This window comes from Pocillopora verrucosa, chromosome 13 (genome assembly GCF_036669915.1).
Source record: "Pocillopora verrucosa isolate sample1 chromosome 13, ASM3666991v2, whole genome shotgun sequence".
Lineage (NCBI taxonomy): Eukaryota > Metazoa > Cnidaria > Anthozoa > Scleractinia > Pocilloporidae > Pocillopora > Pocillopora verrucosa.
In genome coordinates, this window is record NC_089324.1 from 9,658,154 (window position 1) to 9,776,996 (window position 118,843).

The window sequence follows — 118,843 nt, forward strand, 5'->3', positions numbered from 1 at the left end:
TGGTATCCACCTGTAGAAATCAAGATCCATATAGGACACGTTGCTTTCTCAGTGAAAGGCGACTGAATAGTTTTTGGATAAATATGCGTTCCACTTTCGTCAGTGAAGTACCCAATGCCATATGTAGTTTTACATTCCTGCACTCAAGAGTTTTCTTTTCTTTTTTTTTAATTACAAACACAATACTTACAATACAATATGAAACACCACTTACACTAATTGCAATGCTTATTTACATTACTCTACTTACAGTCACTAATAATTACACTACTTACAGTATCCAGCTCTATTAACAACACAATCGACTAATTATACTATTACCTACAAAAGGTACTATTTTCTTTTAACATTGCACAGTGACACATACCGGCGATGGCGACGCCCAGTTAATTCTCTAACAAAAATAAACTACAATAAACTAATAAACAAGGAAGAATGTGAGATCTAAGTTTATGCATTGGTCTTCCATTCTTTTCCTTAAAAAAAGGCAAACACAAAATTATATGAGAAACTCCCATCTAATTTGAAAATCGCGAAGCTTTTTGTTTCTTATAGCAATTATTTCTTTCAACTTGTTTTTTAACTTCAACCTTGTGCAAAAACAATCTAAATATTGGAGAGGTGTTATTTTTTCTACATTCCCAAATAGTTATTTTAGCTAAAATTATCAAATAATTTAACAAATCGTTCCTCTGAAGTAAGCCAACCATAATATCTTTTAAAGACAAAGTTAAATATTCGCCACTAAGATCAAACCACCAGACTGTAAATACGTTCCAAAAAGCTTGCACAAAGGAGCAGTTAAAGAAGAGGTGGTACAGATCTTCCGTATAGGTTCCACAAAAAGAACACTTGTCCAAATCACTTAAACTTATTTTGAACAATTTATCGTTCTTAAAAAAAATGAAATTCAATACTCTGTATTGAAACGACCAAACATACGTTTCGCTCGCAACAAGATGAGGAATAGAGAAAACTTCCTGCGCATTTGAAAGCTCAAAATCCGCTGTCCCCTTTTTAAAGCCATTCGGGATTCTCACTTTACTTGATATCATCGTAGAATAAAACTGTTTACACTTTGCCGTATATGCATTAAAAGATTTAGACTTATAATCAAGATTCATAGGATCTAGATTACCCGCTGTGGGGATGGAGCAGGACCTTTTTGATTTCATATTAATAATAGAAGATCTCAAGGCTGTCCAAGTCAGAAAATTAGTGTTAAGTCCTTTTTGCTTAAAGGATTCATAAGAACGCACATTGTCAACATTGAACTGCAAATCATTCAAATAAGTTATGCCCTTGTCAAAGTATGTTTTATAAAAAACAGGTTTATTATATATTCGTATATCCTTATTATTCCGCCCACCATCTAAGCAGCTGTAAGTAAAACTTACTAAGACTTACGTCAAGATCATTTACATCATAGTTACATCTAAAAAGAAAACATCCTCCGTATTTTTTTAAGTTGTATTTGAGATAAGAAATCCAGGGCCCTTCCTTCTCATCTAAGAGACGCGGAATCGAGGACAATCCTAATGCTAATAATATGTAGCTCAAGGTCTGTGAGATTCAGTCCACCATTCTCTAAAGAATTTATCCTAATCCTAATAATATGTAGCTCAAGGTCTATGAGATTCAGTCCACCATTCTCTAAAGAATTTATCACAGAAAGCCTTGTGACTTTATCAGGGCCTTTCCATAAAAATTTGTAGATCATTTTCTCCATCTGTTTAATAATTTCGGGTGGGGTTTCTATTATTGAAGAAACATATAATAATTTTGGGATTAGGAAAGATTTAATTATTGTTACGTTGCCAAATAGGGAGAGACCTCTGAGTTTCCATAAGTTAATCATTTTTTGAACTTCATTTAATCTATCCTGGAAATTTTGTTTCATAACTTGTTCTTGATCACAGGAGAAGTGAATAACTAGGGTCTTAACACCTGTACACCACTCAAGGCCCAGAGGTGTTTCTAAAGAATTTTTGTTTTTTCCAACCCACATAGCTTTGGTTTTAGAAAGGTTCATTTTTAAGCCAGAACATTTTTCGAAGTAATTAAGGATTTGTATTACTTTTTCGATTGATGAAATATTTGCTAGAGTAGCTGTCATCTCGTCGGCATACAACAAAGACCTAGTTTCATCTTCCCCGATTTTTATGCCTTCAATACTCTCATTTGTTCTTATAGATATCGCCATAATTTCAATGGCAATTAGAAATAAATAAGGCGACAGAGGGTCTCCTGCCTAACACCCCTTTCTAGTTGAAAAGGAGAAGAGAAAAAACCATTATTAAGAACACAACTTGAGAGGTTATTGTAAAACGTTTGAATCCACTTTATGAAGGAGGGTCCGAAATTAAAACACCCTAATGCTTTATAAAGAAATTCATGTTCTATGGAGTCAAAAGCTTTTTCAAAATCAATAAACAGTAAAACACCTGGTAACTGTGGTGATTCAGTATGAGCAATAATGTCTAAGATTGACGAGCTGTTTCTCCAATAAACCTACCCTTCATAAAACCCGGATTGATTTGCATGGATTACAGAGGGAAGAACATTTTTATTCTATTTGCGATGACTAAAGTTGCGATTTTTGAGTCGACATTAATCAACGAGATTGGTCTCCAATTTTCCAAAAACATCCTGTCCCTTCCTTTTTTGTCGATCAAGGTGATGATCGCCTGCTTTTGAGAATTTAACCTTTGCCCTAGCTCAAAATAATGATTAAAAACTTCAGTCATTAATTCACCAACAGAATTCCAGAAAATTTTATAAAATTCAGCAGGAATTCCATCATTTCTCAAGAGTTATCTAACTCGTAGGAAAGGGCCCGTTGAACCATGAACAATTGCTTTCGTAGGGCTGTTGCGCATTTGAAGGTACTCTTCACATTTCGAACAAGAGTCCACTGGTGGAGTGATGAACTTGTTGAAATGACAGCCGTTATCTCAGGGAAGAGACCATAAAATGTCTCCTAGAGCGATGGAGGAGGATGAAAGCAAAGGTTATAGGCAGAGCTAAATCCTAGTTTTTTTACACTGATAAGTCTTCCAAGTTCTATCCAGTCTGAGCAAGGTTCCAACAAGTCATGCGCAAGCTTGGAATCACACAGTAGAACACACAGTATAGGTCATCACTAAAGAACTTGATGACATCTTGCCCTTGAACACGACACCGTCCTGTGTGGAGATTTCTTCTATGAAAGGAAAGTATTTCTGCACCTTAACACCTTAAAAATCCTTCGGGTATGCAGGCCTGCTAACAATTCTGCCACTTCAAGTGGACACAGGCATGGGAAAATCTGGTGGAGCGGGCGGAGGATCTGGCTGCAGGAACTTTGAAGATTTGACAACTCCATGATTTCTAGTTGAGTCAAGAACGGGAACACTTGGCAAGACTGGCCAGGAACCAAGCTGCGAAGCAGCTGGCATCTGAAATTTTGAGGTTTTAGCTCGTAATAAATTAGACAACAACATATACCTGCAAACGAACGTGCAAGGTTTACAAAAATTCAGCACATAAGAGAAAACTAGTTGTAATCTAAATAGAACTTAAAAGACAGCTGTTAACAAAAGTGCGCTTAAAACTTTCCGTACGAATACGAGGTAAAATGTAGTTATGGCCGCGAGAATTAGGGTATCCCCTCAGTGGGTCTCCAGGCGGGTGGTCGAATCTGAGTATCTGCCTTTGACTGCACTTTGTCTTCGTCTAGCATCCCTTGGAAGCTCTCGGAAACTCTGTAAAGATGTGAACGATCTCGGCGGTAGAGTCTACCATCTTCTGTGCATACTATTCAGGAGCATACCGCTCCCTGACTACTACTAGCTTGCGCTTTAAAGCACTTTGAGTGACATGGTAAAGGTCGAACCCACACCACATCTCTGACTTTGAGTCTTTGGCTCCTCTGTCGCAGTAGATGGGTTGTTTATGTCTCCTTTGTTGTAATGTGAGCTTCACATTAGAGATGACTTTCGGATGAAGCAGGTGATTAACCATTAGCAGGAAGTGCTGGTTCTGCCTGTGAAGAGACGCTGGGCAGGAGTGTCGTCCATCCCTTTTGATGGGGTGTTCCTAAAGTCCAGTAGAGACAAGTGATGGTCATGGCCAGCATCAGCAGCTCTCTTCAAGATGTTCTTTGCTGTTTTAACACTGTTCTCCACCTTGCCATTGAATTGCAAGTATCGTGGTGAAGTTTTAATGTGTTCAAACTGATACTCTGCTGCAAACTTCTGAAACTTGTTACAGGCAAACTGTGGTCTATTGTCTGTGGTGATACGGTCTGGAACCCCATATCTTGCAAGGTGCAGCTTTAGTTTTTTCAATAACCCTCTGGCGGTCTTAGATGGCAGCATATCTAACTCGAAGAAATTAGAGTAAAAGTTAGTGGTAATCAAGTATTCGGTGCTGTCAAGCTCAAACAGGTCTTCTGAGATACTCTGCCATGGTCTTGTCGGTATTTCGTAAGATACTAGAGGTTCTTTCCGCTGTTCTGGTTTGTAGCTGTTGCAAATGCTGCACCTTGAGGTGAACTCTGTGGTTTGCTTGTAAATGCCTCGCCAGTAGAAGATTTCTTTAGCTCTCCTGAGACACCCCTGAACACTCAGGTGACTGGCATGTACTTTGTGAAAGAAGAGATAGGAAATTCTATTTGCGACATTAATTGCCTTAGGGTAAATGGTACTAAAATTCTCTTGCCCTTGAATACTACACCGTCCTGTGTGGAGATTTCTTCTCTGAAAGGAAAGTATTTCTAAAACTTGAGTGTTATGTCTGCCTTGCTCTTTGGCCAGTCTTGTTTGATCATAGTGACTAATGCCTTAAGCTCTGCATCAACCTCCGTGGCACTCTAGTTTTCTAAGAGAGTTAGTTGTCGAATGGGATCAGGCGCAATCATATCTACATGCTCAGTCTCAATTTCTGTTGGTGATCTCATGTCAGTGACGCTCCATACTGCTTCTATTTCACCAATTTCCCGTTTAGCCAAGGGAATGTAGGCTAGCCTAAGGGGATCCGCCATGTGCATCTCACTGCCCTTTCTGTATGAGACTTCTAAGTCAAATTTCTGTTGACGCAGCAGCATTCTCGCAACCGCTTTGGTGCACTCAACAGACTCTTCTTCACAATGGATTCCAGGAGTTTGTGGTCAGTATCGATAAAAATCTTTCTACCATATTCATCTTCATTTCTTTCTACAATGGACATCGCCGCTCAACCCCAAAGACAACTGACAATAACTCTTTCTCGATCTGGGCATAGTTAATTTCCGTAGGAGTGGGGGTCCTAGAAGCATAAGCAACAAGGTGCCCTTCTTGTAGGAGACAGGCCCCTAGACCACTCATGGATACATCGCATTGAAGTATTAAAGAACTTGAGCACTGGTGCATGGGTTAGAACTCGCTTTACTCGCTCTAAGCACTTGCCATGAATTTCTTCTTTCTGTACAAATTCATTTTCCTTCTTTTCAATTTCTCCAAGTGATTTTGTCAAATCTGCTGGATTGGGTGTAAACTTCTGTACGTAATTTACCATGCCTAGTACACTCTGGAAGCTTGCCTTATCAGAAGGGGGCGCCATTTCGTCGATGGCTTTCAACTTCTTTGGATCAGCGCCGAAACCCTCTGAAGATATAATGTGGCCCATGTAGCAGACTTGTTTCTGCCCTAACTGCATCTCCTCTTAATTCAACTTGATACCTCTCCGTCGACAGCGGTTGAACACCTCTCTCAGGTTGTGGACGTGATCTTCAAGGGCTTCCTAATCCGTGTCTCCGGCTTCAAAGACCAGAATGTCGTCTGCTGTAGCTTTTTACCCTGGTAACCCTTTAAGTGCAATATTAATTATTCTCTAAAATTCTTCTGGAGCTGGTGATACTCCGAATGGCAGACGCAGCTAGCGATACCGGCACCATGGTGTTCTGAAAGTAGTTGCATAACTGCAACTGTATGTGTTAGAACCCATTTTTCGCAACAAGTACTGTGAACACACAGGCCTTTGATAGGAGAGGCGGTACATCATCTGTTGTGGGTAAAGGGTAATGATTTCTTCGTAGTGGTTAGTTTAAGGGTTTTGGGTCAGTGCACAGGCTGACGTTCCCATTCGTCTTTGCTGTGACCACCACTGCTGAAACCCACTCAGTTGGTGTAGCGACCTTTCGAATCACTCCAATATTTGACAATCTGTCCAATTCTTGTTTTAGCAGTTCTCTGAGGGCAATTGGCACTCTCCGTGTAGGTAGCTGGACCGGCTGGATATTCTTGTCGATCTCTAGGGGGAGTTGTCCATCCAGTCTGCCCTCTCCTGTGAACACATCCTTGTACTGCGACATGTAGTCTTCCACCTTAGGACTTTCACTCTGCATGCCTTCCAAGTCCACTGTATGAATATTCTGTTTTTTTTCAGTTAGCAATTGAAGATGTTCACTGGCTCTCAAACCCGGAATGGATTCCATGCAGTATTAACAATAAGAAACTCAGTGCTGTACCTTTTATTGTTCTTTGGGTTAACGACCTTGAGTCTTTCCTTGCCCAAAGGTTTAACTTCTGACTAGTTGTACATAACCAGTCATAAGTCATCATTCTATTTCTGTGGTCTTCTCTAACTTGTTAGAGCTGTTCTGCCTACAGAACGTTGTCACCTTCTCATCAGTCATAATGTTTACATTTGATCCACTGTCCGCTTAAAACTTCTCCTTTCCATTGACAAGTAGGTTGGCAAAGACTTTGTTAAGATGTCCACTTATGGCCAGAGATTTAACATGCTCTTGACTTTGATCTCAGCCACGTATTCATATCCCTTGTCGTCAGATTCACAATCCACAGACAGCACTTTTTTCTTAGATTTCTGGCAACAAGCTGCAAAATGGTTTAGCTTACTACAATTCTTGCAAGAGGCTCCCCATGTTGGACAGTTCTTTTTCGCAAAAGGGTGTTGTCTTGCACAGGACTTGCACATGCGCTCTTGCGTCTTGTTTGAAGGCTTCTCTGGTACCCTTTTCTTCTTTCTGCCAAGTTGTTTTCCTATCTCTTCTTTCACAAAACGAACATCCTCCTCGGTCATCACCTTTAACTGTTGCGCTGATGTCTCGATGGATCTACAAATTTCTATACATTGACCTAAGGTGAGCTGCTTGTCTGCAGGAGCTTCTTGCAAGCTGAATTGTCATTAATGCTAACCACTATTCTATAAAGAGTAACTGAGTCTGTCAATGCCCCATAATTGCGGGTCCTCACTAATCTTCCTAGTGTGGTCACATACGCATCCACGGATTCATTCATCTCTTGGTCTCTGCGATTGAAAACATACTTCTCATAGGTCTCAATGTACTCCCCAAAGCAGTATTTTCCCATCTTTTTGAGAATCACTGCTGGGCCCTTTCTTTCATCTTCGATTTGAAATTCCATAGCATTAATAACATCTAACGCATCCGAGCCGATACTCGTAAGTAAGGTGGCGGTCCTTCGTTCCTTGTTCCAGTTCGGATTGTCAGGGGCCTTGAGCTGGGCCATGATTTCGTAATTTGACGACGCTCGTCTGAACCGTTGCCACTTGACAGGGAGGTTTCCACGTGTGTACAGAAAATTTCCAACAAAACTCCTCAAGTTTGCTTCTAAGGTCACGAGCGGCAGTTCTATATGTAGTTCACTATTGACACCATGTAATCTAGTCTGATAATACAACGATTTTAATGTAATTGTAAGTTGACCCTTTCAAAAAAAATGCATGACATTACACGTGTGCATGCATCTCACTGTACTGTGCAAGCCGGTAGGTAATTCTAGATTTTTTGGTCCTTATGTTATTGAGAAGAAGTTAGATTACTTTAAATATATTATAGTCACTCCAGATGGGCGTAAGCAGACAGTTATATCATGAAAACATGTTAAAGCCTTATGTGGAGCGAAGTAGTAATTTAGTCAAAGAGTTTGCAAATGTTAATGAAGTTGTTTTTGCCCAAAGAACTGAGTGGCGAACTTAGTAGTATTCATCTTAGTACCACTGACACATCAAAACTCACAAACTCCAATGTGCTGCGGAACTTAGACTCTAAGCTGTCACACCTGGAAGAGAGTCAACGCCGGGACCTGAAAAAGCTAATGCAAGAGTATGAAGACCTGTTTCCTGATGTACCTTCCAGGACAGGTCAGATTTACCATGTTATGGATGTTGGTGATGCTGCGCTCCTGTAAAATAGCACCCGTAGAGGCTAAATCCAGGTAAGCAATAAAGCGCAAGGGTAAAATAAAGTATATGCTAGAGAACGACAATATTGACCCAAGCTGCAGTAGTTGGAGTTCTCCATGTATACTTGTTCCCAAGCCAGACGGAAGTTACCGTATTTGCATAGATTACAGAAAAGTGAACAACGTGACCAAGACAGACACTTTTCCTATCCCAAGAAGGGATGGCTGAATCGACAAAGTTGGAAGAGCAGTGATAAATATCAAGGACAAGGATAGTTAATACTTCAAGTAGTGTATATTAAGAGCAGTTAATCCCATTAAGTCAAGCTCTGACTTTGAATCATCTAGAGAACCGATTGGCATATGCGAGCCAAGCGGTGACGAGTTTCACAAATAAATATAAAAAGCATAAACCATGTGGGTTCTGCTATCACGTTGTCTGCTTCGATGATAAGCTTTATTCTCAAGAGCCAGTCATCTACAGAGCCAAGAGTGAGGATGAGGATGTTGCTCAGATCTTTGTTGAAGTGCTGGAGGAAACATCTAATGCATTACCAATAATGAGGAGAAGTACATCAGCTTCAGTAAATATGTCGTCATTGGCCCTTTCATCGGCAAAGAAGGTAAAGAAGTTGACATTAAGAACGAGCTTCGCTTTATCGACAACTTCAATTTCATGGCTTCTTCCCTCGATAGTTTAGTCGCAAACTTGAGTCTTGAGAAGCTGAAGGAAACTGAGAAGGTACTCGAAGACAAAATCCATTAGTCACCCGGAAAGGTGTGTATCCATACGGCTACATGAGCAGCATTGAAAAGTTTCATGAAGGAGAACTACCTCCCAAAGAAGAGTTCTATTCAAAGCTGAATGACTGTGATATATCTGATGAAGACTATGAGCATGCTGAGAAGGTCTACAAAGAGTTTGACATGAAGACGATGCGTGATTACCATAACCATTTTCTCAAAACGGATGTTATCTGTTTGCATACGTGTTTGAAGAATTCAGAAACGTTTGTTACGAGAATTATAAGCTCGAACCTGCCTGGTATTACTCTGCTCCTGGATTGGCTTGGATTGGTGCATTGAAGGTGACAGAAGTTGAGCTTAAACTCTTCAGTGGTGTTGACAAGCTGCTGATGTATATGAAAAAGGAATTCGGGGAGGTTTTTCAATGATATCAAATTGCCATGGAAGGGCAAACAACAAGTAAATGAGTAAAGCTTATGATGAAACAAAGCTAACGAAATATATAACCTATCTCGATGCAACCAATCTTTACGGTTGGGCGATATGTCAGTCTCTTCCTGTAAGAGGTTTCAAATGGATGACCGACCTCCACACTTGGCCAGAAATTTCTTGTGATTTTGAGGTGAATCTTGAGTATCTGAAAGAGCTACACGATCTTCACAACGATTATCCGCTTGTGCCTGAGAGGCTTAATGAGCAATAAATTAAAAAAAGTGATTCTCTATCTGTATGATGAGGAGAGATACGTGGTTCATCACGCACTCAAACAATATCTCGATCTAGGTTTGAGGATAAAAAAGATTCATAGGGGAATAAGCCTCAAAGAAGAGCCTTGGCTTGAGAGCTACATCGAGCTCAACATGAAGCTGCGTGCAAATGCAAAGGATGACTTCGAAAAAATTTCTTCAAGTTGATGAATAACTGTCTTTGGAAAAACTATGGAAAATATCAGGAGTCGTGTGGACGTGAGATTAGTCAATGTTAGAAAGAATGCATTGAAACTTGCAGCAAATCCAAACTTCAAGCATTACACGATATTCAATGAAGATGTTGTAGCGATTGATATGAAGAAGACAAAACTTAGGTTTGATAAGCTGGTCTATTGTGGAATGGGCATCCTCGATATCAGCAGTACACTGATGTATGACTTCCACTATAACTACCATCAAGAAGAAATATGGCTAAAAAGCAGAACTTTTATTCACGGGCACTGACAGCTTGATGTGGGAGATTGAAACTGAAGACTTTTACGAGGGTATACGCAGTGATATTGAAGAAAACTTTGACACAGGCAATTACCCCAAGGATCACGTGTCAGGGTGAGGTCGTGGGAATGATGAAGGATGAAGCTGACAGAAAGATCATTGAAGTGTTCTCTCAGCTACATGGTGTTTGAGGGAAGCGAAAAAAAATTCAGTGGGAATACTCAAATGAGGAATATGAATGTAATCAGAACACATGGGCATGAGGTCTTCCTTGAGACGATAAAATAAATAGCTTTGAGTGCAAATGATGATAAGAAAATAACGATTGAAGATAAGACAGCACCTTTTGCTTGTGGTTACTACCACTCCTCGGTCCGGCTCGAAGGGCTTAGACTGTGGAGCCCTTTGGGTCATGGGCCACTTCACAGCCCAAGCAGCCCCTGGCGCAAAGTGCTAATCAATTAGATCAATAAAAAAAATATAAATTTTGATAACATTCCATTCAATGCGTTAATGGTCGGTCCAGTGAACTCTGGAAAGACAAGATACCTGGTCAATCTCTTGAGCACCACTTTCTGAGGAGAGTTTGATTACATCTTTCTCCTCTGTCCAACATTCATCCACAACAATGCATATGATGGCTTCGCAGAAAATGATAAGGACCTACTTATCCTAACCCCACTCCAACGTCAGATCGATGATTGGCTTAGGATTATCAGTTTTGTGTTTAAGAGAACAAATACACTGATCATTCTCGATGATTGTGCTGCTTCAAGAGATGTGAAGCAGAGGACGAATGAACTCGTGAATTTAGCGTTCAGCGCAGGACATAAGGGAATCAGCGTTTGGGTCTTCACAAAACAGATGACAAGCATCGCAAAACCATTCACAGAGAACACAGTTGTAATTTGTTTCTTCTACACACCATCTGCCAAGGATATGAAGATGATTTTCGAGGATTACGCGGGCGAGCTGATGAAAGATGAGCAGAAGGAATTTGTAGCAAACCTAGAGAGAGTGAAGTATTCGCATCTCAATTTTCTAATTTCGCCACCCCTTCAGCCCTTCAGTATTGATCTAACATTTAACAACATCTTATATAATGGATATGAATGAAAAAGACGTTGCTAATGATGTTTGGAACATTCTTGAAGCTGAATCAGCTGGTGATTCTGAACATAGTGAGCAGCTCGCTGTTCTCATCGCAAGTGGAAGGAAATGGTTGGTGTATCTCTCACCCAGGATCAAGTCAAGAAGCTTACTGCACAAGATGTCGAGAAGTACTTCAAGAGATACGAAACTTCCTTATCTTCAAAGACTTGCTTCATTTTCTCCCTGTTGATCAAGGAAAACTTCTGAACGACTTGAATGATAACTTCATGGTTAAGAGAGAACTCAGAGTGATTGGCGGTGGATCGAGTCTAAATTGTGGAAGGTACATGGCAATCGCAAGTGCTGCACTTCTTACTGCCAAAAAAGTTAGAGTACCTGATCAATAGTTAGAAAAGGATAGTATTTGTGAAGAAACTGAAAAAGTTCTTATCAAGTATTTTAATAAGAGCTTGGATAAGAACTTGTGTAGGTACCTGATACGAACTTGATAAGAACTGGAATAAGAACTTAAAAGTAAGTAACAACATCTAAGATGGATGAGCCTAAGACTGAAGAAGCACTAGCTCAAGCTCTTTGAGCCGGGCCGTATAGTGCTAGCCCTGAGGGGCGGGGCCTCGTAGAGGCTCAACGGGTGACTTAAACTGATAGAAACAAGACGAAACCAGACAAAGACCCAGGGCGTGTTGCAGCTGGCAAAACGCTTGCTGAATACAACAAAAGAGTGAGACAGGAAAATAAGAAAAAGGGAGGTTTAAAGCAATCCGAAGATGCAAAAGATCCAGGCCTTGAAAGGGGCAAACCAGGGAGCAGCAGGATTACAACCAGAAGCCTTTCGCCAGGCCCTTAAGGGGCAACCAAAACTAGAAGCATTATCATCATTCTTACTCACTCAAATTCTTTCAGTAACAAGTGTAGTTCTCTCACTGGCTGGACTGTACCATAAAAGAAAAGAGTTGATGGCCCTCTGGGGTCTCGGCCGAAGGCTTGGCTCTTGTTAATAAACCAAAACTAAAACCACAGGCTAGACCAACACAGCCACAGAATAAAGCCAATGGATCAATTTTTTTTTCTGTTTATCCAAAAAAATGTCTGATTGTAAGCTTGTGAAAACATCGAATGATTCAGCTACTTTGACTGGATTGATCGCCAGAATCGGATGGGTTGCAAAAAAAGTCATTAAGGAACCAATGATATCTGATCCAAGTTCAAATCTAATGAAATATGTGAAGTTCACTGTCGTGATCGCTGCGTCAATCGCGGCAAAACAGTATCTTGAAGATTAAAAGATTTTGCAATCTTAAAAACGTTCAGCCGATTTACAATTAATGCGATTAAGTCAGTAGCAGTCTGCTCAATCATTGAGACTGCCTTCATATCCTATATCAACGGGAAAGAAGAAGATCCGAAGGATTCAGACCTTGGAAGAGGCAGAACCTGGTCAAAAGTTTCATGATGAATACCTGTCGTCGATTCTCGAAAATAATGTTGAAGATAAATAAAATGGCAAGCACAGTAATAACGATACACCTTCAGAAGTCTCTTCATTGAGACCGTTCATAAGGGAAAAAGCAACGTGCTGGTGTCACACAGGTCACAACTGAAACAGTGAAGTACCTCATCAAAATATACTGTCACTGCTTTCGATCAATCAGGATTGAACAACCGTGCTACACAAACAGAAAAATTTCACTCAGACCAAAAATATAAACTTCAATAAACAATGGTAGACACTTTTTCTTTTTCCATGAAAATGGGCAATCCGATCTTCCTTTCAACAATAATCGTAAAATCTTAAATGTCTTCAGCGTCATCAAGATAAATAAAAGAACTTTAAATGGAACAACAATATATAGGAAACTGTTTGATTGGAAATGGATGTATTCAGGACTTTTTTCTTTCTCTTAAGAAAGATCGAGAAGTTGACATTGGTAGCACAATACCAAAATCAGGACCAGATGTACTATTTACTATTGTCTGTTTGTCTATTTGCTGCAATGGGGTGTGTAAATCTAGTATTTCTTCCACCGAAAATCTGAAGTCTAACGAGGCACTTTTTCTCGCTACACAAGGGGATTTAATGTGGCTTTTACTCTATGAATTCTTTCGGTTTCTAATGTGCAATTTACAGTAGAAAAGTTGTCGTTAAATTCAAAGCTTTGCTCAGCGTTAGACAAGGAACATAGTTTATCTTGAAGTATGTTTTCCTTTTCGAGACAATAAAATTCGCTTTCGTTTTGTTAGCTTTCGTGGTCTGAATCCATTACTGTGAGTCACTTGTTACATGTTTACATCTTTTAGTTTCTCTCGTGAAAAGATTGAAATGTGCAAATAACAAAACTCGGTGCGGTCCGTACCCGGGGTCTGGACGGCAAAATTTGGATCGCTGAAGCGCGCGGAATTAGCCAATCAAATTGGAGGATTTACGATTCTGGACCACTGAAATGCTTGAGAAAAAAAAGAGTTCCAAGTTTCTATGTGTTTACAGGCAAATATGTGACGGATATATGACCAGTAAGGGCGCGCGTTGTGTCTTTTTTACATTAAAAATAATTCCCTTTAGTGGCGAATATAAAGGCAACGTGGTTCCGAGGCATAATTCCCCTTTCCCATCTATTGTCATCGTTATTATAGCCTGCTATTGAAGGAAATGGACAGAAATAATCAATGGAGCTTTCAAAATTCAATTTTAATATCTTCATATGAACCAATTTCTTTGTTTTTAAGACTATTTCTGAGAAGTGATAATTTTCCATATGCTAATCTTCTGTCACTTCGTCTTCTTCCAGTATGGTTGGAGGGATATTTTCTCTAACCGAGTGAAGAAGGTCTCGGACTGGAGAAGGCGGAGGTTTTAAATGCTGCAAATGATTCCATGGAATAAGATCAAAGTATGAAAACGTAAAGGCCTTGGTTAATCGTTGGGACAATGAAAGGTAATGACTTTCTTTGAGGATTCCTGCGATAAACAAATGTCTTTGTAGCTGCTTCTGCCGTAGTAAAGCCAGAGCGTCTTCTCGTTGTTTTCTCTCTTCCTCTCGAAGCTTCCTTTCGCGCTCCTCCTTCCTTCTCTGCTCTTCCAGTCGCCTTCTCAGTTCCTCCTCTTCTTGACGCATTTTCTCCAGGAATGCTATCCTATCTGACTCCTCCATAGCTTTAATTCTCTCTTCTTCTTCCTTAGCCGCGCAGCCTCAAGTTCGGCCTCTATTTTCTCTTGTTCTTTACGCAATTCCTCTTCGAGTTTTCTCTGTGCTAGTACCTGTTGTTGTCGTTTTTTCCAGTCTTCCTTCGCGCGACGTTCTCTTTCAATTTTAATGCTCGCTAGCCGCTCTTGCTCCATCTCCTCTTCCTGTTTCCGCCGTTTTTCTTCTTCTTTTTCCTCTCGTTTTCGCCTTCAAAAAGACGAACAATACATTATCACCCTGAACAAAACCAAAACTAACTTTCTGCCAAAATCAAGCATAATCTTCTCAAGTTGTGAACATAATACGGCAGATCTTCACTGAAAATTTGGAAAAGATCAGCCGTGAACAAAACAAGCAAAAGTTCACTGGCAATAACGCATTGGGCTCTCTGATTTCTTCGAGGGAACCAACGAATCAAGCAGCATAGCCACAACACTAGAAATGCACGTAAACCAAAATGATAAGTGAGCACGTTATTCTGGGAAAAGAGCAAGGAAATGGAAGGGTTCTAGAACAGGGAAATGAAAGGGATTTAGGTTTGTCGATATTTACGCTCGAATTGTTGAAAATAATTATTCCTGAAAAAGTAGCGTCATACATGAACACGAAATGCACCAAAACATTAGTTTAGACTTGCAAGTTGATAATCGTACAAGCGCATCGATCAAGTTGGTACAAACACAAAATTGTACTTGTTCACACTCTATCACAAGAAACAACAAATGCATAAGCGTAAGCGGAAAGCATTAGTAGAAAACGTACATAAGTACATGAATAAAAATTGACTTAAGCAGTTTTGCTAACAAAAGTATAAACAGGAGAATATTATGTAACTTTAAGCACAGGCTTGTGTTAAGTTGGTGTATGCTTCAAGCTGTCGATATCAAAGTATGGAAGCACTTGGGAAGCTTGGAGAGTACTAAAGAAGCTTAACGCATTGCCAGCACGATAAACTTTTTGTTTCTTTCTTGCAATTTTTCTGCCAAGAACATTCGCGAATAGCGCTTCAACAAACTTGTTCATATGATAGTGTAGAATAAGTTATCATTAAAGACTGAATCCACTGAAAAGTAGAGAGTTTTTAATACTTACATTACAAAAACTGATTGCACTAAATCACATCTGAAAATTCTTTCCAAATTTATAGTTTCAATATATTTTTCTTATCCCTTAGTCATCGCTGTGAGACTTGCTTTATTTCGCAGCGGCGATCTCGTGCAGAGTTAAATAGTGCTGCCGTTATACGTAAATAGTGACATTATTTGGAAGAGCCAAAAAGCAGGATACAACACAAACAAAATAAAAGGGGAAAGGAGAGAGAGGAAAAGAATAACAAAGGAACCCCTGGAAAATGATCAAAATTCAGACTACAGACGAAACAGAGGCAGAGTTCAAAATGAGTGAAATAGCAGAAGAATACCGAATGTGGAGCTGAAGACGGAATCAGATAGTTAAGGTGAACTAGAATTGAAGATAAAAGTGTGATGGACATTGTGTCATTTGAAATCACTAATACAAACAAAGAATCCTAGCTGAGTAGAGAACGTTCTTCACAAATTGAGAGTTTTAGTTGCAAAACTTTCAGAAGTGGAAATCAGTCTTTTCTGGCATTGGTTGGGGATACTGTTCGCAAGATAAAACTACTACTTCGACAAAAGGGTGACGCTTTTGATTCTTCAGTTAAGTCATTTCTAAACACCGAAAGTTTGTCGGCAATACCGATTTTGAGGCCCGATTGGAATAAATTTTAGCTCAAGCGCCAATTCTTCACACCTTTCAGCAATCTGACCAGAGGACCTGTTCCAGGCATCGATGTTCTTCGGGTTTAGGGTGGAGGAGAGGGTCACAAAGATGTCGTGCATTTTAGCAGAGTTATCCTGCCATGCTAAAGGATAATCACGCAAAACTGATCGCAGATTCAGCAAGGCACTTTAAAGAACAATTTTTAAACGTGCGTTTTTTGCTACCTTTTTTCCAGTTTTTCTTTTCTGTGGCTACTACCTCCTATAGAAGGCGAAGCCAAACATATCGTCGAGATGAGTGAGTGGGTGAGCGGGTATGTGAGTGTAACAGTAGAATTCCGATCTTGTCCCCACTCCTGGTGCTAATTACTGTTTGTTTCCAGTCTGCTTTGTTTCGGAGTATCTTATTAGTTCGACACTCGCAATCGATACACAGTTGAGTTCTATCCTTTTGTAATTTCTGACCTATAGCCACTAGCACATTATGTTCTGAGTTCTGTCGTGACTGTAAGGAAGACAGAAAAAGACGATAAACATCTCGCAATTGTTTCAGGTTTGCGCGCAATTAAAAACAAAAGTTTTCTTTGCAGAAATATCTTCTAAATAGGTGTGATTAGCGCATCATGAAATTTAGAGGAAATTTTTTTCTTTGAAGAGGATGCATTTTTTCGTTTTGATCAGCAAATTATGTAGATCCGAAGATGTAATCTTTCCAGTTCTTGCCGTGACACTACAAAAGACGATAAACATCTAAAAATAATTTCACAGGAGCATCTATCGACGCGTAGTTTACATCAAAACTTTTCTTTGCAGAAATATCTCAATAGATGTGATCTGAACATCATGGAAGCTTTGAGGAAATTTTGTTTTTCTTTGAAAAGAGAGTTAAATTAAAGTCTCAAAAAATGTAATTCCAACAAAATAAGAAAATCATTTTTAAATAAATTAATTGTAGAGAAATACGAGTCGCTCGTGATCGCAAGTTTGTCTTTTTCTACATAGGCGTGGTCGTTAATTCAATCGAATTACCTGAGCGAAGCGTACTAATTGACATTCATTGTTTAGATTTTGATGTGCAATTAACGCTGAATCAGTGTCAGTGACGTTATGTACCGATTAATTCGAAGTTTCAACATCCTCTCCGGGCAACCCACGGGCATTTGACTGTTGTCCGTTCGTCCGTGCCGCGGAGGGGGAGGGGGGGGGGAGTTTGAACCTTACCTGAGGGGGATGGGGAATTTGAACCAGATGTGTCAAGTCTTTCCAGTGGAATATACGTGGTTTATCATTCAATATGAAGGCGCTTAACGCGGATGACTCAGAAGAAAAGGTCCACAAGATCTAGGTTTTGGAGCTTGTACGATGAAATTAATAGCTGATCAATAAGTAGAGAGTCTTAGGTATAGTCCTACTACAGTCATATCTCTGCTTTTCAGTGAAATGACCCTTTCTAGGTAACATATTGTATATCAGCATATGAAAAAGTTGTTAAAAGTGCTAATTACGTAGCCGAAAAATCGCAAGAAGGGAACAAGAAAATTTCTTACAAGAAGTTTAGCCTTGCGTGACAATCACTTAGGTGTGTTACATTACTATCAGATTGCCTTCCGTCTTCAACAGATAACTGTTGATCTACCGGTATAAATGATTGAATTATCCTATATCAAGTCCGCAATAAGGCTCAATTTTATCCTAGAACTTTCTAAAAACTTAAGTGTGTTCGAATATGCGAAGAAAAACAGACACCTGCCGCTAGCTTATGGAATGTGTTATAGTAAACAATTTCGCCATGGGAAATGGATGAGAATTTGAAACGAAAGCAAGGTTAAAAATTAATCTGTCGTCGTCAGCTTTGCAATTTTAGCTTACTGTATTGGTTTCCTGATCGAACACGGTGCTAACTGCTAAAATTTGGTTGGAATCCGGATTTAATAACAGGGTGCATAATTAAATTGTGTCGGAAATGAAACTATATTTATATCCTAGAAAACAACATTATTTCCACTTATTTTGAGCTTGACCTGAACCGAGTTACACCACATGGGAAAAATGTTACTTGAAAATTTGCCACGAAATGCGATATTTAGATTTTGAAATATAGGTGATTTTCAGAAGCGTGCCGTGAGCTCCAAATTAAATGAAATGGTCCTGTTTTATATTTAAACCAGACCTCACGCGGTCTTGAAAAAAAAAAGTCGCTCTTACGTTGCTCTTGGTTACTCTCGCTGTGCTCTCCAAACGTCCCACCGCATGTAATTTAGGCACTTTCATACCTTGATACTCGCTCACTGAGCATGAATTAATTCTTAATAAACAGCATTCACATGTACAAAAACATATTTATGAGTACGAGAATGACCACCTACATACATGTAAGTATAAGCACAAGCACAAGCACGATAGGATAGCTCATGTTGAATCAAAAGCATAATCATCAATGTATGTACATGAACAAAGCAGGATGTACGAAACACAAGTACAAACGTAAGCATAAGCACAAGCATAACTGCGAGCACAAATATAATTGTAAGCACATGCTCGAACACAAGCACAAGCAAGAGAATAAATGTGCGCTGAAAGGAACATTTCTTATAACATGGTGGGTGAGAGAGAGCGGTCGATGGTGATGAGAAACAAGAAATTTCAGATTTTACAATCATGTTTAACCATCATTGTGCTTTCAGCTTCAGATAGAAACTATACATGCAGACATGCATTGATCACTGTTCACAGTCTTACCTAAGTTCTTCTTCCCTTTTCTTCATTTCTTCTTCAGCCTCTAGCCTAAGTTGCTGTAATCGAGTCTCCTCCTCAGCTGCTCTTTTCTTGGCCTCTTCCCTCTCCCTTCTCTTACGTTCGACCTCTTGGCGTCTTCTTTCTGCGGCAGCCGCTCGTTCCGCTGCCCTTCTAGCTGCTCTAGACTCCTGAGAGGGTTTTTGCTCCTCAGGTTCAGGCGTTCTCTCTACTTCTGGTTCCGGTTCTGGCTGAATAATTTGAGGCTCAGTAGGTTTAGGTGCCAGAAAAGGAACCTCAACAACTGGTGTATCGTGTCTTTCTGACGGCGAATCTGCAGTTTTCTTTTCGCTTAACCCATCAGAAGCTTTAGAGGAAACTCTAGATGAGGTAACTCCAGAAAGAGCCGACGAGACAACAGTCCTTTGTGATGTTGCCGGTTCATGTTCACCTGTTTCCGAGTCAACTCTTAAAGGGTCAGTCTTCTCTCCTTCCGCCGCTTTTACGTCAGAAAGATTTTCTTGTTTTTCCTGATGATTTTTTTTCTGTGTCTCTCCTTTCCCTTTCCCTGTTTTCGAAGTTTTATTTGAGGCTTTGGATGGTTCTTTTGTTGATTTCTTGCCTGCCCTTTTTTTCACAACAGGTTTTTTCTTAGCGGGCACTGACTTGGCTTTCCCTTTGACTTGTCCTTGTGTTTGTTTGTTTTGGAGACCAGCTGGCGGCTTAGATTCTGCCGGACGGGGAAACTGAAATGGCTTCTGCTCTTTCTTTGGGGACGAAGTTTCCACTCTTGACCTTGCTTCGATCAAAGTGTAGTCCTGTTTCACCTCTGTTACAACAGCATCCAAAGCTGTTTTGAATTCTTCATCCTCGTCATCTGATTCTTCGTCATCGATCTCATCAAACTGAACTCTATGAAAGCTAGGCTCTTCGTCTTTAGTTGCATAACTAAAAACGTCAACTTGCACGTCAGCATTTGAAACCCGTTCCCAGGGTATCGATTGAGCTGCATTAGACGAACCAGATCGTTTGGTTGATGCGGAGCCATCTTTGAGTGGACAAGAGAGAAATTGAGTTTATACACAGCAATGAAGCACAGGGAAATCATTTTAAATATAATCTAAAATCTCCCAGTACGGGAAAGATAGGTCGGAATGGCTACATTTTAAAACTCAACTTCTTGGGTTCACAAAACAGAAGCCGAAAAGGAAACCAAAACGAGGCTCACTATTTTTTCCAATTAAGCCTTTTTTTTTTCGCTTGTAATCTGTTGGCCAACTAACAAAATCCTTCACTGGCCAATGAATATAAGACTCCTTCTCCAACAATTTTGGGAAAGAACAAGAGAGCCAATTGCCTAGTTATCTACTAATCATAGAAACAATTATTAAACCTGCCCTGACACAACATTCTTAGTCAATAAGATCTATTTCTGTCCAGTCAAGTTGCTCTCATTTTTTTTGGAACACATGATGGAGTGGAGCAATCACGCTATCATGTAACTACGGATAATAAACTCACGTTTCTCGTAGAATTTATGGACACTGGTATCTAGGCCAGGAGGCTGCGACTGGCTGGTCTTGCTCAATCGTTTGGGGAGTGGTGGCAAGGTTTTTAGGACCTCTATTTCCATCACTTCACCTGTCAAACAAAAGCGCACTAATTTGTGGCTTATCAAACAAACATGTGGATGAACTGAAAGTGACATGCTTAACAGCACAAAATGGTCAAAAAAAGGTGTCAGGAAAATGGTCAGCTATTGCTTGTAGTAGTTATAACTAGTTATGATCGTTTGGACAGTTATCCTTGTTTGATTATTTAAACGTTACCGAAAGTTGTAACTTATTCGTTAACCAAGTCGCACTGAAGCACGTCACCAAGTCAGTATTCGTTGAACAAGATTGGTAATTATAACTGCTTTATTAACTTCTTAACCACTAAGAATGACAAGCATCTCATTTCTCCTACAAAATCACCCCTGAATCACACACTAAGGCTAGAAAAATAAACTCTAAATGATCATCGGCTCTTGATTGTTAAGCAAGTTCTCCTTGCCCGCACCTGAGAAAATGAGTAGAGAATAGAATACGAAGAATATGGATCCTGATGTCAGGGAGTAAAGGGTTGACAGATTTACTTATATGTTTACAGAGTGTTTGTAGCAATATTTGTGACGAACACATACATGAGCTTACACTTTCAAACTTATTCCAACTTCGCTGGATGATATGAATCACTAGTAATGACTGACATCTTAACGAGTTACGCAAGTTCGGGGGGAAGGGGTGGAGTGTCCTGATATCACAAGACAATCATTTCAACTTCTATCTACGGCGTACTCAAAGCTCTAGCATTTTATTGCACTGATTGTAAACGTACTATCTGCTACAAGCTGTCAATTTGCTTACCTCCAGAAATCCTGAGCGCTTCCCGTAGAGCTGCAGGTGATGGACCTGCCGACCTGCTCATCTTGCGATGCCTTGCATGGCGAAGTAACCCTTCCTTTGCTGCCAGGTGTGTTGAATGTTGTCTTTGATGGTTAGCAGAGCTGACACGTTCCGCTGAAAGCAAACAAAATTAACTTGAACAACATAAAACAGAAGTAAGTGTTAGATAAACAGAAGTGACGATAGTATTTCTGGTTAACTTATGCGTTGCAGTAAAAGGACGAGGAAAATAAGAGAGATCAAAAGGGAAAAAAAACCCAGAACAAAGGACAAACTCAAGCCTCGTGCCTGCTGATTTACATTGGCGGTATATCAGAGCCCATGCAATATGAATTGCAAAGACTGGTGTAAAGCTATAAATCTGATGATCAAGATAGATATGGCATCAACACCGCGAAAGAGTTTCCATTTCACACGATCCACAATGTATTTGTAACATACGAAACGTAAATTTTAATCGACAGAGAATATATTCTTACCACATATATTTACATACTTGTATTTCGTGCGGGTATCTCACTCTTCAACTCTATTTCGGTAATTTTGCTTGAAGGGCCTAAGCAATTTATGTGGAGGTCTTTCTCAATATAGCATAAAGGGTGTTTACATTCGTAAAACGAATTAAAATATTAAGTTTAATTGAATTCAACTTTGAAGTGCACTGGTAAAGATTGCTGGCTTCAAAGATAAAACTGGATTGCACTCGTCTAATTTCATTATTTTTTTGCTATCAACACCAAAAGGAATGAAAAAAAATCCCGTTGATCTCAAATATTTCCCCTTGGCTCACGCTAGAGGTAAATCTGTAAAATCCTTCTTTACATAGCATTGACAAATTGACATTGTGTTATATACCTTGTCGAGGGGGTCCTAAAAGGTTTGTTAGGCGATCAGCCCACATTGCAATGGCAGCTTTTATGTCCTCCATGAACACCATTCCTGATTGTGGACGACTAAGAACTTTACTGGCCACAGTTCGAGCCTCCCCCTGAAGTTCCTCCAAGCTTATTGGGGGAGGAGGTTCAGCTGGTGGCAATGAGGTGTTCTCCTGACTGGTCTGGATGCCTAGAACACAATATATCACCACATCACGCAACATTGCTATCAATGTAACATATGCCAACATTTAATGTAACGTTCATGTGAATTCACTCCAGTTGAAAAGTGACAAGGTATCCTTGTCAATTCATGCAGTAAACATGAATATATTATAATAAAAATCATAAAAACATTGAGAAGATCTGCAATATCTTGTAAATTTACTTTCCGATCAAAGGTAATTTAATAATGAGATCGGATATCATACACTGTATTTCCTTAAATAAAAATTAAGATTACCTTCCTCAGTAATTGCCAAATTGTCATCAGCAACTCCCATTTTTTCACTCATATCAACCACACCTTCATCAATTCCAATTCCTTCATCCTCATCATCAGCTTTTGTATGTGTATGATCTAATTCTGCCATATCTATCTTCTGCACCTGTGGCTGACTGTCATCTTCAGAACGTTCTTCCATTTGGTCCACATTTTCTAATGTCTGCTTATGTTTGATCTCCTCTCCTTGAGTACTTTGCCTTTTATCATCATAGGTAGTGTCCTCACTCAGCACAATGTCATCAAGTGCAATCATGTCATCACTTTTTATCATCACTTGATCTTCCACTGAATTTTCACAGCCAGAATTCTCTTTCCATTTGTTTGGTCTTCTTTGAATCCCAGGACGATCTGATTCTGGGACAGAAGACAAAATTTAAATGTAATTCTCTTTTCTAGTTGTCGCATTCAAGCTGTCATTGAATTGCTTTCTTGGATTTGGTGTCATATCAAGGCACTCTCCCTCTAACTGATAAGTTTAATTATTCACATTGCTACTGTAAGTAATGTACTTACATTGCAAGGGGCAGTTAAAAATCAATCTCTTCTGATAGGTTGAAGTTGTGACAAAAAATCCCCAGTTTTAATGCAATTTCTTCCTCTCTCTCTCTAAGTTATGAAGACATCCGATAAAATTTGGTAGGACAATCTAGCAGTTTATCAAAGTAGAATACAATACTTGTTCATGTAATTCTCCACAAAGCAGTATACTTCATATTCCATGTCAAATCTGGAAACTCATGATGCTATACTGCAAAAGTTTACATTATTCAGTTTAAAATACTCTTAAAAGTACAGATGACAGATGATGAATTTATAATTATGCAGTCTTGCATCATTGGTTGTTTTTTTTGGTCATTTTTTGTACTATATTTAAAAATTTTTTGCTCTGTATTTGTACATGTAGTTCTTCCTAAAAACCCTGAAAATAAAGGGAGGAATATTAAATGTACGAGGTACCTTCACTGCTTTTCCCCATGATCACTGATTGGCTGGCATTCTCACTTTGGTCTTCTTGTTTCATGTCATCCTCAATATCAGCTGTAGTTTCTTTAGAATAACTAACTGTATCTCCATCACCTACAAGACAGGAGAGGAGGAGTCTGGAAAATGCATTGAACTTAATGGTTATCCAAAACAGCAAATGTATTTGTCCATGAAACATTCCCTGAGATACCAGTGTTTTGAAAACAATTCAAGAATGCAAAATTAGTATCAGAATCAGGAACTGCCCCTCGCTGAATACCAGACACAATAGCTTACATTAAAGATTATGCCTAATTAGTGAGACATAACATTTGACTTGAGAAATGTAAATGACAAAATTCTAGAAAAAAAACAGGATTGGTGAGCACCTATAGGGAGAAATTCCTCAAGCTAATAACCATCTAAGCAATTGGGGCTTTAGTCTTGAATGGATGTCAAAAAAAAAAATCTGCAACTCATAATACTGGAACAGATAACATAATACTGGAACAGATAACACAATATGTATATATTATTACATGTATGTATCATTATGATAATGAACACAAATCAATGACACAGTAGGTGCAAAATAAAAACTACAGAAGAACCCCCTGACTTGAACTGGGTTAATTCAAACCCCTGGTAACTCAAACAAGATTGGATTTCTTTTGACCCAATTTTACAGCCAATCACTATCAGCTAACTTGAACCTTGCTAACTTAAGCCATTTTTTGTTTCTCCTTGGAGTATGAGTTGGCAGGGTCTATTGTATATTGGATCACATGGTATTCATTACACATACATGTAAGTAAGTTTAGGTACATTTCTAACATTTCAGAAATCAAGATTGTTTACTAAAATTGAATTGGGATTTTTATCAATATAAAGCAAACAATAAGTTAGCTTACAAGAAGATTATAGCCCATGGAAAACTAACCTAATTACATGTTACTAACCTTGCGATCTTCCCTGAAGATCTCCCTGATCAACAAAAGGAATATTTTCATCCACCAAGATTGAACTTAAATGTAGATGGACAGAACTAGGATCAAGAATGTTATCAGTTTCATCTTTTTCAGTGGTGATATCTGGTTGTTGGTGAATAGTTTGTTCCATTGATATCTGCAGCAACGGTGACTCTTCTTTCAATTCAACAGGTGTTGAAGGCCGAGCACCTGCAGACTGTATGGGTGGCAAACGTGGTATTGAGGACAAAGAGCCTGATTTCAGGCTTCCTCTGTGTTTTGCTTTACTTTTTGATATTGTTACCACAGAGACAGGATCCTTTTCCATTCCTCCTCCAGATTCGGGATAATTGGTTACCCATCCTTGGAGGTCTGACAAATCAGAATTCATTGACTCTAAAGTTCTTTGTAGCAAAAGTTGTGATAAAAGATTCTCTTTTTGAGTGGAATTTAACTGACTATATGGGTCTTTTCTTTGGGGTAGAAACTCAACCTCTGACAGACGATCATTCAGTGATTCTGCTGGACTCAAAGCCCTTGAAGATGGTGCATATTCTTCAGTTTCACTGTTTAAAGAGATCATTGATGCAGCACCGGTTGACATTCCATTCTTATAAAAATGAAAAGAGCTTTCAAGCATTGAACTTGAAGGAGAAATAGGAGGTAGTGACATTGTACTATATGGCTGTGGTTTCCCTGAAAAAAGACTACAAACAGCTTCACCATGTTCGGGAGTCCTTTGTGGGATATAGGTCAACAAGGAGGGGTCCTTAAATGATCCTGTAGCTGCTAAACGATTCCAAGTGTCCTCTTCCAGTGAATTTCCAAGAGTAGCAATGTAACGTTTTGGTGAAAAGCCTGGTCTTACTGACTGGTCTTTGTGGCCACTCATCCGCTTCTCAAGAAGTGCAAGAAAAAGGGGATCACCCTAGATGACAGAAAAGCAAAAATCAGAGCTTGGGAAACTTTCAACAGTCACCAATAAAATTAGCCTATTACAGCTCCCCCCCTGCACAGTGGAGGGGGACAGGGGATGGGAGAGGATGGGAAGCGGGATCTATCTGAGGGCATGATATGGGTGCAAAACTTAAAAAGGCACTTATTAGTTGTTTATTACTGCTTATCATCCGGTCAAAAACTAGTACCCTGCAAAGTTCTTTTTACTTCCATTAAACATCCACCCATGCGTAAGATTGAATTTGGTAAGCAGTATCATAACAGCATACCAGTGAAATTGGATACCTTTTGGACTCTGTTACATGATAGGTCATGAATGAATTGAAAGTTTTGTTGAGCTGAAACAGTTGAAATTCTCAAGTGAACAAAGTGACTCAGGTCAAAGGGCGAATCTTTTTCTGAGTGATTTCTGGCCTATGTTTAAGAACTTGAGAGACACTAAACAAGCAAGAAAACTTGCTTTGGATCTTTCTCATTTGGCTTATTCTTATGTTTCCTCATACCATCCCACAATAGATTACAACCAGGGTATCCTCAAAATCATCAATGACACTTCCAATTTTTGGCCCATTAAGGGTGATCCCACCCTATTGAGAGAAGGTCAACTGTAATGACTCCTCTGAATATTGAAGAAAAATGGTCATCTTGACAACGTTGTGTATGAAAACATCTACACCAAAGGCTCCCAGCCAGCAAGAATCTACGACCTTCCCAAAATGCATGTAAGGATCATAGACCTAACTCCATGCTGTTATTTTGCCCCATCATATCTTCTATTAGAATATACAATAATTATTACAACCTGGCCAAGTACCTATGTAGTCTCTTAATGCCTCACATTCCAGCTGATTACTGACTGCCACTGACACTTTTACTTTTGTGCAGGACATCCAATCTTTATCTATGTCTCATAAATGGTTTCTTTTGATGTTGAAAGTCTCTTTACTAACATACCCCTTGATGAGTGTATTGACTTAGCACTCAATTACATTTCCGAGGGCAATCCTGACATTCAATTAAGTAAACCTGAACTTAGAAGCCTCTTCACTACAGCTGCTGCCCAGACTCATTTCCAATTTAATGGTTCTTTCTATGATCAAATAGATGGCATAGCCATGGGGTTTCCCCTTGCTCCCGTCTTAGCTAATCTTTTTATGGAACATCTTGAAAAACTTTGGCTGAAAAATTTTAATTGATATTCTTAAAAAGAATCTTTTCCCAGCCCATTGAATCGAAAAGGTTATAAACCGTTAAATAAAGGGGTAAGTTTTTAAAGAAACTGTGGTGCTGCGTTGGTGGGAGAGTATAGCAGGTAATTTAGTGTTAACAACTGGGTTGAAAACATAAATTAGCCACTGTAAAGGGTAAAACGCTGAAGTTTCGAGCGTTAGCCCTTCACCATTGCTCTGACAAAGGGCTAACGCTCGAAACATCAGCTTTTTTACCCTTTATGATGGCTAATTTACGTTTTCAACCCAGTTGTTAACACTAAATTACCTGTTATAAACCGTTACATCACTGGGACCCAAAGCAAGCATCATCCCCAGGGTTCCTTTCCCACCAATTCACCTATGTTTTACTTTAAGCTACCCTACATAGGCTATTTTTCTCCTATCACTCAGAAAAAGATTCACCACTTTATTAAGCACTATGGCAAAGACTTGGATATCAAGCTAGTTTTCTCTTCTTTCAAGATTGGCAACTTGTTTGGTGCGAAAGACCTTATACCTGACCAGCTCCATTCACGCGTGGTTTGTAAGTTTGTATGTACCGGCTGTAATGCCTGTTCTGCCAGCGAAACGTGCCGGCATTTTTCCACACATGTTAGAGAGCTCTTAGTCAGTGACAAGGTCAGTGACAAGGCCAGTGATATTTCCAAACATTTGCAAGATTCTGAACATTGTCGCACTTTGTGTTCAGCAGATTAGCTTCCAATTTTTTGGATCATGCCTCTACTGATTTTCAACTCAAGATAAAAGAAGCTACATGATATTCAAAGAGAACAGCCCTCTTTGAACCGACAGTTACACCATGTAAATCTAAAACTATCCTTTTAATTCTCACACTTTCATGCTTTGCCTCTTTCTTGTTGTCACCATTTATCATAATTAGCATTTTTCTACTTATTATAAATTCAACTTCCAATGCTTTGTACATTAATTAACTGAAGATTACATAAGTTTCTGTCAAAACTTGTCTAACAAACTTAAAAGTTTTGTCTTTTACTTAAAATTCTTCACTTGCCTGCTACTATCAAGACCCTTTGGAAATTATCTATGCAGCATTAATTCAAAATTCTATTTGATTGATGGCTAATATAGCCACTTATTTCTGAGCATTAATGATCAATTTGTCCATGATCTATCATCATATGGCCAATTAGTATGAAAGTTTAATCTAACCAGGAACCCTCTAATTGGTGCTTGCCATCACATTAAAAAAAAAAAAAAAGAAAAAAGTGGCATACCCCATTCCTGTAGTCCAATATGTAATTTCTTAAATCACCAATTGTTTTAAGCTTCATGGTTTGTTGCTTTTTATACTTCCGTCTGCGCTTTCTTGGTTTTGGAGATCCTGGTAGAAAGAAATCCTCAGCATAGAGAAGCAATGCCCCTTTTCTAGTGGTGTATGTTTTTGGAACATTTCTTATACTATGCTTCGTGTCTTCTACTTTTGGCAGTTTAAAAGGCTTGTTTTCATATCTTGGTCCTGAGTCATATTCACCAGTATCTTTTTGTGCCAGGGCCTGGTAGTTAGATCTGATTGGTGGTAAATGAAGATCCTCCAGGGAGAAGTATTCCTTAAAGAGACAAACTCTGGATAAATTCCCACTCATTATACTGCTATTTATTAGTTAGTAGAGAACTTCTTGCAATCAAAAGTGCAAAATCATCAATCAACGCAAGTTTCCTTGTAACACTTTGAAATAGTTGCAAATTTTTCAAAGCAAACTTTATTAAACAATTAGCTAACCACCATTGCATGCATCATTAACCATGTGTACAGTCAAAAATTTCTCCAAATTCATTGGCAGGCTTAGAAACTAACAATCAATTCCAAAGAGTGCAGCTCATGGACAATAAAATTATTTTTTCATACCAACCAGCAATAATATAGTTAGCAGTGATAAACTTCACATATACTGTAAACTGCACTCATCCTGTTAGCTTGTTCAATTAATTTCAGTATCTTCAAATTTGCTCATGCTTTTTATTCCACAATTCCATGATTTTAATTGTTGCTTACATAAATAAACAATTATTATGGCATGTCTGATAAATATCCCTTAGAATGGGCAGAGCACAATCCTTTAATGTTTGTTTGTTACTAGGAGTGCTCATTAGATCTTTGTTATATCATGTTCTCATTGGCTGTTGAGATTACTTTTAATTACTTTTAAGACAATAGTTGAAACTGTTTTTCAACTTGTGCTCCAAAGAAAAATTTATGAAAATTCAACCCTTCTTGATTTCCTTTGGATGACCAGTTATTGACAGAAAACATTGAATGCAACTAAAAACAGAGAAATACAGTAGTCTTATCAATAGCCCACATTTAATATGCTCAGCTTTACTTCTGTGAAGATACAGTATATAGTGAAGTTAGAATTTATATAAAAGACCTTTTTGATTGGTCATCTACATTCTGTAAGAGTCTTTTGACACAACTGAAAACCATTCAGGTGGGAACTTATGAAAAGAAAGTCATATAGAATAAACAAATAAACCACAAAAGAAAACATTGTGTGGTTCATTTTTAGCCTGAAAGTCTTCCGTATAGTTTCTTGACTTTGACTTGATTGGATCCAAACAGAGAGAACTTGCCTTAATAGAATAATTACAGTCAAGAAAAACTGCAGATTTGTCAACAGCTTTGATAGTTTACTTATTTTGCTTTGTAACATTTATCTAAACTCCATGTTAATCCAAAGATCTTTTACTGTAAATAAAATCACAGTACAATTTGATGTCCAACAAGTAGGATAAGTAACCATTTATAATAGTGTGCGAGAGAAAGTGACATGATGAATTGAATCAAAGTTATGATTTTATTATTTCCTCTATTTATTTGATTAAGTGTCCAACCTCAAATAAGTGCTCACTTCAAATAATCCACCACCCTGTAGATACGAAATAGAAAATTGAACATGGCGTGTGTAGGTATGGAATTTATCATCAAGTGTTTAACTGGATATTTCATGAGTGAGTGCAGCAAGGAGGTGAGATATAGGGAATAATACATGGTGTCCTTAGATATGGAATTTCTCTTCAAGTGTTCTACTCTATAACTCAGGAGTGAGCACAGCAAACAAGTGAGATATCTAGTTGAACACAAGAAGAGAAATTCCATATCTACAAGTGATCACTACTACAGGAATGCCATTACCACTGAGCCACTGAGTACGAAGCTTTTGGTTTTTCTTTGTGTATTTTGGTTTTCCTTCCCTTCATGGAAATTTTAAACATCACTGTCAATAAGCGATACCAATTTTTCAGTGTTTTAGTTGACAATATCCATGAAAATTGGATAGAGAATTGTAAGGCTTGATTTGCCATTCATTCATCCACACGACTGAGTGGTGTGAAAACGTGAAAAATAATTATATTTTTTCATGTGTTGTTATGGCTTTTCTCAGGGCTTGAAATCATTAATCCCAAGTTTGATTACAGCCACGAATAGGATGATACAAGGTCCTGTTACCAATTAATCAAAACTATGACAAAATTTGAGAAATAAAACTAGACATCAGTTGAATGTTTTCATAAGCAAAACAACAGCTAACTCTGCAAAATGTGCCACAACAGGGCATGCAAATGATGTGCACTTTCCAATTACACAAACATGATGTAATACCTTTCTTATTACATTATCCAGTCACAAGCATGACCTGTGTACTGTCTTGTTAGTCCTCAAAAGAGGCTGGTGATAACCAATAAGGTTCGAGAATTTTGCTATAGTTTTGATTAGATTTGAAATCACAAGATCAATTACCACTTTATTACATCTATTTTTAAATCACTCAAAATACAGTTTTTTAAGGTCTGTACAAACATTTTATTGATCCAGTATTGAGCTGCTCTGTATTTGATTAGATTTGAAATTACAAGTAAGATTTTAGACCAAAATTGCATGATGCAAAGTTCAGTTACCACTTTATTACATTTATTTTGAAATTCCTCACAATAAAGTTTTTTTCTTAAGTCTGTACAAATATTTTATCAATCCAGTATTGATCAGGCATGAGCTGGTTTGTAAAAAGTTGGAAACGCAGTACTTTGGATCACTCTCTTTAAACAAGCCTTGAAATTTGACTGGTTGTTGTGTTTAAGTAAAGCTGTCTTATAGGCAGGGAAAAAGATACAAATTGTGAAAAGAATTGCATCAATAAGTACCAATCAGATTGCAAAGATCACCAGTAATTTAAAATGAATGTAATAGATTTAACAATCACCCAGGGTGTAATGTAAATGTAAAATGAATGCATGCTTAGTGGTGAAAGGGATAAATGTCAGTATAGTATCTAAGCACATAATTTTCAAAATGGTAGGAATTATACTAAATTGATTGAATTGATTTCGTAAATTATATCACTGTAATTGACAAACAAATGCATTTAATATTGGTGCACAAAGCACCAACATTAAATGCTTTTGTCGAAGACACATTTGCTTCTGACCAAAATGTTCACGCTAGCAAGAAATTTCATCGCCCCTGTCTCAATCATCTTTCTTGCGCACTCTGACTCAGTATATGAGCCTACCATGTTACTCTTCTGCAGAACACATATTTTCGGCGCCTGTACATTTAACCCCGCAGAATCCCAAGCACGAGTGGAATCAGACATCGAGTGATTTGTTGTGGGTAAGGTGTCAACAAAAACAACAGCTTTGGGTGTCAGTGAGATTTCTTCTATTCTGTAGTTCAGACAACTTTCTTCGGGGTGAATCAGAAAAAAATAAAACAAGCTTGCCAATAGTGACTCCAAGAGCCAGAAATGTTAACATCGTGATTAAGTTTTAGCTGAATATCACACTCAGCCTAACTTTGTTCGATCAATATTAATTGAGCGACACTAGCTGGAGGGATTAGTGTGCTGATCAAAATGCGGAAAAAGATGGCCTAGCTTTGACGCTTGAGAGCTGGATTATAACTATGACTTTTTAGGCCAAACAATTAAAAAGTTACTGATGTGTTATCAACTATAAAATAAAAACATAAAACACATTTGAGGCCCCGTATTAAAACGATGCGGCAGCCCGCGCGATGGAACAACACAAACTGCAAATGATCAGTGACTGAAAGGTTTACCTTGTGTTCCCGGGTTTCTTGAGTGTCTTTTTTAGCTTTACCATCATATGTGCCATATCCTCGACTAAGCAGAGAAAACATCCTGCCACCGAGCAATTCATACCATATTGCCGTTAGAAATCTAATTTAGCGAGAAATCTACACTGTTTCTTTCTGGAACGATTGTTGGGCAAGCGGTTGCCATAGTCTTGACCGTGGTGTTTCAAATTATTAACTTATTAATATATTCTCACCTTAGACAGCCATTGTTCTTTTTAACCTGCTCCACCAATTAACAGCTTTGAAAAAATGCATAAATCAACATCCGTATTTCCTCGAATAATCGCTCGGCGCAGTGCAAAAATTAAAAGAACAATTGCGTACGTAAAGGAACTCTGCAAGCACACGGAGGAAGAAATAACAGGAAGTAGGCTTCTGAGGGAAGTTACTCAACGGAAAGGAAACTATTGCAAGTTATACCGTAGATGATATTGGCGGAGATGCACGTAAAGTGATCAGTGATCTTGGTGGATCTCTTGGGTCCCGAAATTTTCTTTACATTATGAATGAAAGAACAAGTTTTGCATCGTTTGAAATGAACTTCTGACCAAAATGTTGCCTATGTTTTTGTCACGTTTGAATGAAATTAGTGGAGATTGCTTCTCCTGATTGTTAGCAAGTCTTAGAAGGCTGCATATTTAGTCGTTTGTTTGAGCACGTTAATGATTAAGTCACTCCTTTACAACACTGGTTCTTAAGGAATCGCTCAGTTGTCACTCAGTTATTATCTGTACTACATACTATCGGACAAAACCTTGACAAAAACACCCAGACGGGCGTGGTTTATTTGGATTTTGCCAAGGCATTTGACGCCGTCGACCACCGCGTTTTCCTTTCCAAGTTAAGGTCATATAAGGTGTCAGGACAGTTGCTATCCTAGTTTGCCGACTCCTTTACTGGGCGGGTCCAACAAGTTGTTATTGATGGCGCAACTACGCAATGGGTCCCTGTCACCTCTTTATCGATGACCTCCCAAATGTAGCGATAGGCGATGTTTTGACTTCCCTATATGCTGACGACACCAAACTATAACGCAAAATCAAGACCCTCGTAGAGTGCATGTCTATGCAGAACACCTCAACCTGCATATATGAGTGGACTTGGCATAAAAACATCCGCTTTGCCTTAAAGTGTAAGGTGTTAACCATTACCCGCAAAAAAGAGCCCGCCGATCTTCCGTTATAAGCTTCACAATGAAAAGCTTGAGTGTGTGTCCACTGAGAAAGACGTTGGGGTTAAAGTCACCAGCTCCCTCACCTGGACCACACATTCAAGCAATTATCGCTAAAGCCAACAAGCTCCTTGGGCTATTGAAGCGCACATGCTTACTGCTAGCTGATGTCTCAGTTAGGCGATCATTCTATATGACACTTATGAAATCTCAGTTGTCCTACGCCACCCAAGTTTCGTCCCCAGACCAGATATATCTCAAAACTCAATTGAAATAGTGTAAAGGAGGGCCAGAAAGTGAATCTTTAAACAACATATATAATAGTGAGACGTCATACGGGGAACCTATGACCGTGAACTCAAAGACCTCGTTGTCTTTTTCAACTGTCTGAATGGATCTACCGATCTCAATTTTCATGATTTTGTTCGCTTTGTTTCTCATAGCCGAACCAGACTAAGTACTTTTCATAACCATGAGGTAATTGGACAATAGTGCGATCCTGCCCTTCTCACCCGTAGTTTCTATTGTTTCCTCTTAAATATTTAACAGTGTTCTTTTTTTATCCCACGGGCGGTGCATCGTACGGGTCCTTATGTCCTGTTCGCACAAGGCCTATTGGGTCCACGACCTTTTCTTCTGCGTTGCTCTCTCAGTAATTATTCTTGCTGTATCTTGCGTTTTCGATTTCTATCGTATATTGTAATAGTATTGTTATATGAGTCATGCCCAATAAAGCTGTTAAAAAAAAACGTTTCGCACGGCTATGCTGTCGATAACGGTAAAGCTTGTCATTTCCGAGTTTAATAATTATATTCTCTTACTTTTCTTAGCGCGTTGTTCAGTAGATCTTCCTGAATTTATCAATGCGTCCCTGAAATAATGCCGCCGAGACTCTTCGGACGGCGTTTTCTCCCTGAATGCAAAGATTCAACATAACAACAGTTTTGTTTTGTTTTTAATTGACATATAAATACTACTTATGGCCACTCAACTTACACAACCCAAAATCCAACTTCTCACTAAAATAACGCCTGCTTGAATTTCACAAATAGTGTCATTAACAAATATCCACTCAAAATGGCCCGAAAATTTCCTGAGTTACACTGTTAATGATATTTATATCCCGGTCAAGCAAGTGGAAATTTCACACCATAAAAGAACTTAACCTTTCCCGGACTGGCTCCTGTTAACTCAACAGCAAAATAGCCGAAGAAAACCAACGGTTGGCCTCTCCCTGACGCTTTTTGATTGTCACAAACAGCCTGTGCCGCTTGCGTGCTGCGTGCAGAAAGAAACGCACAAATATAAACAAAAATATCTGAAGTATTTGAAAAGCGATAGTAAACATCCTTTCTTCAAACATTCTGGTTCTTTTATTTTTCAAACTCGATGAAACACCTTAATTCATTTAATATAATTAACAAAGCAGAGACCATACATTATTTTTAAAAATTCTTAGAAATGTTAGAACTATTTACATTATACTCTTTTAATTCAAATAGATAAATATAGTACACCAACACTGATGCTCACACAACTGGAACATAATTTAATAAATATCTGGAAGATAAATTATCCTCGTTTGGTCTCTTGAGCTGAGCAGATAATGATCAACCATGTCACTGTCCTGTTCTGTTTCCAAGACTTAACGAGATGATGTGGCAACTGCAATAAACCACACGCAATCAACAGTCCTTTCAATTCTAGTTGCAAACCAACCTGAACCATTAAGTAGTCGATTAAGAAATCGACTCAACTGTTCCCTCCCACAGAACATCAAATCACCACACGAAACCGTCCGACTCGGGTTCATGCTGTCCCTTACATGAGTCAGTACTCGTCAACAGTAGACTTCAGGGTATCCCTTGAAAAGCTTATTGACAAATCTCCACATCTTACCTTTCCTCAGGAACAGTATGCACAGTAATATGGGACGAAATAAAGGATACGAGCATTCAGCCGGAATCAGAAATGGTGATCAGCTGGCTGGTGATGCAGCTGAAAACTAAGCAGAGCCAAGCGCTGAAGGCTTGCAACGGCCTTGCAATGGCGAGAGTTGTAAGTTTTTTATTTCAAACCGACGAAATTGATACCTGCCAAATAACTTTTCCAACCAAGAAATGAACTTTCCTTGATCAATACAACCAAGGGTGTTAACTGCAGAGCGCAATTATGAGTTAAAAGCAAAACCGAACAACCGGGTCTTCCGGAATCAAACAAATAAAACGAGCACACAAGTACTTGATACCTTATTATCACTTACCTTTTAGTCGTTATCCTTGTGCAGCTCAACACTTGTTATTGTGAATATCGACGACTCTGTGGGGAGCGAAAAACAAAGACTTTTCCCAAACTTCATTTTCACAAAGGGGTACTTCATCTCCTCTTCTTTTTTTTTATTAGAAACGTCACAGAACCTTAAACTCAGTCTTAGCTGAGCAGCAAGTTTCGCTTTGAACTTGTTAACAGAACTAACTTACCTAGGGCCAAAAACAGATGAAGTTTCATCCCCTTAGAGACCAGACTATTCAATATTCCATGGATTGTTTATCCGTACGTAGGAAGTGACACAGGGCATTTAAACATTTGTTGGAATTTTCCATATTAAGAAAAGGAGAAAACTAGGACGCCCTGCGTAGCAGTCTTTTCCTACGAGTCAGACGGGAGATGAGCGAGCTGTGCGGTAGTCTTTCGAAGGCTTACGCCGTTGCGCGGCTTCTACTCCACTCACACTGCTCTTTCTTGAAAGGATCAGAAAAGGACTGCCACGCAGGCTAGGCCGAAGACGATTTTAATCACGAACATTAGAGAGCAATCACCTTTCAATTACAAGACACCTTAGACATGATTGAAGAAAGCAAAGCGAGATATTGTGTTATGGCAGAGATAACAAACAATCGCTCTTGACCTTCAACTTTTCGTTGCAATAACAAACACACACGTTGAGACATATCTATTGTCTTGAATGTAGAAAGCAATTCATTACAAACATACAACCATTACCGTCGAGTAGAGAGTGGATTTCCTTTGGTAAATCACTGAAGTATACATGTTTCATGGCGTCACTGGCAGATATCCTGTTTCTTGGGTCACACTAATATCAAAACATGGCTTCTGATCACTGTCTCATCCAAATATTACCCTAAATGGTTAATATATGCAGTCTTGACCACACTGTTATTATTTGACGAGTGGTGTTGAATCACGTTGCGAAAAAAGTTTTGATACCTCAATTAATTCAAAGCTTCAATATTCCCCCCTGGTAACCACTCCAGGCACTCGAACTCTTGAAAATTGACGTGTCCAACCCCCCCCCCCCTCCCACCCATCTGGAATTGTGTTCAAATGACCCACTTAAGCACAATTTTGTTTTGAACGATTCTTGTGTGGAATTTAGCCAAGTAACGTATTTTTTTCATCAGTGCCGCGGCTTGGCCTTTTGCTTGCAAGAATCATTCTACGATGTGAAATTTTTTTCTGCGTTCTTTGTTCACGAAAGCGGTCTATTCACCTGAAAACTACTTAACATCTAAAATTAAAACACGTACATTCCGCTGATTCAAATTCCCCACCTCACCCAGGCAAGGTTCAAATTCCCCACCCCCTGGCGCACAGAAGACAGTCAAATGCCCGTGAGTTGCCCAGGGGGAAGATGAAGCTTCGAACTGATCGGCGCATATCGAGTATTCTACCGATAAAGCCTCCTGGTGGAAAATTGGAGACGCACTTTGAGACTTGATTCCTGTAACAGAGCAACTACTCTTTTCCTTTAAGCAAAATGAAAACCACTTTGTTCGCTCACATCTTTTGCAACCTCATTGCATAAATTTCAGTTGAAACTTTGATGGCAATACTTGTAAGAAAATAAGGCACATAGTTGATATACACCATGTCATCACCCTCTATCCTTCATTCCACCGACAAAGACATACACAAATCTCATTACAAAGAAGTCGTTTAACGAGGATAAACGGCTAACTTAACGAGGAGCTTTCGAAACGAATTACTAAAATGAAATAAGAAGTCAGAACTTTCTGAAATCAATTCAGCCTGCCTGTTGGTTCTATAACCATCTCCCTCTCATTTCCGAAGAGAACAGAACAAATTCGTTGTTATAATGTCGTGTTGTTATGGAAGTGGAAGGACAGCTACACAAGTATCACTGTGTTTGACCGTGATAGCGTCATGTTGCTAATGAATTTAAAAAGGGCAGCTACAAATGTATCACTGTCTTTAACCGTGTGTGCAGCCATTGTTCTGTTTAATGCTAGTATTACCTGAACCATTTCTGTGGCCAGAGATTCAGCGCCACTTAACAGCAACAACCTTCGGCGAGAAAAAAAGAATCAAAGGAATAAAATCAACCAATCAATTAATAAATAAACTTAATTATATTAATCCTGGCTGACTGGAACTCGTTTAACTTGAATTTACATTAAGTTACCGTAAAGCTTCAAGCCACTCCCCTTGTGGAAAATTATTTCATTCATTTACCGTCAGCTAACTCGATTCAACCGCTACCTCGAACTTTTTTTCGTTGCTCTTAGCGTTTCGAGATGACGAAGCTCTCCTCCACATAGCTCAAGATCTGAGGAATACGACACAGTCTGTGAATCTGACTGACTGGCAGCTTCTCTGCATTCTTCCCTGAATGTTAGTAATATAATTATGATTCTACAACTCACTTTGGGGCTACAAGTCCAAGTCGCTGAGGTTGAAAATCAACAAACAAATCTAAGTGGGAGGGAAAAAAAAAGATTATTTCAAGCCATACATTTAAATAGCACAAATCAATATACTTTAAAGAAGTACAATCTTAAGTGAACACCCTAGATATGAAAAAGGAAAGAAGTTTGTGTTTACAAAAATAGAATTGACCGACGAATTTACAGAAATATTGAAACGCATAAGAGCTGCACGATAGGGAGATATATCTATTACTGGGGCAACGTAAATAAATCTCAGTAGCGAGTTTAGAAAAGCTAATATTTCGAGCGCTAAAACTTTCTTAAGGCAAAAAGGAGGATTGTGGGTAACATAACTCCACACCCGAGTGCTGAGTAGGAGTGCTGACGCAACATAAACGTTTCTTTAGAAACTATTTACTTGGCTTAAAGATATTCCTATTAAAGGATGTACTGTGTAAATCTTTCAAAGTTGTCGTAACTGATCCACACATAGGACATAAGAATAAAGAAAAAAAAAAGATGGAGACACCATGTTGTTAATTTTAGAGATCTTTGCTGAGTTGCGCGATAAATGTTCGAAACTGTAACAACCGAAAAAATTGTTCTGTTATAACATTAATCATGACCATTACAATTTCTTCAAATGTGATTGGTACAGTAGCTGTTTTATTTTTCTGTAGAATAGTAATCGGACAGTGTAATCGGACAGTTGGCCGTAATCGGACACCTGTAATCGGACAGTTGAAGCAGCCAATCATACTAAGTCCTTTCAGTCAAATCCACCAATCACAGACAGGCCTGAATCACAGAATTGATCACAATAACCATAGCGACAACCACTTATCCTAAAAAAGTTGTGGAACTTCCAAAGTTGAGGAATTTTTTACTTAGACATTGTCTCTACTGCACATATTTGTCCTCGTATTTGTAGAGTTTTAATCGGACAGTGTAATCGGACAACTGTACTTGGACAGTTGAAGCAGCCAATCGTACTTGATCCACTCAGCTAAATCCAAAAATAACAGAACTGATCACAATAACCATAGCAACAACCACTTATCCTCCCCAAAAGAACTGAGGAATCTCTAAAGTGGAGGAATATTTAATTTTGACATTGTCTCTACTAGAGATATTTGTTGTGGATATATTTTTTTTTTTCGAAAATTGTAATGGTTATTATTAACTCGTGATTAGCAAATCGCACTCCTGCTTTGCAGTCGTCCGATTTTGTTAATCACTCGTATGATTACAGACCGAATTGGACTCCACTCAGTCCTATTACCATTATTAATAAAAGCCGCCATTGTGTTGCTGTGCGCGTGCTACTCGCGCAGGAAAAATTATACGAAATAAGGATGGGCAATGCAATAATAAGAAATTAGTGTTAAAAAATAATCCATATTAAATAAGCGTATGGAAGTGACAATGCTACCGGAAAAGGCTTTTCAGCCAAGATTGCTATTTCTAATCCTCTTTCTGAAAGGCCTATTACCAAAAAGCAGCAATTTAACCGACTTAAAAGAGAGTATTGTCAGATCTAGAAGCTTTTGCACACCAACTCAAAACCTATGATTCAATCGACAAACACATTGCATGGACGAGTCCATGGACGTTAAACAGCTTCCTCGTTCTAATTATAAGGTTATGGGATATCGAATTTACTTTATTGTTTCAACATACATAACTTAAATATGACTTGGCATTAGATGTATTTTCCTATTTGAATCGTATATTTTTGTATTTTTATAAGTTAGATATTAGAAAAAAAACTATAGGTATAATCCAGAGACAAACCTGCATCATATTCAGGTAATCGGGTAACTCCAGGCCAAGTTTCCTCAGTGGCTGTTCCAGATATCTAAAGGGATACGATACATAAAAGAAACACAATCAGATCTGCATGCTGATCACAAACTTTTTAACTACTGAGTTCTTATTAGACCATTTTCTGGGGAAATATACATCTCTGAGGCGACAAACGGTTTAAGGTGGGGGATAAAATTTTCTTGAACTCTGACCTGCATCATGGCCACCAATAATCTGTAATTAATTTCATTGAAGTTAATTGCTGAAAAATATTGTATGACTGTTTCACATCAAAATTTGTCCATCAACTAAACGTGATCAGCTTATCCGTACACGGGCAACACAACAAGTTTAAAGTTATTAAATATTTTAAATTCGAAATTTTTAACGAAATAATCAAGATAATCATAGTGACAATTTCAACTTATCAAATTCAGTGTTTTTTATCTCACAATTTTAAAAGGAGTTTACAGAAATTCTTAACAATACCTGCCAGATTTTATTGAGTTGATCAATAGAATCTCTCATTCCAGGAAACAGCGCAATTCCTGTCATCATCTCTATAAAAATACAACCAGCACCCCTTGGAAAAACAAAATGCAAATATCAGAAAAACAAACTTCTGCAGGAATAAACCCTGCTATGAGATTCTGACGTCTATTTCTCATACTATATTAATAGTCATTAGTCTCACCAGATATCTAACGAGGTAGTATAATCTTTTGATCCAAGTAAAACATCAGGAGGTCGATACCTGCAAATTAGTTAATCAAATGTAAGTAATGTTTGATAGCTTGTAATTTGCCTCTGGTTGATTTTTCCACCTTTCTTGCCAAATGTCAATTAATTTTTGTAGTAGCTCTAACAGTAAAACTGTTTGTAGCCTTGGTAATCATGATAAAGATGGCATTGATAATAGTAATAATAACAATAACGATTATAATAGTACCTATTCATTCACATTTGTAAAAAGTACAACTCTTTCATTACATTTTGTGGAGTAAAGAATGTTTATATTGATAAACCTAGCATAGGTAAACAGAGAATGTAGTAAAATAGAAGTCCAAATATCAAAAATGGTACAAAAACATGTGAAACATGTATAGTAGAGTGTTAATTTCATCAAACTTTAGATCCCTTGTATAAGGGTTCTTACAGTAGCTTGGATTAAGTTTGAACAAGTGAAATATTTAGTCCTGAAATTATTTAAAAAATCAAACAATCAAAAAGGGAAGCCTCTTTTCTTTTTTTTTTTTTTTTTTTTTTTTGGGGGGGGGGGGGTAGAACATAACAAAGTTGTAATCCAATGTCTTAGGTTACTTTCTGACTGTTTTTGTTTAGAGTTTTTTTCATTCATGCCATCTCTTTTTGTCTAGAACTCAAATGAAGTGGGCATGGTAAAGGATCTTCAAACAACTATTTACTCAAGAGGTGGTGGCTAGTGGTGGATATTTACTGAACCAGGCAGGAAAATATCCTCTGCTACACCAATGCTACACTGAATAGTTGTTTTAGTATGTACTAAAACATTGGGATAAGATTAAGCAAAAAATGATTTTAACTTGTTTATTCCTGGAATGATTACAACATTTTCAGGTGCAAATAGTGTGCAAGTTGCTCAGAGGTGAATGGCATAGGATACTTGCAGTTTGAGTAGCCAATGAGTACCTCCCTACATCACTGTCTACTGTTTTAATGTATACTAAATGACAATAGCATTATTTCTAACCAAAAATGATGCAAAAATGATGAAAACCATCCTTATGCTCAAGCACAATAATTTGAAATGCAAAGTAGTATTACTGGTATCTTATGAAGTTTGATTTTGATGATTTGTTTAATTACCATAGTGTGACCACTTCATGTGAATATGTGTGGCTGGGAACAGACTTGGCTCGTGCTAAACCTATGCAAACAGAATTGTTAAAAATAAGTCCCCTCCTTTCCTTAAAAACAAGCTCTAATATAAAAACAAACGGCAAATTGGTACATTATGCAATAATCTGCATAACTTAGTTAAAATATATATTAAAAAAAAACAAACTGGGGGAGCTTTAACCCTGGTTCACATGAACACAGCCAGGCTTTATCTAATGTTTACAAACTCAGTTCTTTTTCACTTAAACTGTTTAAAAATTAGACATCAAGAAAATGGAATCATATTTCCCAGGTTATATCATAAAATATACACGACTCAGTTGTTCCTCACTGAAAAAACCCTTCCCTATTATTTCTTTCCCACAAACTTCATCAATAATACTTTATTTCCTTCAGTTTGCTTTGAAAACCAGGATTGACAAAAGAGATGATTCAAATATACATGTACATACAAACAATATTATCTAACTCACCAAAGTCAGCCAGCTTTAACTCTCCACTCTCATTTATCAACAGGTTCTGAGGTTTCAAGTCCCTATAAAACATCAACAGAATGTACCCTTCATTAAAGAAATAACAAAATCCTATGTCAAATGATTCCATTCAAATTACGAGGAAATAAGAAATAGACATAAGAAATAACCTTTCATCTGGATAAGTTAAGAAGCCACATCAGATTCTCTCCAGTATCACTACATTCAGCATTCTTCTAACTTTCCCAATCATTTTCCAATCAAACTTTGGGAAATGAAAAGCTATCATCTTGATGCCAAACCATGGTAGTCAAAATGTAAGGGCATTCTATTTTCCTTTTTGTTTTCACCTCAAATATTGAGACTTTTCAGTAATCAAGAGAAAAAAAATTGGGTTCCTCCTGCAACCACCCTGGCTGGCAGCAGTTTTCTTTGTTTTCTCTACTCTCTACCACTTTGGATGTAACTGTAAATACAACCCAACTCCTCATCTGCACCTCCTATGCTTGCTAATGAGGGTTCAGTATCACGGCGGAGCACATTTCACAAATTACCCCTTAATTAACATGGATTATGCACCGCACCCTTATCAGGATTCCTTAAGAGATAAACAATTTATGTTGTTATATACCTAGACTTTCACTCATCAAAATGAGCACTGTGATTGGTTGATTCTTGGTCACATGTACTTGATCAAATTCAAATGTATCCAGACTGGGATACAATTGTGCAGTTGTTACCCATGTGCCAAATACAACAGCATGTGATCAGTGCATGACTAAATTAAAAATGGCATGATCTTCAGCACATGCTCACAATTCTTTATTCATGATTGTGAATAAAGAAGTTGTGCCGTCTTTGTTTGTTTGTTTTTGCCTTATGATTTTTTAAGGGAAGGTCTAAACATATAACAAAACACTTAAAGTATGGTCTCTTGGGAGACTAGATAGTTTTGTTTTCCTTCAAGTCCTGATGTATCCTAAGACAAGGGAAACATTAGGACTCTTGGGAAAACAAAATTTACTGTTTCCCTCAGGACCGTATGTTACATCCTAATCATGATCAGGTACACATGCAATGATCTTGTAAAATTATGATCATTACTGCTCCTTGTAACTTTCCATCACCTGTGAAGAATTTTTCTTTTGTGAATATAAGCTAATCCTCGTAATAGTTGGAACAGAAACAGCTGCAAGCAAGAACAGAAAGATGATTGGCCTATTTTGTCTTCTTTCAAAACTAATAACTTAATCTTTAGAAACCATGCTATACAACAGAAGTGAAGAAAACAAATATTAGCCATGATATGCACTGTTAGCTCATAAACAGACTTGGGGCTTCCAATATTCACAGGTTACAACAACAACACCTGTAAAATGAAATTTGTGACTATCTGTGAAAAAAAAATGTTTTGCAGTAAAACAAAGCAAAAATTGTTTAAGCCTAAAAGAACATCATGGGAAATCAGTGAATTTCCAACTCATTAAAATAAAAAAGAAAACTATCTAAGATGGACTATGATACAGTTCTGGGTGGAAAAGTAATCTCAATAAACTTGGTGAGTTACATATCACGTAAAACAAAATGATTTATGTACACAAGGACTGTTAAGCAATTTTCCAGTACAGCGAAACAAAATGGAAGCCCACAAGTGAGAAACCAAGAAAAACTGAATATTGTTTTCCTCAACACCATCTCATCATCATCACTTAAAATTTAGAGATGGTTCTTACACCTTAGGCATCACATTATGGATAAAAGATGATTTGTACTAAAGAACAAAATGATTGTCAAGAGTTGTCTAGTTTGTGACAGTCACTGGAAAAATTCTTACATGAATATTAGTCTCTACCAATATGAATCTAGACATTGATAACTGAGATGTCTAAACAGGGTACAGGCAGTTTACATATTGTTTCCTAGATTGAGGAATTTGTTGAGCATGCAAGTCATTAGTGTTACTTTGTCATTTATTCCTGATTACTATTAGGACCATTTTTTTAGTGTATCCACTGAATACCTTTGATGCAAACAACTGCTTCACTTTATTTTTTAACTCATTATAACTATGTTACTTAGTTTCTTCTCCTTCCTGAATGTCAGAAATCATTTTTCTCTAGAACATGTCCTATGTCAACCATAACACTGTTAATGAGTGAAACAATAATCATAAATGGAATAGGACAACAAAGGTATTAATCACAATACAATATTCAAATAATTATGTTTTTCACAAACCTTGACATTCTGTGGAGGGATGCCTCTTGGATACTTTTCAAGGTAAGTATTAAGATCTGTGTCCTAAAGCAAAGAACATTTTCGAAACAGTTAAAAAAATTGAAAATTTGTCACTATAAATCACTTTATTAGAAAATAGTTCTTACTGTGTAAGCATGTTTTTATTTTGCTGAGGAAGGTGGGGGTGGCCACAAGACAAAGTCAAATGTAACGGAAACAACAACAGCAACATTCCATGTTAATACATAATGTTAAGTAGTTATTAGTGCACATTTTTTATAATAAACCAAGTACTTTATATTTTGTGACTGGTCCTTTCCTTGCATAATTTCTGTTCAATACTCACACCTGTCCTGTGATTGCAAAATTGAGTAAGCCTGAGTTTTTTTGAAATCACAAGACAATATGATTTGTTTAAAAAATTGAACAACAAGAAGTTCAGTGCTTTCAGAATGAATGTGTCTAAGTCCAAAATGGTACAAATTTTTTAAAATGCATTCAATGCATTGAGCAAGTGATTACCTGTTAGTGCCAACCAATTAAAGCATGCAAAATTTCACTGCAATTACATCTGTGACAACTCTCATTTTAAATAGTTACAAAATTAATACTTTTTTTTTTTTTCCAAAACTCAATATGTCCACAAATGAAAACAAGAAAGCACAGTTTAAAAGTGTGAGGGTAGACAAAAGCGATTAAACAACGTCAGCCGTAAACATCTTGCCTACCATCCATGAAAAAGAGGGCCATGAAACTCTTTTGAAGGGGATACCTGTGATAGGGGATGTGGTGGATTTCAAAAACAAAAAAAATTAATACACTGTAAGAAACACTGATGAGATGCTTGTTTCTAACAAATATTAAAACTTACCAAAAACTCAAAGACAAACATAAGGGTGTCTTTGGTGTGTATAATGTCATGAAGTGTTACAATGTTGGCATGCTTCAGCTGCTTTAACAAAGAAGCTAAAAAATAACAATCAATCAAACAAATACAAACAATGACCATCGCTAATGGTAAATATCATTTAGTTCTCAAGATCATGATCATATTTCACCAGTAACAAAAAGGGAAAAATCCACTTTCACTGGCAACAGTTATTTTCTTTGAAAAAAAAAAAGGTTTGTTATCATAATCCTTTTCACAAAGCCAGTGGCCACATCATTAAAATTCCAAAGTTTTTAATGTCTACTGTCATTGCCAAGATGCTATTGCCAAGAAAGTACACACCTAGTTACAAAATAATAATTTCTTGTCATTCAAGATTGGCCAAACATACCGATACTTTGGAAACACTTATCTCTTACATGCACAATGGCTTCAGCAAGTCTATATATTCATGTCTCTTTATCTTATTTATGTTATTCACCAGCCAGGAGGTCAGAGTTGGAAAAAACTGTCCCTGAAGTCTTGAAGTATGGCCACCCTTGGCCATAGGCCAGGGGTGGTGCTCAAGCCAAAGGGCACAGTTTTTCCTAATACAGACTGACCTAAGCTGGTAAATAACATTTTTATATTTTTTTCTAAAACTTAGCAAAATTCTTTCCAAAAGAACCCTAATGATTTAGGGCTCTGATTAGAGCAAGATCCTCCATAAAAAGAATATTTTTGAGCAAGATGATGGTAGAGAAAACAGAGGTAATGCAAATTAAAAAGAGAGGCTTTACCAAAACAGTTTATTTGTGTAATAAGAAGGGTGATTTAAATGGCTTCCAGGCAAACTTCGAAACATATTTGTTTCTAAGTATCTGTCACAATCTGACACCCGTCAATTAGAAAGCACATAAGAAAAAAAAGAAGTCTGCACACACAAGACTGGTTTTGCAGGCAAACTCAAGTTAAATGACTATCACAATGACTTCCTCTTCTTCTCTAATATTACCAAACATATTTTTCTCTTCCAACAATGATTAATTTACAAAGAATGTTAAGGAAATTTAAATTGTAAGAAAATTCAAATGTATGTTTTGAAGTTGTGAGAGTGTAAACCTTGTCCCATTTCCACCAAAAAACAGAAGTCAAATGAGATGCTTTCTCTTGCATAACATATGGGGATTGATTGCAACTTTTAGTCAGCGAATTACTTCCCAAAATACAAGGTTGAAATGTCGAAATTCATGGAACTATTAAAGAACTAGGAAAAGTATTGCTCAACATTTCACAACCTACAAATTTTTTAGGAGCATTTTATCAGATATTAACTTTCATGATTAATATAGTTGTTAACTACAAATACCTCTCTCAGTTAACTTTCTGAGTTTCTTTTTGAGAAGGATTATTAAATTACAAAAGTTTTTAGGCTGCTTGTCAATCTATATAATTATAAAACACATTTGGTACCACAAATTCATTTAGAAATCAATTCTTGCAGAAAAACTTTGAGTGAGTGATTTGAGAGTGAGAGAAGAGAGAATTAATAGGTTATTTGTTAGCTAGAAGTTGTGGCCAAAGTCATTGCTTAAAAATGTTGTCCAGCTGTCATATTTATGACAACTTAGCAACAAAGCTAGTACTACACAGGCAACACAACACACAGTGGATAGGATACCACCCTTCCTTAAAAACTATACATAATAAAGCTGTTACCTTCCCTGATTGCTGTAAAAGGTGCTCCCTCCTCTTCTTGCAATCTGATCTCTTTGAGGGCCACAATTTTATTATTTGCACTAGGATTAAAGATTTCTGTTGATCAGAGTTGGTTGTCAATGTCCTAGTCAGCAATAAAAATTTTTAATAATCACAGAAAGTATTCACTGCACAATCATATCATAGCATGTACAATAAATCAAAGCCTGTTTGAAGTATGATTTGTAAGAGTTGATTGCTACCCTTCTGAACTTTTGCTGACACAAGGAATGATAAATAAATATCAAAATATATCACTGTATCATTGTGCCACTTTTGAAGGCCATGATTGGATAAAAACTAAAAAACTATAATTTAAAGAGCCCTCAAACCTCAACCTTATTATGAAAATTTTTTTTATTAAATTGTTTTGCTTCCAGTTTAGCTTATTTCAACATTAAATGCTGCAATCTTTTTAAACCACCCACCACTAACTTTCCATTTGTGATATTGTTGCCCTGGATACATTTGGCAAAAAGAAAGAATTTGAACTATGATCAGGCACTCAATAATGAATTGCTTTCTGAGTGTCACAAAACACCAACACTCCTGAGTTCACCATAATTGCCACACAAAATATTTTTGAAAGCCTTTTCATCTGATCTATGCTTTTCTTAAAAAACAAATTTATACTTAATTGCCTATTCATAAATAATCTGTCATAAAACAACTTAAAAGAATGAAATACTGCAAACTCAGTAATAAAAAAAGTTCTGTAGATAATGTGATCAGCACAAACCAATAGTAAAATAATGTAGAATTTTTTTCCACCGCAAGAACTGCACTGATTTTAAAAATAACCTTTAGATAGACAAAATCATTTGGGAATAATTTTATATTTACCTACAGATCCCCTTGAACACGGTTGCATATGAGCCCTCTCCAAGTTGTTCCAGTTTTTGATAAGCATCAAGGCAACCAAATGGAGGAGATAGGGGCTTCAAAACAAAGTAATCAACCAAAATGTTACCTTAAATTTAAAAATACAGTTTTGCTTAGAATTCTTTAACATAGGTATGCATAGCATGTAAGAATTATTTTTTTGCTGAATGGGTTGAGATAGGACAGTTTGTGTACTTAATGTTTTCATTTTTGTCACCAAAAAGAACTTAACTTTCACAAAACAAAAATATGGCACAAAGACAGAAAAAACCTATCTGTAATTAATCTGAACTCACACAGATATATGTGATCTACTGTCTCTATTGTCTAAATATGTCTTAGTTAAAATGAAATGCATCGGTGCCACGCTTATTGTTGTCTACTTCGCAGCTGTTGTTGGTCTTGTCACACAACACTCTCTTCTTCCCATTTGAGGGAGAGCGCATTGCACAACAAGATCAGAATACCTCAAATTACAGTTAGTTACCTCAAAAATATAATTCCGTATAATTTACTACGAAAAGCAAACTGAAATGCTGCTGTACCTCTAATAGACCATAACCAAAGATATATTGTGATCTTGAATAAGTGAAGATACATTAAAAAGAGAAAAGGATAACATTTCAAAGAGGGCTCCTTGATTGGTTGTTGCCTATCTGGACTTTGCCCCCTTTGTGTGAATGGAGGTTGTTTTACAAGGAATTAACATGCAATTGGGTTGAGTCCAAGGTAGCTTAAAGTGACTTTAATTCATGGAAAAAGTCAAATGTGGGAGAATTGCTTGGAAAAACTCAATAGCAGTAGCATTTAGTTCCATGTAAAGTTTTTTTGGTGGGGTTGGACAATGCAGTTAAAATACATGATAAAATGCAGGTTGTTTACAAGGAAATGACACATGATAGAGTGAAGTCCAATGTGGCAAAATGGAATTTGATTGGTGGCTGATACAATTCAAGCACATAAAAAATTACTTTAATGTTCATGTAGTGCAATGATTGCATATGTTCTGATTGGACTTTGGAGGTTTTTTTCATGGTACATGACGGACTGTAAGTTGTTTGGCATATGCATTGTGCATAAAGGAGCAGGAAAAACATGTTCTAACTTAAAAGTTTAAATGCATAACTTTCCTATCCCGATAAATCTCAAACTTAATTGATGAAGCTCTCACAAAGGCAGTAAACCATTACACTTATCAAATGAGCCCAATATTTCTAGTTAATACCATTCTTTGTGCATAGCTCCTAGATCCATGACATCATTTACAAGAAAACAATACCCAAACACTGTGATTGGTGCAAGATATTCAAAATTTACTATGGTATGATTGGTACTAGATGCATACCCTAATGCTGTAATCTGATTGGTGCGAGATAATACCCTAATGCGGCAATCTGATTGGTGTAAGAAACATACCACTCTATATGCTAACATAAAGTTATCTCTTTTTACAAAAAAAAATAACTAAAAAATGCTTAAGTATGAACTTCAAGTATGCAAATACCAAGGACTCCTTTGATGTTTTTTTTAATGTGATACATTCAGGTTCTTCATTCATTTAATGTAAAAATCCTTTGATTTCTTTTGCTCTTGGTTTCCAAATACGCTGACATGCTGAAGGGAACTGAGTTTTCACAGGAAAATATTACAATAGAGGCAAGGCCTTGGTTGTTCAAAACTCATTGATAGTGATCATCATTACTATCAAACCATAATCACCATTATTATCAATGTACCTCTGGTAGGCCTTTTAATTCCCCAGGTGCTAATTCATCAGAATGCCTTCTACCATAACCAATCTCAAAGCTGATCTTTCTCAGTCGAGTGCCTATTGAGTCTGATGAAGTCCTTCTCACCACTGGTCTAACAACAGGATTGTTTGATCTTGCACAAGGGCTGGACTCCATGAAAACATCATCAGTCTGTTTGAAAGAGAGAAAGATCATAAATGAATACCACTTATCAGTGGATTCATGGAAGAACTGATTTTTTACTTCCTGTCACTGGTCTTAAATCACTAAATTGACAAACTTATTTGATTTCTTCCTGATAGTAGGGCTGAAAGGACACAGCCATAATAAGGCTTTAAAGGCAGAAATGTTAAAATTTTCTTCAAGATACAAAAATAATTGTCCCAATTCAAATTCCAGCCACGTTCATTTTCTCCCAATTTTGAGGCTCCACTTCACATCTCTAAAAATCAGACAAACGAAGCAAAAAAAATACTCCCATGTGTGAATGTGCTTATGTCTACATTAGTGTTACAGTTAAGCCAAAAAGCTTATCATATTGTACCCTAGTATAGTTCATGAAGATATTACTGGGATACTACTATACTTAGTCAACAATAAATACAGGTTTTAACAAAGACTAAATGCTGAGAAGATCATACCTCTGCATGTCTGTTATTTTGTACAGCGACACCTGGTCCACCGCTCTCATCTTTTATGAATGCTAAAAGGTGAATTGAAATTACATATACCAAATGATGTCTGTACCCGCAAAAAACAAATTGGAAACCTAAATTGAGTAAGTGAAAAGCCATTACAAGTAAGCCCATCTAGTAATCAGGCCTTTCTAGACAACCATAAGAGTATCCTGCAAAACTTTGAAAATGACCAGAAAAGTCTTCAAAAAAGACAACAAAACTAAGTTGTTATTTTGACATTGTGTCTGGAGGACCCTTATTCAGTGTCTGCTTCCATTGTGAAGAAGTGACCATTATCAGGAGTGCCTCTAATAGCATGGAACCCTAACCCTTCATCACAAATTCATACAAAATTTTGTTAAAAATGATTGAAACAAATCTTTACAAGAATGTTTAACATGTGGTAGTTAAGGCATTGTGTTGTGCTTTCTAATGAGAAACTTGACTCTCACAGTTCTATTCCATATTCTGGAGTGCAAAATTCATTTACTCAATATATGGCTATTAGCAACCTGACAAATTTCTAAGGGGTTACCCACCACAGAGAAAAGCAGAGCAGATAAATTTCAGTTATTCAGAGTAGCTCATTCAGCTAAGAAGCTGGTTTCCAGAGGGTCCTGGAGGGACCCTTGCTACGCCTAGAAGCATCCATTCCAGGTGTAACAATACTTCTAGTGATGTGAGAAAAGCTTAGCACCCATAAGACTTAACCTTTCCCCCTAAAGTTTAAAAAGGGAACCTCCCCCACTCTACCACCACAAGCTCCATTTCTCACTTACTAAAGCACTAGTTTAACATGATTATCACAATGACTCTGGAGCACCATCTTTTTCGGTGTGCGGGAGAGAACCATACGATGTCTGCAAGGAGCCAGTGTTACCTACTGTGCACAGTTTTGATTGATATTTGGTCTTTGAGCTGATCATCTGATCATCAAACATCGATGTAAAAGCCCAAGCTGGAGTATTACGATCACGTATTCTTACAACATAACCCTAATTGGTTCTAAGCAGTCTGTTTAAATTCAGATCAACGATAATGGGCAAGATCAAATGACGTTTAAGTGATAATTGTATTACTCACAAAGTCTTAGTCCTTGCGAAATTTTTCTTCGCAGTTTCTTGATCTTCGAGTCAGAAGACGACTTTTTTAACCCTACAATGAGAGAAGGAAACCAATTGCACATCTTAATGAACAGTCTTAGACAATTGCTCACAGACGTGGGGTAGAAGAAAGTTGGTGTCACCTCTTTCGACGTATCACTATCACGAACACTTCAATATCACGGGTAAGAACCAACCTTCTTTCAAAGTTGCAGGACTGCCATCTTCATCGACCGTGTTTTCCTCTTCTTCACACACCTCGTCATCTTCTGCAGCAGAAGCCATATTTCTTAACTTCTCTCAGGAAAAGGCAAACAAATCCAAGTTGACTAAAAGCTCAGCATCAAATATCGATCTCTGCATATTTTTTACATCATTTGGTTGATCTCCCAGCAAACGCACGAAGATCATTCGTTTTTTCGTTTTTACCTCAAGCTCATAAGGCAATTAACCATCGTAGCTCTCTGAGAGGCCTTGTTACAAAAGAATAACTTAGTAAGGTAGCTTTTAAAACTAATAACTTGCTTTTGTTTTCAAACGCAATCTACTGGCAGCCAACATCAGCCATAACAACACAGGCTACCCACAGTGCATTACACGTGTCGACAGTCTGGCTAACAGCAAAAGAAATTAGTTGTGGGTAGTGGGGGGTGGGAGGGTGATGGTTGGCATTTGGCCTGAGATACCGTTGGACGGTCTAGGAATCGGGCCATTCTGAAGTTGCTTCAGGCCATTCTTATCACTCAGTCATCACTTTCTGTTCCAAAGTGATGAATGAGATTAAGGTCAACTCGCCATTACACGCCGCCACCACTCAAATCGCCACCGGTGGTAAATTGACTCGTTGACGAATATAGTTAATCCTTTAACTCCCAAGATTTCATCAGTAATTCTCCTTACTGTCTATCGAACAATTTATATGATGTTAGTTTGAAGAATTTGGAATTGGATCAACCAGCAATCCCTAATTGATATTTTTCTTTATTCTCATTACTTATCTGCTCGATATCATACAAATAGTAGAAGGAGAAATTCTGTCTCGGTCACTAGTGGGATTTAAAGGGTTAAAGGCTTCCTCTCTGAGATTCACCATGTTTCTACGCAATTTTAGCTTTGCATCATTAAAACCAAACGAAATGAAATACAAGATGCAAGCTTTCATGTGATGTAAGCTTCATTAAATTTGGTTTCGAATCACGTTCATAGAGCGAAACTCGCGTTAAAGGTCACTTCAGCGTCCGTTGTGCGTAATACAAAGAAAGGACGCCAAGCCCCTCTCTACAAACTATCGCCGTATATGCTCGCACCGTGTTGTGCAGTGTGCGCAGTGCAGTGCACCCAATTTCGCAACTTACTTCTAGATCTTAGTTTGTAAGTTTCATAAGATTTTATCAATATCGGCAAACTTCACTATGGTTTCGCGCACGCAAACTGGTCATAATCTTCAGGATATCAACATGTTTTATCTAATTTCATGTAACATTGATACTTACCATTCTTCTTGCTTTTTACGGTTAACGTTCCATAATCGAGACACTACACATGACGTCAAAGTCAATTTGAATGAAATATGGCGGTCAGACAATAAGTTCGTCTAACTGGATACTGAGACGTGCCATTTCATTTAGGCCTCATGTCAGTCATAACAAAAGCAGCCAGAGCAACAGATCACACTTTCTCGCTTATTGGCCGAAAACTGGGTTATTCAATCTACCAGGAACAAGCAGTTGCTTGGTCGACATTTCGGATCACCTCCCAATGTTTTTTCAGTGGGGTTAGTGCGAACCCCATTAAATATAACGTAAAGTTCTTCAAGGTTGTACCGTTTGTAACCAAAATGCTCCCCGTCTGGCACGATGTCAAATCCAAATCCCGCTTTTCATAATCACCTTAACGGACAAAACACCGACATTCAGTTTACCAGGGAGATCGAAGAAGACGGCAAGCTTCCTTTTCTCGACTGTTTGGTAGGCCGAAACAAAAAGAACTACGAACAACAATATACAGAAAACCGACGCATACCGACAGACTGCTTGACGAATCATCCTACAACCCGACTTCCCACAAAGCTACGACTATCAAGACATTGACAAGACGAGCGCAACTTGTTTGCAACACACCGGACAGTTTATCTGACGAAAACAAGTACCTTGACCGTGTTTTTGACTAAAACAACTACAACACTGACTTCATTAGACGAAACACTCACAGGGCGACCGACACTACAGAAACTAACAGGGACTCCACATCTGTCACGACTACAGCTGCTATACCCTACATCAAAGGCACTTCTGAGGCTATCGCGGATCCTACAACCTTACAACATTCGCATAGCTCACAGGCCTATTACTACTTTACGACATTTGCTGACCAACGTTAAAGACAAAGACGAACCCAACAGCAGACAGGGAGCGATTTATACGATCGAATGCTCCGACTGCCAGGCCTCCTACATTGGTGAGACTGGGAGAAACCTTAACACGCGACTAACTGAACACAAACAAGCAACTAGAAATGGCGATGTAAACAATCACATTTCTGAACATCACCGACAAACTAATCACAGAATCGACTGGGACTCTGCTTAATGCTTAACCTACAGTACAAACTATTTTCAACGACTGACTCTGGAAAGCTGGTTTACTAACTTAGAACAGACGCCTCTCAACAGATGCCAACAACTACCGGCACCTTACAAACGACTCATTAACGACGTGAACAAACCGACAAACAGACAAACAAACAACAGACGGATCGAAACCGACCAATGACTGTTAACAAACTCTACACGAGTCTTCCAGCCAATCACATCACGGCTAAACAGACCAATCACGTTCAACAGACCAGACTTCATAACATCATTGACTGACAACTACTCTTCACTTGACTCTGAAGATGACTACCGCACAGGTAGTCGAAACGTCAGTCAACAGTTCTTTTCAGAACTACACTCACCCGGACGATCACACTACACGAACTCCTGTAAATAATGAGGATGTTGATGAAAGCACGCATGAAAGAGTTTACAACCAACGTAAACTCACGAATCGTACTGCCCCCTTATGAAAGGCTTTGAGACAAAAGAAAAAAAGAACCAAAGGAAGCTTGAGTCTCATAACCTACTTCAGTATCTACTGAGCATTAAGAAAAGAAATTTGAAACTCACTCCTGGAGTAAAGACCTTCGCAAACAACGAGCAATCAAAACGTTTACTAATGAGCTAATTAAGTTATAAATGTTGGGGCAAAAACTCACCATCGTGAAACAGTTCGATTTGAATCGATAGAGATACTATTCTCACCTTCATTTGTCTGGTGACTAATTTTCCCTACAGCTTTCTACGAGCCCTAAATGGTCGTCTTGAATGTCTATCTTCCATTGTTTTTTTTTCTTTTCCGGCTTCTTTTTATATGTACGTTTTACATATGTATAATCTCCTAATCTCCAATTACAATTTGTAGAGTTTAAATTCATATTATAGATAATATACCAGAACCAGTCGTTCATCTTAAGAAATCTTTAAGATTGAAAGGTGCAGTTTTTGTTCGTGGAGGTCCCTTCTAAAAAAAGGAAGAATATAATATAATAATAATATAATAATTTAATATACCAGAGAACCAGTCGTTCATCTTAAGAAATCTTTAAGATTGAAAGGTGCAGTTTTTGTTCGTGGAGGTCCCTTCTAATGTGACCGCTCTGGTTTTTCTGCCACAGGGACCGGTTAACTTCGCATTTTATTGAATAGTCACGACTTTTGCGAACCTCTGAGTGGTTGTATTAAACGAATCACGTAATAGGTAATTGAATTATTCTTGTCTATGACGTCACCTACCCGATTTTCCTCCGGCGAGCTCCGACCAATCCGATCGCCTACGTACAATTTCCGAAATCCAATTATACCGTTGCACGTAGAAGGGCGACATCTTTTGTGTTGAAATTGCTTTCACATCAACTTTGTCTTCGATTCCTTGCGAAGAAGGAGAAAAAATAACTAAAATCAAGATATGGATAGCTTGTTTGGAAGAAAACCGATTTCAATCGGCGCTTTGAAGGATTTTTCGAGGCTGTAAGTACAAATAGGTTGAGATAAATCGTCTGATTGGGACTTTGTCGAAGATCTGCTGTTTGACTTGCATTATTGGGTGTTGAAGTATGAAAAAAAATTCTGTCATGAAGAACCTAAGTTCTCCTTCAGAAAACACAATATTGATTGCGGAGTTTTTTCAGTGTATGGATATGAGGGGTTGAACAGGTGGCGTAAGCCTAAGTAAAACTAGTTAATAATATTCATTGCAGTCCTGAATTGTAACTCAAACTGAAAGTCTTCCGTGATCTAGGGAAGCCGTGGTTAAATCATTATAATAATCGCAAGAGCGGAATATCACAAAAACGAGGCTTCGGCTTTTCCTGCACACCTAAAACCTGATTTGTACCACAATATAAACCCTTTAAAATTTGCACTCTCATCTAGGCTAGCCTAGCCTCTGATTCAAACAATCATCACACTTAATCATTTTAAGTCTTCTTAAATTCTTAAGCCATTTTAATATCTTCATGGCTTGCACTGTGGAATCATGAGAACCGATAGATACATTTGTCAGCAAAAAATAAAAAATAGGAAATTATCTAATTTTGTGTAGGGAAACAGAGGAATTTTTTCTTGTTTTAATCACCTGCTTTATTCTGTGAGTGTCATCCAATGCCAGTCAAAGTACCAGGCTGATTATACAGTGGTAAAAAATGTGACTAAATATGGCATGAAGGGGCAGAGACACATGCAGTATCACAATGAACACTATCCTGTTATGTATCAGCAACTGTTTTGAAAATGGTTGGACTTTTTATATTCTTTGCAGTGACCAGCCTACACGTCAGCACTTGAAGAAGGTGTATGGTTGCTTGTCTCTATCCATGCTTATTGCAGCTGTTGGAAGTGGAGTGCATCTGTTTACAGATGTATTGAAGGTACTCCACGTCAATGTCTTGAAGTAAAGAACTAAGAAGGAAAGAAAGCCATGCCAGCATTCTACAAGCCCTATAAAATCTGTAACTTGCTAAGCGTATCCCAGTTTCTGTAGCATGGAATGGTGAGGCGTATTACTTATCCTCTTAGATGGGTTGGTTGTTCTTTACAAATAATTACTAATTTTGTAATATGACCCACATGGCCCTGCGCACTCAATCCCATAGAAAACCACAGTGAATGCTGATGTGTGAAAGGCCTGATATGTGGACATAAACTGGTCTTAAAAAAACAGTGTGGAATGAACAAACAGTGAAGAAGTGGAATGAACAGCTGCATTTTCAATGGATTTTAAGTTTCTGGTTCTGACTGGAAGAAACAAAGGAAAATTTTCATTATTAGAACATTTTTTGTTTGTGGTTGTCCCGCATCTTATTTAGGTTGAAACATAATTTCAGAAGTGGTCATATGAAGAAATGCTTAAGACCGAATCTGGTTAGGCTGGCCAGAAAAAATGTTTGGCTCCTGGTCATGAAGCACAGACCTCACTGTGCTTGGTCTGTACGTTATGACCTCAAACATAATATTTTCCCATCCTTCCCTCCCACTCTGTCAGTACATAGTTATGAACAGTTGTTTACTCTGTTACCTGTTTATCAGGGTGGATTTCTGTCAGCCATTGCTTCCATTGGCCTTCTGATTGCATTGGGCTTGACCCCATATGATGGAAAGAATCAGAATAAAAGAATGGGTGAGAAAAAGTCATTTGCAAACTTTAATTATTGTTGTGCAGTAAAGCAAAGCAGCACACTTGTCAGAACATTTGATATGTACAGTACGGCTTGCATTTACTGTAGCACCCCCAGGTGCATGTAATGTGTGGGAATTATGTAAACTTTCAGTGCATCTAATTACATGCAGGCAGTAGAAAAATTATAGGCAAGTCAACAGATGCTTGTATTTTAGTTTGTTCTTTGTCAATTTCAATACATACAAATGTATGCACTCTTTCACATTGATGCGTTTGCTGTGGGAATTTGTATTTCACTCAAACTAATGATTCTGAAGTGTATTCTTACTATGCAAAAATGCAAAGGTAATCATTCAAACAATATTCACTTCAAGAACTGTTTTTTGGTTAATTAATACAGGTGGATTTGTTTAATGCAACATGTTAGAAAACTTAATAGTCAAAATGCACAAAGGTAGGGAAATAGTTTCACAAACAGATCTAAGTTGTAGCAGACATTCTGTTACTGTTAACATTTGTTTGTATTTGCAACATGAAGATGTAAAGAATGAATATATAGATGGCAGAGTGCAAAATTCTTGAGGTCACAACAAGTTTAAATTCATCTTCGACTAGAGAATTATAAAAGACAATGATAAATCCATAAATTATTGGTTTCAACATGTTTTTCAACAGTAATCTAACCTTGCTTAATGACTGGAGGCTTTTCCTTCACAGGCAGTAACTTTGGGGATGACCTTTTAAAGATGGTCCATGTAATGTAAAACAGGCCACTATTGCATGTTCTGCATATGACATTTAGTAAACAAAAAATCGGGCAGAATTTGGTCATCTGCCAGGCAATGAATTCCAGAAGCAGCATGTGGTACAGCTTAATTTTAATGGCCCATGGCCATAAGAAATCAAATCCAATCTCTGTCTCATATGCTGTTTTGTTTTAGAACATACATTATTTGTGGTTTAGTTGATTGATTCACATGAACATGCATGTATGTTCGTGTAATGACACAAAGTGTGCATGTCATGCTAGTGCATTGTATGAGAATGCCATTTACATTAAGTTCATGTAATGTTGCAGTGCACATGAGAAGTACTGTAGTGGTACCCAAATTTAAAATTCAGAAGGCTAGAAGGTTGCAAGCCTTTGTTTTCTTTTGGGTGAAGATTTTCAGTTAACTTCAAAAGAGATTTTGAGAAAAATTTAGACATGACACATCTAACTAACTTCATTAAGGGAATTTGAGGAACCATTGTGGTTTTTGTAGAACTGATGTAACCACTGTGTGCTGTGTCGTTATGTCTTGATTAATGATATTGAATGGTTAAGTTTAGAGAATATTACCATGACTGTGTCCTATGGGGGTGTGATTTGATATTCACTACTAAACAGCAAACAATATATTTTGGTACCTAGGAAGAAACTTCCTCTAGTTAGGGGATTAGTTTATCTTGAGGATTTCAAAGAGAGACAGTGCTTATGTCATTTTTCAGTGTTCCTTAACTGATTTGTTTTTCAAAACCACACCATGTTCAATGGAGAATTCAAAGAGGAAGGTCTAACAAGAGTTCCCTTAAAAACACTGGCCACATTATTACAGTGTTACACTGTTGTTACACTCATATGAGGAGATGGCTATGCAACACTTGTAAATAAAAATTCATGGTATAGGTTTCAAACAATACACTTTCTTTAGTTTATTAGACGTGTATTATTCTCAGCAGTCAAACTAGTTCTCCAATTTACAATTGGATCAGTTCCTCTAAACTAGTCAATAGAGTTGTGTCAGTGTTGTCTTGTGGCCACCTTCATAAACCCTATGACACCTTTCCTATTCAGACACCTTGATTGTCCCTTAGGTGTCCATATTAGAAAGGTTTTACAGCAAATTGTTTTATCATGCTTTCATGCTGTAATTTCTTAATTTTTGTTTCAGGTATCCTGATGGGATTTGCATTTTGCACAGGTAAAGATTGTGGTAAAATTAAAGAATGAGAAAATTTAAAAACCAAATAGTATAGACCTTTCACAAGATGACTTTATCTAAACCCAAAACTTCTAGCTTAGAGCGCAATTGTAGGGTTATGGAGAAAACAAACCTTTTGTAATCTTAGGTTACAACAGAACATGTTGCTGTTTGTCGTGGTATTCAACTGTACTACATTCAGGAACCTTTAAATATTTTCTGAAATAGACCTGCTTCATCCTCGAGTTAAAAATGAGTAATCAACTATGGTTTTATTTTGATAGTGTAACTAGCCAAGTATGTCTGTCTGTCTTTTTGTTTCAGGATTGGGTCTTGGACCTCTGATGGACAATGTGATACAGATTGATGCAAGGTTAGTTTTCCATCTTACTTTTTCATGTTGTTCTTCTGAAGGAACAATCACTTTGTACTTAACTTTTCCATCCCTTCTTTCCTCTTTCCCCTCTTTTTAGTTTATTTTTGAAAACCCTAAAGTCAACCTTGAATACTACAAACCTGTGGTATTTATTTACTCCTCAAGGTTAAACTTTAATTTAAATTGCTATGGGTTGATTGGTAAATTATTTTATTATAATTTTTAGACCAAAGACACATTAATTTGTTTTAAAACTTCATGGTCCCTGGCATATTAGAGATTTTGACATAATTATTGGAATAATCATGACACAAAGTACATAGCAAACATTTGTTCAATTTGTTTTGTTTTGTTTCGTTTTCAGCATTATCCCTACTGCTTTCTTTGCCACCACACTGATCTTTGTCTGCTTCACTTTGAGTGCCCTGTGGGCAGAGGAACGAAAATTTCTCTATCTGGGAGGTGAGACTTTTTTGTTGTGTCTCTTCAGGGCTGTCACTGAAGTCAATTGAAAACAGTTACTAAGTTTTTTACTCCACAGTTACTGCAAATAACTACTTTTTGTGAAAAGACTAGTGTCTACTCTTCATCTTGGAAACCATATGTTTATTAACTTTTTGTACGAGGCATTGATTATTTTCCTGTAGGTACTCTCATGTCTTGCTTGAGCATGCTCTGTTTCCTGTCGTTGGCCAACCTGTTTCTTGGAGCACGTTTTTTTTTCCAGGTTTGTTTAATGATTAATTGAGTGTACTGTAAATTTAGGTGACTTGGTTGAGGTTTTTCAAGATCACAGTGCAAATGGTTTTTTGGCAACTTGGTGGAAGGTCATTTGAAACCCATATTTCAAGCTTTCAAAAAATAGGTGTTCATTATGACCTATGTGTAAAGAGAAGGCAAAGCAGGCAGCAATTTTGGTCACAGAAATTTATCAAGATGATATAAATTTTTTTGGATAATTGTTCCTCTTAGGCACTGAGCTTAGCTATTTTGATTTCTGACTTTTTGGCATTAAGAAACAATGTGGTAACATAATCTTGACATGTCTTACCACAGATTCAGTTGTATGGTGGCTTGGTGTTGTTCCTTGGCTTTGTGCTCTATGACACTCAGCTAATTGTGCATAAGCACAAACAAGGAGACAAGGACTTCTTGTGGTAAGCATATTTCCACTTCCAAATATGCTGCATTTCCTGGTCCTATTTCTAATTTAAAGAATTCACTTATTTGATGGACAACTTTTGAATTCAACTTGTTCTTTTATCCAGGCACTCCATTGACTTGTTTTTGGACTTCATAGAAATCTTCCGTAGGATCATGATAATCCTTGCTCAAAAGGAGGTAAGCTGGTTTGTTTATTTATGGCATGTGATGGAAATGCTTGAGTCTTGAGCAGTAGTGTATATTAGACAATAACCTTGGCCACTGAAAATGTTTATTACTGCTGTCATGTATAGTTGATTTAGTATTCCTATGAAGCCTTGTGGATTTTTCCCTTTATAGCTGGGATATTATTGCTAGAGTTTCATATGGATTAGGGGTGTGAGGTAGATACTCCAACCTTTTCTCAAACCCATGCCTCTGATTTTTTTCCTCTATTTTGAGGGAAAGGAACACTTTTTTTTTTAGGTAGGCTACCCTTTAATGTATCTTTTGTGAAACACCATTCTGATAACTATCTCATGATGACAAGTTTGGAAAGCTGACACGCTTTATCAACCTCTTTCTTGAGGGTTACCATGGGACCCTTTTAAAACTGTAAGAGTTTAGTTTTGAGGTAATTGAGTATACTTCAACCGTAATTGATGGTCCCATGTTCCCATTTTACAGGATTCAAAGAAGAAGAGGAACTGAGGAGTCAATTTTAAATTTTTGAGAGTGTTAAGCTTTTCAGTACTTTCTTCAGGCTAATAGACTAGATGTACAAGAAGTTTATATTGCAGCAATATAAAGCTGCAGATTTCAGTTGTAATGTTAGTAAGCTTTCTGGATTCTAAATGTTAACTGCAGTCTGTTGTCATGTTAATCAAGTAATGTTATAACCGTTAAGATACTGTGGGCAGCAACAGTATTAGTAAAATAACTTAAGGATTACAAAGTAAGCCCCTTATTAACTCGCTCTCCGATGCAATGTGTAGCAGGTTTTATGACCAATCCAGTTGTCGGGAATATATTTGACTGTGATCACTCAACAGAAATAATGTACAGTGACGTGTTTGAAAAAAATGCAACTGTGGTATTCAGGCCTGTAGAAAACTTCTATTCTTTACTGGTTTTTTTTTCATGTCTTATTTCAGGATACGTAACGTAGCACTTAATGAGTATGTCACAGTAAATGTAGGGTACAGATTTTTAATGTTATGCTGTAAACATGGAGTGATTTTTCATTGAGCATCTAAAAAGCACAATCAGTGGCCATTTGAAATAATGTAATACACCTAGCCAATCATTGGTGACCCAACATTGCTTGGTTTTTATTTGTGTGTGATTGGTTGATTGATAAGATTTTACAAGTTTCATAAATCATCAGTTAACATGCATATACTGAGTCCAGCTATGAATAATAAGTCGCTCTTACGCAACAAGGTTCGATTTTTTTTTAAGATGGGAAAGTTGCAAGGTAATAATGAAGACCTAAAACAAGTCTTAAAGGAACTGAATTAAAAAGATATGGAGATTGGTATTCGGTCTATTCGCCACCACAAAAAAACTCGCCACCACTTAGAATCAAATCGCCACCGGTGGCGATTTGACTTAAACTTTTTGTGTAGCTTCTCGTATGAACCTTGCATTAATTAAATGAAGGCTAAGATGTAGTAGTATATTGCGAAAAGGGGAAAGGACCCAGAAGTTATGTGTAGCCTCTCAATTATGCACGTTAACCGTTAAATCTAATAAAACGCATATCTTATAAAAGGTTAGATCTCAAAGGTTAACTAAATTTTGGTTTTAAAGATGTGAAACGAACACAGTGTACTAGAATAGTAAATAGCATGTTAGCAATGTTTCCTCTGATTGCCGCATTCGTTAAATAATTAATTTATCCGTAGATTTGGATCCGTCTTGGGTAATAAAGGGGCATGGTTTTTATTCTGAGATCGTTAAAAACACAACTCTTTCAAATCATCACTACTCAACGGAAATTTTGGAAAATCGTCTTTAAATATCTTTGAATCACATGCGGCTTTGAGGTGCATCCGCGCTTAGAGGCTGTACAATGTGATGGATATTTCATGTCGCATTTAACGGTTAACATGCTACAATTGAGAGGCCACACATAATTTTTTGAGTCGCTTTCCCTTTTTGCAATGCAAAAACATCATACGACTGGCTACACATAACGTTTGAGTCAAATCGCCGCCAGTGGCGAGTTAACTCCCAGTGATGGCGAGTTTGTGTGGTGGCGAACTAACTGTAAACCCGGAGATCTTATCTGAATGAGATCTTTGTAAAAACATCTGGATTTCAGGTAAAATGTGTTTAAATTGGTAAAAACTGTATCCAACCGTAAAGGAAATCTTTTCAATTTTGAGACAAATCATTGACAACCACTTTTCTGCTAAGTTCATATGAGTTGACTCCAACTTGAGTCGGAAAAACGTTCAAAATGGTATGGAAAAATTCTCCTGGTTTAACACACAAGGTTACGTGCGAAATCTCATTCTTCACTAGTTTGAAAGTGTTACCCAATGCCTTACGGTGCCTGTTTGTACTTAACATGAATGACCAATACCCCTGTCACACCAGCAAAACATGTTTAGTAAAACCGGGTTTAACTGAATGAAAATCAGAAACAGAAGTGAAAAAACTGGATTTTTCGAAGGATTCAAATAATCGCCAACTTTTATTTCTTATGTTACACTTGAGGTCGACAAAAATCGGTTTAAGCAGCTTCTACGAAGGAAAACTTTAGGCCCTGTTAAAAAAAAAACAGCTTCAAGACACGTTTGATCTTTCGTGTGAGTGTAAATAAGCTATTGATAGTTTTTTCTTTGTTATTGATTGGCTGTGGGTACTGGTTAAAGCCGTAAAAGATTTCAGAATGATAACGGATTTCGAGTCTTACATCTCTTAACAGGATTAATCAGGGTTTAAAAGTAAATGAATGGTGCATATTTTGTTGTAACGGATTTGGCCTTCATCGGGAAAGATTTCGTCACAGAAACGTCATGTATAGTAAATTATCGTTAGTAAATTATACATAGAAGTTGATCTCTGCAAGTTACAACGGTCAGTTACGTGTGCGATGCTTTCGATTATAAGGACAGTAACTGGTCAAGTCGCTCGAAAGTCATCTCGCCCAAAGTCGGTTTCCGGCCAATTTACCACCATCAAAATCGCCACCACCAAACTCGCCACTACTGAGAGTCAAATTGCCATCGGTGGCGATGTAACTCAGGCGTTATGTTTAGCGGCATAAAGGGAGTGACAAAACCGCAAGAAGATTAGGCAGTAACTACTGGGAACAACCATGTCGAAACCACGCCAAACCTCCAGCAAACCCGCTGTATTTGTGTGTAAAAACTAGAGGTGGCTAGAGCGGAATTCTGTAGATAGTCGCTCGATTTGACGCCGCTCTTGAAAAAACGCCAGAGATGGATGCAATCTGCCAATGAACGTCGCATCCATCATAAGAAGACGAAGAAAGCAGGGTTTCTTTTGATCTTGAGAAAGGAAAACGACAAGCGCAGCATAACTCAGTAATCTTTGTATTTCACAAAAAGTTTTGCAACAAATTTTTTACCATAGTTGATGACAAAGACTCGAGTATATGTCTCTGAAATAAATGCCGCCCTGTGGCCGTAATTGAACGTGGTTTAGACCTATCTCGGGAAGAGGTGAGGGTGAATAGACTCTCTGACCAACCCATAACACCTTGCGGTAAGTCAGTTCTGCTTGGCAGCCATCTTTGCCAGGGTTACCACTTGACCATGGTTAGTAAACCTCATACATTTATACTTGCGTAAAAGTTGAGCTCGAAAGTATTTTATTGTTTTGTTTTGCAGATTCGGTTTATTCTTATCCAAAACAGGGCAGGTAAAACAAGGCTGGCGAAATGGTACATGAACTTTGACGATGATGAAAAACAGAAACTTATTGAAGAAGTTCACGCATTGGTGACTGTGAGAGATGCAAAGCACACGAACTTTGTAGAGGTACGCTATGAGAACCTGAGGACTTTTCCCTTTGCTGCTCGTTATGAGAAGTGTGCCTATTTGTTTGTCAGTGTCTTATGATGACTTCCACGCTGTTTGATCGAGGAACAAGTTACTAACTCTGGAGTGCGAGTCTTACACCTGTGGGCTGTAGACTGAAAACGCTGATCTGAGTTAAAAAATCCTCGCTGCTCGTGCAAATTACCCGTTGTTTAGCTCATCTACGGATTTAATTCATTTCACTTTCAACAAATATTCGAAGAAATTTAAGTAATCAAGAAAAATTGAATATTTGAGTGCTCATTGAAACAGTCAAAGGCTGAACAGTCATTTGCTTGTTGGTGTTTGGGACTGAACACTGAACTGAGTGATTGCCAGAAAATATCAAGAAAAATTCGGAGCTCATTCTCACATGTCATCATAATGCTCGCATCATTTATGAAGTAGTCATGATACACATTCTTTGATGTTACTGATTGATTAAAATAGCTTAAATAAGACCCCCAGTGGAATTTGTGGAAAATTGTCTCTAGAATTACTAAATTTCCAGTATCAGTGTCCGTTGAAGCCTAAGATAATCAAGCTAAGATATATAACTGCAACACAATATCAATTTTTTTTCTTGTAGTTTCGTAACTTCAAAATTGTATATCGTCGTTATGCTGGGCTTTACTTCTGTTTCTGTGTGGATGTGCATGATAACAACTTGTATTATTTAGAGGCCATTCATAATTTTGTTGAGGTAAGATAAAAGTAATTTCTCCTTGTTTTGTTTGTGTGTATGTATATATGTATGTCCACTTAACTGACCTCTTCCCCAATAGGCCTTTTCAAGGCTAATATGAATGAACGAATGAATGAATAAATAAATGAAAGAATAAATATAGAGTTTAAAACTCCCAACTGGCTGGAAGTAGACCAGTTGGCTATATACCAAGCACAGCCAAGGAGTTGAACTCAGGGCAGCCAGATTAAAAACCTATTGTCCTAACTACTTGGCCATGCTGCCTCAGTCTGTACTACCACTGTAATGTTCAACAGTTTCTGGTTTATAAGCAAAACTTGAAAATCAAAACTCCTTAATTAGTTGGGTGGTATAATAGTGAAGGTAGTGCTACAATTATATTTAGAAAAAGTCTATTTGGAGGGTTGCCACTTTTTCGTCTTGTTTGTGTCTCTCCCCAACCTTATGGTCAAGTTCAGCAACTGTCACTTAGTGGCAGATGTTAAAGTGATGTGCTTGTCATTGGGCTTATGGGGGTGTGCTTAAAATTCTCTTGTAACTTTCAATATACATGATACTATTCTGATTGCTGCAACAATAGGATCTTTAAGGACACACACAGTGTCCTTAAGTAAGTTCTACATGTGATAACCATAAACCACAAACATGACATTGTTCATCATTTTGCAGGTCTTAAATGAATTCTTCCATAATGTTTGTGAACTGGACTTGGTGTTTAACTTCTACAAGGTAAACCTGATTGGAAAAATGCTTTAATATCTTGCTGAAAATATTGTAGAACTGTAGAACTCTTTATGGCCAAAGTGTTTGCATGTAATTATTTGTTTTTTTCATTTACTCATGTATAGAGAAACTGCATTATTTCGACAGAATAAAGATGTAAACACTTTTATAAGCAGAATGCACAAATTGCTCTTTGCCTGAAATGGACAGGTGTAGAGTTTCATCGATTAAAGTGAAACCCAGATAGAATGCTTTCTTGAAGCATAAGATATTTTAAAATTAGTCACAACCTTTCAAGGGGGCAAGAGCCCATATGCCCATTTCACTCTCCCAATAGCCCAATGTACCAGCTGCTGGGAATACCTTGAAAAATGTGTTTTTATACAAGGCTTGTAATCATGTGGTTGGGCATGGGCAATTAAGACTATGATATCATGCTTAATAAGACAGTCCTGTTATATTGATGGAAATCTTCAAAGACTAAGCGTAAAAAATGCCATTTTTCTCCTGGGTTGCTAATCTGGTTATATTGTTTCAATCTTGGTATCAGGTATATTCTGTTGTTGACGAGATGTTTTTAGCTGGGGAGATCAGAGAGACCAGTCAAAGCAAAGTTCTAAAGCAACTTCAGATGCTCCAGCAGTTAGAATAGTATTTGTAAATTAAAGACTTCACTTTCTGTATAATGCACAAGAAAATTATTAAAAATTTGTAGCTGGTCATTTTTTCAGAAAATCAGAGTTCTAATTTTACTATGTGATGACATGTAACAGACCAAACACCATTACACCTTGTAAATGTCCTTAGAAGAAAGCACAATAAATGCAGAAAAAAGAAAATAAAAATGGCTTTGTGAATGTGTATTCAAGTATAGCTTTCTCTTGTTGCTGTCCCTTGTTTGCAAAATCAACTGTGTTGACAGTTGAACAGTCTACTGTATTTGTACAGGGAAACCTCTGTGAAGTGAAAACTAGTGGGACTCTGGCCAGTGTCCACTTGATTTAAGGTATCTGTCCCATGCAGTTTTAATAAGTTATGGTAAACTAAACTGAGTGGAGTTCAATTTGAAAGCATACTCATCATTTTCCCGCAATAAGATTGATTACTTAAAACAAGCCTTGAAGTCTGACTGTTCATTTTGATTCAATGTTCCTTATTTATTGCTGAGGGAGAAGATGAGATTTAGAGCAAAAGAGGTACAATTTAAAGGTAAATTACTCATCTGAGAGCCAATCAGATTGCAATGATCAGTGATTTCAAAATGGATGAATAAATCAAAGAAAGTAAAGGATTTGAAGGGAAATTGAAGAGTTGCAGCAGAATGTTAGAGTTGCCATAATTCCTTTATTTTTGGCACAGTGTCTAGTTAAGTGGCAAGACTTGTTGATGATGCTAATGCTTAGGATTGTTGGTTAAAATAATTTTTTAAAATATAAGAATTTCTTTTTGTCTAGAGAAATATGGTTAGAGATTGTGTAATTTCATTTTTTATAGCATTTGTTTGGTTGTTTTTTTTTCTTTTTTTTTGGGGGGGGGGCTGGTTTTCTGGGCTCTCTGACAAAATTAAGAAAGGTTTGCCATTATTTTGGAATTACAAAACCTTTTTGTTTTGTTTTTTAATCACTTTTGTCTTTGTTTTAAAAGTTTTTACATGTAAGAGGCTTTTCTATTAGGCTTCAGATGTTCAGTATCTTTAATTGGTCTCTGATGTATTTTCAGTAAGCAGTTCAATGTTCAGACTAACTCACTTTTCTGGTACTTCCTGCCTGAGGGAAATGTCAATTTTTTCTAAAATGAGAATGATGAACCACTAGACCATGTATATTATATAATTTTATATGTATTTTTAGGGGTGTGTTACAAAGGACACCAACAGGTGTGGAGGAGGTAACTGAAGAGACTGAGAAGTTTCCAAAGTGAAAATTAAAAAAAAGTTGAAATTTTTAGTTTGCCTTGTACTTATGGGGTATACCACTAAATTATAGCCTAAAGTGCTGCTCTCAGAGCATTGATTGTGGTGAGATATCACCTGAACTACAGTACAAAGACAGAAAGTTCCAAAAGTTGTAGGTGTGGTAAATCAATTCTTATAATTGAGGGGCCATAGTTTTATGCCTTTGATGTGCAGATCTTTCCTTTTGGTTGTGAAAATTTCAGAACAAATGATTAATTGTTAAGCATGTAATGGCATTCTGTGCCATATAGCACTCTTGGGCTGGAGAGGGTTAATTAAGTTGAAGAGGGAGGAGTTAAGTTTGTAGAGAAACTGGTGCTGCATCAGTAGAGGGAGGGGGGTATCCCAAGATAATTTTGTTTTATCAACTGAGTTCATAATGTAGATTGACCAAGTGCAGACTACGGCAAAAGAACTGGAGGCCTTCAATATATTGATCTTTAAACAGTTTATTTTACATACAGCAGAATGTTTGTTATCAAAGCCTCAATCCCATGAATGTTGGAGCAGCAAGTGCACAATAAGTGATGACTTCTTTATTAAGAAAATTGAACATTTGAAGTTCTGATATACATTTAAATCTACTGACATTAATTTTAAAAAAATGTACTTTAAACAATTTGACAATTACTAATTATACAATTTTACAGTTATTATCTGGATAACTACTTGATATGAACTTCCACAACCAATTATTTGTGATATTTATCATCTCTTACAGCCCTGTGGCCATGGCTTAATCTCTGGTTTGTTGGAGTGAAAGAGATACTCCAATCAAACCAATCAAGAAATTACCTCATCTTTCAGTAGAAGCAGCACTTCCACAAGATTTAATCCTTACTTGCATTTGATTTGTGATTTCTACCCTTAATCAAAACTCCGCTGTATGTTTCAATGACTTTAATTGTTTTTGTGAGTAACTAGAACGAGGAAAATGGTAAATTTTGAGATCAGTTGTGTAATAAAGAAAGATATAATTAATTTTGTTATTGACATGGGACAGAGAAAAAAAGTGAGTCACTAATTAGGAATCAAACACCTCATCTCAGGTCTGAGGTTTTATTTCTTGTGAAGGGATCATATTTTTTCCTGGTCCCTGTTTTTCAATGAAATGAAGAACACCTTTCATTGCTCTTCACATTCCCTGCCTCTGAGATGAGAATAAGAGTAATAGAAACCTGTGATCAAACATGTACAGGCAGAGTAATGTTCAACAAATCTTCAGGATGTTCTTCACTGGTTGTAGTCATAAACTTCACTTTTTCAAATGAAACCCTCTCAAAGACTATTCAAATATTGCAGGTAAATGGATTTTTTTGTGGACAAAATTTTGAATTCATTAAGTACAACAATATAAGTCATGGGTTTATGAGATTATTTGACACTCATAGTTTAAACAAGATTATTTGACACTCATCTTTTAAATCCTTTGAGACAGCACTTCTCGAAGCTCACTATTATTGACTGGCATGGGAGGGGTTCCACGGTGGAATTTACAGGGTGTTAGATTAGTATTTTCTTTAAGCAAAGCTGTTCCTGAGTAAAGAACACGAGTCTTAGGAGTGTTTTCTTTGACTGGCTCCACAGTAGCAGCAACTGAAATGTGACTGATATCCATTCCATCTGTTGGCAATGAGGTAGGGCTGAGTAAAGAATGCTTGCCGTGTGCTAACTCTTTTGCTACCTAGCAAAAATTTTAGTAATTCAATGACAATAACATTGATAAAGCCTAAAGAATATGTCACTAATACTGATAACATTACATGTAATTGTAATAAATTTAAAATACCCCTAACCATCAATGGAAGCTAAAATTGTTGCGCATGGTTTGGCAAACTTAAGATTGATTACCAAGATTGGAAACTCACAGTCTTCCAATGACTGAGCTGAAGGGTAAAAAAAAAATTCTGCTTAACCATGGTATCAGTCAGTCAGTAATCTGGCCACCCCTTGTGCTGACAGGATCACTTAAAAATGGGGAGAGAGATGGAAATTCTTAGAAAATGAGCTGGCTTGGTCCACCACAATCATATGGAAAAAACCATCCCCATAACTTCTGTAATTAATACCTTTATGAGTAACTCACAGAATTCTTAGAGCTTGCTTGATATCTGTTCCTTGGAGAGGATGAGAAGCAAGTTGTTGCACCTGATGAATGCCTTAAAAATTGTTAAGAGAGAATTAATAATATTATTGGAAATGGGCAGCCTTGATAACATATGAATTATATCAAGGTAGCCCACACTAGTTTATTTTTCTTTAATTTTGAGTACAATAGTCCATTTTACATTTGTGCACTTCGTTGCCAAGCCTTTGAACAAGAGTGAGGCTAAGGTTGACCTTCTTATAATACAAACCTTGCTGCATTTCATATGCAAATTACTTTGTTATTATGCTAACTAGATAAATTTATTGAGAAACAACATGTAAGCAAACAACAACATCAGAACTTTATTCATCATGATAGTTTCTTACAATATGGGTCATGCAACTTAGAAATAACATGAACTTCTTTTCCATTGTTGGATATTCAAATTGTTTCTAATAATGTTTCGGGAGATAAATTTGTCTTCTCTACAGTGTGGTATGTAAACTATATTAATACTTTCTTTCCCTAGCACAATAGCTTGTATGAATGACCCAAGTTGCTGGGAGATTCTGATGGTTGTTACTTAATTATGAAAGGCCAATAACTGGTAGTGTATTTAAAATTCATAATGATACGTACAAGGAAAACAATTGACAGAGTAAAGTCTTACCGTCTTCTGACCCTTCTACGTGGTGATGCAAACTGTTTGTACTTGTCAGCTGCAGCTGTAGAGGATTCAAACACTTCACCATGCCTTGTTGACATGTCAGTTGAACCCATACTTATACCAGGTGATGCAAGGCAATGAGTTCCAAGATACTTATCATTTGGAGAGGGCACATAGGACATAGCATCAACAACTTTCACATGCTCTGTCTCATTTGATGGCAATATCCTACTGTGACCAGGTTTTACTGGAGAAAAAAAAAACTTCTACTTTAGCTTTACTAAAAGTGTTACAATAACCTTATCATTAGGATTTTAAGTGTCATGTTCTGTGCTATGCAGGACACTTTGCTCTATAAGTGCCTGAGCTGACAGTAATGGGTTAAGTTACTGCAGTCGGCTTTCATGATTTGACTGATTTTACTAAATGTGTTGCTTCATGTACTTGTCACTAGCTTCTTGTTTTTGAAGTGCTGTCCACCTATATTTTGCTAAACAGCTCAAAACCTGTCTTGATCTGATGTAAATTTTAATCTTTGCTTGCTACTGCTTTTTTCATGGTTGGCCTCTCAGAAATCTCCAAAGAACAGTGGGTCAACTTATTTCCCTATTACTGGTTAATTGACAGATAAAGTGTATACTAGAAAGTTTCAGCTCATTCTCAATAATTGTTGTTGCATACAGGTCATTTTAAAGGAGAAATAATGAATATCATGGTGCTTTAAGTACCACTAACATTCTAACAATATTCTGGACAAAACTCCTACCCATGTCACTAAGAGGCTTTAAAGAAGCCTGGAGTGGTTTAATAGGTGTGGTGAACATCTGGGTGGAGGCTGATACAAGACGTGGGTTGCTGATTCCCTGAATATTGCTCACATCATTCATCATTCGTCTGCATCCAAAACACAGATCAATTGAAAAGCTAACTGCGAGTCATCAAGTGCATCTTCCAACAACTCACAAAGTTAGAAGTTGGAGATGGTTCATAGACAATTCTATTGACACTGCTATCATTCATGTTACTGATCTTTTGGGAAAAAAGGTGCATCATTTGAAAGGTTTTCAAAAAGATGCATTTCTCTCTGCTTCTAGAAGTCTGTTATGAGAATTACACTACATTTTAATAGTTGTTAGCAACATGAAAAGCAGATTGCAAAGTCTGCACCTGAGAGTGTGCATGTTATTGAAGGGAATAGAAAGAAAATGAAAAAGTGCAAAAATGTCATCATGTGAATTGCAACACCCTGTGGTCATGAAATACATATCAAATTCCACAACCCTACAATACCACTGCTGTTTAATGACTGAGTGTTTATTGTTTATTGGTTTACTGCATTTTATTTTTCTAATAGTGCCTAATAAAGTTTGTAAACCAGTTTTTAAAGTCAGCTACTAAAAAATTAACTGCAACAAGTCAATCACTACCCACAGTTTAAAAAAAATTGACTATCATTAAAATCCCAAACAATGCAATGTCAGTAGGTTTAACCTATTAGATTAACAAAAAAATCAAACATGTAGGTGGATTGTGAACATGAAGTAATGACCTCTTGACTGCAGGTGAAGCAGAACAGATATTTTGATCTGCTGGCCGTCGCTTGTTATAAAGCCTCAGGCTCATCCTTTGGTTGGTGTGAGCCACAAAATTCTCTAACTCCAGATCATCTATGGATCAAAAAAGAAAAACATCCTACAGTATGCTGATGGTTTAGGGCATCACCTCACACTTCATAAAATTTGTGAATTAATTATAAGAACACTAGATAATACACATAATTTTACATTTTAAGTACACCTTAATTTACTGACAAGCAGACAATAAACAGTTTTAAGTTGCAGCTTTGGACTTTCCATAATGAAAAGAAATAGTAAAGGAGTTTAGTGATTTTGTGTTCAACTTGACATCTCACTTGTTTGCTGCATCACTCTTGTGGTGTCAAGTTGAACACTTCAAGAGATATTCCATAACTTTGCACACCTGTGTATTATTCTTTATGTCTATAGTATGGCATTACCTCTGAAGATTTAAATAAATGTAGAGACAGTTTTAGTGGGTCTGCTTTTCTTTATACAAGCTGGTTTGTGTATGAACTCAATTATTTAACAGCCTTTGTACCCAGTATAGAGCTCAGTCAGTAGGTAGGTAAGTCAAACAAATAACATCAGGTTACCTGATTTCTTATCCAAAACATTTTCCTCAAGGTTATATTTCACCTTGTTTCTCATTAGTTCTGCTTTCATGCTCCTTGAACGCCTGTGTGTATGCACTGGTGTTTTAGCAGATGACGAATTCTTGAACTTGCTAAGACTTTGGCCCAGACCAGAAACAAAGCCTACGTATAATTATAAAAATTGAACCATTAAAAGATATGGAGACAAAAAAAGAAAAATGGTACAGTGTATTGGTAAACCTTCCAAAATGATGGATAGGTCTAAAGATCTCCCAGGGTCTTTCATACTATGGTTGCTATAAAAATTTTTTTTCTCCAGTACACAAAAACTAGGCATAGCTAAGCTGCATACCTGAGAGTGAACCAGTTCTAGTTCTTGCCCTTGACTGCCTTTTGTTGCCTCGTTTCCAGTTATCGTCAACATCAAGCTCATCGCCTGATGATGTCATGCCATCAACAAACTCATCTCCAATCATCTTTGCACGTTCATAGATACATTCGCTAACTAAACCAATTTCTTCAGCATTTTTCAGAATAATATCGATGACTGCTGTCTGCTCTTTTAGTTGCTTTTCTGAGGCACTGTTGCCTTCTTTCTTTGTGTTGTGTATTAGGTTGGGAGTAAGAACAATGGCAAGGTTTGAGGTTCCCATCTTACTGTGATGTGAACACTTTGCTACTTTGGCCAAGAACTTCATTGTAAACTGCAATGTATTGAGATGTGCAATGGGAAGCAAAAGACAAAGTAGCAAGATAGCCTTTTTTTGGTCACCATGATCCTCCTTTCGCTGTGCCTTTATGAAGCAGTCGTGGAGCTGATTGGTCAATAATGGTTCTGGTAACTGCCTGAAGAATTGCTTCACCAAACTTGCAACATCGTGAGGTTGGACATTTTGAAATTCTTCCCCATTTTCTGCCTTTAGCTGTTTCAAGTAAATCAATGTCAATATACAAGCGCCAAAAAAAAAAATCCCCCAAATACATAAAGTTTACAAAAATCATAAGCACCTTAACTGTGATGTAGTTTTTTAATAGGAACAATGCACAAGTAGACTAACCTTGAGCAGCTTTTGTCGTTGAATGGATCCAGACTTTCTAAAGAGTCCTTCTGTCTCTAGATGGTGCTGAAGAAAATTTGCAGAATCTACCACGAATCTGAGGGAAAAAATTCTGATGTAACAACGTTGATAATTTATAGATACAATAAATGCAAAATCTAAAATGTGCGTAAGCATAGTTTGTTTTAACTATGACATGACTAGTATTGCCTCATATCAATTTAAGCGGGGATAACATTTTCTACATTTAAATGCTTTATTTACATGTACACAGTATATTTTCTCTTGTTTTATCATAAGCCTTTTGGTTTGTAAATTAATGGTTAAATCCTGAATTTATTGATCAAAAATACATATATCCATGAATTTTGGTTTGAAAATACAAGTGTATATTATCCCCTGAGTGTTCTGATCAGAAAAAATATCATCTGGTTACTTTGGAACACTGCAGTAAAAATCCTTCCCAACGTTGACAGAAGTCACTTTCTCCAGACACACTCCGAATACGCCGCTTCTATTCTGCTTGTCAGCCGGCTGGTTAAAGGAAAATGAATATCATACAGTTAAGCTTTGTAAACGTTAGCTGAAGAGGAAAGGTATCAATGACATAAATGAATCAATAAAAACTTTTCCAAAGCTGATTGAGCCATATAGAAGAAGAACTAAACGGAAATTTCAAACTCGGCTGTAAAACAGACTTACTTGAACTTTACAGTTTTTCTGCTTCGGTACTTTGATGCCTATGTCCTTCAGATCCTTTCTCACGATGAATCGCACATTGTCCTTGAAATCGATAGACGATAAATGCTTCATTTTAAAAGAATATCCAAAGTTTACAAATGCCCCTTCATCAAACAGTGGTCAACAAAATTCGAATACTGCGCTTAACCGTTTTGGATTCTGATTGGTTAACGCTAGATTGCTCTACGAAGGTAAGCAAGGACCTACGACGAGTGACGAAGATTTCCCGACAAGTTCATTTTTTCGCGCCTCTATTCTGTGAAAGTCAAGAGATTATTTACCTGTCTTAAAATATATTTTTGTGTTTATACTCGCGAATAAAAAGCTATCATGGGATACGGAGACCTTAACAAGTCAAGCTTCATGATTATTTAAAATTCGTGCGCTAAACGAAATCCTCGAATGATCGAATCTCATTAAGAAATTAGCAGCAGTCTGGGCGAAGCTCAGTTATGACGCCCTTCGTGGCTTAGGTAAGGTAAAGTAAGGTCAACTTTATTTTACCAGGGTGGCCCAATCAGCCGTAAGGCTGGTATCCAAGGGGCCCTGAACTAAAAAGTATAATAATTGAAAAATACAATAGATAGTAATTTAAAAATACAGGATGCAACAACTTAAAAGTACAAAATATTAAAAATCGTGAATATTCATTAAAAATTCAAAGGAAGAAAGTGACTCCGTGTTCTAAATGTGCTGAGCCCGAATATTTAAAAGTTCGTTTCCCAAGGTTTAGCTTCGGTTTGAGCAGATGCAAATCTTCTTTTGGTTCTTCTGCGAGTGGCATAGCTACGTACATTGTAGTTTCTAATAAAGTAAGTAGTTTCATAATTACTGGGGTTTAAAAAAACCTGTGTCTTTTCTGTTTCATTTCTAATAAAGCCCACTCTAAAACACCAAAAGTGTTTTAGAGTGGGCAGCACGATTTTGTAACCGTTGAAGGATTCTGCTGGAGGTGGCTGACCGTTTACCCCATGCAGTGTCGGTGTAACAGGAGTGGCTCACGATAGGGGGTATTATAGACACATGGATAAAGCGGGTAGGTTTCTAAAGAAACTGTGGTGCTGCGTCGGTGAGAGAGCATAGTAGGTAATTTAGTGTTAACAACTGAGTTGAAAACGTAAATTGGCCACCGTTTCGAGCGTTAGCCCCTCGTCAGAGCGTTTTCAACTCAGTTGTTAACACTAAATTACTTACGTATCAGAGACACACTTTGCTGCCTTAAGAGTAAGGCAAGATCTTCAGGAAAATAAGTTAAAAGTAAACGAATGGTGGGAAGTTCGCTTTGATCCCTTATGATTTTAACTGATGGATGTTCCTTGAACGAGAACCAAAGAAAAACTCTGTCGACTGGTTGTTTAATAGCGAACGGAAGCGCTTCCGTTTCACCTGGGGGGAGGGTACAACTATATGTAGGCTAGTAGTTTAAGTGTAAGGGATTGAAATTAAGTGGTAAAGCTAAGATCTTATGAAACGCGTGAGTGATTGTATATTATCAGGGAATCACCACACGCACAACCTGAGCATTGACAATGGAAAAGTGGTTCGCCGCAAAGGTTTTTAACGAAAGTTCGAAGTTAAAGGGCAATGTAAGCGTGATTTTACTTCCATTTATTCCGTCTACCAGCTGATGTGCCTTTCCATAACAAACATTCCTTCCTTGTCTGCTGACTATTGACCTTTAACAACGTGCCTTATTCTGAATTCTCCCAACCCTCCCGGTGTTCATACGTGGCTACGTAACACGGGAAAAGTCCTCTATTGCCTAACTGGAGACTATCATAAATGATTCCAGTCTTATTAATCTAAAAAGAAAAAAAGAATGAAAAAATGTATTTGCCATATGCATATGCCCTTCTTCAAAGCGTTCGTATTTGTTGCTATGGATTAACCACAGCTGAGTACGTTGATGTTCCTCCCCCAGCGATTGATTATTATTCTCACTGACCTCTATGGGTGTTGGTATTGCATTGTATTATTCTTTAGTAGTAGATCTTTATTTAAACTCGGTTAAGAATCTTCAGTTATACTAATAGTATTTTAATTACAATCATTTGTAAAAAAAATTAAAATAACTATAAAAACTGATTTACAAGATTGCCCAGTGGGAATCGAATGTTTCAAGTGCGCGGTTGATTTCCTTCTTAAACTATCCAATTGATCTAATCACCCTAATAATCTCAGGAAGAGAATTCCACAGTAAGGCACCGCTAGTCAGTACGAATACAAATAGTCAGTACGCGGCTTGGGAAAGTTTAACTTACGGAAAGAATCACGCAAGTCATAGTCTGTGTGTTGCTCACTTAATAAATCATGCAAGTACACTGGGGCTAACCCGTTGAGGGATTTAAAAATCATTATAGCTTTCTGCTTTCTTCTTCTTAATGATAGCTGGTCCCACTTCAAAGTCTCAAGAAGCAGGCTTGAGTTTACCTCACAGTTGGCTTACAGAATAACCCTAGCTGCTCGGTTTTGCAATTTTTGTAGTTTTTCTCACATAGATAAGAACTCAATCCATCCCAAACGGGAGCACAGTAATCGAAATGAGGTTGGATTAAAGCGTTATATATTTGTACTGCAGTGGACTGAGAAATGAGGGACCTAATGCGCCTCAGAGCACCTATTGCCGAGGATATCTTTCTGCATGGTTCTTTGATGTGATTAGACCATGAAAGTCGGTCATCAATAATTAAACCAAATGATTTGGCATGTTCAACCCTGCAAATTGGATGGCCACCTAATTGGATATTAATCTCACTACAATTTTCTGCAAGAAACTTTTGACGAGTATTAATCACTATAACTCAGTTTTCGCGATGTTTAGACTAAACTTATTGGCTTTTAGCCAGCTGCAAAGATTGTTAAGTTCAGAATTTGTTGCTTGTTCGAGTTCGGCAAAAGTGCAACCAGAGACGGTGATGTTAGTATCGTCGGCAAACATTTTTGCGCAGGAAATATCGAGGCAATTAGGAAGATTATTTATATATATTAAAAAGAGCAAGGGTCCCAGTATACTTCCTCGGGGAACCCCGCAGATTAATCTACTTGCACTGGATAACGCTCCATTGACACTGCATTTTTGGGATCTGTTACATAAGTAGGACACAAAATATCATAGAGCACTTTGATCAACCCCATAGTTCGCGAGTCTCCGCAAAATTATTTCGTAATCGATTGTATCAAAGGCCTTTTTAAGATCAATAAATAGCATGCCATCTAAGAGACCGTTGTCAATATTAATTGACCAGTTATTTGTTGTCTCAAGCAGCGCTGTTAGCGTACTGTGCATTGATCGAAAGTCAGATTGGCACGTATTCAAGAGGCTATTATCCTGAAGATAATCATAAAGTTGACGATAAATAAGAAATAATTTTGAGACGAGTGGCAATACTGGTATTGGTCGATAGTTCCCTAGTTCACGCTTGGATCCTTTCTTAAACATTAATTCATTCAAACATTCGTTGTCATGCGCACCATAATGGCTACCACGTTTTTAGGTCTCCGCAATTTTCTTAGTTTTTTGCTCTTGACTATGTGTCTTTCGAGCTCCGTTGCAACGGTTTTTCATCCCAACGTTTTTTGTGTATCGGACAATCAGCTTACACCGACGAAACGATGTTTTTCTTGCTACAAAGGGCGCTCATGTTTCATTCCTCATCGACCTATCACTACTTGGAACAAACATGGCTGTACGTGTTTGCTGTTGCCCTCGAGAGATTTAACCATCTGTATGGATATCGAGAGAAATCCTGGACCACCTTGTTCCCTGCTGGATGTCCATTCCTCTGCGGTGAGTTTTGACTCTATGCCTGCTCGACATTCCTTTTCCACAATCCCAATTGGACCGGTAAACGGGTGTCAGGTTGTGTCGCCCCATTGCCTTGTCGCCCCAGGTTACGTCGCCCCAACCGAAGTTACGTCGCGCCCAAACGCACAACTTCGCTTATCAAGTAAAAGTTTGTAAGATTCTCCGATCGATTTACGCGAACGATCGACTTATAACATAAACATAACACTGCTGTAAGATTTATCGATCGATCGAAGGAAAAGTTAGTAAGTCGATGTACTCGATGTAACTCGAGCGAGCGGCTTGTAAAAAGTAACTTCACGCGAACGATCGACTTATAACATAAACATATAATGCTGTAAGATTTATCGATCGATCGAAGGAAAGGTTAGTAAGTCGATGTACTCGATGTAACTCGAGCGAGCGGCTTGTAAAAAGTAACTTCACGCGAACGATCGATTTATAACATAAACATAACACTGCTGTAAGATTTATCGATCGATCGAAGGAAAAGTTAGTAAGTCGATGTACTCGATGTAACTCGAGCGAGCGGCTTGTAAAAAGTAACTTCACGCGAACGATCGATTTATAACATAAACATAACACTGCTGTAAGATTTATCGATCGATCGAAGGAAAAGTTTGTAGGATTACTACGATGTAACTCGATGTAACTTATTTCGAAAACCACCCGTTTTTTATTGTTTTTACAATTTCACAACACAAAATCTTTATGGAATCTGTTTGCTCAATAAATTAATTTACTTATTAAATCCTAAAACCATCCTTTTAATTTTAAACCGTTTTACAGTTTCACAACAAAGATCTTTTAAACGGACTGGAGCAGTGTTGTAATCATTATGCGGCAGTTTACAGTAGGTTAATTATGGCATTTGTTTTCTAACTAGGTTGGTGGACGCCGTCATTTGATTTTCGCGACACGACACCAACTCGACCTACTCAACAGAGCAAAAAGCTGGTACGTGGATGCGACCTTCAAGCTGTACCGTCAGCCGTTTACCCAGCTGTTAACAGTCAACGCCTTCGTAAAGGCAGTTGACTACGTCAAGCAGGTGCCGTTGGTGTTTGTCCTTATGTCGGGCAAACGGAAGCGTGATTACAGAGCTGTTTTCCGAGAGCTGCTAGAGCTGTTACCATCCCCAGCGCTACGACAAGTCACGCTAGACCTCGAGTGTGCAGTTATGGAAGGTACTTCGACAACTGCTCCCAGACGTCAAACTACTGGGGTGCGTCTTCCATTGGACTCAAGCCCTGTGGACGAAGGTTAGTGTCACTTACCATTATTTAGTATATTCTTTTTTTCTCTAAAGAAATTTCGTCATTAGTTGTTTTTGAAGGCCACAATTCAATTTATTATTTATTATTTGTTAATGCCGTATAAAGTTTAAAAATATCGCCGTTCGTTGAGGCCACAATTCAATTGACTCTGAGTGTGTTTGTTGGTTGTGTACTTTCAAATAAATTTAAAGGAGCTACGTCTCAATATTTTGAGTCATTTATTCGATAGGCTAAATCATGACAATTTTTTTTTTCAAAATCAATGAACGGCGACGTAGCTCCTTTAAAACAAGTCCTCTTCCTTTAATTTTTCTAGGCGCAAGAGCTTGGCCTCCAGGTTTCGTACAGGGAGGATCGGGGCACCCATGCTTTCATACGAAAGGTCATGGCTCTACCCTTCCTCGCTTTCCTTAAGCGGAGTTACTACTCTTCTGACCTACTACGAAATTTAGTACCGCGATGTCAATTTTCAAGACCATATGCCCTTAGGGCAGGAGGAACTGTGTCTGTACCTACCTCCTCAAGATCTGTTAGATTTGGAAATTTTTGTACTATTAAATATCAGAATCATGTGTAATATACTTAACTGCAATTTATCTTATTACTTACAGTATTTAATGCTTACACAATATTTAATATTTATATTTAATTGATATCTAAAATAGTTCCATGTATGCATAATGTAGAAGTATTTGTAAATTATGACCCGCCTTGTAATTCAGTTTTTACTGCAAGAAGGCTGAATAAACGATCATCATCATCAAGAAGAAGACATCAGGCCGCAGTTCCAGCGCCTCCAGCAAACAGCAAACACAGCACCTCTTCGCCACTTCACCGACTACGTATCGAGCACCTGGATCGAAAGCAACACCTGGCCGCCATCCTCTTGGTCAGTCTTTATGCAGTCGGTCAGGACCAACAATGATGCGGAAGGTTGGCAGCTCGGTCTGCACACCAGAGCCCAGGGCAAGAGCCAGCTACCCATGTACTTACTTATCGACCTGCTCTACAAAGAAGCCAAACTAACTTCCCTGAACGTGCGTATGGTCTCAGAAAAGAAACTTCGACGAGTTCAGCGGCGCAGATATCGTCAAATCCAGGCTAAGGTATTTTCACTGTGGGGACAATATGAAGAGGGCGACAAGACGGCGAGACAACTTCTCAAGGCTTGTTCATTACTTGTTGGGCCGAGAGGCGCTTAAAACAATTCGTTAAGACATAGTTTGAAGCTACACTGGTTTGCAGATTTAATGAATGTAACCGAAGAAGTTACAATTCATAGACCCAACTGTAACTTGTAACTTGTAACTTCTTCGGTTACATTCATTAAATCTGCAAACCAGTGTAGCTTCAAACTATGTCTGATTGTCCACCTGGTTGCCGTGTGAACTTTAATATACAATTCGTTAAGTTAGTCATAGAAAGTGAGTCGAGACACTCCAACTTTACGCTTGTTTTGTGAAGTTTTTTGATTGCCCTTTCCTCTACTAAAGCACCTTTTGATATAAAAACACGAATGAAAGGTTAGTTAATGTTACATGACTTCATTTTAAGCATGCTTTACATCAAACTATTGAAATAAAATCCTGAAGTAAGCCGAAATGTTCGAAGTAGATTTATCATCTTCGCAGTACACAGGTGCACTTTGAAATAACGGCAAGCGAGTCAGCTAAACTTAATACTTTACTTCGATGGGGCGACATAATTTTGATGATGGGGCGACACAACTAATATGTTGGGGCGACACAACTCCGATGTTGGGGCGACGTAACTTCGGTTGGGGCGACATAACCTGGGGCGACAAGGCAATGGGGCGACACAACCTACATCGGTAAACGTTGTCGCTCGCAAGGTTTACATCCGAGAAGAGCTATTTGTTATTCGCGCTCAGAACTACCGGTGGTCTAACAATTCTCTCTACTACCGCCTGAAATCTCTGGGTATTTTTAAATATCGCGGCAGACGCTCTGGTTTTTCTTCAAAGCTTTGCTTACAGACAAATAATCAAGCTATCCCTGCCATTTGTTCACGGCGTTGTAGGGATGATTTGTGTGCCTCATATAATTTTCGACAAACGTTTGGTTCTGCTCGACTGGCCAGGAAGCCTAGCTATAATTTGATCACTATTGAAAGTCAAGCTACGGTTCCTAAAATATCTACTGTTAAACCAGCTGCGTCCTCGCAGTATGTAGTGCGTAAACTCTTAGATTACGATATTCCGAACCACATATTATGCTGGATTTTTTACTTTTTATCGGATAGAAGACAGAGAGTTACACTGGCCGAGGATTGCTTCTCCGAATGGCGTTACATTCCAGCTGGTGTCCCACAGGGGACCAAGCTAGGGCCATGGTTATTTTTAATAATGATTAATGATCTGAATGCAGGAGAAGCAGAGATGTGGAAATATATGGATGATACCACAATTTCAGAGGTGATAACTAAAGGCCAAGAGAGCTGTATTCAGCAAATGGTAGACGATCTCGCAATACAAGCAAGGGATGAAGGTTTTCAGTTAAACTAAAGGAAATGTAAAGAGCTTAGGATTAGCTTCGCAAAAAACGAACCAGAATTTGATCCTATCTGGGTTAACCGTCAGACCCTTGAGACTGTGAAAAGTATAAAATTATTAGGACTCAATATAAGTAGTGATTTAAAATGGAATGCCCATGTGTTAGAGCTAGTTAGGAAGGTTTCTACAAAACTATATTTTCTAAGACAGTCGAAGAGATTGCATGTCGCCACAAAAGAGCTTCTTCTATTTTACATTGCATGCATTCGGTCTACTCTGGAGTACGGCAGCCCAGTTTTCCATCTCGCTTTACCAAGTTATTTAAGCCAAGACCTAGAAAGACTTCAAAAACGTGCTATGAAGATTATTTATCCCGAGCTTTCGTATGCTAAGGCTCTGGAAATATCTAGACTTTTAGCGCTGTATGATAGAAGAGAAGCAATCGCAGCAAAGTTGTTCAATGAAATATGTGCAAATCAATCTCACAGTCTTCATAAACTACTTCCAAGCAAATACCAACCTGGCTACTATCTGAGAGAACAAAGAACATTTATTCGTCCGAGGTGTAAAACTGAAAGATGCAAGAATAGCTTTCTCTTAAGTTACGTTTATCGTAGGTGATAATTAGATATTAATTTGTTTCTTATTTTACATAGGAATTCGACGCATGCTTGTAATTTCGTCATTCTGTAACAGTTTTTAATTAGGAAATTAATTAATTAGTTGTAATTTAGTAAGCTGGAAATTTCGCTTTTGTAAACCTTATCGCAATTCAGCTTTTGGCTGCAAGTTCTTAAGATGAATAAACTATCTATCTATCTATTTTCCACTCGTTTGGAAAGATTTCAGTATCTAAACAGCTCTTAAAAATGTATGCTAAGGACGACCCGACAATACTGCTAGAAAGTTTTAAGAGTTTACAGGGAATTCTATCTAACCCAGTGGCTTTTTTTGTGTCTAGCTGGTTCAAAAGCCTGCATACAGCGCTAGCGCTTGGGGATTTAAGAGAAAATATTGTGTCCGTGGATTGTAGATAGAATTCTGGCTCAATGGTTGACGGTTGTATTTCACTTGCCAAATTTGATCCAATAGTTGCAAAAAAATCGTTAAAGAATTCTGCCATTTCAGCCACAGAAGAAATAGGTTCGTTGTTTATCTTAGTTTCGGAAATATTTCGTACTCTGCCATATTTGCGTGAACTTAAGTCGTCAATCAGCTTCCATATTTTTCGAGGATTCATTTTGTTCACTTCCAAGTTATGCGTAAAATACTGTTTCTTTGCCGATTTAATGGCATTGTTTACTTCCTTTCGAGCTTGCTTATATCGCTCCCAAGCCGTCGCACTATTTTCTTGAATAGCAATTTTCTTCATATAATTCCGTTTAAAATTTTGCGAGTCAGTTCATATGTAATCCACGGGGAGTGTTTACTGGAGACCCGTTTATTTTGAAGTGGGGCATGCTTATCAACTACTTCCATAACTAAATTTTTCCAAACATCCCATATCACTTCCGAATTTGTCTCTGAAAAAATTTTATGCCATGGCTGTTGTGCAACATCGTCGAGGAAATGGTGGTGGTTGAAATTTTTGAAAGCGCGTGTCTCAATCGTGCGATGTTCGCCCGTAGCGGATTTTAGGAGTCATGAAGACCAGAGAATGATCGCTGATACCGAGATGAACTACACCAGCTTTTGATATTTTTTCGGGCGAACTAGTTATACAGAGGTTAATCAACGTACTCGAAGTGGGTGTAATTCTTAATTCTTTGAATTAAGACTTGGTTCGAATTATTCATGATTTTACGAAGACCATTTTCACAAATAGCAGCTAACTAGGCCACCAAAACTGCCCGTCTGCAAAAAATGAAAAGCTAAGCATGCTTGATCAAAACAATTTTTTTTTCAAGAAGAATCAGTTTTACTGCAATTTTCAAAATAATGGCATCGTGAATGCTGCACTTGTAGGTATATCAGACGGTAAAAAAACTGAAATTAAATCCTATAGAAGACGCAGTGAGCTGGTGTCTAGCGCACTGAACGCTGGATGAACCGGTCTGAGCGTCTACCTGGGAAAAAACTTTACTCTCACAATGCCCTCTGTACTGAAAAGGATAGATAGGTCATAACAATGCAAGGGAAACTTGAGAAAGTCCTGGGGGTCACCTTCGATGGAGTTTTTTTCCGCAAGAGGAGTAAACAACTGCTCTTCGCCCCATGCTCCAGTTTATGGTTTCTCTCGGCCTTCTTAGAAGTTCTTCTGCTCTGAAGTTTATTACTACTACTGAGCACTCAAAACCATACCAACGCCAAAATAAATAAATAAATAAAATAAAATAAATAAAAATAACCAGGAAATTCCACATAAAATCCGTATTAACATAAAAGAAACGTGCGATTGTGAGTTACAACTGAAGCTTGATTATTGTTTATTGAAATTACATTAAAAGATACACTCCTTTAAAATATTACAATTCATTTTATAACATAGCTAGTAAATTTGTCTAATCAAATTCGATTGCGCGAGCGTGCTTCATATTCCTATTGTGCACGCTCATGACGTCAGCAAACAAATCCCTCGAGCAAAAAAAATTTTCCATCGGGTTGAAAATGTTATAAAACAATTGGTTCACATCTCGATGAACGCACGCTGACGTATGAACCAATTGTTAAATATTAATCTATTGGCACATTTATATTGTTTTTATAGCATTAATAGTTGTTAAAGTTTAGAAAAAATTTGAATTTTTACATTTTAAAACACATTGCATGTCAGGTGAGTTAGTACAGTGGGAGATTTTCATTTATAAAATTTTCATTTGAAAAAAGTTTTTTTTCCAGGTATACTCGGCATGAAAAGAGGTATATCTCACGTTATAATACAGATGGATAGAGTAAAAATTTCCACCGAGGTATACTTGATAGGATTTATACATAAAAAGATTCATTACATAAAATATGTTTTTTGCCGTAAAATTTGCATTGAAAATAGTATTTTAATATTTATATTTATATACGTGCTGTTGTTGAATACAAAGAAGATAACGTATACTGTATATTCAGCGAATGACCATGAAACTGGTAGATAGGACAATTCGTTTAAGTATCATACATTAATACTGCGACGATGCCTTTACAATATGTCATGCAAAAACGCACTGTTCTGGGCGGCCACTTATGCCACGACATCTTAAAAAACCCCAAGTCCATTTTTCTGATGCCTGTTCTTTTGTTGAAAAAAATTGCCGTTAACGGGCCCAGAAGTTGAGGGTGAGTATTTTGGTGTTCCTGACACCAGCTGAAGTCTGTCTGTATGCCACCGCTGACTGACTCTTCATCTACCTTGCCAAGTTTATATCAGTCTGCTATTTTTGAGGAAGTGTATAAGTACGGTGTAAACAAACCGATATTGACCGAAGTTTGCCACTAACAGCATCCTTTGGCTTCGGAGATGGATCAGTGACTTAAGAATGTTAACTCTCTGCAAGAAAAGAAGCAAACATAATATGATTTGGGCTAGGCTTATACGTTATGGGTGTTTGACCGTTGATGTAAGTCTATCAGACTCTTATAAACTACCATTCCGACTGCCGAGTCGTTCGACAGGACAAGATTTGACAAGATGTTCCAGGCTGTTTGCACCAATTAATCTCCATATCAGAAAAACAAGGCAGGCAGCCCTAAGTTGAAACCTAGAACAGGAAAAGACCAATCCTGTTTTAAGGACGGGGAGAGTAAAGGCGCCTGCATTGGAGGGGGGGAGGGGTAAAATTTAAGATAATGTTAAAAAAAAAAGGATAGGGTGTCGCAGTCTTCTCGACAAGCACTGTTCTTCTGAAAGGTCCATATCTACTTAATGGCTTAGTTTCTGATTCAAGTTCACGTCCATTTGCGACATGATTTGTATTTCTTTAGAAACAAAATAAATCTGCTAATTATGCAATTTGACTAGGAATTTATATGGGATTGAGGCAACGGTGTACCAACCTGATTACTCTGTAAGCAGCCAATCATAAGGTCGGTAAGTATAATGACCCCAGTTCTCCCAACACCGGCCGTACAATGAACTAACACTGGTTGAACTTCCTGCGCATGACCATGGTTTGAGCTGACCTGTTGCCTTGCAGACTCTAATTCATCCAGAAATTCTGTTCCCCACACAAAATAAAAACAAACTAGCGATGAACGAACAGACAAATGTATGTGCCACATAATATAAACTTGGGAAACACTTAGTTTCGTTTTCCCGAGAGTCAAAATTGTATCCCAGGAAGGATACATTTTAATTTATGCAAGGTCACGTGATTAGTGGCAAATCAAAATCGTCTTTGGAACATGGGAAACAGTGGGTGTTGAACATTGAACACAAATGAAATATTCTTTTAACTTTCAGTACTATTATACAAGAGCAATCTGACAGAAATGGTCCTAAATTTGTAACATTATAGGGGAAATTTAACATCAAAGCTTATTGCAGGAGTGTAGCTTTTTTTTTTTTTTTTTTTTTTTTTTGTTTTTTTTTTCCAACAAAGACAATTCTCGACATTGCTTTAAAATACGACATTTAACAGTGATGTAATTACCACAAACTCTCTCCCGTTCGGGATCAACAAGGTTTATACGGAAAGCCTATCAATACTGAAATGTCATATGGCTTATCGCTCTTGAGAAGTATATTTATCCAAGCGCCTTATCTGACCAATATGTACAAATCTAATGCACCCACAGTCTTAATTTCAGCCCATTTTTCATCCTTCAGTAAAATTTGCTGTTCTTAGATCTCAGCTATTAGTTAAATACGCCTTGTTTCTCAGCAGACTGTCAAAATTTTGACCAATTCTCAGCCATCAGTTGAGCCTCACGCAAGAACTGAACATGCAAAAGCCTTATGCACTAGTCAGCAGACTTATCGAAGAGTTAACAGAAATGGAAGGAAGGGGTGACAGAGTTATAGAATGATGGATAGGAGGAGGGAATTTTCGCTCACAATCACAACTCAGAAATGGCCTCAGACATTTTTCGAGTTAAATGGCTGGACCGAACTCTTGTATAATCCTGTGTGTGGGAAAAAAATAACCCAGTCATGTAAACATCCTCCTCTTGACTCGGAAAATTGAATATTACTATAGTCTACTTTGAGCAGTCATAGTTCATGTACACCAGATTTATCATCACTAATATATCTACACATTCAGGTATTACTGTATTGGTCGTAGGGCTGATTTGCTCATTTTCCTGACCAGTTCTATATTAATGGCCAGAATAGAAAAGCCATTTCGTTTAGTTCTTCATATGCAAGAGGAGTGTACTTACCAAGAAAATGTTTAGGATCTTGTGGTACTCCATGATCAGGCCAATCAGTAAAGTGCAAATGACAAATCATTTTCTTTTCCTTTGAAGAAGCCATATGTAGCGATAGTTTGCGCACCTTGAATGACGATGTAATCCGGATAGAAACTGTTTCCACTTCAAAACAATGAAATTTTTTTCTGCTCCCATCCAAGTCCTCTGGCCAGTAAGGATAGCACGTAGTCTTGCTGCTAACCTGTTGAAAGAAACTGAACTGATTCAGTACACTACACCATGGTCCTAGAAACAGACATTGCAAACAAACCAACTGTAATTAGGCAGTCACTTCAGATGAAGAGCTACGTGGTGGACATGATGAAGTAAATTCATTTCATTTTTTTATTTTTTTTAACATTTACCGTTCAGCGTCAGCATATCTTAAGTATTACTTTACCCAGAAAATATACACTCATTAAATCGACGGAGTGGACGGTCGAGAAAACCTTTAAAAGAAACTTTGTTTGCAAGAACTACAATTAAAAAAACGGTTCAGACAACAATTTACGCTTCACACGCATTCATTTATCCACAATTACCCTTTTCAGGTGTCATGAAGAAATCCTTTGCTAACCTCACTTTTTGGGTCGTTTGTTCTAACAGAAAATTCGGATAAACCCTAAGCACAGGCTTACGTTGCTGTGCACTGAAGTAAACAGACAGAATGTATACCCTACTTTGTCGTCTGTTGCAGCCACTATAATTGTAACATTCTGCTCCCACACCATCTGCCAGAAATCAGCCACTGTGTTCTCCATGGGGCCCTGGGCGGCAATGTAACGGTAGGTCTTAGTCCCCACGTCCTCCTGCAATGAGATTACAACACGAACAGAGAGGTTAGATATGGCCTTATAACGAACACCACACACAAGGCAGATTTTCTACGAGGTAAATAACGAGATGTTGCTCTATATAATAAAATGTGCTTAACGAGAACAAATCCATTACTACCATTACAACCATTACCGCGTGTGAAATTCATTCGTCAAAATAAAATGAATAATGTATCGTTGTTGACGCACGCATGGCGTCCTCACCGGCCTTCACAGTTTGAGATTGCACTCTAGTTCAACTCATAAGCTACTGCTCCTGCTTTAATGCCTTCACAGCGCAAACAATACGAAAAACACGTCTTGAGGTGCTGGCACACTCAAAAAGTTCTTACCTTGACATAGTCTGCATTGATGTAATCGCTGCCACTTGAATTGTTGCGAGGATTTAAACGGACTCGAGATTCCTTTTAGATAAGACAGAAACAATCAATCGAGTAGAAAATAACTGGAGAGTTCAATCTGTAAAACGCCAGCACCCTCTATTCTCAGAAAAATTATTTCCATCAAAGAAAACCTTGCACGTTCCGAACACAGCTCGTCTTACCTCGTAGGGAATGACGTCTTTATATCTGTTTTTCTCTGCATTCCCACCGCACTGGGCACTGGCAGATGTTAGCTTCTGCAATATTAAGGCTTATTCACCATACTTCACAGCGAGCTTTAACATACATAAAAGTAAATCTTTCATCTTGTGATTTCAAATAGGGGTTATAGTAATAGCGATAGAGAAGCGATCTTAGAACAAATATGATGGGGTACCCACCAAAACCTACACAGACCAGAAGGCAATAAATTACTCCAACGACGAGATTCATTCAGAATCCGCGCATGGTATACACTTAATTATGAGCAAGACTACGCGATTGTTGATCACGCCCAAACACCGGAAGAAAAGTACAGATGTTGCTTCACCTACTTATTAGGATAATTATAAGGAGAGGAAGGCTAGTCCTTGTGTTAGCGGAACGGTTGTATTGTTGTATTTATAAAGTGATGATTAACATTGATTAGTGAGGCCACTCAAATCAGACAATAACCGATCGATTGCATATGGCATCAATCAGTTGATAGCTTTCTTACCTCACTTCTCCGTTCGACCTTTTGAAATTCTGTGAATACTTGTCCTTCGTTGAAGATTTTTTCTAATTCCTCGAGCTGCAATTAAATTAAACAATTCTGTGAAAACATAAATAAGTTATTGTTTTTCTTAGTTCGATTTCAATTTTCCATTCTTTCACCTTATTAAAATGTGATACAAAAAGCCTCGCGCTGTGATACTCAACAGAAATACTGAATAAGTACATTAATGGTGTGCTTAATCGCATCTATACCTGTGCTTCCCGAGAAAAAGGTAACTCATTGCCACATTCATATTCCATATCCCTGCCTTCCTCTAGGTCTGAGTCATTTGATGTACTGTATCCACTGGTTCGGCCAGTCACTTCACTTGCATTGTCTGCCACTAACTGTTCCAAACTAAGAGAAACTGGACGGGCTGGTCTGGAATATAACACACTCACTTACAACTCACTCGAAGTTATACAGAGATTACATATCAAGATTATAAATCTCTTCAGTTTGAACTCCAAAGTAAAACAGTTTATATCAAAGGTTCGTGACCAAGATTCAGGTTGTAAATTTCAAGCTTCGCTGAGAAGTAGTGTTTATTATCACCATAAATTCTTCTAAACCGGCGTATGCAGAGGGCGAAAAATTTTGATGCTCAAAACATTTTTATGTTTTTACATAACTATTATACCCAAAAATTAAGTCAGTGTACATTCATCAAATCAAAAGGGTGAAAAATACTCTAAAAGACCAGAAAATGCAAGAAGTAAAATAAGGACAATTAAAATAACCATTTATACCAAGGTCTTGCTATTCAAGCACCTAGGGACAATTCTAAGTCTTTCTTGCACTAGATTTGAATTGAATTGAATTCTTGCACTATATTTGATTCAAATGGCCTTTCAGTCTATCAAAGATGAGAACCATTAACAACGGAGACATGGACGCTCCTACACTGACACGTCTGCTGTTGCTTTAGAAATCCATCTGTTTCTTCTGTCTGTTTACTGGTTGAATGGATTTTGTTTTAGTTGTTGTAGTTTTTTCTGATGTCAATAACTACAGTATAACATAACTTTCCAGCCACACACCTTGACACACGAACGCTTGGAGAGCAGGCTTGGTCCGATGAAGCGTTAGAAGGCGGGGTGTTGTGACTTCTGTCATTCAAGCTCTCAAGTGACTGTGTCCCAAGGGGATTCCCTGAGTCCATAGACAGTGAGCTTCCCACCTCATTAGTCACTGTTGCGCCGTTTAACAATCCATGGCTATAAAGGCTTCGATTGTGATCAAGAGAGTTTTGTGAGGTACAAAAGTCATCACGAAGTAAAAACTCATGTCCACTGTTCACTGAAGACAAGTTTAGAGAATGAGGTCTGGGCAACGTGCTGCGATTGGTTGAATTTGAGGAGTCACGTGATACACAGTCAGTGTTATCCTTGTGTTGTATGCCGCTGTATCTTGTATCAGTGTCAGAGCCTGTACCACTGCGTTCAGTGAAAACAGGATTATCTAAGCCTGTCACTGAGCCTGAAATAAAACCAAGAATGCCTTCAGACTTAACTTATCAAAAACCATGTGCTCTTTGTGTTTACATTATATGGTTCCATTTGTCCAGATTGCAGGCAGCCAAGATAAAGATCTTTTTTTCGAATTCATCGCTACTGAAAATAAAGTCCTTCTCTGGCCAAATTCATGAAGCATTAAATCAACTTAACGGCACAGGCAAATGAACTTTCTTCAAAATGGCAAAAACGATTAAAACATAAATACAGTAAATGGTTTGAACCCGGGGGTAACATGTAATAGTGTAGTTTGATCGTCCGGGTGAGTGTAGTCCTGAGAAGGACTGTTGTCGGTAGTGGTGACTAACGTTTCGACAACCTGAGCGGAAGTCATCATCAGAGTCAAGTGAAAGGTTGTTGCCAGTCGAATGTACTTAGTCCGGTTTGTGTACACTAATTGGTCAGTTTTGCCGTAATGTTATTGGCTGTAGGCCTCAAGTGGCGTAGGTAGGTCGTGATTGGTCGGTTTGGATCCTTTAGTAAAGTTAGGTCATTCTGTTCGGTTCGTTTGCAATGTTAATGTCGTAGATGAGTCGTTTGTATGGTGCCAGTAGTGGTTAACACCTGTTGAGGGGAGTCTGTTCCAAGTTAGTAAACCAGCTTTCCAGGGTCAGTCGTTGAAAGTAGTTGGTGCTGTAGGTTAGGCATTGCGCAAAGTCCCAGTCAATAGTGTGGTTCGTTAGTCGGTGATGTTCAGCAATGTGATTGTTGACATCGCCTTTCCTCGTCGCTCGTTTGTGTTCAGTCAGTCTAGTTGCGAGGTTTCTGCCAGTCTCACCGATGTAGGAGGCGTGGCAGTCGGAGCAATTGATCTTATATACTGCTCCTTGTCTGTTCCTCGGTTCGTCTCTGTCTTTGATGTTAGTCAGTAACTGACGTAGTGTGGTAATAGGTTTGTGAGCGACGCGGATATCGAATGGTTGTAGGATGCGTGAGATGTTCTCAGATATGCCCTTTATGAATGGTATAGTGGCTGTGGTCGTATGAATTGCGTTGACGTTAGCTTCGGTTGTAGTAGTAGGTCTGTGAGTGTTACGTTGGATAAAGTCTTCGTTGTAGTTGTTCTTTGAAAAAAACACGGTTAAGGTACTTGTTCTCGTCGGATAAGCTGTCTGTCGTATTACATACTAATTGCGCTCGTCGGGTAAGCAGTCACCACTACCGACAACAGTCCTTCTCAGGACTACACTCACCCGGACGGTCAAACTACACTATTACATAAAAATAAATAATTGGAAAAATAATCCTCACAGAGAAAACAATACATGATCCATAAAGTGCACTTTTAAAGCTTGACGTCGAAGTAGCTCATATCATCCAAGAAATGATTGAGTAAAATTGTCTGTTTCTACAGACAGTCTGGTATGTTTAAAATGAAACTTTTAAACTTGAATTAAACAAAAGCTGACTAAATGAAACATTGGAAGATGACAAAGGAAAGTTGGGTGCTGGTATGAATTTCCTAGGTAGTTTAATATCAAGTGCTTGACCTTTTCAGTTATCATTTTTGAGAAGTGAATTTATGAGTAAGCAACATGATCCTTCTCGAAGGTAATAACTTGGTAAACATCTTCAGACTGGCGGCGCAAGGTAATACTTCTTCGTTAAATAGACAAAGGAGTTAGTCTAAAATCTTCTCGTCTCTTGGTCTGACATGCCAACACAAAGGGTAAGATTTTTAAAAATTTTGTGAATATCACTTACTAAATGAGCTTAGTGATCCACTTCCATCACTGCTAGCAACAACCTGCAAAGAAGGAACAAAAACCAATAGTATAAGAATCCCTGCGAACGTACCAGTACTTCATCTACTTTTTTGGTAGGATGTAGGATGAACTCAATACATAGGGAATATAAATTATTTTGCAAACACAGAAATTTAAACACGCAAAAGAATAAATATACAGAAAAATGTACTAACAGATCCTGTAAGAAGCCCCGTAAAATTACTTACTCCAGTTTTCTTCTTGAATTCATGTTTGCTCAGTCTACTGAAAAAACAAACAGACAGACAAACATAAACCAACAAAAACCAATACAACGGATTGCACTACTAGGTCTACTGGGACCTGTCAAATGTAACGCTGGCTGAAATAGATAACTCACAAGTTGTTACAGTATAGAGGAAAATAACTTTAGCATGGCTGGCTATTTCGGTTTTCCACTTCTGGTCATTTTTTGGGAAAAGTTTCGGTTTTTGAAATCAAAATCTGTGGTTTTTGGTTTTGTTCTTCATTACAGTTGTCGGTTTAGCCGTGCTTAAGACATTCGAATTTATGGATTAAATTTTTAAAAAGAAACGGTTTAGCGCATTGCGCTCTTTGCTTGGCTAGTTCCTAATGCATATCATTTCACATTAGCTATTCCATTTCGGTCACGTTATTGGGGCCTTTGCTCAATTTACGAACTGTTTGTGTCGACAATAGATTCACTATCAGTTTGGGGATCAACTACCGACACACACTCTCGTTTCCTCCTTCTTCAGGGCCAGGTTGTCCGACGATATTCTAAATTCTATTTCGCTGTTTAGTGGGTTGGACAGTCGGCGACTTCAGAGACACAACTTTGCATTTAAAAATCACTAATTGAATATTTATTCTTCTGCCTCAGAAAATTGTAATTTCGTAAAAAGTATCCTGAAAAATAAGACAATTAAACATTCTCGGTTCAAGAATAAGCCGATTTTTCTAATTGCTTGCAAAGATAGAAAGAAAGAAAGTATTAAAAAAACACTGTAAAGCCCTCAAAGACCAGAAAAACTAATTCTTCTAAAAAAAAATTCCCTTAAAGTAAACAACGGGTTCACTGTTTGCACGGACACTGTACTGGGTAAAAATTTTTTTGCTTTATTTCCTTATCATGTTTTTGTATGTGTTAATTCTGTTTGCTCTATTTGTAAGGTACGTAGAAAAAAAAAACCAACGGCATCTCCGAGGAAATAAAGTGAACTCTGGAAAAGCTTACTTACTTCTGCACCTCAGCAGAAAAAGTAACTCTACCTTGTCAAATATGAGAACATTTCGTGGACATGGTCAATTTTTGTTTCAATACAGTAATGGATTTGCTATTAAAGGTTGGTTAGTATATTACACGACCTAACAACCGACATAAGATATTGAACAATTTTCTTATTTCAGCCTGAGGCAATTTGTCTATTGACGGAATGATTCACATGGATAAAAACCAGAGACGTTCACATCAAAAAATCAACATGGCTCGCGCAGTTCAACAGAAAGAGTAAATCTTGTAAATACCGCCGACTAAGTGTGTTTGTTCCTCTGCTATCGCCCCGTTATCTATTTTGTCTTTCCTTCTACTTTTCACAGTTCGTCGTACACGTTCTAATCGGTATCATCGCTATGATTTTCGAAATCTTTAAAGCTGTCTTATCGCGACCAGTGAGAAAAAAAAATGTCTCCGTTGGATTTGGAAACCAATCATTCTTTGCCCTAAAAAGTGTAATCTACGCGTGTTACAAAAAGTTTCCTCGATTTTCTCTAAATTCTCTGTATCTGTTTCATTCAGTCTAACAAACTTTGCATTTGCGAAATGGTATAATTACTTAAGCCATCCAGTTGTACCCTAATGATTACTTTACTTTTGCAAAAATAAACAGCTCTGTCAAGTTATTACAGCAAAGCTGATAGTAAGAGCCAGCCAGCCTACTCAGAGCGCATTTCCAATAAAGGCGGTCGCTTCTGAACTCTATTTTTAAGGCGACTGATAAGGGCAATTCAGCGCACGCACTTGGCACGCGTTTTGCTCCGCGAAGATAAAAAAAAACCTTTCAAGTTGGCGCTTGATTGTGTGCTGCAAGACCCCATACTCGGTTTCACTAGAAAACGAGCTCTATTTCCGAGTTATCAAGGCCTTCACGAGTCTTCCGTTTAAAAGAAACGCGAGGTAGAAGTCCTGTTCCCTCTTATAAACAGATCGAGTCGCTGTGTCTGTAGCTCGAAGCTGTGGGCCTGTACCGCCACGCGAGAATAAATTTACCGCTTCTCTTCCCTTGTCTCAAAATTGCACCTAAGAGGTACTCGACAACTGTGCAATAAATTTTTTTCCAAATGAACAAAACTTGTGATTTGCCTCCGGCAAGATTTCAAGACATTTTTTGTTAGATCGAGCAGCTTTGTTAGAACTTTGCAATACTTTGAGCGATATTAAAATTAGCGAAATATTAATGATTTTGCGTTTTCAGTGTGATGGATTACTGTACTACTCGAGACCAATGTGTAACTTCACCTTAATGCAAGGCATTTCTTTCCGTGAAGAAAAGAAAAGATTATTCCCTGTTTAGGAAACCTTTTACACCTCCATAGTCGTCACAGTAGCTTTGTTATACGTGTTGTTGATGAACATCATGTTTTAACATCACTTATTAACCTTTCATGAAACGTTAACGTGGACTCTTAGGCATAAACATATTCATGGGAAAAAAGGCTTTGCTTGTTGAAAAATTTATGATAAGGCTCTACAAAGCGCTTTAGCAGAATCGCATTAAATAGCTGCTATCTCCCAAAAATGTTGGTTGGTCGGGCAACCATTGTTTCAAAAAGTGATTCTGTCATGTGTTTTCTTATTTCCTCAATTCCAATCCCTAGCACTTTTAAAAGACGATATAGTGGTCTTTAAATCGTAAACCTTAACATGAACTGGATGGCGATGTTTTTCTAAAAAAAAAAAATTTTAGTTTTTGTCAAGTTCTATGCGAGAGGCTTATAGCTCATCTCCAAATTGCACGTGTAAATTAGCCGTAGAAAGAGACAATTTGAAGCATTTTCTAAAAACAAATATCAATTTTGAAGTCGAGTCTGGATGTCTTCTTGAGTCTGGAAACGTTTTTATGAGGTGTGGTAATTCAATAAACCAACGCGAACAACAAGAGGAAAACTATCAAAATGTAGTGTTTTCTGTGAATTTATTCGGGTTTCACCAAGAGATTAACGTCGAATGCAAACTGAAATATTCTTTAAAACACACTGTTAATTAAATTTCAAAATGTGGCCATTCTTTGGATTTATTGTCTGTTTAGAATGCAGTTTTACAGATATTTAACCTTTATTTACACTAATTATTCGCAAGAAATATGAGCATAATAAAGATGTTTTTTAGACTTTCAGCCTGTTTAGTTTATCTCAGATTTGACATCCTTTGTAAAAAAAAAAGAGGGGTTCTCAAAAAAAGGGAGTATGCTTTTGTCACTTATTGAGAAAATTATCTTTAACTTTTATTAACAGTCTGAAAATATACAAACTTCACAAGCGACCACCATAAAGCATGCTCAGCCAGGAGGAATTTCAGAGTCAGTTCCTAATTTATATATTTCTGAACTGTATATGTGAGGGTTATTTTATCATTCATTTACAGGATCGTAAGATCACTGGGAACCTTTGATGATTACAAAAACATTAACAGAGAAGAGTTTGAACTTGAGGGTAACAGATGATCATCCAGGTGAGGGTGGGCCTCAAAAGGACTCTTGACAGATAATGACAGTGATTGACATTTTGACATTCTGAAAGGAAACCAAAGCTACTTATAGAAGTCCATAAAAAAGAAAAGTAAGAGTAAAAAGTGCCCATTTATCAGGAGTCAAGTGGAGCAAGAACAAAAGATAAACACAGTCACTCTATGTTAGCATGAAGGCGTCTCCTTTATTGGGGCATTAAAGGAAGACACAGAAGGTAGGTGCTGCTAGTTTATGATAGACCAGAGTTTTGTTAGAGTCACACAGAGATTGTAATAGAAGTACAGCTTAGAAGTTAATAAAAGATCCAACAATGGAAAGAGCAACAAAAGCAACATGGTACAGGACTGGAAAAAACAGAAATCCAGAAAACTTGTGAGCTGCAAAGCCAGACCAAGCCAAACTTTATACCTGTACCCCTGGCACTCTGAGAAGTGATTAACATATGACTTCTCCTTCAAATGTCAATACATTATTCGGTTCACAAGTGATAAGAAATGATAAATACATCAGCTGGAAGGTGTTATATTGATAATAGCAGTAAATCCTCAATAGTAATTTAAAAGGAAATATACAGCAGTGAGAAGGTATAATTACATAAGATATCTTGGAAGTTATAGTGAGGTCCATGGCTAATTTATGACTAGTATATGGAGAATAAGAGAGAAAAGATTACAACAACACCAAGAAGAGAGTCCCAGGGAGAGAGTCAAATGCAGAGTGCAACAGAGACAATATTCCAAGCTATTCAAGACCTATGAGGCAAACATAATCAGACATGACCATTTGACACTGTAAAGAACTGTTTGATGTTACTTTACCTATGACCAACAACAACAATAGCCATCACAAAAAGCAAAAAAAGAAACACAGATTCAGAGTAGCATACACATTCTATGCAATTATGAGGTTAGTTTACAACTGAGAGCTTGTAGGCCTGAGAAAGGTCTTAAAAGGCAGCTCTGTTATTCAATGCTAAATTCTAAAAACTCTGTGACTTCTAAAAGCTATAACTATTCTTCACTATTAAAAGGTTACTGCAAAAGTTGTCAAACTACAGTGTACAGCCACTAAGAAGTTGGTAGTACTAGTAATAATAATTTTAGGTGAATTACAATTCAATAGCACAATCACAAAACTTTCAAGTGTTAACACTCTGTGCACAGCATAAACCCTATCTTTTCAAGAAAAAACCTAAATGCACCTCACTGCGAGGAACTTAGGAAATTTGCACCTGGTACAAATAGTGCACCTACAGTATGTCACTGTGATTTAACATGCATAACATTGACGAGCAAATGGTAAATGTGATCTACAATGTACTGCATATCCAGTATAAAGTTATACATGGTAATACCCCTTATCAAGCCACTATCACTTTTAATATTAGGGATATAGTTACGTACAATTTCAGAGGGCCAAGGAATCCAATCTCACAGTACTGATCTGCTGATCCCTCATAACATTTTTGCTCTCTTGATCAATCTAAGTTTTCCACTAACACCAAAGGTGTATATAAAGATTGCTTTTCTTTTCCTAAATGGCATTCAGATTAAACCAGAGATTTCTGTCTTCACTGGTCTTTGAGGAGGTGGATGAGTCAGGAAAGCATTTCAGAATTTCTCTTAAGGTTAATGAAACAGCTACAAAATAACCCCCTCCCAGAGACTGATGAAATGATACACAATTCAAGCTTTCAAACAGACAGAATGCAGAATTTTGAAACTTTCAGCTGCTCTGCCATCTAACTTATTAATCATAAAGGGGTAAGTTTCTAAAGAAACTGTGGTGCTGCGTCGGTGGGAGAGTATAGCAGGTAATTTAGTGTTAACAACTGGGTTGAAAATGTGAATTAAAAACTGTAAAGACTGTAAAGACTGTAAACTGTAAAGATTCAATCGCTCTGACGAAGGGCTAATGCTCGAAACGTCAGCTTTTTTACCCTTTACGGTAACTTAATTAATCAACTAATTCAGAAAAAAAAATCTGCACCAGTGTGTGTTTCTTAAGGCAAAATCTAGAAATCCTCCAATCTTTTCACTTCCCTATGATAATGATACTTTTTCCCAATGACACATTCCCTTTTCCTTTAGTATTTTTTAGTGAACGTGAAAGCATGCCTGTTCTTTAATGTTTCACTTGATCATACTTACATGTTATGTAGTTGATGCTTTGCTGTAGATGCTCGTGTACTGGACCTGGATAAATTCAGACGGCAAAACTGATGATGTGCTACAAACATCCGCCACACATACTTAGCTGTTGGTGCATCATCCTGTAGAAGATAAAACATTGGGCATAAGACAGAGTCATGCTTGTGGCTATTAGAGGATATCCCTTGGTGTCCATTGTATGACAGTTAAACCTGCAGTAATTGCCTGTATCACACTACATGACATTGGCCCCTTTTTACCTCTACAAAAGGATAATTAACCTGGTTATAACTCTCAAGATCTGATTGTTAATTCTCCCCTTTCACTGCTACACATTTCCTTACACAGATCAGTTACAAGAATTTGGTGCTAGATCAAGATAACAACTTCAGGGCAAGTTGCAAGGATTTTCAGGGACTTTTCCAGGAATCAGATTGATTTTTCTAGGACTCCAAAATTCACCTTAATTCCTTTCATTCCCAATATTTCAAAATCAATTCTCCTTTCTTTTTACACACATCTTTTAAAAATTTAAATTCAGAAAACTTTATTGTGCTTTGGTTAAACAGATTTCCGAGACTTTCTGTGACATGTAGTCTTTTTCCAGGAATTTGCAGATTTTCCAGGACCAGTGCAAACCCTGCAACTTATACCTGATAAATTTGAGTATTTTAATTAGCTGCTTGTTGGATATTGTCTAAATATTATAGGGAGAAATTACATGTTAAGAACTTCTTGAGTTAAAGGGTTTGGCCAAAGTAGGATGTAACCAGTACGATGCAACAAGATTGGTGTCAGAGAAAACCAAATGTCAAAAGTTAAGTCACATCTTACTCAATTTATCTAAAGTATGTATATAAAAATATGTTACCACTGTACCATTTCAAATTGGATGATATCAAATGATTTGGTACTTTCAATACAAAAGTACTTCTTGTTGTGAGTAATGCGAACAATATCAGGCCATCTGAAATTGAATGAGGGAGAAAGACAGGGTCAGTCATGCACGGCTTCCAAATAGGGGAAAGGGTCTGAGAGAAAATGGTTACCTTGATATAGGAAAATTCTATAACTTGTAGTAAATGTTGTGCAAAGCTCTCATATGTGGAATGAGAAATATACCAGACATAGGGTACCACAATGAAACAAGTTCCAACATGTATGTGAACTACAATGTAGCCTAATTTAAGTATGACTAGTAAACGGAGCAAAACACTGAGAGTATGTCTCAGTTTCCATTGCTTCTCCTCCTAGACAGGATACCAGTCCATCACAGGAAATCTCTCAGAAAAATAATGGTCAAGATACCCAAGCAGTTTGTAAGTACCTTTCAACCCACCTACAAGTGTAGAAGGGAGGCACTGTTGAAGTGAAATTTCTCGCTTAGAGACACAAAGCAATGGGGCTCAAATCTACAGGTTATACCTAGGTTACCATATCTCTCAAAACTTGAAATTGAATTCTAGTAGCAATTCATTACTGTTAAATTTGAAGATACCACAACCATGACATAGTGATTTCAGTTACATCAAACCTGAAATATGCTGGAGGCAACCCATGAGGATGTCTAACTACAATGCCAAGAAATGATGCACCAACTAGAATGATAGAACCATCATTACCCTACAAACAAATATAAAATTTGTACATGTTACTATATCATATTTAAAAAAATTTATGCTTTAATTTTTTTGATGCAGTTATTCCATGCTCCTATACAGGAATTGCTATCACTTCACACGGTGATTTTCTTGGGGAATTAAAAAACTACCAGTTGGCTTTAAGTTAGTTCCTCAGCTGGGAAGAGCAACACACCAGTATCAAGGGTTTCAAAAACTTTTTTCACAATAGGCTGCCAATGTTGTTATAGGCAGTTGTGTGCAGAAAGAGGTACAGGCAAAACCCAAATGCAAGAGACTGGTTGCAAGCTAACAGAGGGCGGTAGGAGGTCTCATAAGTGGCCATAGGTAAACAGCATTTAACTATTTAGTTATTTACCCGTAAGTATTTAGTACAGTACAAGGTACAGGGTACTAGGCTAAAAAATTGTGCTTGGGTTCCTTTTCACGAAACCCCTATAGTACTGGCAAATGATTGTGTGGTATCATAATTTTTCAAGGTTAATTTTCACCATAACTTTTTTAGTTCATGTTAAAAAAATCTTAAAATTTAAAAAGTCAATATTCTTATTATAATTTAGTTAGCAGACCAGACAGTGATGCTGATACATCCCTGAAAATGTTTCACTCAGCTCACCTGTTTTGACTAGGTACTGATTTTAAATCAAATCATATCAGTTTCATTGGCTGTGTCCACAGAGGCTTCAATTCCACAAAAAAATCAACCATATCATACCAGTAACATGAAGGAACTTATTGAAGCTTCAAGCTTCATTACATGGCTAATGGCTGCTCACCTTTGCAGGGTAATACTCATCACCATATCCCTCCAGTTGTTGAGCAATCAAAATGTACTCAAGCTGTGCTTCTTCACGTGTCAAACCCCTAATTCAGAAAAAAAAAAAATTTAATGAACAAATTAATAAAAGACATTCTAAATATGCAATTAAATCACAATACACTGTAACTGTAATAGGTAGTTTAATTAGTTATAAGCAATTATTGGATGATGTTCAGCATGATATCATGAGTTATCAAAATTCAGGTCTGAGTTATCTGTTAAAGCTGAAGGCTGAGGTGGATAACATGGCCGAAGGTTTGATAATTTATGATATCATACCAAAACCAAATTAAATAATTGTTTTATTTTACATTCTTTAAACAATTTTCAAAGAAGACACTTCTCTAAGTTTGCAAATGTTTGAGAACACAACACAGACAAGGGGATTGGATACTATGCAGACTTTGAACGCAACATAATAGTTGAAAATATCAGCTGCAGATGATACATTATCATGTAAACTTTATAAGCTATTGTATATTGCTTGTATGCTCTTGATCAATCAGATTTTTCATGGTAGGTCTCATGTATGATAACCATGGTTAGTGGGCAATCATTAGTTGGATCAGCTGTGATATCATTAGCCATAAGTTGATATTGATATCAGTTTTAATCAGACAAAGTTGGTCCTTTATTAAATATTTGATAATAAAGCTGAATAAATATCACAGACTAAAATCATTTGTAGCTTAATTGACATGTGTTGAGGGGAGTCTATTCTCTGTTTAACAGTAAACCAGCTTTCCAGAGTCAGTGGCTGATACAAGTTTTAACAGAAGGATCAAAACTCAGCATATTCCAACAAAAACGTGAGGTCTGCAAGTCACTGATAATCTGAGTAAAATTGTTGAAATGTTAAGGCCTTTCCTCAGCCAGACCATCACAATACACAATAAGAAAAATTAAAAGTCGTTCCAAAAAAGAATGTTGAGGGGCAGTAATTCACAAATGGATAACATTAGGCTAGACACAATTTTTAACAAGTGATACAAGAAAGAACCTCATTGAAAACTACATATTAACTGAGCATATAAGCCACAGATAAACATTCCATACTTTCTGTGTCTGAGGATTGTACAAATTAAAAGAAAATTACATTGATATAACATGCAAACATACCTGTGATGGCTATAAAATTTTATCACCTAAAAGCAAAATAGACAATTTCTTAATGCTTATTCAAGTAATTCTCCTCTACACACATCTCCACAGGTCAAGGGAATCTAACTAGCCATCATGAGACCTGCGGCAGTGGGACCATGGAGGACTCAAATGTTTTTCTACATATCATTAATGTGACAATTATGAAATGAAATGCAGTCTTAAATAATACTCTTTCTTAAGCACAATATTTGTCACCACATATCAATGCAAGCCAATGACCTTATCTTCCTAAAAATAAATTTCATGCATTTGCAACAGATAGACCAATAAACAGTGTCTTCAAATTAAAGTTTATGTCGAAGACTAGTCAGAACAATTCTTCCAGAAAGAGCTCACCAGACTTTTTCTCTGGGAAGGAGTTATTCACTCAAGATCTCATCTGCTCAGTGAATGAAAGTATACTTTATTGGATAGAAAACAAAACATATTTACCATGTATACTGTGCTAAACTTGATGCATAACTTTCCTTGCAATATCTTAGTTTGTATATATCAGCATGTATAATTCAAAATTGTAAACAAAATCATAAGTGTGTTAAAAAATTCTGTACCTGCTGATCAAGGATTTCCTTTGCATGAGAAGCAGCAACACTCTGCAAAGCAATCAGAGTGAACCTTGTTAAGCAGACAGCCACCTGACTCACTTTAGTGTCCACTTAATACAGGGAGCTTTTCAGTAAATTGTGCAATCATTTGTGAGCCACTTCAGAAATACAAATTCAACAGTATGGTAAAGCAAGGAGACCTCCAGGAAACCACAGGCCTATAGAACAGTACATCATTGGCTATGTACTTTCCTTGCAAATTTCTGAAAAGAAATTTAATGCCAGAAATGTCTGGAGACAAAGTTAGGCCTTTAACTGATGTTACTTTGTCCAGAAACAAGCCTGATACATGCACTGTTTTGTTAGTACTGAAAATTGAGCAGTTAATAACCAATGAAGTTCAAGATTTTTTTGTTACAGTATTCACTGGATAAACTCTTACACTTCCAGTAAATACAGTGTTAACCTCCCTTGTGCAATGACCACCCGTTAATTTGTTGGCTGATCTCCAATTAATATCCCTAGTTTTTATTACCTGTCTGCTTCATGGATAATTCTATGGTATTGTAAGGAGCATTTTAATACAAATGACTCCTGCTGGACATAGGAGGGGGGCTTGCAGGCCTCCAAGCTCAATTTTTTTAAAAGTCACTTTTTGGCAACTTAAAGCCATGAAATGATTGCTGAAGCAAAAAGTTTTTAGCTGCCCGAAAAAGGAAAAGAAGAAAAGGAATTTTGTTATAGTTTCACACAATTTTGACCAATATCACAATGAAACAAAACTGCAGCAGCTTACTGAAAGACATTATTTCCAACAGTCAACTTGCAACTTCATGTGGGTATCTTATGTTAATATCAATGATTCATAATCATACATTTAAATGTTACATTACAACAAAAGACTTACAGAAGGGTAGAGGTTGTGGGTTTCTGCAAAGGTAACAAATGTTTCAGCATCATAATCGCCCAGCTCAGCTGTTGAAAATAAATGAGAGAATTCTGAACATCAACTATTATTTAGGAACAGAAGCTTGAAGATAAAAACCAAGCGCAAAGCATTTGTTATGAATTCCACTTACAAATTTACTCCAATTGTGGCAAAACAATTTTTTCTTGCCTTCAGATTCAAACTACAATCAAACCTCCATCATTCAGACTTACATGGACTAGGCTGAATAGCCTGGATAATCGGAAGTCCAGATAACAATAAAAAATGAATATTAATGAGAAAAACATTTTTCAACAACAATGTTTTACAACAACGTTTTATGACCTCAAGTGTTGATTTAAATCAGTTTATTCCAAGCTGCTAAAGCAGTAGTGTATCTTTATTTCTATCATTCTTTGAAGCAGCTCTAATGGAATAACGTCAATCAGCTTTGTTTGATGGGAAAAAAATTGGACTAGAGAAGCAAGTCCAGGTAATTGAAAAATTCTGGTACTCGAGGTTCAGATAATAAAAATTTGACTGTAGTTTGAATCAGATAATAATCATAATTATAATTTCATAATTGATAGAGCAAGCCTTTTCCCTTTGTATTAGTCACAGTCAATGTAGATTGGGTTGGTTTGAAGCCATTGGGTTAACGTTTTCTCAAAGATGTTGTCCTTGAACTGATATAAAACATTAAAGTTGAATAATTATATGAGAACCTTATGGTAACTGAAGCACGAATAAATTCAACATGACTAGCAGATCTAATCACCTTGTGCAGTGTATGAGGCCAGCAATACTGCAGAGTCTTTTTCACATGACAGACTCCCTTCAAGAATTTGATCTTTGAGTTGTAAATAGTAAAAGCTCCTAAAATTAAAAAAGACACAACATGATTGATGTATTTACGTACTTGCAAAATTGGCAGTAAGAATTCTGTTTATTTGTTTCAACCCTCCTGTCAAGTCACTACCAAAACTATCCTCTAGATAGAAAAAAAGATAAAATCTCTCAATAAAGAATTTATCTCTTCATCTGCCATATTTTCAAATTTGCACAGGATTTTAGTCTCACAAGAAAAAGATAATGAAGAAAGGGATTGGACAGGCTGAGAACATAACTTGAACATACAAACTATCTTGGGACTTTTCTGGTTAAAGATTTCTTTCTGTATTACCTTATCAGTTTGCCTTGAAGTTTTAACCAAGAGGAACCAGTCACAAAGAAATGAATCTTCAACTTAAGTCTGATGCTGCCAACAGAACTGAGAGTGTTCTGTTCTAACTGTTTCTTTATTGATTTCTCCAATACAATCCACCAATCATAGCCTTTCTTAGTCTTGTAACATAAACCAAAGTATCCAACCTGCAAATACATTGCCCAACATAAATACTATGGTTGTACATTACCACTTTCACTACCATGATCCAAATATCAATTCCTCTAGTGCACTCTTAACTCTGGGATTTTGAAAAACACAATATCCCTACTTCACTTACTTCTCAACACCTTTCTTCTTGGCAATATGTTGAAACTGTGAGGAGAAATCAATATCTCCTCACTTCTGAGAATGAATTGTTTGTGTTTTCTGTGAGATATCTCCCTTTGAAATCAAAATGTAAAGAAATGTGGAGAATTAGAACAACCCTTTTCTTCAATCTATTTCCTCAATGTCATTTTGCAAGGAGTCATCCTTAGGAAATAGCTGCCACTGAATTAAACCAACAACCAAGTTGCAAATGCCAGCCAAATTAAGCCAGAGGTTAAACAAACAAAACAAATAAAGAGGCAACTACAATTAACACAACTGATGTCATTCAGTAATACTCTATAACAGCATATTGACCCGGAAAGTTGGTGACAGGAGGTAATTACATAACTGTCCAAGCAACAGAATAGTCACTGGAGAAATCTCATCTAGAGAGCTCTTATCTAGTTCATTTATATCTCTCTCTGCATTTCTTTTAGGACCACATTACACACACGTAGCTTAGTAGACCCACAAATATAAATCTGAAACAGTGGAAATAAATATGACATCTTGGTGTTAACCAGCTGAATGGAAGTCTCAACCAAAAAACCTGTGTAAGTCTTTTATGACTGAGATATTTGATCAATAATTTCAGGTCAGATAAAATGAAACCTCCCTTTTTATACCTCAGGGTATAAATGCAGCTTCATTTTTTTTTTTTCCATTCAGTCATAAAACGCAGTTCCACTACAGCGCATGCGTGAAGTGTGAGTGCATGTGTAGAATGAACCTTAGAGCACATGGTTTAAAGTAATGGCTGCCCTTGAGGACAATTCCTGGCTTGATGTACACGAAGGAAATTTGATGGCTATTATGCCCAATATACATACAAAGTCACACACCATTCGCGGTAGACCCACACTAAAACTTGTGGAGCGTTTTGGGAACAGATCGGTCCGCGAACTTTACGAGAGATCAATTTACGAGTGATCCTTTACAAGTGAACCTTTTATCGAGAAATATCAAGTGAAACCTGCTATATCAAATGGGTTATCTCGTATTATGTTTACATGTAAACACAACCATGTATTTAGACGTGATCAAGAACCCAGTAGAATACCAGAAGCTACTCTGAAACGTCTCAGAAGAAAAGGCAGAAAACTGAAGGAGTTTGTTTATGAGCGTATTTGTCCAAGCATACCGAAGTCCTCCTGGCTACGTCATTATGTGAAGGTTAGAAGAGTTACAAAGAATGATTGTAAGCTTAATTCAAAGAGGGTAAGATTAAATAAAGTTACAAAACATGATAAGAAGTATTTGTTGAATTGTTCTGTAAGGGTATATCAAAGGATAATTAATTGAAGTATAGAGCAAGTAGGTACTTATCAATGTTTTCTTGTAATAGACCCATGTGTCTTTATAAGAGTCAGACACATGCATCAAACTGTCGTAAATTTCAACTGAGTTCAGATAAAGAGGAAAACCTTGGTCCTACTCCAATGTACATTGACCCTAGCAAAACAATAATGGCACCACATAGCCAAGCTAATGAATTGGTATTTGGACAGAATTCAGGACAACAATGTGTCACAATGAGTTTATGCTCTTTGATTTACAATAACAAACAAGGAATCAATTCTGCTAATGATCTTGTGTCAATAATGACTATTGGAAATCAGTTGTATTAAAGTTTGTCTCAGTTAACCAGACAATCATTTTTAATGCAGACAGAATTACCCACACTTTTAAATGTGACTGACTATGAACTTCAATACAGTGAGAGCTACACTGGTACTATTCATCAAGAAGTTACAGTAGAAGGATATCAGTACTGTACCTCCTTGGATAGATAGATGGATAGTTAATTGGATAGAGTCTTTCAATCACTTATATCCAAAAATTTCAACAATTTTGTCTTGAAAATAGGATGTACTGCAGTTGCTATCTATTGTAAAGGTAATGTGGGCTTGAATATATTTGATTCTCATGCAAGGGATATTTATGGTAGAAGCCATCCTCAAGGTACATGTGTGCTGCTTGAAGTATCATCACTGAATAACTTAGTACATTATTTTCAGAGTATAAATAACAATGATATATTTGAATTGAAAGGGGTTAACTTCAGTAAAGTTCAAAATAGAACCCTTTTTCAGAGTCATGCCTGTGAAACCAGAAAGTTCAATGTGAGTTGTGCTGTGGCTGTTTATTCACTCTGCTACTCTGTAATAAAATCATGTAGTTATTGGAATTAAAACACCTTATCTGAAGTTATTCAATATGGCAAAAAATTATACAAAAATTCATCTTTGAACAAGTATTTACCGTTAGATGATATGCCAAAAACTGTTGATGTTTGTGGAACTGAAGTAAGTTTAGATCTTAAAAGTGATTACAGTGCAGTCTGATTCAGTTGACAGCAAATCACTTCTCGAAAATCTTGTAAGAAATAATAGTGAATGCACAGGGTTTTTGATGTGGTTTTCAGTTTTCTGTATGACATGTATTTTTAAACCCACAAAAAGGTCAAAATATGTCTATTCCCTCTTGCTATTTAATGAAAGTCAACTGGTATTGGCTTACATGTAATACATGGCACAAGTAACAAATTGCCACCACTATCCATCCAGTAGGTACCCTGGCCGATAGAGACCCACAGCAGAGAGATATTTGATCCTTGCCTAAACTTGATTTACATATTGGGCGGGTAAATGAGACTAGTCTGGCATTATTTCTGCATTTAGGCGCGCACTACATACAACTATTACTGCATACCACAAATTCTGTTGAGATTTAAATGAGTCCACCATAGTAAAGAATGGTGAAGAATTGACTTCGAAGTTTTATTACGGGCAACCAAGATGGACTTTGGCAGAATGCTTTAATCTCGAAGGATAAGACAAAAGTAATTAAATTTTTAGAAAATTGCCACAAAAATTGCCAATTTAAATGCACCGCTGAGTAAGCCCGAGTTCATGCAGTTATGCGTCTAAGTTTATCATACAATACTCAATAAACAATACAATAAACAAAAATAAAATTAAGAACAGGCACAGTAAAACTCTCAACCACACTGTCTTAGAAGCACTAAATTACTGAATAGGTATACAAAAATCATTTGTGATACAACTACATGTTACAATTAGCTCTGAACAAGTCTCTGAAGCTTTGAAGACAAAGTCAGTGGTCTTCGTTCAAAAGGGGTTAAATTGATGAGTTGATGTAAAGTAAAAACTCTACGTAAAAAGTGAAGAGTCATTCAGTCATTCCCAAAGGGTTAGCAAAAACATCACATCTTTTTTTACCATCTGGAATTGCACAAGATGATATGTAACAAATCTTTATGTCTTTCCACTACTATACTCTAATTTCCCTGTTGCTTTGACGGTGATTAGATATTAATAGTCCATGTAACTAAATATCCTTCATTCCTCTTATGACTATTGATATATAACAATATGGCAATTACTTACAATGGCTGAACCTTTATCACCCTTTTTCAGTGAATACTAATTTTACCTTTCTGCATCATAGCACAGTGCTAAGTAGGCCCAATTAGCATCAGTCTAGAGGTTCAATGAGGAAAAATTTACACATCCCTGTAAACAATTCAAGTTTTAGTCTTTAACAGGGCATGAAATGGCGCCTAATACAGGTGCCAATGTGACTAAATTTTCACTTTGGCGACCAAATCTTGAGAATTAGTAGCCAAATTGGTGACTAGAATGTTTCATCACAACCCTCCTGAGAGACATAGTGAATCAAAAAGATTTGCAAAGATAAATCCGTGGCAAACTTCCTCGTTAAGTTTGTTTCCAAAACTCAGCACACGCATCTCAATTGATAACTAGACGCCATCTTGGATTTAGCTGAGCTTGAAAGTTGTATATCCTCCATCCTAGTGTCTACTTTTCAGAACGTTAGATCTTTTCCCTAATTAAATTTGGAGGGTTTATCTAGAACGTTGACAGCATAAAAAAAGGTTTCGTTTGTCTTTGAAAATGGCGACCAACTTTTTTTTAATTGGCTACCACTTTGAAGAATTTAGGAGCCAAGTGGCTAACAGAAAAAAAAATTAATTTCACGCCCCTGTTTAAGTTTATCATAATTTGTAAGCTACCTTGACCTTTGTCCTTCACTTGGTAAAGCCAGTTCAATGAAATGTCCCTTACTGAGTAACACCACTTACACTTCCAAACCGCTAAGAAAAATAAAGCAATAATTCACGACAAGTACTACCTTTCTTAATTAAACACTTTTCAAACTTATTTCAAACTTGACCCCACAGAACCTAACATCTACACAAGGCTGGCAATACACAAGTTTTCAGATCTATTTTTTATAAATGATCACCATTTAGGACCCATGGGGATAACTGGATTATTAGTTTCATTTTTTTTTTCTTTTCCTTCCATCATTTTAATGTATCAAATAAACAAATTGCATCTTAATTCAAATGCCAAATAAAGGCTGCAACTTCTATCAATGCCAAGCCTTCAAATTAAAGCCATAGTGGTTATTTCAAACCCAGGGCTCAGGTTTACTCCAGCATTCATACAAGGCCAAGGTTAAGTCAGACAACCCTGCTGTGAAACCAAAAATATAATAAATCAGATTGCTCTCATTCAACATCACGAAAGCGGTTAGACTCATCAATTGCATCGCATAGTGTAAAAATTACTTTGCTTCCTGAAAATAAATTAAAAATCAATACTCAAAGCTCACCTACTGCAATTTTGAGCTAGCGACAGCACACCAAACTAGTAGACATTAGAAGCAGAGGGAAAAAGAAAACAAACCTAAACTTGCACATGACTAGTTATTTTCCTCCAAGAAGCCATTCAATTTCGAAATTTCAATTTGGTCAATGATAAGCTTTCATTAAAACTAAGAGTTATTATTGGTCTACTTTCATTTGTTGGTGCCACTCTCAGCACAACCGATTTACAGAATTCTGAAATTTTCCACTTGATGCATAGGTTATATTGATCCTTAATTCTAGATTCATTTCAAGTCCATTATTTAAATACTTTAAACTCCCACAATTACCGCTTTGATGTCTTGTTTTATTTACTTGGCATCTTAAGCTGCAGGTGATCTCTTTATCAAGTGACCTCTCTTTCATTAATTTGTTGTCCGTCTAAACTAAGTATAGTTACAAATAAATGGTGGTAAACCCCACTAATAAAAGTAAGACAGGTCAACGTGGTGTAGAATGTTGACCTCGCTCTTTTTTCAAGTGCTTTCGCTTCCTTAATAATTGAGAGTTTGATCGATGCAGCGCAAAATTTAACATACAGTAAAAATATCTTGACACGATGTTCGATAATGCTTGATTAATCATCTGTTCAGTTAAATACATATAATGCAAAGTATCCCGCTTATATAGCAGTAAACGGAATAAAACCAGAAAATTCACCCAACACTTTCATCCACTACACAAGAGAAATCTTAAATCCAGGCACATGCAAAAGTACAACAACATGGAAATGCCTGAGTTGAAGATATTCTGAACACAAATCAAAATAATTTAAGTGTGCTCTAGCTACAGCAAAGTACCAAAGAGTGTTCAACTAACATCGAAGACACTCAGCCACAGCGGAACCGCCATAAGAGTGTAAATCTAAAGCTAGGACTTACCTCGTGTAGACCAAGTTCCTTCGTCACACTCTCCAAACACTCTAGCCCTATGGCGTCTTTCGACAGCGTCACTTCTATGCAAGATTTGTCTGGTGTTTCGACAAGTATAGGAAGATACTTTATCAAATCATCTTTTAAAGGTTTTGTACATATGCCAAACGGCATAGCTATCCTCAAACATGAACAACGATATAGTTCTTATCGTATTTTTCCCTAAAACGATAATAGTTTACGCGCTTTAGCTAACAAGCAATCGCTTTCGCGAAACGTAAACCTCACAAACCGCGTTAAGACTGGTACTGCGATACATTCCTCACATTTCCGGAGGATCGAATGTCTCCGCCGTCAAAATTTTTTGGAGTGCCTGTGTGTCATGCAACAGGAGGACATGACTAGACTTGTTGTTGAAGAGTGCCTCGACCATTACGAAAGATACAGAAGAAAAAAGAGCAACTCAACTTATAGCCATCAACTGAAAGGATGAAATGATAATTTGTTGAACAGGGAGTTCATATTGATGGACTCTGGAAAAACTGAAGAAATGTTTGAATGTGACGAGCGACGAATTCCCATAATTAATATGCCATGACAATTTTAGAATTGATTTATTCAACATTTCGAGGAGACCCTGCGAAATAATGTCCTTTCAACTTCGATTCCACTCCCAGTTCCCAGTTCCCAGTTCCTACTTTTCACTATCCAATTCTGACTTCTGACTTCCGACTTCTGACTTAACATTAGTTACAAGAAAACGTTTTTTACAACTCATTCACCCACTTCATTCAGACTCCTTGTTCCATTTTGCCGTAGTTACGGAAGTGTAATCTTATTTTATTTGCAAATAACTTAGTTTTTTTTTTGCAATCAATTACTTTCCACAAATGCTTTGCTTTGGAGCTGAACAGGAGAATAAATGAATTTGAGCCACCCTTACCTTCGAAAAGATCAGAACATTTTCTTTTTCCTAATTTCTGGCGAGCACCACGTGATTTTTTAAGTGGGTATCCTCCGGGCTCCTTCCTCCATCTTTCTGGGACGTAGTTAGCGAATGCTACAAAATATCGTCTTAGATTTTGCAGAGCTTAAATGCGGCAACAGATCTGAGGAAAAACGAAGGAAAGTACGTGATTATATATGTTCATTCTCATTATGTCACTGAACTTACTAACATTAGATTCACAAGATGTCATCGATGACGTCACCAGAAAAGACTCTAATCTTCGTTTGCAACTGACACACACGTGCGAGAAAACCTGCCGTCAACAAGCGTTACAACAATCTCTTTTAAGTTATAGCCCTTGACATCAACGAAGGATTTTCCAAGATTTTCCAACAGAAAGTAACGGAGTAACCGCAGACTTTGGTTCCTCCGACTCAAGAGTACGGGAACTTGATGCCCTCACAGTCTGCATTCTACTGAAGCTGTTTTTCTGAGAATAAGTAAATAGGGTGAGTAACACGTGGCTACGACACGAAACTACTTCTTTTACAAGGATAATCACTCGGTAATTGTGACATTCAAAATTCTGCCTGACTAAACAGCTGGTATTGTTATTATTTTATTTATTCAATTCGGAATGAAAGCCTTGTCCAAGATGCACGCACATCATATACAAACTTCCCTGCAAGATTTCCCAAATCTCAAAGCCGAACACATAGATCGGACTTCAGTTCGTGCCACCATTTTCTTTAACTCTGTTTTGTAGGAGACTTAACTCGAGTAAATGTGGGGTAACTAATAAAGGAACCTTGTTAGGCCGCATACATAACATGCTTGGTATTACCTCTGTGGACATGAATAACTAAACCCCGACTGTGAAAATTGTATTCTTTTTGTTCTTTTAGACATAAACGAGCTAACATTGGAACAAACTCGGAGGGACAAATCAGAGCTAAACTAAGTGATCCATAAAATCAATCGCTTACTATAAACACGGGCAACTGTGAATAGAAACTTTCATGTGTTTTCCCGAAAAAAAAAGAAAAAACAAAATTATCAAAAGAGAGAATTTTTTTGTATTTATTCAAAGTGCCATATTTGGAAACATAATTGCATTTATACAGCCTCTCAGTGATATTTGTAAAAGGAAAGATTGGATCTAACGCTAGCCGGAGATCTAGTACGCACTCTAACTAAAGCTCAGACCCAAATGTCAAAGGTATTCAAACTTGGTCATGGAGATCGTTAGGAACGATATGCCAGTCTGGCATGACAACCTTGTTTCAGTTAAAGACAAAGAAATATTAAGTTTAGGTCATCTCGTTCCTCTTACAGTCTTAAAATTACGTTTCAATCAAAATCCAACTGTCAAAGTAGTTTGACTTTTGGGAATTTTAAGAAAGGGGGATTAAAGAATCGGCCGTTTTCGATGAACTAATCAGAAAGCTGAAGATAAAAGAAAGCTTACTAAGCGAAACGGTTTAAACATGATTTGTCTCGCCCTATCTTACTAGAGTTCATTTCTCTTTGCTTCACCTCTCTCCAGTGGGAAGACAAGCAGAGCGATTTCATGATGGCCGGTTTGGTACACAGTTCTCTTGTCAGTACAAGTAGTGCTCGAGTGAACTCAATTTTCATCCATTATTTGAGGAATATCTTAGAACTTCGTCATCTTTGAATGGCCGTAAATCAGATGACATTGCTTGGTTCACAATTTTTTTCGCATTTTCGATGGCAACACCAAACTAGCAGCCCTATTTCCTACATGAGATAAACGTGAAAACTGACCTGATGCCTTTACTTCATTAAAACACAGAAAATTATTCCTCGTCTTTCGAATGAGTCACAAAAACATCCAACAGCAGAACAGAGTGGTATCTCAGCTGGATGGAGATGCAGCCGAGCTGTGGGAGAATTCTAGAACCCCGTACTGTTGGACTTAGAGGATACACACTCAAATCACCTACCGCAATAGTCATCTACATCAGAGATCTGACCTCCAAAGTCAGAAAATCGTCACGAGCCGGAGCTTACACCTACTAGATGACTTCTCCGGTGAGTTATAGGCTATGTAAGCTGTCTTATGGATGTTAACTGAAGAGTTAATGCATAAGACGTCTAGTAATCCTTTACCGAAACTTGATTTCTGCATTTAGAGTCGCTAGACATCCTGGAGTCGGTCCATAGTGATGGTTTTACGGCTTGAATTAGTTGTCTCTTCTACAAATGATTCATCACATGGCAGTCATCAGTGATCCTAAAATGTTAAGTTGCCTTATGAGATGATGTAATCATGTGCTAAATACTTTTTGCATGCGGCGGGTTATTTTTATCGTTTTCTCTGAACTTATCCCGCATTATAGTTCTGTAGGTCACGCTCTTACGCAACTACTGGAACTCGTAAGATCCTCTATCGCTTTAAGACATGAAATCAGTCTTTAAAACCACATTCTGTTCAAGTGCCAGTCGCACAAAGACAGATCAAGATACTCCACTTAGAAACCTACCAGTTTTGCCATCGTGTATTTTTAGCTCACGAGCTGCCCCGATTCCCGTATAACCTGACGACAGCTGGACTCTTGTCAACGTGCTAATTTCAACCAAGTTCCACCAACTGCGCGAGTAAAGTTTAGAGTGTTCAAATATTCGTGGAGCTTTACAGTTGCAAAGAAACAAAGGAATTACGAACAATGTGCCCCCTTACCAGCTAAACATGACCTAGCACAGAATCTTGGACACGCAAGTAGCTGGTTACCAAAATTAGAAAATTCGAGTTGTAAGAAAACGTCAAATTACATATACAGCAAAGATTTTTTGTTTCCTTGAGAGGTGACGACTAAGTCGTTGAACACAGGGAGCTTTATAGAAAAGAAAACAGAAAAATAGGAATAAGAGAAGAAAAATGAGTAAGTCGCTCCAATGAATTTGAATTGGACCACACACTGATAGCATCTGGTAAACTTACCACGTTCATTCTGTTATATCCTGAACTTTCCTGCCTTGTTCATAGATTTTATTTCTAATCCGTTTTAAATAATGTTTCTTGCTGAAAAAGATAAGGTAGCAAAATTACGCGCGGTGACCTTCTTGGGACTACGAGAAGTCTCCCCTGTTGCCCAACCACGTAGGCTCTTTACTGAGTTTTTCAAGTAGCGTATAACAGCTGTTCTCGTACTTTTAGATTGTATTTTTAAATCTTTCTTCTTATAAAGGTAAAACGTTTAGGTCAGTGTTGAAAGTGCACCTCGAGTCAACCAGATACACAGATTGTAGGAAAATATTTTCAGTAGGGACGAAAGTTTGCTTCCTGAATGTAAGTGTTTTAAAACACAAATTCCATTGTCCACTTTTATACACAAACAAGGTTCAACTGCATTTTACATCTACTGAACGTCATTGTCCCCCCCGGCCCTTCCCCCCCCCATATCGTTAACGTAGCAAATTTAAAGTCGTTTAAGATCTTTTATTGTTACTTTTTTATCATCATTATTTCCTTCGTCTATTTCTTCCTATTAATTTATTTATTTATCTAATGATCATTTCATCTTACGCCCCAAGTTAAGTATTTGTCCCTAAATTACCTGACCCATCAATTCTTACGATCAGTTCTTGACATCGGACTGATATTGTGTGCTACACAAACAAGTCACGAATACAAATCTTGGACTACACTGTTTCGTTTTGTTTCATTTTGTTTCATTTTGCTTCACTTTTGCTCAGAGTTTGCATTTTGTTTTGTTTTGTCATGTCTTTTTCTTTTTGATGTCGTTCAGAGATACTAAGCATGGTTTTAGTAGTCGATAGGTGTGCGAAGGTGTGTTAGGAGAAACTAAACGGAAGCGACGTTTTAGATTAACACATATTTTTGGGAAACCCTGTATGAAAGCAATTAAGGACTTTCTGTGTGCACATTTCCTCCTCTGAATGTGCACCAGGCCGATTGAGACAATTGACAGAATTTGTGAAAATACCAGACACAGTCGAGGGTTTGCACAAACTCGAATTAATTCAACCCCCTCGTGTTTCTATTGCTCAAACCATTTTTCCATTTCAGCTCCTCGTCTCCGTGTTGGTTCTTCGCTCATTAATTGCAACTACGAAGACACCTGTGAGGAGCACAATAAAACCATCGGTAACACAAAATGATTCGAGAACTCCAACAGTCCATGCATCATCGCCAAAAGGTTTAGTTCCAGACGTCGGAAAGCCTTTATTATCTAAACCACCATCAACATGGGTGGACGTTCGCTTGGTGAACAAAAGAGGGTTTTATTTGATCATGTTTGAAAACGGAACAATAGCTGGCAGCTGGAAGAGGCTTTTAACAACGAGATATGGTATGAACAATCTGCAAATTAAGACAGGGCCCACAGATTGACTTTTACTGGGGGAGGGGAGGGGAGGGGTGAGGCGAGGGGCGGAGCGAAGACCAAGGAATAAGCTAAATCAAAGCGGAAGAGTTAGCCTACTGTGGGTGGGAAGCAGAGGAATCTGGTTATGACCTTCTTGGAAACTGGGGTGCTATCACTGGATAAGGTGTCCGTACCCGGCAGTTTTGGTGTTCCAGTAGAATACGTTTTTCAGCAAAGCCGAATTAGAACTTTCATGTGATAGAGATGAATATAAATAACGTTTGAATCAAGTACAAATATCACACCGCAGATTTTGGACAGTTGGTTATTTTTTGCTGTATAAACACCTGTTTAAATGCTCAGCTGCGCGTACCTCGCTCCTCTATCTACTTCGCTTTCCTCCGCCTAATAAGAAATAAGATAATGTATAAAATAGAGCAGTTAGATAACAAATAACTTATAGGACGTTTTGGTGTGTAGTATCGTTGAGTACTTTTACTCTATGTTCGTATTTTGACTCGCCTTACGGGTTCGTAAAAAATACGGCACAACTCGTAACAATACTCAGCGATACTACATACCAAAACGTCTAATAAGATATATACATGTATATTAGCGCGCGAAACTAGTCTAATCCGTAGTTTTTATTGAGATCGAGAGCCCTTTGTAATTTTTATTATGATAAATCAACTAACTGAATGACTTGTCCTGACGACGGAAAATTTTCATGGATGTTCCTAGTTTGAATGTCAATCAGTACATTTGTAGATATTCTAACAGTAGACTTCTTTATTTTTATCTTAGGGCTTTTTCGCATTCAGTCTCACGGGACGGGCATTGTAAAGTTGAAAAGTTTGACAACAATGAAATACATCGCGATCGGCAATCTTGGGCAAATTTATTCCACGGTAAGTAGCTATTATTGAAAAACAGCTCATCACTATGAACACTGTAACAGGGTTTAATTAGTTCCCTCTAAACAGTGAAGGTTGTTTATCCTTAGGTGGGTTCACGTTCTTGTTACCGAACTAAAGGAAAAACCTGAATCGGTTGCTAAAGTTTTTAATTTTAAACCATAGTTTTGGTCTGTATGTTATGATAAAAGCAGTACCTAGTTGAGAGCTGGGTGACACGCCCACGCCCAAAACCTTTGTCAAAGGCATTGAAAACGTAAAATGTTTAAATCTTGTGATGCTCATCAGAGTACCTGTAGCATTAACACACAATGTTGTTCAAGTCTGCGTGGGTTATGTGTCTTCAGTTAGCAGATGCGATGCAAATGTCCTTTATTTTCCAGGCCAACTCGTCCAATGAAGACACTTTATTGAAGCACGCTCAGGAAGAGAATCACTTCTACTCTTTTAGCTCCTACCTGTATCCCACCACTCAAAACCACTCGAACAGGAAATGGCTGCTAGCGATTGGATCGAAAGGACGAATAAGAAACGCTTCAAGGGTGTCACCACTACACAAATCACATCAGTTCCAGATTAGTAACATACGAGAAAACAGCGGGAAAAGCGACGTAAAGGCTTTGGTACATCTTGTAGAGCATAGAGGAAAGTGAAGAAATCCATGGTCATGTTTGCATCAAAGAGAAGAGAAAAATCAAGGAGAGATGACGCTTATCTCCAGGATTAATTGGGCACCACGAATCCGAAATTAGGGTTTGGTTATCAAGTTACTTCGAACAAGCGAACCATATTTTCTCGAACGGCTGCAGTTTGCTGCGTTGATATTTTATGGGAAAAAAGAATCGCAATCTTCGTAGGCATAAGTTTTAAAAAGAAAACAATGGTCGATAGTTAACCGAGTACGTATGGCGCTATTCTACCCTTGCATTTACAGGTTACAAAGAGGCAGTCTGATAGTGGTCTATCTGAAGACAAAAGAAGCAGCGAGACCAAAAACATCTTAAATATAGTGGAGTAGCCTTACCCAGCTTGCCAAACAACGAGAGAGATACCTCGGTCCACGTTTACCGATTTCTTAGGGGTCCAATTTTTTTTAACACTTGTCGCTGATTGGTCCATTCTGGTATCGTGGATCTAGCAGGATGGGTTATTCTAAGAACAATTCAACAAGCAATTCGAGATATTTGACCCGGAAGTGCCACGTACTAATATCAATTAATCCTGAGATTTGTCGTTCCGTGTTAGCTCGCTTAACGGTTCGTATTTCATCGATATGGGAAAAAAGGAGTCTTTTTCCTTAAATTACATCATGAGTGAAATGTTTGGCAGTGGTGTGTCAAATACATTAATTTTTGTACATTGTTATCAAATAGATTCCATTTTTCCAGGGGTACGGTCAATAATAGATTATTAATGACGTCAAAATGCGGCAAGAACCAAAAAGTGGGACACGAAGCGCAGCGGAGAGTATCAGATGATCCTACCTCAGTTGACAATGATTTATTATTGTTAAGACACCCAGCACATCGAATCTATTTGTTGTTAGATACCTTACTCGTACTTCATTTCGCGATTCCCGTTAGACGTCTTGCGCGGGGTTATATTTTCGCAATTTCAATAAGCAAATTAGAAAATGGGGCATCAAATGTTGCGATTCAAGCGTTCTCGACTTTATTTTATTTTTCAGTAAGTTTCTTAAAAACTGGAACAAGTGTTGGAACGTTTCTAGGTACTTGTAAATGAGAACTACCACAACCGAGGCCCTTTTGGAGAATT

At 37.5% G+C, this 118,843-nt stretch overlaps 6 protein-coding genes, 1 non-coding gene and 1 pseudogene across 10 annotated transcripts; 4 read left to right on the forward strand and 4 right to left on the reverse strand.

Annotated features, from left to right (window-relative positions):
- Positions 1-13,922: 13,922 nt before the first annotated feature.
- LOC131784180 (uncharacterized protein KIAA2012 homolog) lies at positions 13,923-32,120 on the reverse strand. Its single transcript, XR_010716005.1, has 10 exons — positions 31,933-32,120; positions 28,091-28,423; positions 24,658-25,594; positions 23,693-23,812; positions 22,694-23,089; positions 22,211-22,420; positions 21,317-21,469; positions 20,430-20,549; positions 18,915-19,956; positions 13,923-14,640 (listed from the first exon to the last, which is right to left on the reverse strand). It is a non-coding gene; the product is annotated as an uncharacterized protein KIAA2012 homolog (transcript).
- A 1,959-nt stretch (positions 32,121-34,079) lies between these two features.
- LOC131784154 (cyclin-dependent kinase 14-like) lies at positions 34,080-51,851 on the reverse strand. The gene is made up of 19 exons (XM_059100948.2): positions 51,462-51,851; positions 51,245-51,316; positions 50,126-50,187; positions 49,470-49,655; positions 47,695-47,789; positions 46,813-46,892; positions 45,097-45,191; positions 44,226-44,288; positions 43,115-43,176; positions 41,988-42,049; positions 41,482-41,542; positions 40,331-40,390; positions 40,126-40,219; positions 39,625-39,688; positions 37,828-37,876; positions 37,420-37,468; positions 36,146-36,236; positions 35,406-35,461; positions 34,080-34,807 (listed from the first exon to the last, which is right to left on the reverse strand). The coding sequence occupies exons 1-18, from the start codon at positions 51,547-51,549 to the stop codon at positions 35,409-35,411; spliced, it is 1,386 nt and encodes a 461-aa protein (XP_058956931.1). The 5' UTR covers positions 51,550-51,851; the 3' UTR covers positions 34,080-34,807; positions 35,406-35,408.
- A 3,304-nt stretch (positions 51,852-55,155) lies between these two features.
- Positions 55,156-61,779, forward strand: LOC131784166 (bax inhibitor 1). Its single transcript, XM_059100967.2, has 10 exons — positions 55,156-55,330; positions 56,121-56,229; positions 56,888-56,978; positions 58,913-58,942; positions 59,267-59,315; positions 59,683-59,780; positions 59,966-60,045; positions 60,375-60,475; positions 60,587-60,659; positions 61,149-61,779. Exons 1-10 carry the CDS (start codon positions 55,269-55,271, stop codon positions 61,170-61,172), a joined length of 717 nt encoding a protein of 238 aa, XP_058956950.2. The 5' UTR covers positions 55,156-55,268; the 3' UTR covers positions 61,173-61,779.
- Positions 61,780-64,180: 2,401 nt separating this feature from the next.
- On the forward strand, positions 64,181-66,799 carry LOC131784162 (AP-2 complex subunit sigma). Its single transcript, XM_059100958.2, has 5 exons — positions 64,181-64,252; positions 64,325-64,474; positions 65,103-65,216; positions 65,889-65,948; positions 66,493-66,799. Exons 1-5 carry the CDS (start codon positions 64,250-64,252, stop codon positions 66,592-66,594), a joined length of 429 nt encoding a protein of 142 aa, XP_058956941.1. The 5' UTR covers positions 64,181-64,249; the 3' UTR covers positions 66,595-66,799.
- A 1,558-nt stretch (positions 66,800-68,357) lies between these two features.
- Positions 68,358-74,740, reverse strand: LOC131784164 (rho GTPase-activating protein 11A). 3 transcript variants are annotated; one of them, XM_059100962.2, is made up of 10 exons: positions 74,586-74,740; positions 74,320-74,417; positions 73,884-73,980; positions 73,178-73,748; positions 72,826-72,987; positions 72,202-72,319; positions 71,419-71,546; positions 70,656-70,899; positions 69,983-70,055; positions 68,358-69,580 (listed from the first exon to the last, which is right to left on the reverse strand). In XM_059100962.2, exons 1-10 carry the CDS (start codon positions 74,694-74,696, stop codon positions 69,317-69,319), a joined length of 1,866 nt encoding a protein of 621 aa, XP_058956945.2. In that variant the 5' UTR covers positions 74,697-74,740; the 3' UTR covers positions 68,358-69,316. The 3 variants fall into 3 exon arrangements, with proteins under 3 accessions (XP_058956945.2, XP_058956947.2, XP_058956946.2); XM_059100964.2 differs by having other exon boundaries at positions 69,430-69,576; XM_059100963.2 differs by having other exon boundaries at positions 69,444-69,580; positions 69,966-70,055.
- Positions 74,741-79,328: 4,588 nt separating this feature from the next.
- On the forward strand, positions 79,329-80,908 carry LOC131780685 (uncharacterized; annotated as a pseudogene).
- A 3,705-nt stretch (positions 80,909-84,613) lies between these two features.
- On the reverse strand, positions 84,614-111,149 carry LOC131784163 (tyrosine-protein phosphatase non-receptor type 21-like). 2 transcript variants are annotated; one of them, XM_059100960.2, is made up of 21 exons: positions 110,862-111,149; positions 104,931-105,118; positions 104,526-104,623; positions 103,727-103,794; positions 102,826-102,867; positions 102,230-102,255; positions 101,067-101,154; positions 100,185-100,273; positions 99,530-99,617; positions 98,651-98,772; positions 92,982-93,015; positions 92,732-92,774; positions 90,554-90,992; positions 89,726-89,894; positions 89,475-89,549; positions 88,939-89,013; positions 88,727-88,798; positions 88,239-88,367; positions 87,529-87,760; positions 86,203-86,363; positions 84,614-85,696 (listed from the first exon to the last, which is right to left on the reverse strand). In XM_059100960.2, exons 1-21 carry the CDS (start codon positions 111,024-111,026, stop codon positions 85,568-85,570), a joined length of 2,532 nt encoding a protein of 843 aa, XP_058956943.2. In that variant the 5' UTR covers positions 111,027-111,149; the 3' UTR covers positions 84,614-85,567. The 2 variants fall into 2 exon arrangements, with proteins under 2 accessions (XP_058956943.2, XP_058956942.2); XM_059100959.2 differs by having other exon boundaries at positions 92,982-93,018; positions 110,862-111,148.
- A 2,695-nt stretch (positions 111,150-113,844) lies between these two features.
- Positions 113,845-117,720, forward strand: LOC131784150 (fibroblast growth factor 12-like). The gene is made up of 4 exons (XM_059100945.2): positions 113,845-113,856; positions 115,856-116,138; positions 116,958-117,061; positions 117,451-117,720. Exons 1-4 carry the CDS (start codon positions 113,845-113,847, stop codon positions 117,718-117,720), a joined length of 669 nt encoding a protein of 222 aa, XP_058956928.2.
- Positions 117,721-118,843: the final 1,123 nt, after the last annotated feature.

Excerpts from the sequence above, each read along its gene's own strand:
- LOC131784154 (XM_059100948.2), bottom strand. The coding sequence starts at position 51,549 with ATGGCTTCTGCTGCAGAAGATGACGAGGTGTGTGAAGAAGAGGAAAAC. Across the intron at positions 43,177-44,225 it reads TCCCTCCACAGAATGTCAAG|CTGTTTCTGTTCCAACTATT; the intron begins GTTTGTGAAAAA and ends TCTTGCTTGCAG. Across the intron at positions 39,689-40,125 it reads AACTCAATAAAATCTGGCAG|ATATCTGGAACAGCCACTGA; the intron begins GTATTGTTAAGA and ends GTATCCCTTTAG.
- LOC131784166 (XM_059100967.2), top strand. The coding sequence starts at position 55,269 with ATGGATAGCTTGTTTGGAAGAAAACCGATTTCAATCGGCGCTTTGAAG. Across the intron at positions 56,979-58,912 it reads GAATCAGAATAAAAGAATGG|GTATCCTGATGGGATTTGCA; the intron begins GTGAGAAAAAGT and ends TTTTTGTTTCAG. Across the intron at positions 59,781-59,965 it reads AAAATTTCTCTATCTGGGAG|GTACTCTCATGTCTTGCTTG; the intron begins GTGAGACTTTTT and ends ATTTTCCTGTAG.
- LOC131784162 (XM_059100958.2), top strand. Across the intron at positions 64,475-65,102 it reads AGCACACGAACTTTGTAGAG|TTTCGTAACTTCAAAATTGT; the intron begins GTACGCTATGAG and ends TTTTTCTTGTAG. Across the intron at positions 65,949-66,492 it reads TGGTGTTTAACTTCTACAAG|GTATATTCTGTTGTTGACGA; the intron begins GTAAACCTGATT and ends TCTTGGTATCAG.
- LOC131784164 (XM_059100962.2), bottom strand. The coding sequence starts at position 74,696 with ATGAAGCATTTATCGTCTATCGATTTCAAGGACAATGTGCGATTCATC. Across the intron at positions 73,981-74,319 it reads TTTTACTGCAGTGTTCCAAA|ATTCGTGGTAGATTCTGCAA; the intron begins GTAACCAGATGA and ends TTTTTCCCTCAG. Across the intron at positions 72,320-72,825 it reads TGTTTTGGATAAGAAATCAG|ATGATCTGGAGTTAGAGAAT; the intron begins GTAACCTGATGT and ends TTTGATCCATAG.
- LOC131784163 (XM_059100959.2), bottom strand. The coding sequence starts at position 111,026 with ATGCCGTTTGGCATATGTACAAAACCTTTAAAAGATGATTTGATAAAG. Across the intron at positions 89,550-89,725 it reads CTTTTTCTCGGGAAGCACAG|CTCGAGGAATTAGAAAAAAT; the intron begins GTATAGATGCGA and ends ATTTAATTGCAG. Across the intron at positions 89,014-89,474 it reads AGGTCGAACGGAGAAGTGAG|AAGCTAACATCTGCCAGTGC; the intron begins GTAAGAAAGCTA and ends TTAATATTGCAG.
- LOC131784150 (XM_059100945.2), top strand. Across the intron at positions 116,139-116,957 it reads GCTTTTAACAACGAGATATG|GGCTTTTTCGCATTCAGTCT; the intron begins GTATGAACAATC and ends TTTTTATCTTAG. Across the intron at positions 117,062-117,450 it reads TTGGGCAAATTTATTCCACG|GCCAACTCGTCCAATGAAGA; the intron begins GTAAGTAGCTAT and ends TTTATTTTCCAG.